Source organism: Anabrus simplex, chromosome 1, assembly GCF_040414725.1.
Source record: "Anabrus simplex isolate iqAnaSimp1 chromosome 1, ASM4041472v1, whole genome shotgun sequence".
In the NCBI taxonomy this organism is placed as follows: domain Eukaryota; kingdom Metazoa; phylum Arthropoda; class Insecta; order Orthoptera; family Tettigoniidae; genus Anabrus; species Anabrus simplex.
Window position 1 is genome coordinate 1285047904 of NC_090265.1, and position 121896 is coordinate 1285169799.

At 39.5% G+C, this 121896-nt stretch overlaps 1 protein-coding gene across 4 annotated transcripts; it reads left to right on the plus strand.

The window, feature by feature from the left end:
* Positions 1 to 17037: 17037 nt before the first annotated feature.
* LOC136878294 (uncharacterized) lies at positions 17038 to 103027 on the plus strand. 4 transcript variants are annotated; one of them, XM_067152073.1, is made up of 5 exons: positions 17038 to 17181; positions 17311 to 17465; positions 31498 to 31669; positions 58194 to 58322; positions 102653 to 103027. In XM_067152073.1, the coding sequence occupies exons 2-5, from the start codon at positions 17344 to 17346 to the stop codon at positions 102890 to 102892; spliced, it is 663 nt and encodes a 220-aa protein (XP_067008174.1). In that variant the 5' UTR covers positions 17038 to 17181; positions 17311 to 17343; the 3' UTR covers positions 102893 to 103027. The 4 variants fall into 4 exon arrangements, with proteins under 4 accessions (XP_067008174.1, XP_068081570.1, XP_067008176.1 ...); XM_068225469.1 differs by having other exon boundaries at positions 17074 to 17199; XM_067152075.1 differs by having other exon boundaries at positions 17086 to 17168.
* The last annotated feature ends 18869 nt before the right edge of the window (positions 103028 to 121896 follow it).

Here is a 121896-nt window from a genome sequence, read left to right on the forward strand (position 1 = left end):
GTATTAAGCATTAGAAATCATCCTAGGTAGGGCCCTCATTTTCACAGACATGCAGGTCGCCTAACAGGCCGTCTATGAGAAAAAGACCCGCACCAGGCCTCTTCGGAGGCCATATGCCATTATTATTCATTATTTTGTTTGTTTACAATAAGCTTTACGTCGCACCGACATAGATAGGTCTTATGGCGACGATGGGATATGAAAGGGCTAGGAGTGGGAAAGAAGCGACCGCGGCATTAATTACGGTACAGTACATTAAGGTACATTTGCCTGGTGTGAAAGTGGGAAACCATTTTCAGGGCTGCCGACAGTGGGGTTCGCGCCCACTATCTTCCGAATGCAAGCTGTCAGCTACGTGAATAAACCACGTAGCCACTTGCTCTGTCTCTATTATTATTATTGTACCGGGCGGTACACCTCCACGCCGCTAATTCAAACTTTCCGCCAGTTGAAACTCCCCTACTGGAGAAAGTCTGAACTTTATCTAATGTTTTAATTTTCAAGTTTCTCAGAAGATGTCACTACTTGGAAATTTTGAAGTTCTGAACTGGGTCGTTTTCGATGTATTTTTGTTTTACCTGTAGTAAGAAGTGTGAACTTTCTCTTCTAGAGGACACTACTGAAGAACTACAATGGTGCACCCTAGTGCAAAGTGAAAGAACTGTTTTTTGGAGAAATTTTTATTTCAAAAGTTTGTTCCTTGTTAAATTTCTTTCTGTTATTGTTTAAGTTGGCTGTATAACCCTTTCTTTCCCCTTGTTTTGAATTTAGCCAATCCCGAATTTCTTTAATTTATAACCAATCAGGTGTATCTTCTCCAACTTGAATGTCTTGCTTAACCCTAGCCAATAAAGTTTTTGTGCGCGGGTGTTCTCATTCCTGAAACGCCTCGAACTTTCCGCGAGAGTATATAAACTGCTGATTTTCGGGTCTCTGCGCCACTTCAGTACCAACTTTCAAAGTGTAAAGTACGTAGCAGGGGGCGGGAAGCGCAGCAGTTCAACAACAAGGTAATGGCCGTTTAATAACTTCTTTTCTTGCTAGCTCAGCAGTTTAACTCTCGGGGCGGGTCCGAAGTTTTTCCACCATGTAACTTTTCCCTAAAATGTAAAGACTCTTTGTATCTATTCTCTTTTAAGCTACATACTGGGATAGAGAGTGCTTAACCCTCTCGAGCTCCCACTCATATTGTTTTGAGGTGAACTTATTTTCACAACCAATTCTTCCTTAACGTAATGTAAATCGTTTCTTTCTAAAGTCACCTCTTTAGTATGGGATTAGCCCTTGCATTAGCGGCCTAGAGCCAGATTAGGTTTTAAACAAATGTATTAGGAGTGCAGATCGCCTCCTCTCAAATTGGTATTTTAGAGGCCATGTAATTAACCTTTTCTCACTTAATAGGCCTCAGTAGGTAGGGTATTTTACCCCTGTGTTTATGTCCATAGAGGACAACTTGAAGGTGGAGTTTGGTGTGGCCTTTGATAGGCTTAAAGTTTGAGAGCGAGTGGCTCTTTCTTGAAAATTGAGTGTTGTATGCCTCGAGGAGGCCTTTCTGTGTAATTTGGAGCAAGTGCTCCTGGGCATGAATGGGGTTTTCTGCCCCTCTGTTAAAACTTATTTTGGAGTAAAGTTGGGCTAATTGCCCAAGAATTGTGAGTTCGGGGCTCGAAGCCCAAATCCTGTTAATACTGTAATTGTTCTTTGTTGCTTTGCTACTCTGTACCTGCCATGCTTGTTATTTCTTGATTTTGAAAAGAAAATATAACCTTGTTACATTTTAAATTAACCTTAATTTCGTAGCCTGAGACCTGTTCACCCCCGCACCTTCTTTCACCTCTGCTGTTCCACAGATACCTCGGAACAATTATTATTATTATTATTATTATTATTATTATTATTATTATTATTATTATTATTATTAGGTGGCTTTTCCAACGCGTTTCTTCAAATTAGAAACCGCTTCCCTTTAACTGAGTTTGTGTCCAAGTAAATCGTACCGGGAAAATTTATTTACATAGTTTGTGACAGTGAAAAAGATAATAGAGGGCTCGTTTTTCTGTCTTTTTTGTCCACAACAGAGTGAAATACAGAATGTAAAGTGGAAAGGCTACACGGAACTGCTTCGAGAAGCTATGCTACTGTATATAATACCACCAGTAACGCACTTCAAACAGCCAAAGAATATCTGTAACCAGCCAACAAGTAACAAATTTGGAATGTCAGTCCTACCTCTAAGCTGTTACAAAATTGGCACTCGCGCCTAAGGAGTGCGCGCTCAAACGAGCTGCTGTGCTTCCTTAAAACTGATTATAATGATGCTTGTTGTTTAAAGAGGCCTAACATCTAAGGTCATCGGTCCCTTTCCTTAAAACTAAAACTTTCTTCAGCCTTTTCCGGCAATGACTGGGGTCGCTAAAGACATCCAGGCTCATTTTTGTTTTGGCCAAGATTTTAGGATCGGATACCCTTCCTGACGCCATGTGATTCATGAGATGAAGATCTCAACCCAGAATCGACTGGGATTCGAACTTCAGCCTTCCGGGTGGGAAGCCAACAGCGAAACCACAGAGCTAACCAAGCCCTCTAGCCGATGTTCTTCATTATGGATCCTAATACCCGTTAGCCAATTAAACTCCCCTGGTGGTGGTGGTGGTGTTAGTGGTGATTACTGTTGTAAGAAGAAATACAACATACTACCCCCTCCCTTGGTTTCGCTGAGACAATTAATTTTGTATAAGGGTCTCCAGTGGAGCATAATGCTTTTGGAACACTTACGATATTTAACTCCCACCTCTAATTAGAAAGATGTCTCCCGGGGTTGACTAATATTTTGTCCGGTGAGCGTATGTTAGAGCGCACTGATAACCATCCCCTTGAAGCAATAATCATCAACACTGTTTTTGCAAGTTATAACTGAACAAACATTTTCCTTCATAAATGAATGTGACATACGAAGAACAATTCAGTCGGCTGGATCCAGATACAAATTTCGACTAAATTCAGGCAGAGGCAAGAAATGAACAGTCAGATTCGATAATAGTTTCACCCATCTAATATCGTATTTCATAAAGTGAATCTATTCACACTTATTTAGTTTATTTAATAATTGTAGAGTAGAAAAAAATAAAGGATTTAACTGCCGAAGTTCAACAAAAACTGTTTAAATTTTAACACAGTTTTTGTTATTTCAAAACATTAATCCATGAAGTTTGATTGGCTTTACATAAACCTCCTAAGGTATTATATCTCAATACGTTTGAGGATCGAGTAACCACACATTTTGAAATGCGGAAAAGATATATACTCCCTCTGGTTTAATAAAGTGAGCTAACTCCACTTACTTGGGTCAGCTTGAAATCTACCCAAGCAATAATTCTGCAGTGAAAGTCTATATTTTCATCATCAACAATATCAAACATAGACCAGAGGCCCTTTCTCTAAACCTCTAAAAGAGGAACAATACTTGGCAAGGCTTCTAATTCTGCTGACATAACAAAATGACACCAAACAAGAGTTTATGGCAAATTCAAGCGAGGTGCACATAGCGAGCTGACAGGAAGGACCGGCTGTATTACCGACTCAAGGGACGAGCAAGAAGCTGCTTGAAGAGAACACAACAACTTTTTTGTTCCATCCTCTGTCCTGCAAGATTCGGTCACTAGCAAAGGTCTGTACTCATGCTAGTGAGGCACGTGATTACTCGACAAACTCAACAGTAACAAGCACGCATCAAGGTTAAGTACACCATTGAGAAACGAGTTTTCGTTGTTGCAACATATTATTTTAAAAAGGAAATCGTGTGGTTGATGTATGCGGAAGTATTGCAAAGGATTTCCGGGAAGTTCTATACCATCAAATTCATATGTGCATGCTTTGTTTGAAAGGTTGCGCGTAACTGACGAAAACCTTTACTATATGCGAGCCAGCTTTCAAGTTAACCCTCGTAAACCGCTTTGCCGTTTAACACAGGAGTGCGGTATCTCCCCACCCTCAGTCCTAGGCTTTTTACCCTGTAAGGTTTCCGCAATACACAAGCTAAATGTTGCAGATCCTGTCACTCGTGTTAACTTCTGCCGGTGGGTGCTACAATCCGTGCATTACGGAGATTTAGATCCTTCGCTTTTGATCATGTCGGACGAAGCTTGGCTCACCTCAGTGGGTATATTAATTCTTAGCTGACTCTCTCGTGCTGAAAGAGCAACCACCTGTCATTTTAAAATCTGATGTTTCATAATAATATCTACACAGTAATAAGCATCCAATCCACAAACTACTAATGACAACTAATCAAAAGACGTCGAACAACGGTAAACAGAATCGAACGATAGGATTATTACCGCCAGTGATATATTACCGAACGGAGTAACAGGTGTACCTATCATATGTGCATTAGTAGTTGGAGCCAGCTGCTAACAGGATATCTGACCAGACGTTCGTAGTTAGTTATGAGCGGGTAGGGTATTGCGGCATTATAGCAATTATGAAATCAACAGGAACATTCAGAAAAAATATTGTTCGTAGGCCTACTATAACAACGTCTGTACGTTTGCCAACAATAAACAATTTCAAAATATTTTCATCATCAAAACAAATTTACTGTTGTCGACTTGAATATGAACAACATTGGAAAACAATGTCGTCCGTAACAGAAAAAAATACGATAATTTTTAAGGCAGAAGAGAGATGAACAAGGATCTCGGCTTTCTCCGATGATTAGCTTCCAGTCTTCAATAATCCTACATTCCTCGGTATTACCACCCAGTCACAGGTTCTCGTGCCGCAAAATCATACGAAGTCTTAAAACTCGCAAAACTCAGCAAAGCAGCCTATTTCGGTCACATCTCCCGAAATGACTAATACAGCCTGACACAACTGAGGTACGTTGGTGGAGTACATTATCGTGGGAGCAGAACCTCCGACTGTGGTTCAGCATCTATGATGCAACAGCACTGATAAGAGAAATGTAAAATACGAGTAACATATTATTCCCCGACGGTCGCCAGCTATCCGTGACGAGACGGCACCAGAAGTAGAAAATGGTTTCTCAAGTCAAATACGGTGAGTAAAATACCGTAGTTCTTGAACGTAATTTTACATAAAATGAATTGTATGGTCGACGTTTATTAATACTGTAACTTACAGCAAATTAGATAACAGGAAGTTGATATACTCGCTCAGTCTGCATTAAGAAATTCTAGAGCAATATTGTTACAGTACCGGTAGTAACAATGCTAGTAGATATGGTTTTAATGGGCAAAACAATGTGATTATCAACCCTCCCCCCCCCCCCCTGGTTTTGACTAGAAAGATAAGGTACCGAAATGATGATCTGACAGTATCGAAACCTGAGGGGAAAAAAGAAGTCACTGCAAATAAATTATATATCTCTACGATCTAATAATACATAATAATTAAATTAGTAATAATCATAGGTCCGATAGAGGACAACAAAAATGCAGATGATACAATCCTGCGAAATAATTCATTATTCCCCGACCATACACAAGGCAATACGACCTCGAGATAGTATTGCATCGCTTTAATGCGATTGTTAAAAAAAAAAAAGAATCTCTAGTTTCGACTGAAAATGTAAAAGGAGGACGAGTATTTGTTTCATACGTCCACAATGGCCATGTTTCATTACGTTCACGGTCAATTCTTCTTGGCTCTTCTCCCAATTTCTTTGGATTAATACTTCGTGTGGTTTTAGTCCAGTTTTATGGCCAAATTTACTTCTTGGTGTCTCTTTAACGAGTAAAGTATTCATTATTACGTGTTTCTGTGGTGTGTTGTGTGTAGATGAAGAGATGTGTATTAAGACAAACACGAACACCCAATCACCGAGCAAACATACGATCGTGCTGAAGCTTCCATGGTAGCAACATATCCAGCCTATTATCTTTGCTGAGTAAACATTCCTCCAAATGGGTACGAGCTCTATTCCTAACCATGAACTACAAAAGGACAAGTGTCTGTCCTATGATTTTTTTTTATTATTTCTTTCGTCGTCCTCCCACCAGTTGCCTTCTATCCCAATCATTTGTGTTACCAATAGTTTCCTATTTATTGCGCATATTCACTTACTCTTCATGTTCCTGTTGCTTGTGACGAAAATGATGATCTTCATTAAAAGCCATCGTGTGACGAAGCGGTAATAAACCAAGAGCAAATGTCATACTCAAATTTGAGGCTAGCGACATTATGAATGGAAGCGTTGACATTTTTAGTACAACTGTTTCAGTAACTGTGTCCACATTTTAAAAGTTTAGCAACATTCATACGGTTAGAAAATGGACTGATACGGACTGTACTAACCCATACACTCCACGCATCATAGACTGCAGCTATGTGTGTCGAACAATACGAACAGTTTCGCGTCACCATCAAACGACCCGAGCGGAGAAACGCAGATACTGCGAGTTATAGGAAGTAGATACAGTATCAATTACCATAAAATATTACCTCATAAGCAGGACTGTACCAGAGGAGTGCGACAGGCTTCGGCAGTCGGCACAATTTCTATCCTCGCTGCTAGATAGGGGCTTCATTCATTTCATCCCTGACCCGACCGAACGACTGGAAAAAGGCTGTGGATTTTCATTTTCAAGCAGGGCTGTAGTCGGGGGAACACGCTGGTATACACTGCATGCCCTCTGCTTAACTCCACTCATTAGAGTATGCCTTTTGATTTGGTTTCTTTCCTCTTTAATTTCGCCATTCTGTTGAGAGTGTTTTAACTCTCCAGCTACGCTCGTAATCGTGAACATCGAAAGTTCAGCATGACGGATAACAATCAGACATCACTTATTTAAGGTTATCACTGTTCGTTGCTTACGTCTACAGCCTTGTGTTCATACATTCAAATGTCTCATCAGTTAGCCGATTTAAGCCTGAAAAATATATGAAGACGTGGCTACAAAATCACCGTATTGCAACATACACCAATTCAAGAGTTTGTTCCAGTGAAAAGTGTGATCGCAAATCAAAAGAGGCACCTTGGATTGCGTTTTAATAAATAGCTGGAAGAAGTTCCAGTAGAAAACTACTCTGTAAGCACATTATTTTCAAACTAGTGCATTAAAATATGGATTTCTCCTTTGTCAACATAAAAAATCTGTTCCGCCCCTAGCAAGGCAGGCAACCCCTAGTAGCGACAAAAGCCAAGGCCACTCGAGTGTACCAGCTGCTTCTGTGCCCGTGCAGGAAAACACTACACCAGATGACGTAGCAAGTGAACAAGTTCTTACCTCATCAGGAACGAATTTCCCCACAACTAGAAACACAGACACGAGGCAAATTGCTAACCGTAAGAAACCGAAACTCTCTGAAAAAGACATTCAAGAAATGATGATCAGTCCCTCAGCTGAGACTCTAATACGTCATCAGCTCCGGAAACACCTCAAGAAACGCACTAAAACACGTAAAACGCCACAAACTACAAACAGTACCAAGGACTCTAGATCGTAAACCCAAAAGACTGCGACCTGTAATCAGGCCCAACTACAGGATGCCAACGGTGAAGAAGTGCGTAGAATAATGAACGATCTCTGCCACATGAACACAGCGCCCAACCAAGGTCCGATTTTCTCTGTTCTGAAGGCGTGCCACTGAACAGAACTGCATGAGTACATCCCAGAATTTCTGAATATCATGCGTGCCAAGTACATCACATATTCACCAGACTCCCTACAAATGTTCGAAACACAGTTAATATCTGTACTGAAGGAACGTAACTACAATTTATGAAAACCGCTCACAGGAATTTATAGATGCTTCAGTAGGGACACCTTACCCCAATGCTATACCCCAATCATGATAGTCTGGAATCATCGTCCCTTGCTACAGTGGGGAGTATATCTACTACTCTACATACTTATGCCTTTGCGCACTATTACCACAGCTAATATACAGTAAATGGAATAACCAGTCCATGCAAGTTGACCCTCCTTAAGAAATTTATAACCCAGAATGACATAGCCATACTTTTCTTACAAGAGGTTTGTTTAACAAATTCGGATATCTTCTATCCATATGAGTATTTTGTCAACGTAAGGCATGTCCCAAGGGGACCGGCAATAGTTTATCGACCAGGATTAACAATGATGGAGTTCGTAGCGAACCCCAGTGGTCGGGTTATTTCAGCCTTATGCGATAATACAGTATACATCAATGTCTATAGTCCTTCAGGCTCACAAAATCGAACGGAGATATATATATATATTTATGGAGGAACTAAATATCGATTTTACTCGTGGAGCCGATGTAGTATTAGGTGGTGATTTCAATTGTGCGCTACACCTGAAAGATCAACGAGGACAAACAACCCAACTTGTTTCGAGCATTATCCGAAATAGTCTAACGCTTGCATGTGGTAGACGCATGGGAATACAAACACAAAGCCTACATCGAATTAACATCAATTAATCAATCAATCACTACTGATCTGCATTTAGGGCAGTCGCCCAAGTGGCAGATTCCCTACCTGCTGTTTTCCTACCCTTTTCTTAAATGATTGCAAAGAAATTGGAAATGTATTGAACATCTCCCCTAGTAAGTTATTCCAATCCCTAACTCCCCTTCCTATAAATGAATATTTGCCCCAATTTGTCCTCTTGAATTCCAACTTTATCTTCATATTGTGATCTTTCCTACTTTTAAAGACGCCAATCAAACTTATTCGGCTACTAATGAAATTCCACGCCATCTCTCCGCTGACAGCTCGGAACATACCACTTTGTCGAACAGGTCGTCTTCTTTCTCCCAATTCTTTCCAGCCCAAACTTTGCAATATTTTTATAACGCTACTCTTTTGTCGGAAATCACCCAGAACAAATCGAGCTGCTTTTCATTGGATTTTTTCCAGTTCTTGAATGAGGTAATCCTGGTGAGGGTCCCATACACTGGAACCATACTGTAGGTTGGGGACTTACCAGAGACTTATATGCCCTCTCCTTTACATCCTTACTACAACCCCTAAACACCCTCATACATTCCATAGACCCACATCTGCATCCAGACTGGATAAGAAATACCTTTCCAAAACTTTATACTCCAGTACTCATAATATCAGTGTTCTTCCCGTTCCTTTTAATGACAATCACAACGTCCTCCTCACACTAAAATTTGCACCTCTGTCCCATTAATAGGAAGAGGTTACTGGAAACTGAATAATATATTTCTTAACTTACTGGAAGCAATGGAAGAATTTCCCCCAAAATGGGCCTAAATAACCAGGCAGAAAACCTACTATCCAACACTCCTGCAGTGGTGGACCTAAGCAGCAAAACCCGGTATACATCAGTTTTTCCGCAACTTATCATACACCAAGTCCGAAGAATAACGATACACATCGCAGTTCTACCAAGAAGCCTTACACATTCTTAATTACAGTCGACTACAACAACAAGGCCAAGTTGTCCATCACGGACTAACAGAAATCTTTTTTTTTTTTTTTTTTTTGCTACTTGCTTTACGTCTCACCGACACAGAGGTCTTATGGCGACGATGGGATAGGAAAGGCCTAGGTGTTGGAAAGAAGCGGCCGTCGCCTTAATTGAGGTACAGTCCAAGCATTTGCCTGGTGTGAAAATGGGAAACCACGGAAAACTATCTTCAGGGCTGCCGACAGTGGGATTCGAACCCACTATCTCCCAGATGCAAGCTCACGGCCGCGCGCTCCTAACCGCACGGCCAATTCGCCCGGTCTAACAGAAATCAAACATATCATCTGCACAAAACAGCAACAGATACTAGACGGCATGAAAATCCGAACACATCACCCTTCGACCACCGAGGAAGAACGCACATCTCTCTACCATATCGCCAAAGACGAAAGCCGTTATAAAAAGGAATTAATTGTTCAGTTACAAACAGGAAGTGGGATTTTCGGTGCAGCAACACAAACTCTTCGAGAAGTCACTATCCAGTAGAAAACTGTCTTTGCCCTGAACAACGAGTCGCCAACAGCCGACCCTGCACCTCTCCTCAACGCTATCCACCTCAGCCTCCAAGACACCGAGCGTTTAGATGCTGATATCACAGAAGAAGAACGTAGTATTCGCAGCCAGTAGAAATAAATCCCCTGGTCCAGATGGGGTATCATTTAAATTTTATAAACAGTATTATGATCTACCGAAATCTGATTTGATATCACTTTCAGGAACTGATTAAAAGAGATATTCAGTGTTTAGAATTAGCACAGGCAATTGTCGTCATGGCACTAAAAATAAATACCTTAAATCCCTATCCGACTCAGAAAACTCACCCTGATTAATACAGACTATATGCTTCTTACAAAAATATTAGGCCTAGCCATGCGCATCAAAGCAGTACTGCCGAACATTTTGGGTCCTGAACAACAATGCGTCATCATGGAGAAGTCTAACATTGTCACTGGGCTTAACAATCTACGGAATTTCATCTTACACATGAGTATAGAACCTACAACACAAGCCGCATTTCTCAATTTAGACTTCGCCCAGGCATTTGATAGAGTTTCATATAAATACTTGTGGTCAATACTCCATAAATTCACCTTTCCCCGCAGACTAACAGCAACACTGCAAAGTCTGTATCAAGGAGCTACTTCTAGAATACATGTTAATGGTTACCTAACCAAACCGATACAAATTAAGAAGTCCATACGACAAGGATGTCCGCTGTCAACCATTTTATTTGACCTAAGCATCGAACCCTTTATAAGACAACTTGTGGATTAACTTCCAGGAATACAGCTAGGATAGTCAAAGATGAGTACACAAGTGTATGCAGATGACGTCTCCGTCATACTAAATAACACATCTCAGATCGACATACTAAAAAACATCATCCATACTTATGAACTACGCTCTAGTGCCCAATTAAATGTACGAAAATCGGCTCTGCTGCCATTTGCCGCCTGGCCACGAGTAATAACATGGATACCCACTGCCGAAAGGATCAAAATACTAGGTATTACATTTTCCAACAACTTCCAAGTCATGATCACGGAGAATTGGAGCAGACAGCTACACATAGTGCAGACAACAATCAATGCATACCATCTCCGAAATCTAAATGTAATACAAAATGTATGGTTTATTAACATTTTCATGAGTATAGAAAATTGTGGTACCTCACTCAAATTCTTCCAACACCCACAGTTATTTTTAAGAAAATGATGTTGAGCATGGGGTACTATTTGTGGAAAAGACAACCCTACAACAGAATAGCAAGAACGCAACTATACCGAGAAACCTTGCAAGGCGGACTAGGTCTTTTTTTTTTTGCTAGGGGCTTTACGTCGCGCCGACACAGATAGGTCTTATAGCGACGATGGGATAGGAAAGGCCTAGGAGTTGGAAGGAAGCGGCCGTGGCCTTAATTAAGGTACAGCCCCAGCATTTGCCTGGTGTGAAAATGGGAAACCACGGAAAACCATTTTCAGGGCTGCCGACAGTGGGATTCGAACCTACTATCTCCCGGATATAAGCTCACAGCCGCGCGCCTCTACGCGCACGGCCAACTCGCCCGGTCGGACTAGGTCTTGTCTGCATCGAATCCAAATACACTGCCTTATTAGCACGCAACTTAATTCTATGCAAGACATCACCCAACAATAACTAGGCAAAATTAGTTTTGAATTCGATCCTGAGTGATGACAGTTTACCACATGCCGGTCAAACAACGACACCTCTCAGGCGAATTATCGCCTTCATAGAAGGACTCCCTAAATACATCCACCAGGCTCGCAAGGCAGAAACATCAACGAGAGAATTGTACGCCTACATAATGACCCAACACAAGTCACCTGCTATACAGGTTAAGTACCCCTTACGGCGATGGAATATGGTATGGCGTAACGTGAATAACAAGTGGCTACCCTTGCAATGGAAGGAGACTATATTTCTTCGTTAATGAAATACACCCTACTCGAGACAAACTATATCGACACGGGCGAGCCGACACCGTCTGCGAATACTGCCTACAAACGGATACCTTCCATCACCGCATCACATCCTGCACAAGAGCCACAGGTGTATGGAGATAAACTTTTTCAAGGATATGTCGTCAGTTACAAATTACACCGCAACCAAACTTACAAGAACGGATCTTGATGATGGGATTTTCCTTTACCCCCAGCACCATAAACAACACCATAGTGTGGATAACAGCAGCGAGTGTGTATTACATCTTTCATCAGAGGAACCAGCCCAATCAGACAACAGTCACTGGATTCTCTTACATCAGACGGGAACGCTGGTCCTTGATACAATGTAAACGTTTAATCCCGGCTTTCGATAGGTGTGTAAATCAGTTCTGAAAATAAGCTCCAGGTGTTCAGTGAAAGTGCATTAGTGTTACTAAGGATATCCCATACAGTGAGTGTGTGCGAGTGACACTGAAGGTTGTTGGGAACATGAAACTATACTGACCAACTTACAACACAGATAGTTACCTCAACTTAAGTTCTATACACTTGCAATATTTCGCGATTTCTTGAACTGAATTACATTTTGTAAAAGAAAAAAATCCGAGTTTGTAAACACATTGTGTCAGTATTTCATTTCATTTGCTGAATTTGTAAATAAAAGTAAAATTTAAAAACAATCGTATAAATAATACTACAGTACCAAGTCCTTCAAGAGAAACAAATTAGGTCAAATTGCTAACTTCATTTTAAGCTGCACGAACCTTTGGTAGAGAGTATGCTTAAACTTCGACAGATAGGGGAGGCTGTATAACAATAAGGAAAGGGGCACAATCAACAATCTTCGGATAGTTTACTCGTTCTTATGAATGTGTTTGAACGTTGTTTTTATCGTCACCAAAGTGTACTGTTTTACGATTTAAACTATCAATAATAATAATAATAATAATAATAATAATAATAATAATAATAATACCATGTGTTTTTGTTTAATGTTCCTTCAACTGGTGTCAATTTTACGAGTGAGAAAATAGTTTTCTGAAAAGGACATCGAACAGAGATAGTATGGCTACTCGCGTGGAAGTCACTCTTGAGAGCTCGGTAAATAAAATAAATAAACCAGTCTCATTACAGCACGGTCCACCTGTGTAGCGTAACGGTACTCGGTACTGCCAGAAATATAAGCTTAGCAGGAGGGTTGGTATGTGGTTAAAAAGGTACATGCAGCTAACCTCCATTAGGGACATGACTGAAAAAAAAAAAAAAAAAAAAAAACAACTGCACCATCTCGGGACATGAATTTACTACAGCACTGACAGAGACTGCAAATACGTAAACCTACCCCGCACGGGATGAAAATGAGTGGCGGCTATGATACCTCAGATTTCACGTAGTGCAACCACCCTCATTCATTCTTCAGGGGTCCTATAAAAACTATGGAAAACCTGTAACAGTGACAATACTCAGTAATTTGTGATGTATTTTTATTTTATTTTGTCTACTATTCATGCCCAAAAAGACGACAGACCTTCAAGCAACTCAACGATAAAAATCAATTCGGATTGGAACCGATTTCAATCTCTATGAGATCCATCGACATTGCAGCAATAAATAAACTAATAGACATAGATCGAAAGGCTACGTATCACTGAGTGTTCATGAATTATTGGTTTTGAAGGTATCCAGGCATCGAGTACATAATACCGAATGCAACGCTCACTTAAAACCGTTCTTCCGGTTGACAAGAAAATAGTTTATTTATCAAAGAATAAGTACATCGCCCCTACAATAGATCATCACCCATTAATACTGCATATTCATTCGAAAAGAAAACTAACGAGTAAATAAACTAGCATCCTAGTGGCCGCGCGGTTTGGGTCACGTAGCAACCAGCTTGCATTCGGGAGTAGTGGGTTCGAACCCCACTGCCGGCAGCCCTGAAGTAGGTTTCCCATTTTCACCCACAGGGGACCGATGACCTAGCCCTTTCTTATCCCATCGTCGCCATAAGACCTATCTGTGTCAGTGCGACGTAAAAAGAATCCTAAAATAAAACTAAACAATACATTGCGGACGAGTTAATTTTCATTCCCGATTACCTTTCCACACAAATCATAAATATAAGCCCATAATACTACCGTATAGCCTCCGTGGCTCAGGCGGCAGCGCGCCGGTCTCTCACCGCTGGGTTCTGTGGTTCAAATATCGGTCATGACACGTGAGATTTGTGCTGGACAAAGCGGAGGCGGGGCAGGTTTTTCTCCGGGTACTCCCTGTCATATTTCATTCCAGAAACACTCTCCAATATCATTTCATTTAATCTGTCATTCATTAATCATTGCTCCAGAGGAGTGCGACAGGTTTCGGCAGCCGGCACAATTTCTATCCTTGCCGCTAGATGGGGTCTTAATTTATTCCATTCCTGACGCGGTCGAATGGCTGGAGACAGGCTAAGGATTTTCAATACTATCGTATGTAATCACACGAAGAACGCGAGACCTATTGTCACACTGCCCTAGCATGTAAAACTTTTGCATAAAAACGTGTCACTGTGATTCAATACTTCCTGCATTCACTTCCCGGCAAAGGTGTGCTTGACGCTGTGTTCTAAGGGATGACAAAACTACATTACACTTTTTTTTAAAAGACGAAATTAATGCAATCCAATCGTTTACAACTTCTGCCACTTACTGGCCACTGAACTGCTTAGAATTTTCATTTCAAGATACGGAACTCTAACCTAGTAAGTCAAATGAAAATTAGAACGTTCAAAACAAACAGAGGCCGATTCACATACCTTCAATAACCTCGTACGACATGTCTGTGTTATCCAAAACATTGAAATTTAGACATCCTGAGTATTAATCCTCTAAACCTTTAAAACTATAGAAAACAAGAGGTTACAATGACACAGCTAACGCCATTAGAAAATTAGTAAAGAGGCGGAGTTGTGGATAATGAATTCGAATATGCGAGGTTCCTCGTAACCTGTCAATCCAAAGGAATTGGAGGATACAGAATTTGCAGCGTAAAGTCAAAATGAAGGGCAGCTCTAAAATACCTATCCCTCAGTCTAACACATGCAAATAATATTTTTTAAAGTCCTTTAGCTGCATGGACAAGCATTAAGCATTAGGAAACTAAGGAAATATTGTTCCCTTATTAAGAAGTTCGGTAAGGTACATTACAAGGCTACTGCACTACTCATTATCTGAAGTAGGCCTACCATCCGAGAGATAATAATAATAATAATAATAATAATAATAATAATAATAATAATAATAATAATAATAATGTTATTGGCTTTACGTCCCACTAACTACATTTTTCAGGTTTTCGGAGACGCCGAGGTGCCGGAATTCTGTCACGCAGGAGGTCTTTTACGTTACATGTAATAAATATCATTTTTGGTCCGTATTGATGATGTAGATTGAAATAATAACATTAAGTTATTTATTAGACCACCTAATCAATACAAAATCGTCTTGGATGATTTACATAAATTTGTTAGCTAATAGGTGGTCTAATAAATAACTTAATGTTATTATTTCGGTCTTTTACGTGCCAGTAAATCTACCGACACGAGGCTGACGTATTTGAGCACCTTCAAATACCACCGGACTGAGCCAGGATCGAACCTGCTAAGTTGGGGTCAGAAGGCCAGCGCCTCAACCGTCTGAGCCACTCAGCCCGGCCGGTCCGATAGAAATACAGGCTAAGGAAAAATAACATATCCCCATGAACAACAGTAAATCCCTATGATTAACGCACATACCCCAAGCCATGCATTATTAAAGACCAATAAATAATAAAAATTAATCAAGTAACAAATACAAGTAGAAAGGTCACCGAATAATTAGGGAAGAATATTAAGAAATCCTAAAACGAATGGAAAATATTACGTCAGAGCTACGTGGAGGTTAAAACGCAGTGTCAATACACTATATGATATATATTAGGCCTAAGCAATATTTGTGAAGTAAAACACCCGTAAGTTTCGGAAAAGTCCCACGAGAAGCGTAGATCCAACCAAGATACAGTATTTTAACAACAGCTCACAGGTTCCATAAAAAAATGAAATAAATAATGCGTATATTTCCTGAACAACAAGTGATGCGTTGTGCATGGATTTCAATGTGTGGGTCCTGGATATACTTGTCAACATCCTATTAAAAATCCATTGAATAATATCGATTTCAGAATTATTCCATTTCACGAAACGGGTAGAATACCACCGAGTAACGCCCACTGCCTCATGTGAAATAATGCAACCGAGATAAAATCTTTGTTTAACCTTGACGAGCAATTAAAATAGATGATAAAAACTCTGAGCAACATGTATTTTACATTTTCCCATAATTACTACGGTTAGTATTCAAAAACTTTACTCAAACTTTGTATTTCAGACAGCAGCTGACGTCAATGCCAAATACATGAATGAGAATGCATTCTGCTAACCCACATAAAATGCATCTTAAGCAGGCATTCATTCGCTAGGCATGGGGAAACCTATCACAAACCGACGTAAACAATCAAAAGCTGTCATTTAAATGACAGTTCCTACAGCAGGACATTTAAACGATATGAGCCCCTCCCTGCCATTCCTTCAACAACACATGAATTAAACTACGAAGTACAATGACCAACCAACATCTAGCACTAAATAATTTGATCTTACCACCTTGTTTACGAACGGGCATTCTTGATCAAGTCGGAGACGTCTTCTAATGTTAAAGATCCTGTCTGGGGTCGTCCGTAATAGTCAGATTGTAGTACTAGCTTTGAAGAGGAGGAATTACGAGCACACAGACTCCCAAACTTGTTGATTTCTCAAATAATAAGTAGTAGTAAAACACTTTTCACTTTCAAAGCTGTACGCACGACTTAAACCCGTAAAATAATACTATAACCGCAACACTTCGAACATAAACATCCACAACCCACACAATATGGCGTCCCACAACTTTTGCAGCCGGGATACCTACTGGCAACTGATGTGATTGGTCGATGGCATGTGTGTACGTCACGAGAGGTCTGATTTCACAAAGAGAAAGAAATTACGCAGCGGCATGATTGCATTAAAGACAGATGCTTGTTGCATGACCTATAGAAGTTCTATAATACATGGAATTGTACACTCCAAAAATGTGATATCTATATTGTTTTCATAAGTCTGTGTAGTTGCCAAGTTTGAGGTTAGGTGTAGCTGGGAAATTTATTCACATTCATTGTAAAATGTGCAATAATTCTTCAGCTTAATGTTTGTAACCAATGCAAGTATTTTCTAACACGTAATTGTATTTTATAAGTGCCTCATTTTGAGGACGATGTTGTTTATTAGATTTTGCATTATGACCGAACATTAACCTAATCGATCTGTAATACACAGAATTCTATTACAGGTGTTGTCATCTAATTTTCATGCTTAATTAGCTATGGCGGTTTACCGAAAATCAGGGCCAGGAGAACTCCCAGAAGGGGCGGTATTGATTGCTGAGAAGGAAGCTGTAACATATCAGTGGAAGCTTATAAATGACTGGACACCTGTCAAGGATGTGTAAGACTATTATCATTCTCTCCTTTGCACTGACTTTTTGCATCTTGTGGGAAAAATTTAGTATAGAAATGTCTGATAAATGTTTATTATAATGTGCTGTTCTTATAGTTTTTAATTTTGTTCCTTGTTCCCTTGTAGTAGCCTTGTCATCTAGGTTTATGCAGACAATAGTAATAAAGTGTACTAACCAATAGCTGAATTGAGTAATGTTGAAGATATGTAGGAACTTAAAAAGAAAGATTTAGGTCTATGTATGGACCTCCCTGAATCTTTTGTCTTCTCCCAGTTTAGTTTCTAGCGGGTGTCTCCACATTTAATTAAATAACTGTATTCTTTTCTGCACAACTCTGTTCCATTAAGCTGTTGCTTCTGCACAACTCTGTTCCATTAAACCATTGAATTCTCTCACCAGATAATGTAACTTGGCATTAATTTCTATCCTAGTGACTTTATACCTTTGAGATGGCACATAGAGTGTACTAGAATCTTCAGGGGAAATGTGAGGTTTAAATTATCACTACGACCATTCTCTTTTCTTTATGGTGTCCTTTCATTCTTGGTAAATGTGACACCCTGTTACTTCCTTTAGCCTACATCCATCATCTTTTTACATGGTCTAGGTACCTTTCTCCTTTTTCCTCTCTAACCCAGAAATTTCTCATTAAACATATACATTTTTTTTTTTTTTTCCTCTGGTATTAGCCATGAGATGGTTCATGGTGTGGGTTACTGTAGTCACCTCCTAGTTCGTAAACCATCAGCAACAGCTGAGTGGCCTAGTAAATGGTCCTGAGAGTCGGGATACCAGTTGCTATGGAATGGCAGTGGGCATCTCAGACATATTCTGATTCATGGCCCTCCTTGTGCTCAGGCGTCTAGGACTATACAATCCACCGGTGATCCATAACCCGTTAGAGGAGAGATCCTCACTTGGACTATGTGTAAGTAGGGTAGCATCCTGCTTCATGAATTTACCAAGGTCAGAACATTTTAAGCAAGCCTGGGACCTATGGGAGTAACAGAGTCCCACTCCCATTTGACAAGCGAGGGACTACTTGGAAACAACTTGGCGAACAGAATGGAATTCGATAGGGAGCTATCAATATTAATTGGGCTTATGGAAGAAAGAAAGTAGAACTAGCTGAGTCAGCAAAGAGGATGCATCTGGATGTGCTAGGAGTAAGTGATATTTGGGTAAGGGGAGATAACGAGAAAGAGACAGGAGAGTATAAAGTGTACTTGACGGGTGTTAGAAAGGGAAGGGCAGAGTATGCAGTTATTATTATTAAGCATATGGAATTTACATAATGGACAAGTATTATACAAAAGAAAAACCTACAAAGAATACATGGTACTAAGTAGGGAACAATTACACTTGGATATCTAAATTATTTATCCACTCCACTAGGGATACTGAGACATCAGCAAAGTTTTTCCGGTCACCACCATAAACACGCATTCGTCCATTATATGATGCATGGTCTAGACCAATGCACCACAGTCATACGCTGGAGAGTCCCTGAAGCCCCACTGGTGAAGGGAGAATGCAGATCTTCCACAATTAGTGCGAAACCTGTTTAGTGATGACCACGTTCTTCTTGGCAAACTGAAACCAGCTGGGGCGTGGTTTGGATTAAAGAGGCTTGGCCACTCTGTAGCTGTATGAAACCATTGCTCTTTCCATTCCTCTTTTAAATTGAAACCAGCATCCATTAGATTCTTAGCTGTTTTCATTGGTGGCTTACGGGATTTCAACCTTTGTCTCCAGAGATCTGGAACATCCCTGTGGATGGGTAGAGTTGGATTGGACATGATCTTATATTCTTGAACAAGGGCTCTTGAACGTCGCAGGCTTGGTGGAGCAATGTGGGACAGGACTGGCAGCCAGTGCATTGCAGTAGGCTTCAGAGTACCAGAGATGATACGCATGGTGGCGTTAAGTTGTACATTGACTTTCTTCACGTGGCAACTGTTAAGCCATACTGAAGAGCAGTATTCAGCTGCAGAATACACAAGGCCAAGCGCAGTATGTCGTAATGTGTCCGCTAAAGCACCCCATGAAGTTCCACACAATTTAAATAGAATATTATAACGTGATCTCAACTTAGATCCGAGGTTTTCAAGGTGCTTTCTATAAGATAGGGTTCGGTCAAGCGTTACCCCGAGGTACTTTGGATTAGGATTGTGCTTTAGCACTGAGCCATTGAAGCATACTTGGAGTTTTGTATTAGCCAACTTGTTGTGGAGATGAAAGCAAGCAGATTCTATCTTATTCATGCTGGGTTGTAGTCTCCAGTTTCGGAAGTAAGAGCTAAGTGTATTCAGGTCAGACGTCAGGATGGCCTCGGCATGGCTGAAATCTGGATGTTGAATGGCAATGGCTAGGTCATCTGCATAAGATAATTTTACTGTTGTCTCAGGAATATCTGATATGTAGAGATTGAATAGAAGAGGTGCCAATACTGATCCCTGGGGAAGGCCATTTTTTAGTTTCCTAAGACGACTAATGTCACCATACATGACGACACGGAAGAACCTTTCAATTAGCATATTGTTGATCAGTGTGGTTACACATTTGCAAGGGATAACTCGCTGCAGCTTCACCATCAATCCTTGCCTCCACACAGTATGATATGCAGCCTTTAGATCTACAAAGACTGCAGATGTTTTAGTACCCCTTTGAAAACCAGCCTCATTGTGAGTTGTTAGTGCTAGCACCTGGTCAACACAGCTTCGGTTCTGCCTGAAGCCAGCTTGCTCTACTGGGATCACCTCATTAATGGCCGAACTAATCCTATTGTACACTAGTCTCTTGAGGAGTTTACAGCAAACACTCAGCAATGCTATTGGTCGGTAGCTATCGACTTGGTCTTCCAGTTTACCGGGTTTCAGAATTGCAATGATCTTGCTTACCCAGAATTCATGTGGCAGATGTCCAGACGATAAGATATTAGAGTAGAATTTAGCCAACCAGAGCCTTGTGTTTGGACCACTATGTATCAGAAACTCAGGAAATATCCCATCAAAGCCAGCAGCTTTACCAGGTTTGAGGCTTTTAATAACAGTATCTACTTCCAGATGTGAAAATGGTTCCGAGTATATAGAGTTCTCCTGCAAGTTACTTTTCTGTTGTTTGAGCAACTTCTTTACTTGGATGGTGTGTTTCTTATCAGAGGGCGCTCGTGACATATTAACAATATGTTCAGCTACTAGGTTGGGAGTGATGCAACCATTTCTTTTGTGGGAGGTTCTGTGTCCGGTAAGTTTCCTGAGAAAACTCCAGGCTTTTCTGCTGGACTGTTTGAAGTCCATAGTCTTAATCGTATTGTTCCACTTCTGCTGGCGAGATTCGTCTAAACTCTGTAACAGAGCACTTGCTATTTCAGGATCTCCACCCTGTAAATACTCCTCATAGAGTGTCTCACAGGTTTCATTCCATCCAGGAATATACTCTTTCTGCAGCCCTCTTGGAATATATTTCTTGGCAATTGAGATAATAAGTCCAGCAAAACGTTCGTAGTTAGACTGAATAGGCGGTATGAATCGGACAAATTTGTCAAAATCTTATGAAAAGCAATCCCACTTGGCTTTATTGAAATTCCAGCGTGGTTGAGGTATGCTTTTAACCAAAGGTATTTGTATTCCTTTAGTTATCATGACAGGTCTGTGTTGACTGTGGGGAAAGTTTTCCGTTACTTTCCTTGTAGTAGGCAGGACAATACCATTTACATCTTCAGTGACAAAGCAAAGATCAGGATTATATTCTCTCTTCCAATGGGCTGACTTAAAGGTTCCTCTATTTTTCACATCAAAAACCAAGTGTAGATTATTAGCTTCAGCCCAGGTGACTAGTTGAGAGCCACATTCATCTGTATCATTATATTTCCAATTCGGATGATGACTATTGAAATCCCCGACGTATATTGCTGGATGATTCTGAGTGAGAAGCACTTCATTTGGCCAAGCCACAGGTGGTGGTTTATACACATTTACCACTTTGGTGCCCGTTATGTCGACAGTTACCACGTGAACATCGTCAGTCACCATTACGGAAATGAGCCGAACATCTCATAGATTCGAACGAGCATAGGTTGCTGCCCCATGCGTCTGGTGGTAGATTGCCCCAATAGCAATATAACCACAGATCTTTCCTTTCGATCTTAGCTGTTCCTCAGTCGCAGAATGAGTTTCTTGAATGGTCACTAAATCGATGTTGTTTTCAAGAAGGATTCTAGAAGGATGTTCACACTTCGATCTGGATATGCCTTCGATGTTTATTTGGCATATTCGTAAAGAAGGTCTTAGTATCTTTGCAGGTTGGTTCTGAGAAGGACCATTTGCAGAAGTTCTCTCTGAGTCCATTTGGCCAGGAGATTAACGACTGTTGATAGTTTGGCCACCGATGTGTTGTTGCTAGCTTAGCACCACCCGGGGAACACGTGCAGGGCAATATGAAGGTAAATCCTGCGGACGTGAGCAACGTTCATTCCCCAGAGTATGCGGTAGGGCTGTTTATCAGGAATACCATTGCACGCAACATAGTTTCTGTTCGGCACGTGAATGAGCGAATTATGTGGGTAGATTTGGCAATTGGAGGAATTAGGACGAGAACTGTCTCGTTGTATTCACCATGTGAGGGTGCAGATGAGGATGAAGTTGACAAGTTTTATGAAGCATTGAGTGACATCGTGGTCAGGGTCAACAGCAAGAATAGAAGAGTGCTAATGGGCGATTTCAATGCGAGAGTTGAAAATAGAACTGAAGGATACGAAAGGGTGATTGGTAAATGTGGGGAAGATATGGAAGCTAATGTGAATGGGAAGCATTTGCTGGACTTCTGTGCTAGTATGGGTTTAGCAATTATGAATACAATCTTCAAGCATAAGGCTATTCACCGCTACACATGGGAGGCTAGGGGTACCAGATCCATAATAGACTGTATCTTAACCGACTTCGAATTCAGGAAATCTGTTAGGAATGTACGTGTTTTCTGGGGATTTTTCGATGATACAGACCACTATCTGATCTGTAGTGAACTAAGTATCTCTAGGCCTAGGGTTTGTTGTTGTTTGAGTCATCAGTCCATAGACTGGTTTGATGCAGCTCTCCATGCCACCCTATCCTGTGGTAACCTTTTCATTTCTACGTAACTACTGCATCCTACATCTGCTCTAATCTGCTTGTCATATTCATATCTTGGTCTACCCCTACCGTTCTTACCCCCTACACTTCCTTCAAAAACCAACTGAACAAGTCCTGGGTGTCTTAAGATGTGTCCTATCATTCTATCTCTTCTTCTTGTCAAATTTAGCCAAATCGATCTCCTCTCACCAATTCGATTCAGTATCTCTTCATTCGTGATTCGATCTATTCATCTCACCTTCAGCATTCTTCTGTAACACCACATTTCAAAAGCTTCTATTCTCTTTCTTTCTGAGCTAGTTATCGTCCATGTTTCACTTCCATACAATGCCACGCTCCACACGAAAGTCTTCAAAAACATCTTTCTAATTCCGATATCAATGTTTGAAGTGAGCAAATTTCTTTTCTTAAGAAAGCTCTTCCTTGCTTGTGCTAGTCTGCATTTTATGTCCTCCTTACTTCTGCCATCGTTAGTTATTTTACTACCCAAGTAACAATATTCATCTACTTCCTTTAAGACTTCATTTCCTAACCTAATATTTCCTGCATCACCTGCCTTCGTTCGACTGCACTCCATTACTTTTGTTTTGGACTTATTTATTTTCATCTTGTACTCCTTACCCAAGACTTCATCCATACCATTCAGCAACTTCTCGAGATCTTCTGCAGTCTCAGATAAAATAACAATATCATCGGCAAATCTCAAGGTTTTGATTTCCTCTCCTTGGACTGTGATTCCCTTTCCAAATTTCTCTTTGATTTCCTTTACTGCCTGTTCCATGTAAACATTGAAAAGGAGAGGGGACAAACTGCAGCCTTGCCTCACTCCTTTCTGGATTGCTGCTTCTTTTTCAAAGCCCTCGATTCTTATCACTGCAGACTGATTTTTATACAGATTGTAGATAATTCTTCGTTCTCGGTATCTGATCCCTATCATCTTCAGAATCATAAATAGCTTGGTCCAATCAACATTATCGAATGCCTTTTCTAGATCTACGAATGCCATGTACGTGGGCTTGTCCTTCTTGATTCGATCCTCTAAGATCAGACGTAAAGTCAGGATAGCTTCACGTGTTCCTACATTTCTTCTGAAGCCAAATTGATCTTCTCCCAACTCAGCTTCAACTTGTTTTTCCATTCTTCTGTAAATAATACGTGTTAAAATTTTGCAGGCATGAGATACTAAACTAATGGTGCGGTAGTTTTCACACCTGTCAGCACCGGCTTTCTTGGGAATAGGTATAACAACATTCTGCTGAATATCGGATGGGACTTCTCCTGTCTCATACATCTTGCACACTAAATGAAATAACCTTGCCATGCTGGTTTCTCCTAAGCCAGTCAGTAATTCAGAGGGAATGTCATCAATTCCAGGTGCCTTGTTCCTATTGAGGTCACTCACAGCTCTGTCAAACTCTGACCTCAAAACTGGGTCTCCCTTTTCATCAGCATCAACAGACTCTTCATGTTCCAGAACCAAATTATCTACATCTTTACCTTGATACAACTGTTGGATATGCTCCTGCCATCTTTCTGCTTTGTCTTCTTTCCCTAGAAGTGGTTTTCCATCTGAGCTCTTAATATTCATACACCTATATTTCCTTTCTCCAAAGGTTTCCTTGATTTTCCTGTATGCAGCATCTACCTTTCCCAGGACCATACAGCCTTCGACATCCTTGCATTTCTCCTTCAGCCATTCTTCCTTAGCTGCCTTGCACTTTCTATCCACTTCATTCTTTAATCGCCTGTATTCTTTTCTGCCCTCTTCATTTCTAGCATTCTTGTATTTTCGTCGTTCATCAATCAGGTCTAGTATCTCCTGAGTTATCCACTGATTCTTAGTTGATCTTTTCTTCCTTCCTAACATTTCTTCAGCAGCCCTACTGACTTCATTTTTCATGACTCTCCACTCTTCCTCTATGGTGTTTCCTTCAGCCTTTTCATTTAGTCCTTGTGCAACATGTTCCTTGAAACAATCCCTCACATTCTTTTCTTTCAACTTGTCTAGATCCCATCTTTTTGCATTCTTTCCTCTCTTCAATTTCTTCAACTTCAGATGGCATTTCATGACCAACAAGTTGTGGTCAGAGTCCACGTCTGCTCCTGGGAAAGTTTTGCAATCCAACACCTGGTTTCTGAATCTCTGCCTAATCATAATGAAGTCTATTTGATACCTTCCAGTGTCTCCAGGTCTCGTCCACGTATACAGCAGTCGTTTGTGGTGTTTGAACCAAGTATTGGCAAGGACTAAATTATGGTCAGTGCAGAATTCAACCAGACGACTTCCTCTTTCGTTCCTTCGTCCCAATCCAAATTCTCCTACTGTACTACCTTCTCTTCCTTGGCCTACCACTGCATTCCAGTCTCCCATCACAATTAGATTCTCGTCACCTTTTACATATTGTATTAAATCTTCTATCTCCTCATATATTCTTTCAATTTCTTCATCATCTGCTGAACTAGTAGGCATATAGACCTGCACTATTGTGGTGGGCATTGGTTTGGTGTCTATCTTGACGACAATAATTCTTTCACTATGCTGGTCGTAGTAGCTTACCCGCTGCCCTATTTTCTTATCCATTATTAAACCAACTCCTGCATTTCCTCTGTTTGATTTTGTGTTGATAATTCGGTAGTCGCCTGACCAAAAATCTTGTTCTTCCTGCCAACGTACTTCACTTATGCCAACTACATCTAACTTTAGCCTATCCATCTCCCTTTTCAGATTCTCTAACCTACCACAACGATTCAAACTTCTAACATTCCACGCTCCGACTCGCAGAATGTCAGTATCCATCTTCCTGATGATCGCCCTCTCTCGTGTAGTCCCCACCCGGAGATCCGAATGGGGGACTAGTTTACCTCCGGAATATTTTACCCGGGAGGAAGCCATCATCAGTACATCATTCATACAGAGAGAGCTGCATGTCCTCGGGAGTTAGTTACGGCTGTAGTTTCCCGTTGCTTTCAGCCGTGTAGCAGTATCAACACAGCTAAGCCATGTTGAGTATTATTACAAGGCCGTATCAGTCAATCATCCAGACTGCCGCCCTTGCAACTACCGAAAGGCTGCTACCGCCCTTTCGATGAACCATTCGTTAGTCTGGTCTCTCAACAGATACCCATCCGATATGGTTGCACCTGCGGCTCGGCTATCTGCATCATTGGGACACACAAGCCTCCCCACTGCGGCAAGGTCACATGGTTCACAGAGGAGGAGGCCTAGGGTAGAGAAAGCGAAATCTGTCTGCAAACGAATAAGGGTAAAAAATCTCCAAGACGAGGAAATTAGTTAGAAATGCATGGATATGATTAGTGAGAAGTTTCGAACAGTAGACAGTAAGCAAGTTCAGGAAATAGTTCAGAAACACCGTCAACGTCTGGCCTGATATTGAATGTGTCGCGCTGATCACCGGGAGCTGGCAAGTTGCTTCAATGAATCTGCTCGTCTTCAACTCCTACACGAATATGGACCTTCGTATGTGTTCGATTGTGATGTGACTTTATGCCTGACAGTGTTTAAATAACTGGCTTTGAACAGTTCTCCGTTATTCGTAATCATTGTGGGACTTTGCCTAGCGCTGCATGTGCCTTGCTGCTGCTAAGAGAATTGCGCACTGTTTTTCTTTTGAATGACTTGTATTTTACTTCTAAGTTTTACAGTGTCTACCCCCATTTATTTCCTTTTCATATTGCCTCTTCTACTGATCCTATGCATTGTTTTCCATTTCTTAATCGGCTGATGATGACCTGGACTAGGGTCGAAACCGGTACCATTTCTAATTATTATTAAATGAGAATGTAATTCACTACATTTCTTATTCTTTGGTATTGAATAGGTGGAATATCCTTATCAATTATTTCAATTTTAATCACTCAATAGATAAAAAATATTAATATTCACAGAAACTTAACACCAAAGGTCCATGTTTTAGCACCATAGGAAAAACCAGAGTTTGAACTTGTCTCACCTTTAGTTTGACTGAAATGGAGCAATCCTTCCAAATATGAGATAGTGAAATCTTAAGTCATGTGGCATGAGTCACTATTGCCATACCCAAGAAATATGTTGAAATACTGTACTGCACAAATATTTTCAGACTGAATGTGAATTTCATAGTTATAATATTATATTGTTATGTTTTGTATTGTATTTACACGGCTGTGATATTAACAACTCACTGGAAATAGTTCCTCTTGGATATAGCAACTCGTTTTTCACAGAAAATGTTCACGAATTGTCTGTTGTGTGAATAATCCTTCTAATGCAAATCAGTATAAGAAGAGTATATTGGCTGTTGTCAAAATGTGTATAGTGGTGTGCTGCTGTTGCTGACATGTCCTGGATCCTCTACTTTTCCACATGGTTTCTGTTGTTAAACATTTTTCTGTCTGTGATATGTTTCTGCAGACTCTGGTCATAATAATCTGCTGCTTACAGCAGAAGCCATTCCTGAACTGTCATTTTAACTTTGTTGTTGGTGTGAAAATGCTTGCTGACATGGAACATTTTCAGATGCTGGAAGATGTGGAACATGTGGTATTCGTTAGGCTCAAGGTCAGGGTTGTGAGTGGGGGATGATCAAATTGCTGCCAGTCAATAGATTCAATGAGGAATTGTGTTTGTGCAGCAGAGTTGGTTCGTACATTGTTGTAGGGTGATGATTTCCAGAGACAGCAGGCCACAGATTTTATTCCAGATTGGGTACAGGTTTGATAACACGCAGTTTTGTATATTGTTGTTCCTTGCAGCATGATGTCCAACAGCAGGACTAAGTTGTCACAATCCTCTAAGATAAGATTACCTGTCTGAATTTAATTTTGTCAGTGATGATAGGTGTTGTCACTCTAATGATTGCTGCATGGATTCAGGAATCACATGGGACACCCATATCACATCCTCCATGATGATATGGTCCACCTTCCTCATAGTGTTAGGTCAAAAATGTCAGAAGTCTTCATTTTGTGCTTCAAAGACAGCCTCTTTGGAACCCATTAGGAGCATAACTTCATAAAGTCCAAATTTTGTGTCAGCTTTGTAGAGAACTGACCTTGGAATTGTAAAAAATTGTATGCAAGTATGGAAATTGTGAACCAGCTGTTTTTCACAAGTTTTGGTATTGCTGGCACACACAACATAATTGGTGATTAATGGCAGCCAAACCAAGCATGCAATATCATAAATGTTCCCCTGACCTTTCTTGATAATTTCACCTACTTACAAAATTTGTTATTGTTTAATGGATATGGCAGTGAATACTGTATGAATCTTTCAGTCAAGAACAGGTACCGGTAACTGACCATAAATCACACACAGCTGGCCGCTTGATTGTCTTAAACATTTTACTCACATAGTACAAAGCATAGTTTCTGCCAGCACGACTACAAATGATGTCTGTGTGCCACAGATGCTGGGAGTTAGTGCACATGTCCAAAATTACAAACGCACAGACTTTCAAAAGATATTGGCAACCATTCCTTATTTGTAAAATATCTTCATATGTATAGCTCCAGTAATAATTTGGTACTTACATATTTTCATAACCAGTGATTAGACTTAGATCTTGTGCTACCAGGCTACATAGTATCACAATCGTTCTTAGAAAGGCTAGGTAATCAACCAGCAGTGCAAAGAACTCTCTATAAAATCATGTTTATGAAAATTGCAACAACCATGAAGGAGTCATAAGAACAGGATTAAATTATTATGCATATTACTGATACTGTACACGAACTGAATTGAATCAAAGAAGTCTTGGATGTCTTCCTGGGGAATTGCTTGCTAGGTTGCTTGTATATGAGTCCACAGTTTTTTGATGTGGCTGCTGAAGAACTTTGATGGGATAGTTGTTGACTGAACATATCCCATAGGTAACATGTCTGGCAAACAGGCAGGTTACAGAAGCAGCCTTATCTGCAGAGTTTCAAAGAAAGCTTGAACATTCCTGGTAACGTGTCCTCAGCTATTTTCTTGTTGGAATACATTGTCAGGAGAGTGCTGAAGGAAGAGTATGACTTCTTTCTCTAAAACTTTGTAGATGAGATTATCTTCAGCACATTGCAGCTGAGATTGTAAACAATATTCAGTGGCATCCCTCACCTCATTCTGGCATTCAGCCAGTGGACGTTTGACAATGCATGCTGAATAATATTGCTTATCATCTAATGCATACACAGCCATCATTGTACTTCGAGTTAAAGTGGTACTCATTGGTAAATGTGAATCTACGAACCACCATATTAATTCACAAGCCCATTGTAGCCAGAGATATCGATAATCCAGGGTCAAGAGAATCCACCACTACAGAGTGTATGCAACCATCCTTCTCCAAAGCAGATGTTGTTCAACAGTGAAAGGTGTCTGTGCCACATCTGTTACAGTCCTCCATCATTGTGCTAACACTTATAATGAAGCTGTACAATCTGTCACTGCCATGCAGTTGAGATGTCTGTCATCCCATCGTGTTTATAATTTTAGCCGTTTGAGTTTTGATTTGTAAACATACAGCCACAACATGTAATAGAAAGCTCAACCAAAACCCGGATCAAAAGTTGTTAACCATTTTGGGAGGTATTTCAACAGATAAGGGGTAGAGATGGAGCTGTAATATAAATTTTAAGTTTTTGATGCACACATGGTTTCTTAGACACATTATATAGAGTATTCAGAATACTTTAAGAAGAAGTGTTTCTTATTGTAATTTTGTTTTCTATTTGCTTTACATCGCACCGACATAGATATGTCTTATGGCGACGATGGGATAGGAAAGGCCTAGGAATGGGAAGGAAGAGGCCATGGCCATAATTAAGGTACAGCCCCAGCATTTGCCTGGTGTGAAAATGAGAAACCACGGAAAACCATCTTCAGGGCTGCCGACAGTGGGGTTCAAACCCACTATCTATCGATTACTGCATACTGGCCGCACTTAAGTGACTGCAGCTATCGAGCTCAGTTACTGTAATTTTAAAAGATTTTATTTAAGATTGACAATTCTTGTATTTTTATTTATAACTTATTTGATAATACAATCATCACTCTTTATACATGTTCTTACTTTACACGTTTTCGCTATAATGCAATTTAAAAATTATACATATATAAAATATTAAAAAATATACGTTAGTTTGCGGATTCACAATCACCCTGTGGACGATTTCATGACAGAGTGTGCGGCGCCGCAAGGCGGCGTGTAGTCAGTCTCAAAGACAGCGCTGAGTAGTGTGTTGCATTTTCTTAGTGTCGGCTGGTGGCATGTGATCAGCACTGAGTTAGCAAGCTGTGTTTTATTGTTTCTAAAAATGTGAAAAGGTGATGAAAATGCTTCCAAAAGCAAAAGGCAAAGGAAACCAATAACACTTGAAGAAGAGCTGGAAGTTATAAAGCGAAATTAATGCAATGAGTGCATGTAGACATTGTCAGAGCTACAGGAATCTCAGAATCAACCCTGAGAATCATAAAAATTTAAGCAGAAAAAAATAAAAAACTTCAAAAGTGCAACCAGAATGATGTCATCCAAGATAACACAAATAAAAAAGCCAATTTTCGAGAAAATGACGATTCTCAAAGTTATGTATGTACATAGAGTTTCACACTGTACTAATGGCATGAATAAAAAACTTGCACTTGCTTAAAACACATATGTTTTTTATTTTTTCCTTGAAATAGTCCCTTTCTCCTAACTAATCCATATATTAATACTGTACATTCACTTTACTCATTTTCATATCATGTAATGATCACTTGGAACAAAATAATCATGCAAAGTGAGGAGGTGGTTGTGGTGGTGATTATTGTTTTAAGAGGAAGTACAACTTGACAACCATCATCTATATAACACTAATCAGAGGGAAAAATGGAAGGGATCTGACACTTCAAAAAATTAAGATATCGGCCAAAGGAAGACAAGGACCACGACGGGCATGAAAATGAAAGACTCCCTAGCCCTCACAAACCTAATAGCATCGGGGTCGGAAAAGAACAAGAGTTGACCAGGAGAGGTCGGATAGGAGAGATGAAAGTGAGAAGCCTGGCACAAGTAAGTGGAAGCAATGCCAGGACTTGGCTAAGGGCCCCGTGGTCGCCCGCCCACGCTCCAAAGTTCAGAGCCCCTGGGGCCACTTTTAGTCGCCTCTTACGACAGGATACCGTGTGTGTTATTCTACCGCCCCCACCCACAGGGGGTGCAAAGCGAGGGATGCCTGTATGTTGTTAATATGTAATTGAATCAAGTCTGCAGATTATTTGGCAAACTTTTGGTGGCTGATGAAGAGAACGAATGTGGTTCTCGAAATCTGTATGACAGATTAATTAATATGGATTAAATAGTTTTTTTATTAGTACCTACAAGGCAGACACATAATATCACCAGTGATTTTTCAGTGTTGTGATTATATCCCATGGTGTTGTTACAGTTTATGATCCACTGCCAGATTTTGTATGTGTTTGGTTCTTGGTCCAAAACTTTCACATTTGCATCATTGGCATTATAAAAGCAGCAAAATTTCATTACGAATCATTTTCAAGCAAGCTGGGTATTCATCCCTGTTCAGAATCTGTTGTTTATATTACATTCTTTTAAACACGACAAGGCATAGTGACTCTTGGAGAAAAGTTTACAGCCTTTTTAACTCTGGTTCCAAGACAGCCTTCCATAACAGTCCAGAGGGCATTGATGGACCCAGGAATGTAAAATCACTCTGCTACTCATATCATTTGCTTTTCGTACCTTGCTTTGCACTTACTGTAAGTTTCATATGTATGTCAACCATTGTTCAGAGTCTTGCAATTTTCATAAACAAGAATGTATTCATAAATATGAATGTCTGTATAAAAATGGTTGTAATATAGCAGATTTTTCTGCACTCTTTTTCTAATCTTTATATGTTGTAGGTGGCCATTTAAATTTGGTGTGGGTATTTTAGGAGGAAGCAGTGTTCTCTCAGCTGTATATATAAACAACCATTATCGCAAAAAGTTAAAACTTCACAACTTTGGTAAATTCTCATCTTTTATACCATCAGTTGTCCTACCGGTTGTTATGTCATCAATATTTCATACTCAGGTAATTAGTTTGTAGTTTTGAATTTAATTGTAGAATGAATGTAAAATTTTACTTAATTGCTACATGATGATGATGATAATATTGTAGTTTTGAATTTAAATGTAAAATTAATATACAATTTTACTTTATTGCCACATAATGATGATAATTTTGTGTGGCTATTACAGCCGGATGACCCTCCAATGAGGATGGTTGATGTCTGCTCTGTATGGGAAACTGCATGTTATTATAGTGGAGGATAGGGCTTTGTGTGATGTGAGAGTTGCATGAATGTTGGAGACAGTACAAACACTTGTTCCCTGAGCTAAACAAATTAACTGTTCACAATTAAAATTCCATTATCCAGTTGGGAATCGAACCTGAGACTCAAAGGCCAAGACACTGACCATTCAGTCATGAAACCAGACAACCATGGGATAGTATGTTTTACTGTCAACTAAATTTATTAAGCGGTTATATACAGTTGTTTACAAGTGCACTTAAATTTGAGTTTTCCACTTCATGCAGTTTGTACTCACTAACTTGACCAAACTCACAGTACGTCAAACCCCTCCTTTTCCAGCACAGCCTCGTACAGTACAGAGTTGTCCTCAGAAATGTTCGCTCCAGAACTTGACCCGCATGCTTCACTTTGCGTAGTCAAGTCCGCCTCGGTCCTCACTGACGTGCTCCCAAGTGACACATTACTGGCTTAGTCACTCTAGACTGTCTTATGACACACTCATGACTGTCTCCTACTCCACAGCTTCACTCTTTTTGTAGTCTCCACTTCCAGATCATTCTAGCTGCCTCTCCATTGTTAGATGTTTCAGGCATCTTTGAAGGAGCTCAACCAACTTCCTTATCACATGCCTGAACAATTTGCCAGGCCTATTGTTTTGCTAGCTGTTGGCCTTGTCCACATTGTCACTGCTCCACTAGCATTGTCACCTCCTGTGCCCTCATCGTCATAATATTAACGATCATGATATTATTATGTACATTTCTGCCATAAAAAGTTATTGTATGAGACTTTCTAATCTCAGATGTATTTGTACACTATTTGAAGTAATGGTGCTTTATACTGTAGCTCTATTTTCCAACATTCATACAATTTAGTTTGGTTCTGAGATTGTTCTTAGTTATGAAGTGGTAACTACCCTACACCCAGCAAAGTTCAAGTAGCACTTTTATCATTTTTAATTTATACTTTTGTGTAGAAATTTGACTGTCAGTGGACTCCATTGTATCCAAACTTATGATGGAATACAAATAGCATCAGAGGTTTCGTATAGAAATTGATAGTACAGGACGATCCATACAGGGTGTCTCAAACCTTTTGGGTCAAATTGAAACAGGAGATAGTGGGTACACAACCGATTATATTGATATAGTGAACCAACAGTCGGAAATGCATATTTATTGTGTTATAGATATACACAGTGTACACAGCATAACAACAACGTAGCTCATAGAAATTGTTCAAAGTGACGACTGCCAGTCTCAGTGTATGCATGGCAATAGGGCTGAAGTTCTGCCGCACTCTCTCAAAGATCCCTGTTGTCTGTTGACCCTAGCAAGTACGTCTTCATCATTTTCTACGGGGGTTTCATACACCAGTGACTTGACACAACCCCAGAGGAAAACGTCCAAGAGGTTTGAGATCCAGCGATTGTGCTGGCCATGGGACAGGACTTCCCCTTCCAATCCAACGATGAGGGGTACATGTTGTTCAGGTGCTCGCGGACATTAACATTGAAGTGGGCTGGTGCACCATCCTGTTGAAACCACATCCTTTCGTGAACAACAAAGGGGTACAGTCTCCAGGAACTGTAGCAGCATATCTCGCAGGAACATCAGATAACGTGTATCAGTCAAACAGGGAGGCAGTAAGTAAGGTCCTAAGGCTCCTATTACACTAGGCCGCCAGGCGGCTCCACCGGCTGCGCCACTGGTGACTCAGTTGGCGACACGTGCAGGGCAACCGGTGGCGCCGCCAATAACTCGTTGTTCGGTCCTACGATAGTTCGGTACTTCTCGCAGGCAGAGAAATCTGGTCTTTGTTTTTCTCGCACTGTCCTCTGCGCATTGTTTTATTTACGCAAGTAGTGAACTGCAGATTGTCACAGTGGAAATGAGAGTGAGAGTGTAGACAAGACAAAGGGGAAAAGCAAGAAGCAGGAAGAAGAAGAAGCCCTGAAAGAGTGCCAGAAGTTATTGGACAACAAAGTGAATACAGAAGATTTCATTTGTGCTGTTGAACAACAACCCGCCATTTGGGACGCCAGTTCTGAAGCTTATAGTAATAAGCAAGTAAAACTGAATGCTTGGAATGAAATCATTCGTACATTCCCACCTGATTTCGAGCAGCAGTCCTTGGCTTAAGTAATGTCGCTAAACAGAAAGTTTCTTTATACATCAAGCTCTAACTGAAACTGTGTCATTCTTGTGAAGGCTTTTCTCCATCTGTCTCAACTACAGAAATAAAATTTGTTATGTATGATTCTGTCAAACCGAGTGGTGGCGCGGCTGGCTGCACCACCTGGCTGTCCAGTGTAATAAGCTCGGTATGACACAATGCCCCGCCACGACTCACCGCCACCCGTGGCTGCCAACGCGGTCGCGGGACACGGCAACCAGACAGCAGCCAGTTTGTGGCGACGCCACCAGCTGCCCTAATCTATAGTCCTCTCCGTGTAAGGACGTACACTAAGGGTGCAACCTTACCCTTTCTCCCCTGTAATATTAAGGTATTGGTTTATAGTGACTTTTCTTGATGTTGGGTCTTTTTCAGTGTCGGTAACCATACAGTTTAGGGACCCTACTTGCCGATACGACGTCTTACTGTTACCGTTAATCTGGCACGTTGGCAACGTTCAGTCACTGTTCTAGCGTGAATTGTGTGTTGCCACCGCATTGCCTCTAAAGTCACTAGCGATACATTTGCGAGAATATTTAAAGCATATTTTCTTTTTCTGTGGGATTGTAAATCTATTTGGCTAATACCAGGTAAGTAGAATTGTGGCATGTTCGGATAATGCATTTAATAACATAGTTTGTGTGAAATGATGAGCACATCATTTTATTAATTACGTTCCTATTTCGTCCCATACTTATACGAACAGAATTCGATTGGGATGTCTAAGAAGGAAGAAAAATCTGCAAAAACTCCTCCGAAAAGGAAACCAAGGTTACGTCCTTTACAAGCTTCAGGTCAAGAAATGCTTGTACATTGCTACGAGCAATTGAAACAGGAAGACGACGAAGAAGGTATCAGTCGTAGTGATACGAAGCTAATGGCAAGAGTTTCATTATTAACTGGGGTAAGTGTTCGTTTTTATCTTGTTTCTATGATAAGTTTCTGGCATAATGACAATCAGTTGAAAAGGAGCAGTATTTCATTCTGAACCTAACCTAACCTAACCTGATCATGTAGGCCTAGGCCTATACCGGTACCATGTCTTGTGTCGACTTCGATACGGTTCGTAGACTTAACCTTTGTGTATTCATGTTGACTTATGGTATATGTGTATGTAATATATTTCTGTGTGTGTATTCTTACAGTGTAGTTTCGGTTTAGTCCGAAAAGTAATAGGAAATTTCAAGAAGGGAGTTGAATTTTCTACACCAGGTAAACGCCGAAAGCGTGAACATCCAGTGACCGGCATAGACAGTTTTTCTAAGGAAGCGATAGCAAGGTTTATTTATGATAAATTACATAAAGGTAAGGTGACTTCATAAGGAATCTATTGCAACATTATTTATAGAAATTGGGCCGATGACCTTCGATGTTAGGCCCCTTAAAACAACAAGCATCATCGAGCATCATTTATAGAAATTGGCACGCAGGTGAGATAAGCTCCCAGAAATGTTTTGTGCATGTATTGTCATACAGCTCTTTTGAGTCCCTTGTAACTCTCTTTTTTCTTCCCACAGGAGAAGTCGTAACTGTAAGAAAGGTTTTCGACCACATGAAAGCAAATTATGACACTTATTTGTACAAGGGCTCCGAAACATCATTAAGAAGAATTTTGAAGGCCATGGGGTTTGTGTGGAGTAAAGGTGATCCCTATGCGTATGTTAGAGAAAATGAAGACATTTGTTTTAAGAGATCCTGTTTTCTGAGGGAATACATGCGTAATAAGGACAGTGAGAAACCAAAACCTGTTGTTTTCTTGGATGAGACTTGGATTTTTATGAATGGTGAATATATATGTTATATATTATATTTTATATTTAAAAAATCTTGGAATAATTTATCTTCATCAGGTGTCTTTGGTTTCAATTGTGCATTTGTCTTTCAGGGTCACCCACATACTCCTGGAATAAACCACACAAATCTGGACATGATGTTCAAGGAGTAATTCGTCGACCTGTGTCTGAGGGAGGAAGACTGGTTATTGTTCATGCTGGAACGAAGGATGGCTTTGTACCTGGTATGTTCTTAATTTATTTTACTTCATTTTATTGTAGTGAGGTGATCTCTCTTTACATAGTTATGAGGGTATTTAGGGTTTGTAGTACGGATGCAGGGGGGGGCACATAAGTCTCTGATAAGACCCCAACTTAAGTACAGTTCCTGTGTATGAGACCCTCACTGGGATTACTTGGTTTGAGAATTGGAAAAGTTCAAAAGACAGAAGCACGATTTGTTGTGGGTGATTTCTGACAAAAGAGTAGCGTTACAAAAATTTTGTCGGGTTTGGGCTGGGAAGACTTGGGTGAAAGGAGACAAGTTGCTGGACTAAGTGGTATATTCCGAGCTGTCGGTGGATAGGTGGTGTGGAATGACATTGGTAGACGAATACGTTTCAGTGGTATTTTAAAAGTAGGTAAGATCACAGTACAGTGCTAAAGTTGATGAAAAGTGGGGCAAATATTTGTTTTTTTTTAAGAAGGGAGTTAGGGATTGGAATAATTTACCAAGGGAGATGTTCAATAAATTTCCAAATTCTTTGCAATTATTGAAGAAAATACTAGGCCTATCCCTGAAACTACATCTTCTGTCCTAAGTGCAGATCAGTGGTGACTGATTGATTGAAATTGACTGGCACTAGGTCGGAAGTGGCATTATAACTTACCGCTCATTGAGCTCTGTACGTGGTTTTTGATTTTGACTTCTCCACTGTTATTAAAAAGACTTGCAGGTATTCACTTTAGGCCAATGATTAACCTTAGAGAGGTATTTCAATCAAAACTTAGTGTATTTTCATATAATATTACTGGATATTTGTATCAGTAAATTACTTGTATTGTAGGCCTATTTATTATGTTTATTCTGCATTCGACAATCTCCACCTGAATCAGTGCTTGATACCTGACTGTTGAACACCTTCCAAGCTTCTTATTTCTTACTGCCTGATATAGGTTCAGTGTTCGCAGCAATTACATTTGTTCTAAGGTATTGAAATGGGTGTTTATACTTATATCTTTTATGCAAGTGATCGTGGACTTCTAATCCAGATATAGGCCTACTAATGGAGATACATTCATGAGAGATGTTACGATAAAGTAGTGTAAGTAGTAATTAATTGACTTCATCATCAGGTGACTTTGCTACACAGTAGTTGGTTTTACTTAAAATCAGACAGCTTTTTGTATCATTCAACAGAAATCACATTTTTTATTAATAGGCCTATACTTTTTTTAGAACAAATAACTTCATACTAAAACTTAAAATTCTTACAGGTGCTGATTTGATATTTGCTACAAACTTGAAGAGAAATCAGGATTACCATGGTGCTATGAACAGCGAGAAATTTCAGATGTGGGTGAAGACGCAATTAATCGTAGGATTAAGAAATATAGGACCCTGTGTTATTGTAATGGATAATGCACCATATCACTGTAAGCTTGTTGAGCATCAACCAACAACGAAATGGAGGAAGGATCAATTAGTGGTAATTATACTTAATTGAATATTTCCTTCTACTGAATGATGTTTAATTATGTTACAGAAATTAATTTTTATTTTTCCTTTAATTTACAGTCATGGTTAAGGCAGAATGGAGTTTCTCCACCAGAAAATGCCACAAAAGATGAGCTGCAAAGGTTGTGTAATATGAATCGAAGTCACTTAAAGAGGTACAGAAGCACGTAAACATAAGTTTAGATAATGTTGTTTACACTCGTGTATTTGACTTTCATGTATGCATAACAATATTTCTCTGTTTCTTTAAAACCAGGTACATTGTTGACGAGATGCTGCACAGTGAAGGCCATACTGTCTTACGACTTCCTCCATACCACTCATTTTTCAATGCCATCGAATTTGTATGGTCTGTGGCAAAACAGTATTATAACAAAACAGTGGCTTCAAGACCTGGTCACGGATTGGACAGAGCTACAGCTGTGTGGAAAGAATCTCTTGATCAGGTAGGCCAAGTGGAAATGTTATTTATTGGATATATGCAAGTGGAGTTTATAATATACTTGTCAGGTTGTGATACTTCAATATATCCTATAGGCGACAGCAGAGATGTGGAGAAATGAAGTAAAACACACTGAGAAGAAGATTGTCGAGTTCTACAATAATGAGGTGAGAGGTCTTCCTGAAGTGGAGGAACTAGTCATTCATCATGGAAGCAGTGAATCGGAGGAAGAAGAAGAAGAAGAAAGAAGAGAAGCCGAGGAGTTAGCTGTACCATTGTAAGAGCCATTCCATGAGATTAAGAATGTTATAACTTTGCTGGGAAATAATACATTTCTGATTGCCCCGTCCTTTCTGATATAACGAAGTTACATTTCAAAATTGTGGGAATTGTGTATCTACAAGTTACAGGGCGGTATAGATGTGCAGGTGGGGATCAGTGTCCAATCGGAGTGGAATTATCTAGAACTGCTGTGGCGCAATGTGATGAGGAGCGGGCAAGGGGGGGAGAGAGAGAGGGAGACAGCACTCTGTCACCAATACACGATGTAAACATTGTACGCCTGTTAAAATACTGACATAACTTAAATTTTATACACTATCTAATGGTTTTCCACAGTTCTCTGAAAGTCACAACTCACGTATACTGTATATATATAGAGAGAATTACATATAAAAATACCTGTGTACACAATAAGTAGCCCACATATTAAATATAAATCAATTTGCTTTATGTCGCACCAACACAGATAGGTCTTATGGCGACAAAGAGGATAGAAGAGATAGGAAAGGGCTAGAAGTGGGAAGGAAGCGGCCGTGGTCTTAATTAAGGTACAGCACAAGCATGTGTCTGGTGTGAAAATGGGAAACCACCGAAAACCATTTTAACGGCTGCCGACGGTAGGATTTGAACCCACCATTCCCCGAATGCAAGCTCATAGCTACGCGACCCTAAACGCACGGCCAGCTAACTCGGTCATCTTTGAAAATGTCTTTTTCTATCAGCAGAGGCTTTTTTAAAATCGTCATATTTTGTATAGGCTACAGGAGATGTACAGTAGCCCACTGGTTTTCTGATTAAACATCATTTATTTAATCTATTGCATCAGTCTACTTACATACTCACTGTCCACGTACATCGGTAACCTCGTGATTCGATTATTGAAGTATTGTGCAATGATGCGACATACAAACTAAGAGAATACCGAGTGGTTCTTCCAAATATAAAACAGACAATTTCGAGTGGTCATGAGCATGACTCATAGTCATAGGGTAGGCTAAATAATAATGTTATTGGCTTTATGTCCCACTATCAACTTTTAGGTTTTTTTTGAGACGTCGAGGTGCTGGAATTTAGTCCTGCAGGAGCTCTTTTATGTGTCAGTAAATCTACTGACATGAGGCTGAGCACCTTCAAATACCACCGCACTGAGCTCGGCCCTGCCAAGTTGGGTTCAGAAGGCCAGCGCCTCGACCGTTTGAGCCACTCAGCCAGGTGTGGAGGCTAGAGAGCTGAGTTTAAGTAATTGTCGAACGTCAACTACTTATAAAGATACTGATTGATTAAACTAATACAGTAATTAGAATAACCTAATTGACTACCTACTTACAACCTAGGTACTTTGGAATTGTGTTCTATCTTTTTAACACTGCAAATAAATCCATGTATTGTTTAAAACTCCCTGTAAGAAGAGGACAGTGGATGCGAATAGGTATTATTTTCAAATGAGCTGAGCTCGAGAGTCCATTATAGCATACGATTTTTTCAGTGTACCATGACTCTGTATGTATTGCTTCAGAGGAAGTTCGGCTCCCCGCCAATGTCCAGTGTACCGATAATGAACCATGTGTGTGTTGTGTCTCACTGATCCATGACTGCGTACGATTCTTTCAGTGTGCCATGATTCACTGTGGCTCACTGCAGCGAAAGCTCGACTCCCCGCCAGTGTCCAGTGTGCCTATAAGGAGCCGTGTGTGTCGTGTGGCTCACTGAGCCGTGATTGTGCATGATTTGTGTGCCATGAGCTTGCCGTTCCTGTGAATCGATTCACTCGGACACTGAATGAATCGATACACTGCTTCGAATCAAGCACTCAGTAGCCTACACTAGTAGAGGTACATAGTACATTACCATTAAGATAGATAGCATTGCAAAGTAATTTGTCTTTACCATAATAACAATAATAATAATAATAATAATAATAATCGTATGGCCTCAGCTACCATGTGCAGACATTTCAAGTTGACGCCATCTGGCTGTCTGCTCGTCAATTTTGACGTTCCGTTATACTCTAGGCCCACTAGATGGCAGACCGAGTAAACCGAAACTCTCTTGGGCGTCTGTGGCTGAGATTTAATGAGTTTTGTCGGGTAAACACCAAATGCGTCACCAGAGATCTTTTACATGCCGACATCGTACGACATGAAGTGTCGAATGGACTTTTTTCTGCCCTTCAAAAATCCGACTACCTCTGCCGGGTTTGAACCCGCTATATTGGGATTCGGAGGCCGTCACTCTACCACTGATCCACAGAGGCAGCTGTCTTTACCATGAAATACATCGTCGTCGTACATGACTGAATTACTATCAATATATCTTAGAGAAACTGTAATGTACATGAAACCGAAATTGAGTTAATTTCCACGATACATTCTTCCTATATAAAGGAGACCATGTAGCTTATCCACCTTCATTTCAGCCACATAAATATTCAGCAAAAATTGCAAAATCACATTAAAGGACAAATACAATTTTTTAAGTAGAAATAGTCTGGAACATAGATTAGTGAGGTTGGACATCCTGCGCGTCATCATTCAGGAGTCGCTGTTGAACATACTGTACTTGTCAAAACTAGTAAGTTTCTATTTTACACAATAATAGTGAAATGTTGATGAAGACGACATACACCCAGCCCCCGTGCCAGAGAAATTAACCAACGGTGGTTCAAATTCCCCACCCTGTCGAGAATCAAACCCACACCCTGTGACGAAAGGCCAGCACGCTAACCATTTAGCCATGGGGCCAGACAATAATAGTGAAAAAGCATGTTCACTGCAGCTATTGTTGACAGGATATTTCTTCTCTTTAAAGAACAATGAGTACCACGAATTAATATCCTGTTTTGTTGATTCCTGTAAACTTTGTATGTACGGTTTTGGTTCGCCAGTTCCTAGTGTATCTACTGAATGAAAACTTTGTAGACCAATGGATTCAGTTTTATGTTTATTGCCTTCAGTCGTCACGACAGTTTTTTCAATGACAACAGTCGCTCAATTACAAATCCTGTCAAACCTAACCTAACCCTGCGACAATCAGTGGTTTTCGATGGATCACTACCTAACCGGTCATTATAATTTGTTTTCGGTGGATCACAACCAAACCTGTCCCTATCAGTGGTTTTCGGAAGAATACAGTGGTTTTGTCACAAGTCAATACAGACTCTTGAATCAATGTGTGAAAATGGGAAAGTGTAGAAAACCCTCTTCAGGAATGCCAATCTCTAAGTCCATAGTCTTTTCAGCGTTGTCACACAGCTGAAATTCACTTTAGAAGTAATTGTAAAAAGTCGTATATAGGCTCTACAGATACATAGTACATTACCAATTCCATCTCGATTGCTATGATACGCACACTGCATAGCGGTTTTGCTCTATAGATAAATCATATTATAGTGAAAAAAAATTTGTTTAAAAAAAAAAAATCTGTCTGGCATGAAGGTCCAGAAGGAAAATACTTTCATTGAATTCTTATTTATGTGCTCACCACCCTAGTAGGTTTAAATAAACCTTATAAATACGTTGTAAGACCCATTCTCGAATATGGATCTGCATGTTGGTTTAATAAATTCCCTAGAGAAAGTTCAAAGAAGAGCGATGCGTTTCGTAACTGGGAATAGAAGGAATACCATTAATTGGGAAAGTCTTGAATCTAGAAGAACTAGAGCTCGCCTGTGTGGTCTTTATAAGAGCTATACGGGAAGGGCTGCTTGGAGTTGTATTAGGAATAGGTTATAACCTCCCTCATTGTATCACTATTTGCAGCGATAGCCAGGAAGCGTTAAAAGCACTATGTGCAGTTAAAACAACATCAAAAATGGTATGGGAATGCCAAAGGATGTTAGATCAGCTGTGTGAATTTAGCTCAGTTACCCTATTACGGGTCCCTGGGCACACAGGTATCAGTGGAAATGAAGAAGCTGACAAACTAGCGAAACAAGGCTCAAAAGGTCCTTTTATAGGACCAGAGCCCTTCCTGGGAGTGTCACTCCGAAGCGTGAAACTGGTAATATCCCAGTGGACAAACCAGTCTCACTTAAGACATTTGGAAGAGGTTAACTATAGCAAGGCAGGCACGTGAACTTATCAAAGGGCCTAGCCAAAGTTATAAAAAGGTCCTGATAAATTTGAATAGGACCAGAATGCGAATGGTAGTTGGACTGTTGACAGGCCACAATACCTTACAGAGACACCTACACATCATGAAAATCAGTCAGGATCCGATGTGTAGAAGATGCGGTAGGGAGGAGGAGACCTCCGCGCATGTGTTATGTCAGTGTGAGGCTCTTGCAAGCACTAGACATCGATACCTTGGCTCACATTTCGTGAGCCTGGAAGACATCAGGAATGCCAACATCCGGGCACTGGTATCCTTTATAGGAGCACTAGGTCTGGACTAGGCAAACCCGTTTAAGGGACACAAAGGGTCTTCACAGACCTACGTGTGGAGCCCTGCGAAGGCAGGGTTCACCCATTCTTTATCTATCTATCTATCTAACCTCCCTCATACTTATCGAGAAATTATCATAAGCATAAAATTAGGGCCAGAAACCAGCATACGGATGTATTGGAAATAATTAAATTGTGTATGAAACTGTACATGATGCTGGATTTAGAATGACTAGTAGTATTTCTTGTAATATTTTTTTCCATGGAATTCCTTTTTGTACTTGAGTTGTTGTAGTTGTTGGGTAGTATGATTTAACTTTATTATCACTTGTAGTGTTAAGCTAGTAGTAAGTTCAATCTATAGTATTGTAATTTGTAGTGTTAAGTACTGGAAATACTTAAGTTGTGTGTGAATATGTATATAATGACACTGGATTTAGAAAGTTTAATTAGTAGTATTTCTTGCTTGTTGTAATGTTGTTGTTGTTGTTGTTGTAGGGTAATTACGGTTTAACTTCACTTTATTATCACTTATAATGTTAAGCTAGTAGTAAGGTCAACCTATAATATTGTAAGCCAAATTGTTAAGCACTGTAAATACTTAAGTTGTGTGTGAATTTGTATATGATGTTGCTCGATTTAGAATATTAAACTAGCAGTAATTCTTGTTATATTTTCCTTCCATATATCTGCTTCTTGTACTCTTGTTGTTTGTTTGTTTGTTTGTTTCTTTGTTGTAGTTGGGTAATTATGTTAACTTTATTATCACATTACTGTAAGTGACCGTTGCCACCGGGGTATTTCCCATTTGCAATTTATTAATAATAATAATAATGAGTGACAGAGGTTTAACGTAATTTGGAAGGAATGTTTTGCGTATGATAAATGAGTACCAGTTAACTATTGGGGGCAAAGGCGGTCATGCGTTGAGCTAACCACTCCACCCCACCCCACCAAGTGCCAACGTCATGGATAGTGGAAGCCTTCACCTTCCCCCTTTCCAATGGCTTTCATGGTTTGTACGGAGATGACTTTGCTTTTTGCTTTTTAAATATTAGTATTCATGTTTATTATGTTTGTTTATTCATACCCCTGCTTTGTAATTCAGTGACCATGGAATGGCTCTAAATGTTGTAAATTATATTTATATTTACTTGTATTTATTTCCTTTTTCCTTATTGCACACGTTTGTTGTTGTTATTGTTATTACTACTACATATCGCTTAACATGTAAATAAACTAATATTTAATGCAGTAAATAATGCTTATCTCTTCGGATTCATTTCTTCGTTGCGTATTCGTTTTGCTATGACAACATGACTTCTTTATGATATAAATAAATATAAAATAAAAGTATTTCTTCCCAAACATATTTGTTATACGTGCACCAATCAGAGAACCAACTAGGGAAGTACCTCTTACTAAGGTGCATAATGTTTTTGCATACATGTATAATTGAAGAATTGAAGATCCATATACAGGTAAGTGGGTCGCCCATGTGGTAGGCCTATTACGCGTCATAAGAAACTGAGTGAACTGGCTGTGCAGTTTGATCACATTGCTGTTAGCTTGGTTTCAGGAGATGGTGATGTATTCGAACCCCACAGTTGGCAGGTCTGAAGTTTTTTTTTGCCCGTCATTTTCATTTCAGGCTAGTGCTGTGTCTGTACGCTTATTTACATCTTAAATCCTAGCCCTCTTTCCTATCCAATTCTTGCATCACAACCTGTCTTCATGTGATTTAAGCCAATATATATGTAAAAATCTGGTAATGTTGTAAGCTTGAGATACACCAACTTGTAAGCTGAAAATATGTTTAAAATGCCAAATGCCGAAAACCGTAAAAGTTCTTAGTGGGATGTAAAGCTGTTAGCATTATTATTAAAAGGAAGGACATATGTCTTATGTGGTAAGTCCTTGAACTTGCAGAAACCGCAATGAATTATTCAATCTATATTCCCTCCCCCCTTTCTTTAAGAATGCAGTTATAGTAATGCATACATCAGAATCAGAATAAAGGCAGGAAATGTTTAACATTATTTTAAGCGAGTGAAGGAGAGAATGTATGACTAGCTCATGTTGGCGGATTCGAGTTCGGCGGTATTTGAAAGTGCTCAAATACTCCAGCCTCATGTCTAGATCTACTGGTACATAAAGAACTCTTGCGGGACGAAATACTGGCACCTCGGTGTATGTGAAAACGATAGAAGTAGATAGTAGAACTAATATTCAATTGTGCAGTGAGCTTGAAGCTGACCTAATTTCCGTTCACGTAGCTTGGCACATTAGTATTCCTATATGTTTCCTGATAACCGTGAAGATATAACCAGCCTGCAGGCTGAAAATATGCCTAATCTCTCTCCTTAGGCTACGGGTTACCGGTATTGAAGAGAGAAGGAAATGTTCGCGCAAAAGAAAGGGAAGTCATTGGACTTTCGAAAATCACACTGCAAAGACTTATTAAACAAATTGCATCGTTTAACACGCCCCTATTTTCAAGAATATGGTTATAGTACGCCTACTGCATATCAAAATAAAGACAGATATATGTAACATTAATTTGAGTGAGAAAGGGTGTTTATTTCCTAAATTTCTCATTGAGCGTGGAAACCGACTTAATTATGAATATCTTGATTTATTTCATCTTAACTTTTATCATTTACTAGGGTAGGGAAACATTTATTATCGGTGTTTACATTGAGGTTGGTTTGTTTGGTTATGTCTGGTGATTTTAATATGTAACCAGGCAGGTTGGCAGCAGTGATCAGCCATTACAAAATAGAGAAAAGAAGAGCATCGGGCGGCGATATTTACTTTCTGGGGTATTTCGTTACGTGGCTATTACTAATAAGCTCCATAACAATCAATGCCCAATGACGAGCAGCGCCACCGGTGGCGCGACTGGCTGCGCCACCTGGCGGCCTAGTGTAATAGGAGCCTAATAGGTGATCTTGGACAATATCCACCCATATGTTGACAGGGAGCCGTTGTTGGTTGTCCTCACTCCAGACACGGCTGTTGCGGCTGTTGGAAACACCATCACGGGTGAATGAGGCCTCATCAGTGAACAATACAAACTGTACAAAGTTCAGCACTACAGCACTGCGGTGGATAATCCATTGACAGAAGTGAACATGGGGCTAAAAATCCGTTGGTCCCAGTGCTTGCACACGTTCTTTATGATAGGAGGCCAGGCTGAGTGGCTCAGATGGTTGAGGCGCTAGCCTTCTGACCCCAATTTGGCAGGTTCAATCCTGGCTCAGTCCGGTGGCGTTTGAAGGTGCTCAAAATATGACAGCCTCGTGTTGGTAGATTTACTTGCACGTAAAAGAACTCCTGCGGGACTTAATTCTGGCACTTCAACGTCTCCGAAAACCGTAAAAGTAGTTAGTGGGACATAAAGCCAGTAATATTATTATAATAATAGGGGTGTAATACCTGTTCTGCCAGTACTCTCCACACTGTATCCTTCGAAGTGTGCATTTCAGGGGCAAGTTGACGGGTGCTTATTGCTGGGTGGTTGGCCACACAATCCAACACCATCTCCTTAAAGTCTGGTATTCGGACATGTCTTTGGAGGGAACCTTGGCTGGCTCTCTGTGGTGTGAACGACTCTGTCTGCCGTAAGTTACTATCCACAGAGGTAAATTTCTTCCTGTTAGGATGATGCCTGTTGGGAAAGCATTCTCTGTACATTCGTGCTACCTTACGGGCACTACATCTTGCCGCACCATACATTAAATGCATGTCTGCAAACTCTCCTGACGAGTAACGTTCCATCTTTCACTACATGTCATGGCACTGTACACAGTAACACACCTCACCATGGTCACATCACAAGCTGTCTGATGCAATGGACAACTGACACTGGGGATAGTGGTGTGCATGCGGCTCAGGATAATGCCCTGTGCGATGCATGCGGTCATCACATGACACATGTACTACGAGCTAAATTGTGTACAGTATGTCTGTTTGGTGGTTGCCGGGCTGAGTCGTTCAGACGGTTGAGGCGCTGGCCTTCTGACTCCAACTTGGCAGGTTCGATCCTGGCTCAGTCCGGTGGTATTTGAAGGTGCTCAAATATGTCAGCCTCATGTCAGTAGATTTACTGGCACGTGAAAGAACTCCTGCGGGACTAAATTCTGGCACCTCAGCGTCTCCAAAAACTGTAAAAGTAGTTGGTGGAACATAAAGCCAATAACTTTTTTTTTTTTTTTTATGGTGGTCAGTGGTGTACGCTGTTTATCACCCGCTGCCTGTTCCAGTGTACAACAGACACCCAGGATCTTTGCAAGAGTGCGGCACAACTGCTTGCGCTTTTGCAATACATGCATTCAGACTGGCGGTCATGACCTTGAACAATTACTATGAGCTACGTTGTTGTTATGCGGTGTATGCTGTGTTTGTCCATAACACATAAATGTGCGTTTCCGACCATTGGTCCCTATCTCAGTATAATTGGTTGTGGACCCAGTATCACCTGTTTCAGTTTGACTCAAAAGGTATAAACCTTTATAATTATAGCTAATGTGTGCAATCTCTTCTGAAGTACAGAGTAACTGTGGGAAATTCTTCAGGGTAAATGTTGAAAAATATCTTCCACCTGCATCTACACATCACCATGTTTCATGACATTCTCCAAAGTGTATCTTTGTCATTGTAACTAATTTCATTTCTAATGGCCTTGTGAAGTTCAGCAAGTGACTGCAGTCTGTTCTTGTATACATTGTCCCTTAAAGTAACCCCATAAGGAGAAGTTTGGAGAGGTTAGGTCAGGTGATCTTGGAGGGGTGTACAGATTTAATAAAAAAAAAAAAAAAATAGATCAGGCGATTATCAGAGAAGCTGGTTACAAGTTTTATGGAGTTGTTAGACGTATGATATATTGCACCATCTTGCTGAAAATAGCCTTCAGTCAATTCATTGTTGTCCAGTTATTCACAAATTCATTGAAGATGTGTCCATAAAGATCAGTGCTTACCCTATTGCCATAGAAAATAGGGCCAACATTTCTGGTAGCTGAAACCATGCATCACATTTTCAGAATACAGTGGTATTTTGGGGATGATATTCAGATTTTCAGTAGCCCATTATCTGATGTTTTGCATGTTGATGTACCCTGATAGTGGAATCATGCCTCACCTTAAACCAAAGTTGGAGAGAATGTGTGGGCTTGCATTAAGAAGAGCCTGAAACTATTGACAATAATGTATTTCTTTTTTATGTCTGTTTTTTTTAATTCCTTCACGCACTCTACATGCTTGTAAGCCCAGTTTCTTTGCAGCTCTCCTACATGTACCATATGAGTAGCCTGTCTCCTGGCTCATTTGGTGCAGTGATTTCTTTGGTGAGTTCAGTAAGTATCCTGAAACATCATCAGCACAATCTTAACTCATTCCAAGTCTATATTTTCCACCCTCGCAGAGGTGCGAATCAGTTTTCTCCAACTTTCTTCTTGATAAAATTGTTGGCTTGGTTGGAACATTGCACAGACCAAGATCTCTTTGAAATGCCCTTTCCATTTCAATCGAGGAATTCGTCTTCCACTATAGTTTCACAGTTAAAACACACTGCCGAAGAGAGTACTTCATGTTTGTGTTTTGATTGCAAAAACATAGCCAACAGTAGTCATAATAGTGTCTGCTTCCATAGTGTAACAGAGCTATTAGCTGCTGTTTTTCGAGGCCCTAGTTTGATTCCCAGTACAGCCAGAGATTTAAGAATGATAAGAGAGCTTGTATGTCGTAAAATGGTATGTGCAGCTACCTCCATTGGGGCTGTACCGGAAAAGAGCTGCACCACCTCGGGACGAGTACATGAGTTTGCAATGGATGGTATGTATGTTGTGTATTGAGTTTTCTTCCTGAAAGCTGGTTTGATCCTCAACAGCTCCACCATCAGCTCTCATAGATGATCTAAGTGTCACCGAAGAGGCATACTAGGGAAATTAGGAGTGAGGTAGCTTCCTGTTGCTTTCCTGACTGAGCCAGAAGTTGCTAATGCTTGTGTTGGAGAAACCTAGTGTTTTCAGTGCACTATGTCTTCTGGTGTGAGCTGGAATAAATTATCTTCTCAGTCTGGTGATACGAATATGAGCAATGCTAGTAATGCCATTCCTTATAGCAGTCAGTCCCTGTTATGAATAGTGTGAAAATGTAACTCATAAGGCCAGTTGGTGCATGAATTTCAGTGGGCTTGGCAGACTGATATATAATAGCAATGTATGGTAGGGGTACCAATAAAGATTCTCCTACAGTGACTACATTGATACAGTGTGGCCAAGTCGGTTTGATTTCTGATTAGCTGCGCCTCGAGTTGTGCTTGATCTGCCACATTCCTCCCTAGGACTGTATTATAAACATGTTGTTTTAATGGTCGTAGTTTTCAGAGTAGGTGAAAATGGTGGGTTGTCATGCATTTCGTTGTACCAACAGGCTGGACTAAAGATTCATTAATTCATTCATTATTTATTTACCATAACCTTTACAGTATCTATGGAAGGCCAGGGAAAAAAGACAAGCCCCCTACACATAGTGCCCCTGACCTTTGAAATAATTACCTAAATTCTAAATTAAAACAGTCGTATACACTATTTGCAGGTAAAGTAACAAAGTATAGCCTAATGTATATATATTTTTAATTTACACAACCTTTCACTCGCTGGTTCATTCTTCCACATATTCACGTGCATTTTCTCACCGCATGTGCTTCCTAACATAACATTTTAACTATATTTACATTTCTACATTTAATATTGCCGGGTATATCGTTCCAAAGCCATGCTGAACGAGCAAAGAAACATAGTTTGTAGGACTCAGTTCGCGCAAAGGGGGTATAAGACACACCCTTGCCTCTGCCTTTGCTGTAGGATAAGAAGAGTTGACAGAATGGTGAAAGGTGAATGGCCCCTCTGAGGGACTTGTGTAAGATTGTGACATCGCTCTGTTTACACAAGGAGGCAATTAACGGGAGGGAAGGCAGGCAGCTGTTCTTGTTAATTAGTCATTCAGCGCGAGGTGGATTCCTTCTAGTTTATGCAGGTTAGCTGCTATGGTAGGGTGCCAGGCAGGTAGAATATACGTTAGTATAGGTCTCACTAGTGTCAAGTAAGCCGTCCGTATAGCATTTGACTTGCACCCACGGAGCCTCTGTGCATAAAACCGAGTACCCTGGCAGCTTTGCATCTTACTTCTTCTGTTTGTGTGTTCCATTTTAGTTGGTCAGAAATAGTTATTCCTAACAAATGCATGCTTTTACCTCACTTAATATGTTATGTATACATTCTAATGGGTGTTGAGACCTACTTAACCTAATGTATTTACATTTGCCAGCATTAATGTTGAGACCGTTAACGTAGCACCACACCGCTATAGTGTCCAAGTCCGACTGTAACTTCAGACAATCATCTGCACATTGTATATCCCTACACATTACAGTGTCATCAGCGTACTGGGCTATGGTTGAGGTCACACATTTAGGTAAATTAGAGACAAATGCATTAAATAATAAAGGTCCCAAGACGGTGCCTTGACATACTCCTGAGGTTACTTTAACGGTCGAAGATCAAACTCAATCAAACACAACACATTCCATTCAGTTCAGTTCGACCCTCGAGAAATGACCACAACCATGCCAGTACACTTCTCCTAACATTCATCTGTCTTAATTTTAACAAAAGTCGTTCATGCGGGATTTGATCAAAAGCTTTAGTCCAGTCCAACGCCACACAGTCTATCTGAGCAATTTTAGATGTCTCCAGGGAGAACTGCCACTCATCAATAACCTTTTCTTACCGGGCGAGTTGGCCATGCAGTCAGGGGCGCACGACTGTGAGCTTGCATCCGGGAGATAGTGGGTTCGAATCCCACTGTCAGCAGCCCTGAAGATGGTTTTCCGTGGTTTCCCATTTTCACACCAGGCAAATGCTGGGGCTGTACCTTAATTAAGGCCACGGCTGCTTCCTTCCAACTCCTAGGATTTTCCTATCCTATCATCGCCATAAGACCTATCTGTGTCGGTGCGACATAAAGCCACTAGCAAAAGATTCTGATAACTTTCTTCTAACTCCTCTTTTGATCCACCAACAGAATTGTGATATGCTTCACATACTGTACATTTCTCTTTCTTAGGTGTGAAAAATGCCAGGTTTAACTCATTGTTAAACGCATGTGAGTATGTATGTTACTTCGAAAGAGGCTTATTTTCTTCTTTGTATTTTTCTTTGTACAGCCTGTACATTTCAGATATTGAAAGGCTACCCTCTAAATATAGCCTACGTGTTTGGGCACTTCGTCGGAAAGGACTGTATGTGACTGCAAATATCTTCCACGATCTCTCTACTTGTTTTCTTGTTATTGTTGTGCTTACCACGATTGCCTGGACCTACCAAACCTAGATCATCCCTTTTTTTTCCATGCAGTACAAACTTTGTTTGTTTGTTTGTTTGTTTGTTTGTTTGTTTGTTTGTTTGTTTGTTTGTTTATTTTATTATTTATTTTATTATTTATTTTATTATTTATTTATTTATTTTTTATTTATTTATTTATTTATTTATTTATTTATTTATTTATTTATTTATTTATTTATTTATTTATTTATTTATTTATTTATTTATTTATTTATTTATTTATTTATTTATTTATTTATTTATTTAAAGATACAGCTGCACTGAGCAAATAACAAAATATAACAAGTTCAGGTACACATCCTACTAATAACTGTCCAAATCGAAAACCATAAGAATGTCCATGTTCATAGCCGAGTCGTCGTGGGTCAAGATGGCGGTATAATCCCTTCACATCAACTTATTTTTAAGATACTATTTACACACCTCTCGAATACACTTTTATTTGATACTATATCAAGCTCTTGTCTCCTATTAATATTGTTAAAGAGTGTTGGGAGGCGGATTGGGAAAGATCGTTGAAGTATTGAGCGCTGAGTGTGGGGAATGTGAAGAAGGTCTTTGGTTCTGGTGGAGCGGGAAGGAACGCGGAGAGAGAAGAGAGAAACAAGATGTTCCGAGCGGTAATGTCCATTTAAGATCTCGTGGAGGAAACTCAGGGCAGCTACCTGTTGCCTGATGTGCAGCGGTGACACATTAATTTAGTATTAAAAACTTCATTTTTTGTCCGTATTGACTCAAGATTTTACAATGCTTAGTAAAGCTAAAGGTTCCACCTATTCAATACGTTATCGTAATGGTCTATTTAGAACATCACATATTTATTTAACTTATTATAAAATACATCTTTGGGACCGGTTTCGGCAATCCACTATGCCATCATCAGCCATTGAGTTTTTTATAGCAAGGAACATTCAAAAATTCCCTAAGGGAATCAATCAACATCTACATCATTTGATGGCCAGGCAGGCATCTATTTTTGGAAATGAGACATAGCTCTCATAGTGCATTGGCACTGCTGGTGGCTTCAAATAGCCTATGCAGTGGCCTCCACGGTATGCACTAGCCTTGCGTCTTGGGTGGTGTGCTAAGTCCCAACTGACGAGCCTAACTTAGCACACGAGGGTGAAACGCAGGCAACCAAGAATGAGTTAGCTGGAAAATTTATAATGTCCAATAACGGACCATTATATTGGTATTATCATATTACCTACTCGACAAGCCCATCACCGTGGTTACGCAACAGCGTGACCTAGGTGTAATATTCGATACAAAATTACAATTTAAGACCTGTATAGAAACATATACAACCAAGGCTATAAAATTACTAGGCATTCTCTATCGCTTCACAGAAATTTCTGACCCCATTGCTCTTCGTCACTTCTTCCTCACGATTGTTCAACCTCTCTTAAACTACTGCTCTCCGATTTGGACAACAGCCGCCCCTTCCAATACTAAGCAGTTAGACAGAGCAGTGTCCTTCTTTGCTGCAATTGTAAGGAACAGAAACCCCAAGCTCAGAAATCTGTCTACACAGCAGGTATTAATGGCAATTAATGTGTCTTTTTTTAATATTTTACAATGCTTAGTAAAGCTAAAGGTTCCACCTATCCAATACGTTATCGTAATGGTCTATTTAGAACATCACATATTTATTTAACTTATTGTAAAATACATCTTTGGGACCGGTTTCGGCAATCCACTATGCCATCATCAGCCATTGAGTTTTTTATAGCAAGGAACATTCAAAAATTTAAAAATATGCAATAGCAAGTCCTCATTTTCCAGCTAACTTAGCACACGAGGGTGAAACGCAGGCAACCGAGAATGAGTTAGCTGGAAAATTTATAATGTCCAATAACGGACCATTATATTGGTATTATAAATTTACTCATTCAGGACAAATATTTTAGGTTCCCTATGGGAATCAACATCTACATCATTTGATGGCCAGGCAGGCATCTATAGTCCTCTCCGTGTAAGGACGTACCCTAAGGGTGCAACCTTACCCTTTCTCCCCTGTAATATTAAGATATTGATTTATGGTTACTTTTCTTGCTGTTGGGTCTTTTTCAGTGTCGGTAACCATACAGTTTAGGGACCCTACTTGCCGATACGACGTCTTACATTTACCGTTAATCTGGCACGTTGGCAACGTTCAATCACTGCTCTAGCGTGAAGTGCGTGTTGCCACCGCATCGCCGTTAAAGTCACTAGTGATACATTTGCGAGAATATTTAAAGCATATTTTCTTTTTCTGTGGGATTGTAAATCTATTTGGCTAATACCAGTTAAGTAGGATTGTGGCATGTTCGGATAATGCATTTAATAACATAGTTTGTGTGAAATGATGAAAGTGCTCAAATACGTCAGTCTCATGTCTAGATCTACCGGTACATGAAATAACTCTTGCGGGACGAAATTTTGGCAGTAGAACTTATAACATTATTATTTTCAAATCCGCAGTGAACTTGAAAGCTGACCTAAATTCTGTTCACGGAGCTTGGCACATTAGTATTCCTATATGTTTCCTGATAAGCTTGAAGATATAACCAGCCTGCAGGCTGAAAATATGCCCAATAATCTCTCTCCTTACTGGTTACCGGTATTGAAGAGAGAAGGAAATATTCGCGCAAAAGAAAGGGAAGTCATTGGATGTCTGGAACTTTCGAAAATCACACTGCAAAGACTTATTAAATAAATTGCATCGTTTAACACGCCCCTCTTTTCAAGAATATGGTTATAGTACGCCTACTGTATATCAAAATAAAGACAGATAATTTAAGTGAGAAAGTGTGTTTATTTCCTTAATTCCTCATTGAGGAGATATTCATAATTATCTTGATTTATTTCATCTTATCTTTTATCATTTACTAGGGTAGGGAAACATTCATTATGAGAGCTACAAGGAAAGATTTTCTGCTGGATGAAGAAAAGAAGCTAATAGAAGAAGCCAAGGCACATCCATATAAAGCCCTGAATGCAAAACAACCTCAATTCCCCAGGGATATACCCATGGAGATCTGGGAAGCGCATTTCAAAGATGTGCTACAGAAGGAAGAAACACGACCGGCACCAGTTGAAGATCACAAGATCAACGTAAACGTAGAACTGTTTACTGCAAAGGAAGTCGAAACAGCATTAAAAAAGCTGAAGAAGAAAAAAGCATGCGGCCCTGACCAGATTTTCAACGAACACATAACAGAGAGCACAAATGTACTGACAGAAGACTGGACACACTTGCTTAATAACTGCCTACTAGAGTGCAACGTGCCAGACAAGTGGAGAAGCTCATTACTAAAGGTGTTATACAAGGGAAAAGGAGACATAGGTGACCCTAACTCATATAGGGGCATCGCTTTAGAATGTGCAGGCTTTAAAATACTGACAAGATTATTGACGGAAAGACTATCAGACTTAGTGGACAAAAGATTACCTGAGGAACAACTGGGTTTCCGGAAGGGTCGTTCAACAATCGATGGCATAAAATGCCTACAAAATGATATCGAGAGATCATTGAGACTGAAAGGTGGCAAATTACATGCCGTATTTATTGACTATTGCAAGGCCTTCGACCTGGTGAGCAGAAAGCTTATAATAGAGAAGCTAGAATCCCTAATTGGACCTCAAAACTACATATCAATGCTTATAAGGAGTATTCTTGCGAACAACGTGGTCCAGATCGACGACAACAGATCCGTATCCAGCGTGTTAGAACAAACGAACGGTATATTGCAGGGCGACCCACTAAGCCCCCTACTGTTCAACATAGCTGTCTTGGATGTAGTACAAGTAGTTAGCATGAACAACGTCGCGATCTATATGTATGCGGACGACATGGTTCTAACTTCGGAATCGATTGAGCAGTTACAAGTAGCCTTCGACAAATTACTGAAATGGTCTAAAGAGAATGGGCTAAGGATGAATAAAGTGAAAACGATCATGATGACCTTCAGAAAGGGAGGAAGACTAGCTGCAAACCAAGTTATTACATTAGAAGGGTCAAACCTGCAAATAGTGAACAATTTCAAGTATCTGGGTCTGACATTCCAAACCCATGGCGATGTCTTCTCCATACATATAAAGGAGAAGGTAGCGTCTGCAGTGGCTGCAATGAGCGAAGTGAAGAATATCAGTAAACTTTCGCTCAAAACGGCTATGGACCTATTTAAGCTGAAAGTGACACCCGTCTTGACGTATGCTCTGGAATGTATATGGGACCACCTGAAGAAGAAAGACCTGAAACTATTAGAAAGTGTCAAAGCAAGGTATCTGAAAAAGGCTATGAATCTTTCAAAATTCACCCCTTCCCGCCTGGTGTATGTTCTGGCTCGGCAGGAATACTACATGGAAGAACTTCGCATGCAGTTGCATCTGCCATCTACTGAGGCCTATCAACAATTATTACACGAGCTGCAAGAGAAACGGAAGGAAATATGGGGCGATTTCTATGCGACCGAAGCAATGATGTCAACTGACTGGATGGACTCGAACTACGAGCTTCGACATATAGTTACCCGTCTTGCAGTACATGGGTTTCACCATAGAGTGTGCAGCATGAAGAAGTTCCACGTCCCGGATATACAGTGTCTGTGTGAACTATGCGGTCGGCCATGTGACAGATATCACATACTGTGGTGTAATCGACGCGGCTTCTCTCTAAGAAAGTTCTGTGAAAATTAACTACTCCATCCACATTGTGCGAAATTCTATACTAATAATTTTAATATGTAACCAGGCAGGTTGGCAGCAGTGATCAGCCATTACAAAAAAGAGAAAAGAAGAGCATCGGGCGGCGATATTTACTTTCTGGGGTATTTCCTTACGTGGCAATTACTATATTTTTGGAAATGAGACATAGCTCTCATAGTGCATTGGCACTGCTGGTGGCTTCAAATAGCCTATGCAGTGGCCTTGCGTCTTGGGTGGTGTGCTAAGTCCCAACTGACGAGCCTAACTTAGCACACGAGGGTGAAACGCAGGCAACCAAGAATGAGTTAGCTGGAAAATTTATAATGTCCAATAACGGACCATTATATTGGTATTATAAATTTACTCATTCAGGACAAATATTTTAGGTTCCCTATGGGAATCAACATCTACATCATAGGTAATATGATGTCGGTAGAGGAGATTTACGCAGTGTTATGGCCATGTGGCTGCATTTTTGTGGATTGGGGATAAGTTTCCAAGTACGGCACCAGTTCGAGAGGGCATTAAGTGAGGACTGTAGCAGAGCTGCATCTGCTGGATTCCTGATCTCCCTAAATATCTTGCAGTCGTCAGCAAAGAGTAGGGTATTCGCTGTTTCGTTGAGTTCGGACGGCAGATCGTCCATAAACAAAGAAAACTGTATGATATGTGGTCAACAACTGACTTTAACTGATTGCAGATATTTACATTTTGGAGGAAAGTTTCCCATGATGCTTGAATAACTACTAAGCTGCAAACCTTCCTGGTGCTGTAAAGCATGAAATTAAGACTATCGCTGAATCAGTTATGTCTTTCACAGCACTCTTAATTAATTTGTCAATATCATACAAGAAGCCTTGCTGAAGTTTTGATAAAGGGGCACGTTGCAATGGATAAATCAAACTGGGCCAATTTATTTATTGTATTTTTATGGGAATTTATTTAGTTTATTTTCTGATCAGATTTAAGAAACTCTGAGTTCACAAGTTTTGTTATGCTCCTGTTTAACTAATTTAGAGTATCTTTACCATCAAGGATGATTTCATGATTCCACCTATGGTTCTGATAATAACAGGTTTCAGCTTCTCATTTTCAATCACTGTAGAATCACTATAGATATAACAGCATTTAATAAAAGACCCATTTGATTTGAATAATGGTTGCCCGTATCAATCGTAAAAGATGCTGAGTCTTTATTTCTTTTTTTAAACAATGTCATCCGCAAAACCTAATGCTGCTAGGCTACTTTGACTTTCTACAAATTGATAACCTAATTCAGAGTCATATTTTCTCTCATGTAATTCCTTCAGCATGAAGATGATTGCCAAGTTAAAAAGAAGAGGTGTAAGTAGTGAAGTGGTGTACCTCAAGGTACACCCTTAGGACAGGTATCTCCTTGGTGTGAATGGTCACATCTGTTTCTTCTGTGAAATCACAGACCAGCATTTCTTAGTTTCTGCAACAATTCTCATATACAGAATGCATAAATATAACATTTGGAATGCAGTACAACCACACTATATCATGAGCATGAGAGCAAAATATTATTTTCAGCCATGACAGAACCTGCTCATATGGAAGCAAGTGAAAGTCAAAATGCAAAACAAACTTCTCCTACTGCTTTCATGGGTATTATATGCTGGGAAGTTGAATCTTTTCTGGAACCTATTTTTCTATTGTTAAACCTCGCAGTCTACTAAATCTCTTATCATGATCTATCAGCAGATCATGATCGATGTGTTGCCAACCCCTGTTAGAGGATAATGATGCAATATTTTTGTTGTAAATGTTGGAGTGCTGTCAACACTTTGCCTATAAAAGGTGTCTTCTCTGCTTTTAAAATAAGTCGAATCGATAACATTCATCACAAATTATCCTAAGTGCGGTTTGTCACTTTCTTAATATAATAGTACTGTGCAAGTTTATTGGTAAAGTGTGTATTGGACAAATGTATATTAAGGAGTATGACAAGAAATATTTTATTACAAAAATACTATAGCACGGGACTGATTCTTCTGTACAAGAGTCTGCCCATATTTTATGTTGGGGAGTGAACTCAGTAAGATCAGAAAACCTACATTTGTAAGCAACAGTGATATTTAATCTTAATTTAAACTATCCGTTGTTTCTGGTCAGTTTTGTTGAACTTGGCCTTTGAATTCTTCAGATATTATTTTCTTTCTATATCATCTTCTTTCTTAATCTTATTTAATTTACTTCACAACAGATACTCGATGTTTAATACTTTGGTTTACATTCTGTAAGTAAACTGTCTATTTATTTGTTGTACTCAACTTCTTTCTCAATGTTATTTAATTTACTTCATAACAGATACTCATTCTGTCAGTAAAGCATCTATTTATTTGTTGTACTTTGAATTAATAATAATTTTATGATGATTTTTTCTTTTACAGTTTATTACAAATGACATAATAATTGGGAAAACTTTATGCCCTGTATGTGTGGAGTTAAGAGCAGCTGGAATACAGAGTTTATTTTCAACTGTTTATCCTTGCATCATGGCACCTTTTGCTGCTGCTTCAGTAAGTATATTTTAAAGGTCTTACTAAATAAGGAAACAAATGATATGAATAAATATAGACATGACTTTTTTTTGCTTTACGTCGCGCTGACACAGATATGTCCTACGGCGACAATGGGATAGGAAAGGCCTAGGAATCGGAAGGAAGCGGCCGTGGCCTTAATTAAGGTATAGCCCCGGCATTTGGCTGGTGTGAAAATGGGAAACCACGGAAAACCATTTTCAGGGCTGCCTACAGTGGGGCTCAAACCCACTATCTCCCGATTACTGGATACTGGCCACACTTAAGCAACTGCAGCTATCGAGCTCGGTAGACATGACTTAACACAGATAAGGACTATGTCTTCTCATTCATCACTCTTCTTTCCTTTCAGAGATGGTGGGTTTGAATTCCACAATAGGCAGCCCTGAAGGTGGTTTTCTGTGGTTTCTCATTTTCACACCAGGCAAATGCTGGGGCTGTACCTTAATTAAAGCCATGGTTGCTACCTCCCCAATCCTTACATTATCAAAAACCTTATGTGTATTGGTGCATTGCTAAACCACCAGCAATAAAAAGAAAACTCCTTTCTTTCTTTTCCTTCTCTTTGTATGTTTTTGTCATAGGCTGCAAACATCTCCAAATTAATCAATTACAAGTGAGTTCTCGGATAAATTATCTCTACATTGTTCTATTTTCAGACCGACATTGCTATACCAGTGTGAAAACTTGGTGTACTCAGGATATCTCGTTTATAAGTTGGAAGTAACAGATATGAAAGGAACAGGAATGGTTGCTGGTACAAACAGTTGGAAATGGTGGCAGGAGGATACTTGAAAGTTAGCTGGGTTGAGTAACTCAGACAGTAGAGTACTAGCCTTCTGAGCCCAACTTGGCAGGTTTGATCCTGGCTCAGTTGGGTGGTATTTGAAGGTGCTCAAATACTTCAGCCTCATGTCTGCAGATTTACTGGCATGTAAAAGAACTCCTGTGGGTCAAAATTCTGGCACCTTGGTATCTTCGAAAAACAAAAATTTACTTAGTGGGACATAAAACAAATAACATTATTATTAAGGCTAAGTTAAGAATGACTGCGCTCGATAGTTGCAGTCACTTAAGTGAGGCCAGTATCCAGTATTTAGGAGATAGTGGGTTCGAACCTCACTGTCGGCAGCTCTGAAGATGGTTTTCTGTGGTTTCCCATTTTCACACCAGGCAAATGCTGGAGCTGTACCTTAATGAAGGCCATGGCCGCTTCCTTCCCCCTCCTAGCCCTTTCCGATCCATCGTCGCCATAAAACCCATCTGTATTGGTGCAACATGAAGTAGCTTGTAAAAAAAAGAGTTAAGAATGGGCTTCATGATAAAGCTGCGCATATAAACTAGCCTGTGAGGTGAAGGAGGAGGATAGGTTAATAATGTTATTGATTTTACGTCCCACTAACTACTTCTATGATTTTCGAAGACACCAAGGTGCCAAAATTTTGTCCCATAGTAATTCTTTAACATGCCAGTAAATCTACCGACACGAGGCTGATGTATTTGAGCACCTTCGAATACCACCAGACTGAGTCTGGATTGAACCTGCCAAGTTGGGATCAGAAGACCAGTGTTCTACTGTCCAAGCTACTCAGCCCGGCAGAGGGAGGATAGGTTACCTATGGGAATAATGGATCCTGACCATGGAGGATAGGAGAAGCAGAAGGCGGCCAAAACATCGATGGTCAGGCTCGGTTTTTTTCCTTTTTCTATTTGTTTTCTGTCTCGCTGACAAGGAAGAGGGAAGGAAGTGGGCGTGGCCTTACGTCGTACATAGCTCTTATGGTGATGATGAGATAGGGAACTGTTAGGTCTGGAATGGCCTTAACCCTGCTGTTTTGTTCACTTTTACTTGCCGAATATACTGTTCGGGTCTATATGACCCGACGTATCAAAGTGGTGTAGAAATCTTGTACATACATACATACATTTTTGTACAGTTGTTAGCTATCAACATGGTTGTTCTATACCTTGCTGGTAATAATAATAGTAATAATAATAATAATCATCATACACAAAATGTTATTAAGGAACATTTCATATTTAAATGTTCACATAAATTAGAAATAACACGCAGTTTTTAATACAATCATCGTAGAAAACACTACAGTTCTTCTCTTACTTTTCTTCCTACTGATTGTAGTTTGGACACAAGTAGGTGACATGTGTTTTGCAAATATGTTTACTGCATTTTCCACACAATGAGTTTATTTTGTTGTCATTGCTTGACAGGCAGAATTTATAGCATGCACATTTCATAGATTTTGTTGTTGTTAATGATTCTAATACACCAGCCACATCTTTAGGGTTTTAGATACTTCTGACCATTCTCTAAGAATCGTCTGTTCTTGGAAAGTGCATTCTTGATGCAGTGTTCTCTTATCAGCAGCTTTTCAAGTTCCTCCAAGAATATTCTTGTGGGGAACATTACACTCACTGACTTGCCAGCTACAGTAAACACAACATTTGAATTGAACTGCCTATTTATTCTGTACAGAACTTTACATTGTCCTTTCCTACAATGCCGTCCATAGATGACAAGACAATATGTAGAAAGGCACTCAATGTATTTGTTTACTATATCTTGTTTCAATAATGCTGCCATGGAAATCATAAAGAAGACGAGCAGTCTACACGATTTCACCGCCGTTGCCTAGTGTGACGAGGTCCAGCTGCTGCCCTCTAGATTCCTGTGGCGGAGGGATGACGTAGTTTCGCTACACCAGCCCCCCACAGAGTCGAGGTAGTCACGGCTGAAAGTAGTCCGGGAATCTAACTCTTCGGCCGGAGCAAGTTCGAGGTGCCAAGTCGCGGGATAGTGGAGCACTTTTAGGTAAATTAATGTATTATTTGGGTCCACCTTTTCAATACAAAATGTAAAGAGTTTAAATTACATAAATGATTAGGGACTAGTTTTGACCTAGTACTAGGTCATCGTCAGCCTAAAGCAAAATTAAAACACATGTACCAAAGAAATTAAACAATGTAAAGACATGTAAGGTCTCGTAAAAGTACATACCATGTGAGATATTGTGCAACACTATGTAAAAAATAACTCTCTGAAAGAGATTCATAATAAGTCCAGTGCACATTAAAAAGATGTTATAGATAGGAATCCTTGAGTTGCTGGATAAGGAGATTACAATATGCTGGCTCCTTTAAGATGCAGGTATCCAATTGAAGAACCACTGAGCCGAAGTTACGTCGTTTATTTATGAATAAAGTTCAGTGCGCCGTATAGCATTAAAAAGTCCAGTGCGCACTAAAAAGATGTTATAGAAAAGAATTCTTGAGTTGCTGGATAAGGAGATTAGAATATGCTAGCTCCTTTAAGATACTGGTATCCAATTGAAGAACCACTGAGCCGAAGTCACGTCGTTTATTTACGATTAAAGACCAGTGCGCCGTATAGCATTAAAAAGTTTATAGGGATGGAAATTTTTCAGTTGTGGGTCAAGGAATTCAACATACGCTGGCTTCTTAAATTTGCTGCTGTATATTCGAAGAACAACTGAGATGAAGTTACATTGTTTTTTAAGATATTCATAGTTGTAAAAACACATGGATGCTGGAAAGGCTCTTCAGTTTTTTGGAACTTGAAGGAAGGTAATTGTTGTTCTTCGAATATACAGCAGCAAATTTAAGAACAACTGAGATGAAGTTACATTGTTTTTTAAGATATTCATAGACGTAAAAACACATGTATGCTGGAAAGGCTCTTCAGTTTTTTGGAACTTGAAGGTAATTGTTGTTCTTCGAATATACAGCAGCAAATTTAAGAAGCCAGTGTATGTTGAATTCCTTGACCCACAACTGAAAAATTTCCATCCCTATAAACTTTTTAATGCTATACGGCGCACTGGTCTTTAATCGTAAATAAACGACATGACTTCGGCTCAGTGGTTCTTCAATTGGATACCAGTATCTTAAAGGAGCCAGCATATTCTAATCTCCTTATCCAGCAACTCAAGAATTCTTTTCTATAACATCTTTTTAGTGCGCACTGGACTTTTTAATGCTATACGGCACACTGAACTTTATTCATAAATAAACGACGTAACTTCGGCTCAGTGGTTCTGCAATTGGATACCTGCATCTTAAAGGAGCCAGCATATTGTAATCTCCTTATCCAGCAACTCAAGGATTCCTATCTTATAACATCTTTTTAATGTGCACTGGACTTATTATGAATCTCTTTCAGAGAGTTATTTTTTAACATAGTGCGGCACAATATCTCACATGGTATGTACTTTTACGAGACCTTACATGTCTTTACATAGTTTGATTTCTTTGGTATTTGTGTTTTAATTTTGCTTTAGGCTGACGATGACCTAGTACTAGGTCGAAACTAGTCCCTAATCATTTATGTAATTTAAACTCTTTAAACTTTGTATTGAAAAGGTGGACCCAAATAATGCATTAATTTACTCTATTGTAATCACAGTTCAATACGGATCTATCATTATGAAACTTATTTCATTTAAGCACTTCTAGGTGCCGGTGATGCTGCGGCTGTGTCATTGTGGAGAGTGTTCTCAGGGCTGATGCAATGATCCTGAGTGGTATTTTGTCCAGGTAATGGTGTTTTATCAGCCAGGAGGAAAGCAGGTTTTATGCGATCAATGCTGACGCAGACAGGCTTGCCTCTTATCTGCACAGTCAGTGTCTTATCACTTCGATCTAACACTCGATGTGGGCCAGTGTATGGCAGCTGTAGTGCGCTGCGGACCGTGTCATCACATAGGTAGACATGAATACAAGTGTTCAAGTCCCTGAAGATGAAGGTGGAATGTTGATCATGCCATGATGCTGGCAAAGGACGTAGTCGACTCATTTGTTGGCGGAGTCTGACTACGAAGCTTGAAGTGTCCTCAAAGTGGTTGTCTGTCGTGGTACAAAGCATTTCTCCTGGAAGTCGAATTGGTTCTCCGTAGACTAGCTCTGCCGAGGAAGCACCAAGATCTTCTTTATGCACACTTCGGATACCAAGTAACACAATTGGTAAGGCTTACAGCCAAGACATATCAGGATGGCACATGATGGCTGCTTTGAGTTGACCTTGGAAACATTCAACCATTCCATTGGCACAAGGATGCCAGCTGGTTGTTCGGGAGCGTGAGGTTCCGGTGAGAATCCCCAGGTTTCAGAACAACTGCAATTCGAACTGTCTGCCTTGGTCGGTTGTGATACGTTGTGGTGATCCAAAGCGAGAGATCCAGCATGCTACAAAAGCTTCAGTGACGTCTTTGGCTGTGATGCGTTCCAGTTGCCAGACTTCTGGCCAGCGGGTGAATCAGTCTACTGCTTTCAGACAGTATCGGTAATTTGCAGCAGGAGAGAGTGGGCTGATGATAGCCAGATGGATGTGCTGGAACCGAGCAGACGCTGGGGTAAAGTTGCCAATTGGAGCGTTATGGCGCGTGACCTTCGAACGTTGACATGTCGGGCAGGCTTGTGCCCATGTACAGCAGTCTTTTTGCATGTGGGGTCATACGAAGCGTTCTGATGCTAAATGGGCGGTCACTCTGGCACCAGGATGACTTAGACCGTGAAGAGAGCCAAAAGCTTGTCTGCGAAAAGGTGCAGTGGTAAATGGTCTGGGTCGACACATTGAAGTGTCACAGAACAAAGTGGTGTTGATTCCTGGTATCCGGACTTGCTCCAACCGAAGTGCTGATTCGCGGTTCAACAGATCAAGGAGTTCTGCATCCCCTTCCTGTGATCGTGCCAAAGTGCTGAAGTTCAAGGTCCTACTGGCAATTCCATTGATGCGAGATAGTGCATCTGCGACTACGTTGAAGGAGCCTTCAATGTGCTGAATGTCCGTTGTGAACTGAGCGATGAACGATAACTGGTTCAGCTGCACGGGTGGAAGTTTGTCGCAACGTTGCTGGAAGGCGCAAGTCAGGGGCTTGTGGTCTGTATAGATTGTGAACTACTGGGCTTCCAAAATGTATCTGAAGTGCTGCACTGCTTCATAAACTGCAAGCAACTCTCGGTAGTAGGCTACCCATTCGGTTTGCTTCGTAGACAGTTTCCTAGAGAAGAAGGCTAGACGCTGCCAGGCATCGTCCACGTTTTGCTGGAGGCTAGCTCTAATAGCGCTGTTGGATGCATCTGTGAACAATCCCAATGGTGCTTGCGGATCGGGATGCGCTAGGAGGGTAGCTTGAGCGAGGCTATCCTTACAGGCAGCAAAGATGTGTTCCATTTCTGGTGTCCAGGGTACATGTTGAGAGCCGCGTAAATTGGATACAGCTGCGTGGAGTGGAGCGTGGTACTGGGATGCTGAGGGAAGGAATCGGCGATAGAAATTGATCATTCCCAGGAAACGTCTAAGATCACGTGCAGTTTTCGGGAGAGGAAAATTCTGCAGAGCTCTGATGCGTTACGGCGATGGTTGTATCCCTGCGGCGGAGATTTCGTATTTGAGAAAGGTGACTCCAGATGCTAAGACACTCTTGGTAGCATTGATGAGGATGCCATACTCAGAGAGGCGGTGGAAGAGAGCTCGCAGGTGGCCCCTTTGTTCTTCAGGACTCTTAGAGAAGACCAAGATGTCATCGACATACCCAAACGTGAAATCCAGACCTGATAGTACTTCGTCTATGAATCTTTGAAAGGTTTGACCAGCATTGCGTAGTCCGAAGGTCATGAAAGGAAACTCAAACAGTCCGAAGGGCGTTATGATTGCGGTCTTTGGAATGTCACTTGGGTTCACGGGAATTTGGGTGTAGGCCTTCACTAGGTCGATAATGAAGAAAATAGTGCATCTGCGAAGCTTATGGCTGAAATCATGGAGATGCTGAGGTGGATATTTGTCAGGAATGGTTCGTGAGTTTAAGGCACGATAATCTCCGCAAGGCCGCCAGCCTTCATCCTTCTTCGGTACCAAATGGAGCGGTGACGACCAACTACTCTCAGAGCGTCGTGCTGTACCTTCCGGAGGCATGGCATCAAACTCCTCCTTAACGATCTGGAGACGATCCTGGGCGAGACGACAAGCTCGGCAAGAGACAGGTGGTCCTGGTGTAGTGCGGATGAAATGTACCGTAGAATGGCGTACTTCTCGCGGGGCTCCAGATGGACGAGTGAGGTCAGGAAATTCCTTTAAAATTTCATGAAACGTAGTCGGTACATTGAGAGCCTTCACACTGGGTTGTAGAGAGTTAGCAGTTTGGACGTTCACTGATAAGCCTGTGGTGCCGTCGACCAAGTGTTTGTTATGACAGTCTGGCAGAAGATGGTAATAGGCGAGAAAGTCTGATCCTATGATGGGAAGTGCGACGTCAGCAACAACAAATTTCTGTGAAAGTTCTCGTCGGAGTCCGAGGTTCAGTTTCATGTCCATAGTCCCGTAAGTGTGGATTGTGGAATTATTGGCAGCTGTGAGTTCATAACTGGTCTGATGGCGACGCCTCTTCAGGAATTTATGCGGGAAGCAACACAGATCTGACCCAGTATTGATCAGAAATTGTTTACTGCTCTTGTCCGTAATAAAGAGGTGGTTTCCATCTGATGGGCAACCACTTACCGCCGTCACTGGTTGCCGTTGGAGTTTGACAGGAAGCTACAAGGTAATTAGCACTTCTGTGCCTTTTCACAGAAGCGGCGATGGTACCAGCAGATACTTTGTGCACCGGCTGTCGGAGAACACGTGTGGCTGTCGTTAGGACGGCTTGGCCTATCCCGGGAACGAGAGCGTGCGTAGAAGGAAGTTTGCAGTGCTGCCATCTCATGTTAAAGGTCATGTATCCTCTTCGCGAGCTGGCTCATCTCACTAACTGGTGGTGTACTCACGGCGTGAACAGTGGCGGGAAGTGACATGGGTGAAACCTCAAGAATTTTGTCGGCCAAGACAGCAACCCTATCTAGCGGCATCTCACTCTGTGTTTGTAAAATGGCCTGTACTTGTGACGGCAGCCACTGTATCCATAACTGTCTTAAGAGGTTATCTTGTACTTGTGTGCTGCCCGCGAGAGACCTAAGGTGTCGTAAGAACTGGGATGGCTTTCGGTCACCGAGCTCCTCTTCCATGAGCAGTTGAAGAACGTGTTGCTCTTCCGATAGAGAAAGACGCCGAATGAGTTTGGTACGCAGATACGCGTATGCATTTTGTGCCGGAGGGTTGGTAGTAATAACTTCAACGTCTGCGGCATAGCGACTGTCCAGCTGAGAAACAATGTACGCGTATTTTGTTGCGTCTTGCGTGATACCGGATACATTGAACTGTGCTTCTGCCTGAGCGAACCATAGAGCCGTCTTGTCTGGCCAGAAAACAGGTAATTTAACTCCAACAAGATTCACTACAGTACTAACCTCTGAGGGTGGTAATGGCGGCGTTTGCTGTTGAAGTTGCTGTCGTAGGAGGCGATTTTGCTCTTGTAATTGCTGTAGCTGCTATTGTAATTGCTCCATAGCGACGGCGGTAACTAGCATGTGATTAGCACTGACTTTATGTAGAAAACTGTATCACACTATATTAATCACGTCGGGGTCACCAAATGTGGGGAACATTACACTCATGGACTTGCCAGCTACAGTAAACACAACATTTGAATTGAACTGCCTATTTATTCTGTACAGAACTTTACATTGTCGTTTCCTACAATGCCGTCCGTAGATGACAATATGTAGAAAGGCACTCGATGTATTTGTTTACTATATCTTGTTTCAATAATGCTGCCATGGAAATCATAAAGAAGACGGGCAGTCTACACCATTTCACCGGCGTTGCCTAGTGTGACAAGGTCCAGCTGCTCTAGGTTCCTGTGGCGGAGGGATGACGTAGTTTTGCCATATTCCCCTTCAAGTCAATTTGCTTGCACTCCAATTAGGGTCCACAAGATGTATGTATTATAAGCAACAACGTCAAAAAATTGTAGAAAACTATAATTGGCCACCTACTGGTTTTTTGTCTGCATGCATATGTACCTGATAGCTGATCAAGCATGTCCTCAGCCCCTTTAGCTGAAATAGCTCAAAATCCTTTTTAGCTTCTTATCAGCCCTGTCACTAATTTCCTCATCTGGTGTAGAGTGCTCATACGTACAACATTCTTATTTCTCTTAGGAATATAATTGACCACAGTAGTGTCATTTGTGAAATCAAATGAGGAACTATGTACCTTCTTGTTGGTCATTTTATGTGGAAGTTTTGGCTTATTTTTCCATATAGTTCCCAACATAGTCAATTTCCTTTGCAGAAGCTTCTGTTCCAAATTGTATGATGCAAACAAGTTGTCACACATGATATAGTGTCCACGTAACTCAGAAGTGAGATCAGATACTACCCTCATTCCCTGATTTCTTTCTGGTGCCACTCCGATTGCCTGTTAATTCCAGAGGTACTCTTCATGATTTTCAAAGCTGGTAGGTAGCCATGTTGTGCTGGTGGATGAAACTGTCATTTTATATTCCCATTTTTAGAAAGAAAAGTCACTATTTTGTACAGGCTGTGGACTACTGTAACTGTCATCAGAACACACTCTTTCAGAAGCATTACTGACATGATCTTCGAGCTCAGAAAGTGAGTGATAAATATAATTATGGTTCTGTATTGAAGATTACTATACTTGTAAGATGCTAATTAAACCACTTATTCAATACATTATAGTCTTATACAATTAGGATTTGATCCTTATTACCTTATGAAATGTGAGACATGTTTCGCCTTTCATTGAGGGCACCTTTAGTCATTGTATACCTCCTCAAGGTTAAATCAGGCACCTAATTTATAATTAAAATATTGCGAGGGTCGAGTCATAAATCATGGCAACTATTTTTGTTCTTGCGAACAGGAGACAACACGGAAAATCTAAGATATGCATTTGGAAATATAGGGCATGTACTTATGCATAGTGCCTGAAGACAAATTCTGACTTCAGGAGATTCTCGTAGGAAAGTGACAGAATACAGGCCATTGGTAAACGTTGTTTTATTATGGTATAGACAGCAAATACACAAGACTACGTACAAAGGATAGGTCTCCATTGGTTACAGACCTTCGAAATAATAACCCAAGGTTTCTACTCTGCGTTGCCAGCGGTGGAGCAGGCGCTGAATACCATTCGCTGCATGTTTATCGCTAACATGTGACACCTCTCTCCAAAATGCTGTTACGATGTCCTCTTTGTTAGCAAACCGCTGTCTACTTAATGGCCTCTTGACTTTGGGGATTAGATCATAGTCACATGGGCGCAGATCAGGCGAATAAGGCGGCTCCTGCTTGTTGATATCCATTTTGTGGCGCTCTCACTCACACACTGATCTTGGGGGCATGCTTAGACCCACACTGTTGTTTACATTCACCATCTAGTGGCATCATACGCAAGTACATACCATACGTTTCCAAATGCATATCTTAGATTTTCCATGTTGTCTCCTGTTCGCGAAAAAATAAACTTGCCATGACTTATGACTTGACCTACGTATTAAGATTTAATATTAACATACTTAAAATAGGAGCAGACTAAAGGAAAATTGAATAACAATTTTTGGTATTATTGTGAATAACAACAATATCAGCTGTTGGCTGTTGATTAATAGTTGTGACAAAGGTACATAGTACAGTGCTTAGTAGCAGTGGTCTGTTTTGAATTTTTAAATATTACAATTATTCGGAATGTTACGAAAAACATTCCAGCAATATGAGAATGTTAATTGAGACCTTATTCAGAAGTGAAGTCATAAAAATTGAAAAACTATCTGGTCTTAGGTTTGAGATTTTTGGCTTGCAATAAGTAATTGTTGATTTAAACTTGAGGAGGTACAGTGACTGAAGATGCCTTCAGTGAAAGGTGAAACATGTCTCACGTTTCATAAGGTAATAAGGATCAAATCCTAATTGTATAAGACTATAATGTATTGAATAGGTGGTTAAATAATAAATTAATTAGTATCCCCCAAAAAGTAATTCTTCATCTGCCTAGGGATATACTAATTCTTCCAATTCATCATCAGTCAAGGGTCTAATCGCCATGGTGTCACAATTCAATCTGAGCAGAAACAAAGGATTCAGATTGTTGAGTGCTGCTAATTATGATTTCCTACGAAAAGCAAGAAACAAGCCCATTGGTTTAAATGCATGGAGGCTTAGTTGATTGTTGAGAGTAAGTTGGAATGATAAAACTCATTATTCCCATAAAATATAACAAACATATAGTTAAAGATTACCATTTTTAAAAAAATAAATCTGAATTACAGCAATCATATTTGTGTCGGGTCATATTGACCCGAACATTACAAATGTAACCATTGCAGTTATGCCCAAACTACTTAACTATTTTTAAATATTTTTAAACACGTGCTACTTTTCGGTCTTCCTGTGACATCTCTTGACCATATCTTGAACTATTTCGGACATGCACATTGAGTAGAATAAATCGTAGATGTATATCTGCCACTTTTCTTTTATTCATGGCCTCTTTTATTCTTTGATTTAGTTTCGAAACGTCGACTAACTTTCTGCCGGTTCAGTCAATCTGTTTGTTATATTTTATGGGAATAATGAGTTTTATCATTCCAACTTACTCTCAACAATCAACTAAGCCTCCATGCATTTAAACCAATGGGCTTGTTTCTTGCTTTTCGTAGGAAATCATAATTAGTCAATGCGGAATACGGTGTTAGCTGACGACGATATTTTAGAAGAATTATATGCCGATGATCATTCAGATGGAAATAGTCTAATGCATTAGTGGAAACTAAATGTGAGAGTGATAGCGGAAGTGATATTCAAGCCTCTACAGGCCGTAATTTACCTAGTGTACTTATTTATTCAAGTGATTCTGACGACGACAACGATGTAAACATTAATGATGTTTTAGGAATTGACGCTGAATATCTGTAAAGGCAGATCCACTATTACTAGGGGCATTGGAGAGTACCCATACCAACTTTAAAGATAAAATATTGACTGGTTTAATATTTATTAACGTCTTTATAATCAAGTGCACCCTAGTATGGTTAGTAGAAAAATGTCCGGTCCACAGGGTATGTGACAATCTCAAGCATCCGGTCAGCAATGTGTTAAATCTCCAGTATTTTCATTAGTATATTGTGTCGGTCGAAAACAGATCACTGGGCAATTCCCCAAGAACTATTATTCACCTATGTTTTTTGCTGAATGGTGATAATACATGTATCAGGCGAGTTGGCCATGCGGTTAGGAGCGTGCAGCTGTGAGCTCGCATCTGGGAGATAGTGGATTCGAATCCCACTGTCGGCAGCCCTGAAGATGGTTTTCCATGGTTTCCCATTTTCACACCAGGCAAATGCTGGGGCTGTACCTTAATTAAGGCCATGGCCACTTCCTTCCCATTCCTAGGCCTTTTCTGTCCCATCGTCGCCACAAGACCTATCTGTATCGATGTGACGTAAAGCAAATAGCAAAAATAAAAATAATACACGTATAGGATTTGGTAAATGGTCTGCATTGCATAGCAGAGTAAAACGACAAATGCTAGCAGAAATTCTAGATGAACTTGAAGTAGCCGATCCTTCAGACATACCAGTCTCAATATTCAATATTTCTATAAGATTGGTAGAAGATGAAACCGATTCAAATTGCGATGATGAAGACTGTGCAAGATCCTGACAGGTGAAATCTTGCCTGCCTTCAAATTCGAGCAGAGTTAGTGATGTAGGAACTGTACAGCGATGGTTTTATCCTAGAAGATCCTTTCAAATTCAGTGACCACTGTTTCATTGTAAGAATGTGGACAAATTAACAGCAGTGACTTAGACCTAAATTGAGTAATGAAACAGCTAGACCATACTCGTTCTATTGGGAAATAGGTGATATGAAATGCCATGCTGCCTCTCCATTAATCTTTTGTGATGCTGATAAAAGTCATTTTACAGCTTATTTGCACCCTGTAGATTATTTGGATACTTTTCTAGATGCATATACTGGTTGTTCAATTTATTCTTGAATAATGGCTGGATTCTTAGCCGCAGATATGGAATTTCTCTAGTTGGCATTGTAACGGTTCAAATCCCGTTACAAATATTTCTCAGTAGTAGTAGTAGCAGCAGCAGCAGCAGCAGCAGCAGCAGCAGCAGCAGTAGTAGTAGTAGTGTTTAATTCAATTCTGTAATCTGATTTCGCTATGTATTAATTAATTATTGCTTGCCTGATTGTATTTAATTTATTGTGTATATGTCTATGTTTGCATCAAAATTATGTAGAGTGAGACTTACTGCCTAATATCAAATATGGATATATTATTTGTGGTACTACTTTTAAAACATTGCTACATATGGTGCAATACTGTTACAGTAACTGTCGAGCATCGCTCTGTCATTGTATACGTTTAGACTATGAGATAATTTAGGGAACTCCTGATTTGCCTGAGGCTATTTTATCACTATATGTAATACTTTGGAGCTGGGTGGGAGTTACGTCATATATTCTTTTAGAAATGACATGTGTGTGACAACTTATGTCTATATAAAGGGCTGTATCCTATAGCGGGTGTTCAGTTGGAGAGTTCAGTTGGTTGGAAGGAGTTAAATGGAGAGACTTGGCATGAAGTCAATTGGAGTCAATTAGAAAGAGAGAGACGGCGAACAGTGATATGGATACGTAATCATCAGTGACCCAAATGGATTATATGTTCGGAGTGTGTTTCATGTATCTGTTCAGTCGAGTTCTTGTGTCAGTTCCGTGACATGTGACTATTGAGTCGTCGTAATGTAATGCAGACTAACAGTTATCAGTGAATTACTTGTAAAGTTGATTGTGAAGTGAGAATATAATTTCAAGTCATGCTATATCTCGTTTGTGAAACTAAAGGATACATCACCAAATTAGGTTTGAGGTACCTACAGCTGATACCAACTCAAAGGAATATGTTGTAGTAACACTCAAAGTGTTGAAGGTACTGTTACGTGAACCAGTGAGGGATAAATTTCTTGTACAACTTTTAACCCTTAGCACTCACACGGCGAGCCATGCCCGACAACGAGAATATCCCGCATAGGTCCTATGTCGGGCAATGCCTGACATGATTTTCTTCCGTATATAACTCCTTTGTCGGGTTATGCGTGCATGAATTACAGGTACAGTAAGCTACTGCAATCCTTCGACCACAATTTGAAGCCATGTATTATAGCTATAATCTCTTTGAAATCAGGCCTTGTGCGTATTCTTTAAAGACCATGTGAGTTTCTAAACAAATGTTGCTTAGCAACATGGCGTCATTCGAGCAGTGTGAGAAACAAATAGCCAGACTTTTAGGTGAAAGTGACGTTGATTTCAGCGATAGTGAGAGTGATTTTCAATTAAGTGATGAGGAAGATATTGTGGAACGAGATTGTGTTGGTGAGTTGAGTGATGAAAATTTTGATAATGAGAAAATTATGCTAAATGGTAATGCTGGTGCCTCTTCTGATGGATGGAGGAAACACCGTGACACTGACTTGGACTTCAAAAGCCCATTCACAGGTACGTCAGGTTATAAACCACCGCAAGGTTGAATGAACTTGACTTTTTCCAGTTATTATTCTTGACTGATGAGTTATTGCCGGAAATTGTGCGCGAGACTAACCGGTATGCTAGTGTAAACATTCAAAAGGTTACGCCCCTCACACGTGAGTCTATTAGGAGGTCGTGGATATATGTTACTCTTCCCGAATTCAAAACATTTTTAGGAGTAATCCTAAATATGGCAAAAGACAGTAAGCCGAAATTATGACGCAAGACTGTTTTTTTCAGCAAAACTTGCAGAAAAAAGCCAGGATTACATCCTGGCGAGTATTTTGGGAAGTTGCACACAATGAACTATTGCAGACAAAAAGTGAGTGTCTGAGATAATTTCAGGTTTGAAATTGCTGAACATTGCACCTGAATACTGTATTGTACTTGTATTATATTTATTTTGATGGTTTTCCGTGGTTTCCCATTTTCACATCAGGCAAATGCTGGGGCTGTACCTTAATTAAGGCCACGGCCGCTTCCTTCCAACTCCTAGGCCTTTCCTGTCCCATCGTCGCCATAAGACCTATCTGTGTCGGTGCGACGTAAAGCCCCTAGCAAAAAAAAATTATTTATTTTGTGTTTGCTTTCGTTGATTTTTATAAATATGCTGTCAATATGTTTGTGCTGTCTGTTATCCCTCTGCAAACAGATTTTTAAATGGAGCTGGAGAGGCAGGAGTGTTAAGAAGAAAAGGAGGACTAAGGGTTAAATGTCCGGTCAAGAGGATTTCAAATTTAATGCCTAGAGTTTCTTTCAGTTGTAATTTTAGAATTTTATATCATATCTGTATTATCACAACAAGTCTTGCCATTTCAATTATCAATTTAAAGAATATATTTTGTTTGGTACCAAATACAATTTATGGTTTTATTTCAATGGTAGAATTAGATAACCTCAAATTTTAATGGGGAAACCATATTTCAATGTCCTTTTCCCAGAACCTATATGTTATGCTTTCAAAGTAAGCTTATTACCTCACACCCTAGAGATATTCAAGATTATCATTCCATATATAGTTTACATGTATTTGTTACCGTAAGTCACAGCGTATACTTCTACCAAGAAGCTACCAAGCAATTCAGAACAAATTTGGAATAGCTATGAAGGGATGGGGTCAACTTCCAGTATTTGAAGTTACAAATGAGTTCTGGAGGAGGAACACCATATCCTTTTGCTAATAGGTTGACACCGGATGAGTTGGCCATGTGGTTAGGGGCGCAGCTGTGAGCTTGCATCTGGGAGATAGTGGGTTTGAACCCCACTGTCAGTAGCCCATCAAGATGGTTTTTCGTGGTTTCCCATTTACACACCAGGAAAATGGTGGGGCTATTCCTTAATTAAGGCCACGGCCACTTCCTGCACACTCCTAGGCCTTCCCCATCCAATTGGCACCATAAGACATATATGTGTTGGTGTGACATGAAAAAAAAAAAAAAGTGAATAACCAAGTGCTGATGCAAAATTTGTGGTAATAAACAAGTATACCTTGAAAATGCAGTGAAAGTGAAGCATTCAGGCAGCTTCTGAGAAATATGCTGGCTGGACTGAGTGGCTCAGACTGTTGAAGTCGCTGACTTTGTGACCCCAACTAGGCAGGTTCAATCCTGGCTCAGTCCGGTGGTATTTGAAGGTGCTCAAATACGTCAGCCTCATGTCTGTAGATTTACTGGCACGTAAAAGAACTCCTGCGGTACTAAATTCCGGCACCTTGGTGTCTCTTAAAACTGTTAAAGTAGTTAATGGGATGTAAAGCCAATATCATTATCATTAGAAATATGCTGTGCCATACACAATGCTCAGTGACAACTTAAAGGGGCGATATAAATTCACCATCGAAAGTCAAGTGGTTTTAACATCGAAAGAAGGAGTGCAGCTTGTTGAGTGTCTGTTGAAATGTGTAAAAGGGGATCAAATTGTGAAAGCATAGAAAGGGAGGGACATTAGGCGTGGTAGATATATTTTCCTGGGTTTTAGTGTATTCCAAGCGGAGTAGGAGAAGAAAATATGCTGCTCAACTTGGGATTTTTTGTTGTTTTCAATTCTCAAATAGCCGTGAACATTTAAAATTAAGTATTTAGTTAGGTAATGTTAGTTTGTTAGTTGTAATTTTAGTTAGTTATGCCATTTCAGATGTCTAAAATCTTTATAACATTTATAAACAATGTCATGTTGAATGAAAGTGAAGAGAGAAAACATTTTTCTGTTAGAAAAGATGTATAAAAAAGAAAAGCTCCAAATTTTATTAAGGTTAACATAACTAACAATTATTTTTCAGCAATTAATTGTATAGTGTGAATGTTGATTTTATGACAAAGTGATTATCACTATTAAATTTAGGATTTGTTAATGATTATTCAACCAAGCAGTTCCCTCATGAGAAGCTATCTGATATAGAAGGATGAACCAAGTCAAGAAAGCCAAGCAGTATGGGTAAGGAGCCATCACACTGACCATGCAACATTCCAATGCGTGCAAACCATCTGGCACGCCAGCAGTCATCTTGGCAAGCTTATGAACTCTAACGGGCTGTAAATGCTACAGATTTGCTTTTGTAGTAATACACAATTATATACACCATTAAAAGAAGTTAAGCACCTAGGAGTGGTGGAAATAAATGAAACTGGTTATTTTGAAAGGTCATTTGATGGTTTTGAAGTGATTATAATATCAGATCATATGGATGACAGAGTCACTGATACTACGAAGGTGGATAAACAAGATTTTTTTCCTGAACATTAACAGTTGGTAGGACTGGCCCCGCGCTTCTGCTTTGCTTAGGCGGGACCGTTACAAGTGGGGAGAGCGTGCTGTTAGATATTTCCCGCTGTTTCGTCAGTAATGCTCACGATGTCAGAGCAACAGGTGCACCCCTCCACTGCGCAACGCATAATTATAAAATTTCTTGCTCTTGAAGGAGTTACAGCGGCAGAAATTTGCCAGAGTTTGACTGCACAGTTTGGTGGTCAAACATTGTCAAGGAAGTGTTGTAATGATGTTTTGATAATTATAAGTATGGATTATAATATATTGTGGGCACTTATGGGATAAAGAGTTCTCATAAAGGTGTATAAGAGGTAATATAGCTGGGCTAACTTTTGAAAAGGAGAAAACACCCCTACAAAACTTGTCAGGCTTTAACACATATGGTCGACATAGTTGTAATAGAACAAATATTATTTAGCCAAGTTGTTTAAAATGACACTCAAATTTTGAAACAGCAAAGCCTGAACTCAAGGTCCATGAGAAGGCGGAGAAAACCACCTGAAATTTGACCATGAAACATCAACTACAAACGTTGTATTTTCTTTGCAACGCGCAAGAGACTTTCAAGGACAATACCATCCTCGATTCATTATTACACACCAAGCATATGTTTGTGGGATCGGGATATAAGACCAAATATTCATTAGTCAGCAGAGTAATGCAAAAGCAGTACTGGTGACCCAGAGTAAACTGTGGTAGGTACAGGTTTGAGAAAAGAAGAAATATTGAAGGAAAATAAGAACAGACATACTCTTCTCAGCAACAAAACTAACAATATATTATATATTGAAAGACTTTCAGTAAAATGACCAAACATCGCCTATTTTTATCCTTTCATAATTTTCCACTATAGTGAACATCTTTTAAGCGAAAGCTTTAATCAAAAATAGCGGACAAATCTTAGTAATCGTTTTCATTTATTTAAACAGAAGTATAAAAAATTTCATAAATTTTAACACTTTCAGTATTTGCACTGGAGCAAACATCATTTAAGCAAAAAGGTTTTAGTTGAATAGGAGGACAAAAGTTGGTGATCGTTATTACCTATTTTAACAGCAGTATAAAAATTTTATAAAATAGAATAGATCGCTTCAGGATCATGACTAGAGTTATCACAAATGAGTATAACAACAGAGCGTTTATATCGCTATCAAAAGAAATGTGGCACTAAGCACAAAAATAATAAAAGCCATAGCAAAGATTGCTCTTCTAGCTTAGATACCTAACAGGCCACCTTGGTAAATATACAAAGGACACCAGGGTTACACATAGAGTTTTTCTACATGAAACATACCACGAAATATTACAATAAGAATATTAGTACTGAAGGAAAAAAAACAAGGATGTGGGGGAGGAAAAGGGGAAGGAGAGTATGGCTGCTTTTTTTCAATTATTTTTTAAAATTTTTATAAAGTATGTATAGTGCACCTAAGGTACACAGTGTTCCCTAAAGCACTGTCATTTGATTCTTCCAGTTTCTTAGTCCACATGTAACGAAATATATAGAACAAGATCGAGCACGGCTTCAGTCTATTATGCCAAGAAATCTTTCAGAAAATGGCATAGAATAATGCATTTTGGTGACGGCGTGAAGTTAGATTTGCCACAGTATAACCTTGAGAAATAGAACAAAATTTTGCTCACCCAGCAGGACGTCGACTAGCACAACCACATTGAAGTGAATTATGCTCCCTCCACACACAAGGTTCCTTGCTCGATGCCTGACTGGCGAGCTGGGCAATCACACTCACTTATATAGTGGAATAGCAAGTCAGCAGAGAAAGGTCGAAAAGGATCAGTGACGTGGCAAGATGACGTAGAACTAAGCAGGTAAGGGAGGGAGCAACGTACAGTACACAATCAACATGGCGAGGAGACAGAGTAGACAATAAAGACTGTGGTTAAAGTGGAAATAAACGGAGCAACAGCCAGCAGACGACGACAGCCGATGATGCCGGAGAGCAGGTAGACAGATATGCCATATTTTACGGTGAGAGTACGTTATAGTGTATGTTTGCCTGGCATGAAAAGTTCAAGGAAGGACGAGAACGTGTGGAAAATCAGCAACACGGTTGCCGTCCTCGTACCAGTGTTGTAGATGAAAACATTTGTGCGGTTAAAGACATTATTGATGACGATCGACGGGCGAGAGTATCAGAAATTGCAGAACAAGTCACAGTCAGTTATGGGAGCTGTCAAGCAATCATCACAAACGACCTCCACTTCCGTAAAGTGTGTTCCAGATGGGTCCCTCGCCTTTTGACCGAAAATCTGAAATGGAGACGTTTGGAGGTGTGTCAGAGGCTTACAGCAAGGTTTGTGGAAGAAGGTAATGCATTTTTTAGTCGGATTCATCACCTGCGATGTAACATGGGTCCACCAGTATACTCCCGAATCCAAACAAGGCATTAGGCAGTGGCGGAGGAAAGGGGAGGCAGTATCAGTGAAAGTCAAGACTCGACTGTCAGCTAGCAAGGTTTTTGTAACCATTTTTTTTTTTTTTTTTTCGATCGGCAAGGCATTTTGTTGATTGATTCTTTTACATGAGCGAAGCACAATCAATGCTGCTTACTACTGCGAACTGTTGAACAAGGCGAGGGTTGCATATCGCCGCAAAAGAAGAGATGAATTGATTCGACAGGTCTTCCTCCTCCACAACAATGCACCGCCCCATACTGCAGCTCTAACTGTCTCCAAGCTACAGGAAATGCACTGGATTACACTTGATCATCCTCCTTACAGCCCGGACTTATTGCCCTGCAATTTCTGTTTGTTCGGACCACTTAAAGAAGCTCTAGGAGGGCAACGATTTGAAGATGACAAGAGTGTGGAAGACTTCGTGCACAACTGGCTGGTGACACGACCCTGTTCTTTTTACGATGAGGGCATCAAAAAGCTGGCCATACGCTGGGACAAATGCATTTCCAAAGCAGGAAACTATGTGGAAAAATAAATTGTAATTGCATTGTGTTTTTCAATAAATGAATTTAAATAAAAAATAAAATCCTGTTTATATTTAATCCCCGCCTTTTAGTCCCATGTCTTTAGGATGTAGTGCCCCTTTAAGCTTGGATACATACACCAATTTGGAAGGGAGCTTTACAGCCATTGTACATTGCCCTAAGGCAAAAATCTTGACCATGTCAGGGATCACAACTAAATTCTATTCTTCTAGTATTCTGCTGCATATAATGCTTTGTCTTTGACTGAAAGAATGTCATCATGAGTGTGTACTTTCTTCAGAATTCCCACAGATTAGAAGATATTCTTCATCTTGAACTTGCCCACATTGACAGAGTGGGTCTTCTTTAAGGTAGTGCCAAGCAGTGGCAGCTCATGATCAATTCCGCCGATGGGGCCCGATATAAAGTTTTCGGTCATGAATATGGGATTGAGGCAGGCATTTCTGAAACATGGGATTCTATACTGTACTGTAATATACAATACTGTACCACAAAAACTACAAAAGACAGTACATATAGCAAAATATATCGGCCTAATATATACACTAAATTGTTAATAAGAAGTTAATAGAAGTGAACTCACAAAATGGCACATTACTTATACAGCAGTTGGACATGTCTATTCTTTGACTGGTAAACATTTCAATGACTCTGTTGTTGAAGTTGGGAATTTCACCAATTTTCTTCTTATGAATTGAACAAACAGCGAGTGAATTCAGTCTGTTTTGATCTGTACTATTTGAAAAGTAATTCTTGACTCTTTTTAATGTGCTGATACCAGGCCCCGATTTACAAATGGACGGACTGGGCATTTGCCCAGGGCACCAGGTTTTGAGGGGCGGTGGCCGGCGGATCGAGTAATTATCGCCTGCGTGAATTACGTGTTAAATTCATTACACTCAAATTACTTTTACCTTCCACAAATTATTCCAATTATTTTATTAGCCTATATAAAACACTTTAAAGTATTCTCTCTTTAAAACCTGAATTTAATCTATAGAGCCTATTTAAATCTTATGAAGAAAATTAAATAACTGACAACAATAAAAAAGGTATTTTTAACTCGTGTGGGTGCTGGGTGGGCAATTGTAGTTGGTGGTTTGGCAACCCTATTAGTCTAGACAGCCACTACCCTGTCTGTCATTGGCTCGTAACGGTTCGTGTGCATATTGTTGTTTACATCCGCTCACCATCAACCTGATAACCTCACCTAACCAACTCATTGTCTCATGTAATTCTTACATGTTTTTCAGTATTTAACCATGAGTAAAAAGTTAACTGGTGCTGAATACAAAAAACTCACTGCTAAAAAGCAGAGTGACGAACTTGAACTACTTAAGAAAGAACCTAAAATAGGAAGTTCTTTACTTTGACTCGTTCAACTCCAACCTCGGAATCGCAATACCAAGACGACTTAACAAAACCTTCGACTTCGTCATCGGTTCCATTTAACTTTACACAAGAAGACTTACAAGGCCTAGATATACAGACTGATCAGCCCTGTGTTAGTATTAAATTGAACGATGAGCCTGAAGTTGTCCAGCAGCCATTTGGAACTATTTCACAATCACAACCTGAGGTAACCTTACCTAATTCATTTTATATAGATGATCCTGCTACTTGGAAAGCCAATTTAAATTCAGTAGATGAGAATTTTTTTTAAACATTGTCCAAAACAAAACGTAATGGTGGATTTTTTGAAATCTCTACGAACTTACAATGATGGTACAAGAACATTGTCTCAAAACATGTTTAAGAGTACTCTTCCTAATGGAGACGTTGTTTTAAGAGATTGGTTATTGTATTCACAGACAACTGGGAAAGTATTCGTTATTCAATGCTGTTTTAATTCAACCAGACAATGCAAAAACACATTTTTTCTACCGGTTTTAATGACAAACTACTGAAACACCATGAATATTCTCATGACCACGGGTGTAATGTTCTTACGTACATCACCAGACAAAAGCAGTTAATGCAGGTTGATAAAATTTTGTTTACACAGTATGAAGAAGAGGTGAACTACTGGCAAAGTATAATCACAAGAATAGTTTCTGTTGTACGATTTTTGGCAGTTGGAGGTTTACATTCCCAAGGAGACAATGAGGATTTTGGATCAACTGCAAATGGTTTATATTGGATGCCTCGAGTTAATCAGTGAATATGACCCTTTCCTTGCCCAGCACATCGGGAAATATGGTAACAAAGGTCAAGGGCACACCTCATATCTCTCTTCTCAAATATGTAATGAATTAATTGAAGTTATGGGGAATTGTGTGCTTAAAACTGTAGTTGGTGAAGTAAAAGAAGCTAGATACTACTCTCTTATTGTAGATTTGACGCCTGATTGCCCTCGCACTATGATATGTACCTCAAACAGAGCCAAAGCCTGTAGAATGACTCATTAAGCTTCTGCCTGGAATATCACATACATCTGCTCGACTAGAAAAAGCTGTAGTTGACTGTCTTGAAAGTTTTGAAATCAAAATCAAGAATTGTAGGAGCCAAAGTTATGATAATGCTTCCAATGTGTCAGGAGTTTACTCAGGTCTTCAGGCCAGAATAAAGCAGCAAAGTTCCCTTGCTGAATACATACCGCGTGCAGCACACTCATAAAATATTCAATCTTGTTGATTCGGCTGCCGCAGAATGCTGCACTGCCACAGTAGTTTTCTTTGGCTTCGTCCAGGAGTTGTATAATTACTTTTCTGTGTCAACATACAGGTGGAATATTTTGAAGCAATTCTTGGCCCAAAAAAAAAAAAACCAGTACGGCAGTGTTAAAATCTTTATCAGAAACCAGATGGTCTGCAAGAGCAGACGCTGTCAGAGCTTTGGTAAAAGGTTATGAAGAAATACGACAATCGTTGAGGCAGCTATCTGAAGACTTGAGGGAGGAGTAAAGGAATTGTAAACCCTGGGAGGATTCATCAAAGCAAAAAGGGATGAGTTTGACATATATGAGCTATCTGCTTTGAAAATAGGTGGATGTGATGTTCCAAGCTACTCAGGAGAAAGAAAACGGAAAATATTTGCAGATAAAACTCGTGGGATTGAAGGAGACCTAGATGAAGAACAAATTTCAAAAATAATGTGTTCCTTAAAATAATGGACACACTTATAGGAAACTTAGCAAGAAGGAAAGAAGCATATGAAGTTGTAGCTTCCAGATTTCAAGTGTTACCTCTACTACTGACTTGCTCATCCGAATCATCAGAAGTGAAGAAAGCTGCTTTGAAACTTAGTTCGCTGTACCCTGAAGACATCAGTCAAGATTTTCTAAATGAGTGTGTACACTTTCAAATGTATGTTGAACTCGAGGGATTCCAAAACTTGCCTAAAGTGTATTCTTACATTAAGCAAAATGATTTGTCGAGTACTTTTCCCCACCTTGAAATTTCAATTAGGATGTTTTGACCTTACCAATAACTAACTGTACTGCAGAAAGGGATTTTTCAGTTTTAAGCAGAGTAAAATATGCTAAGAGGGTAACTCTTCTTAATGAGAAGTTAAGCTCATTAGTCCTTATGTGCACTGAAAAAGATTTAAGTTTGAAAACCAACTTTGTTGAAATTGTTAAAGAGATTGAGGAAAAAATATTTTATGTAAATTAGTATTATATACAATGGACAAAGCGGAAGCGGGACAGGTTTTTCTGCGGGTACTCCGGTTTTCCCTGTCATCTTTCATTCCAGCAACACTCTCCATTCTCATTTCATAGCATCTATCAGTCATTAATAAATCACTTTGGGAGTGGCGACCCCATCGTACTAACAGCCTATATCTGCTTCATTCATTACATCCCTGACCCGGTCACTGACTGGAAAACAGGTTGTAGGTTTTCATTTTTTCTCAGTATTATATACAAGTAGCCTATAAACAAAACTTGTATTTTTTAAATGTGATTGAAATAAATTACAATAAATTAATGATAATTTATATGTCCTATTTCCAAAATTATTTACCTACACACAAACTATCAAACTGAACCAACGGCTTTTTAAATAAAAATGAAAATAGCCTGATTCTTATTTGGCTTGATAAATTTAATTATGAGAATTAACTTTATTTGCATAATGTGCTGTTTTAAATCTCATAATCTTGAAAACTGTAATCTTTAATTTGTAAACAATTATTTTTTTAGAGGAACAGAAGAATGAGCGGGGGGTGGGGGCGGCAGCTAAATATTGTTTGCCCAGGGTGCTAACTACTTGAAATCGGGGCCTGGCTGATACTTCGCACAGCTTCCGCTGTTGAAACGCGAGTACTTAGTGCAATTTGTAGAGTATTGCGTACCTCAGAGAACAATTCTTCGAAGGAAAGCTTCATGAAGAACGTGAAAAAATCACAGACTATAGGAATATCTTTTTAAAGGTATCATTGCGATAAATCACTGAAAGTTCATTTCTCAATTTCTCTTGGTAAATAAATGGACTGTAACTCAATCAAAATGTATTGACTAAATTCATTGGGTAAATATCTCTAAACATAGCAAACATTTCGTGATCAATAATTTTGAAACTACAGTTCTAAATATACGAGACTGTTGGAATTGGTCTTTCATTTGGTAGATCACTATATCACACACTTCTTTGGCATCTACAGTCAGATTTACACCAGAGCTGTATTTAGATCTTTTTATTGTTGGAGTAGAACATTCATCTTTATCTATCTGATACCTTTGACTGTTCTCTCGTATTTCAGAAACAGCTGATTCAAAACGTTGTAATGCATTAGATATGGTAACTGCATTGGCACTCTGCATCTGAATGTGTTATACAAAATATCAACATGTTTCATCATCTTATAGAAGAATTTAAGAAAAAATAAGCATTTTTAATTGTTAAGTAACTTTTTAAACCAAAACACTCCCTTATTGTTACATCATCCCAAGCATCTTTGTTCTCAATCTTCTCAAAACATTCCAATAAATGTGATTTGGTTTCATAAACACTACTCACAACCTGAAACTGAAAGTTCCATCTAGTTGAAGAAACTGATCGCAATACATCACTTCTCTTAGGCGATGAAGAGAAAAAGTAATATGTGAAGAACAACCTAACAGATTTTATGTTCTTGTTACAAGCATTTCGTATTACCAAGTTTAGTTGATGAGCATAACAGTGAACGTACTTGGCATACAGAAAAGAATTCTGCATCAGAGCCTGAACACTTCCCTTACTCATGTGCATCACCGTGGCTCCATCAAAGGCTTGAGCTATGAGCTTTTCCTCAATATTGAAAGGTTAAAGCAGTATGTTCAGAACCTGACTGAGACCATAGGCTGTCCTATCAGTAACATTTTCCACGGAAAGGAATCTTTCAACAGGTTTATAGTCCTTAATGTGCCGCAATATGATAAATTGACTTTGGCAAGTAATGTCTGTTGCTTCATCTGCCTGCACAGAAACAGCGTTGATATCTTTGACCAAGTCTTCAATGTACATTTGATACATACAATCTAATAGTTTGTTTTGTATAATGTGTGATGTGTGTTTAGAAACTGATGTGCGAGTTCTGTTCAGATGGTCATCTACCACACTGTCGAGATTGAAAATGAAATGGCATATGGAGTGCCCAAGGATAAGTTTGGCTCACCAGCTGCAGGTTTCTTTATTTGTCGACCATAGGCGACCTGCGCGTCATGATGAGGATGAAATGATGATGAAGATGACACATATACCCAGCCCCCGTTCCAGCGGAATTAATCGATGATGGTTACAAATCCCGACCCTGCCGGGAATAGAAACCGGGACCACTGTGACCAAAGGCCAGCACGCTAACCATTTAGCCATGGAGCCGGACACTGTCGAGATTACCAAGACAAAGATATAACAAATCTAAGGAATTACCACAGTTTGCTGAGTCCTGTATTTTATTATGGCCCCTCAGTGCTAACTCGTGAGCTCCACAAAATTTTAGCACACTACTACTCTATTTAGTATGCATGTTTTTTTTTTTTTTTTTTTTTTTTTTTTGTGACTACTTCATTATGTTTCTGGATTGAGATTTTACAATTATGCAGAGTCGATTTGTGCACCAGTGTTAACAGTCCCAAATATTTTGTATTTACAGGCATTTTCTAAGTGTAGTGCGCCTTCCTCATGTGTTTTAATTCATTCACTTAAATGTTTTAGATCCTTACACCCGGTTGTTGACTGCAATACTTCACCATGAAATAACACACTGTAAAAACAACCAGACTTTGTTTCAGTTCACTCACTGTTAATCATGAGTTTTTACTGAACCATATATTACAGAAAGTTCTCTTTTTCTTGCCATTAAGTTGAGATAACATGAAATCGTTTGGTTGGTGAGCACCTAAATGTTTAATTTGAAACTTTTCTTCTAGACTTAATGAATTGAAGGGAGTTTTTAATAAACAATCTGCTCAATTCATCATAAAGACACTCGCTTATCCACCAAACAATTGAGAATTGTCATACCGCAATAATCACACTTCTGTGCAGCGTGCCGCCTTTTCTCCCCCCTCCCCACCTCCCCAAAGAAACTTCCTCTTAGATATTAAGTCCCCTTAAAACACGGAGTTTGGTAGTCTTTGGAAGCTATTAAAGGCGTTAAATCTGGAGAAAGTGGTAGATGGTTTTATATTAAGAAATGAGATTAGAAAGCGGGCATTCCTTCAGAGAACTACATTTCCCAATGGAGACTGTTCAGGTGGTACATCTGGTGGTAGAGCTCTTCACATTTTGTATCATGAAATGCATAATATACAGTGCGGCAATAGGATATTTATTAAGAAAATGTATTTATGAAGCAAATTCTAATTCTTTTACTTGTGATTATTTTTTATAGCTTCATACATAAAACATTCCTTCAAAATATTTATATATGAATCAAATTCTATTTTTCTGTTTGCTTGTGAATATTATTAAAAACTCCATACATAAGACTCATTCAAATATGTATTTGAGAAATACGCTGTATTATTGTTTTGTTTTTTTCTGTTAGTTGTGAATATTGTTGTTATATAGGAATGTTTGCATTAATCATTTTTCCTTATTTCACATGCCTGTGTTCATGTTAATCATACCCCCCTCCCCCCCATAATTACCCGAAGTAGGCGCTCCTGTTTCCGCGCACAGCCAAATGAAGTGTGAATCAAAAATCAAGAATCTTTATTTGCCATTGACCATATACAATGAAATAGGCTTCGTCAACTGATAATAATTTAGTACTTAATATTACTAAGGCTAAATGAACATTCACCTTTTATTAAAACTTAATACCAACATTATGCATTTATAAGAATTCAGAGGTACTATAAAATGGATTTTCTATTAACCAATCATAGATTTTTCTTTTAAAGTTACTCAAAGGAGTGGACCATGCAGAATGTGGTAATTTATTAAATAATCTTAAACAACTAATTTTATGTGAATGAGCAGTTTTAGAAAGGGAAAGGCAGAGTATGGGGTAGGGCTCTTTATCAGGAATACCATTGCACGCAACATAGTTTCTTTTAGGCACGTAAATGAGTGAATGATGTGCTTAGATTTGGCAGTTGGAGGAATTAGGACGAGAATTGTCTCCGTGTATTCACCATGTGAGGGTGCAGATGAGGATTTTGACAAGTTTTATGAAGCATTGAGTGACATCGTGGTCAAGGCCAACAGCAAGGATAGGATAGTTCTAATGGGCGATTTCAATGCAAGAGTTGGAAATAGAACTGAAGGATACGAAAGGGTGATTGGTAAATGTGAGGAAGATATGGAAGCAAATGGGAATGGGAAGCATTTGCTGAACTTCTGTGCTAGTATGGGTTAGCAGTTACAAATACATTCTTCAAGTATAAGGCTGTTCACCACTACACATGGGAAGCTAGGGGTACCAGATCCATAATAGACTATATCTTAACCGACTTCGAATTCAGGAAATCTGTTAGAAATGTAAGAGTTTTCCGGGGATTTTTCGATGATACAGACTATCTGATCTGTAGTGAACTAAGTATCTCTAGGCCTAGGATAGAGAAAGTGAAATCTGTCTGCAAACGAATAAGGGTAGAAAATCTCCAGGACAAGGAAATTAAACAAAAGTACATGGATATGATTACTGAGAAGTTTCGAACAGTAGACAGTAAGCAGGTTCAGGATATAGAACGTGAATGGGTGGCATACAGGGATGCTGTAGTAGAAACAGCAAGGGAATGCCTAGGAACAACTGTGTGTAAAGATGGGAAAAGGCGAACATCTTGGTGGAATGATGAAGTGAGAGCAGCTTGTAAACGTAAAAAGAAGGCTTATCAGAAATGGCTCCAAACAAGGACCAAGGCAGACAGGGAATTGTACGTAGATGAAAGAAACAGAGCGAAACAAATAGTTGTTGAATCCAAAAAGAAGTCGTGGGAAGATTTTGGTAATAACCTAGAAAGGCTAGGTCAAGCAGTAGGGAAACCTTTCAGGACAGTAATAAAGAATCTTAAGAAGGGAGGAAAAAAGGAAATGAACAGTGTTCTGAGTAATTCACGTGAAATAATAGATCCCAGGGAATCATTGGAGAGGTGGAGGGAATATTTTGAACATCTTCTCAACGTAAAAGGAAATCTTCCTGGTCGTGTTGCAAACAGCCAAGCTCATGAGGAGGAAAATGATGTTGGTGAAATTACACTTGAGGAAGTGGAACGATGGTAAATAAACTCCATTGTCATAAAGCAGCAGGAATAGATGAAATTAGACCTGAAATGGTGAAGTATAGTGGGAAGGCAGGGATGAAATGGGATCATAGAGAGTAAGATTAACATGGAGTGTTGGTAAAGTACCTTCAGATTGGACAAAAGCCGTAATTGCACCTACCTATAAGCAAGGGAACAAGAAGGATTGCAACAACTATCGAGGTATCTCATTGATTAGTATACCAGGCAAAGTATTCACTGGCATCTTGGAAGGGAGGGTGCGATCAGTAGTTGAGAGGAAGTTGGATGAAAACCAGTGTGGTTTCAGACCACAGGGGGGCTGTCAGGATCAGATTTTCAGTATGGGGCAGATAACTGAAAAATGCTATGAGAGGAATAGGCAGTTGTGTTTATGTTTTATAGATCTAGAGAAAGCATATGACAGGGTACCGAGGGAAAAGATGTTTACTATACTAGGGGACTATGGAATTAAAGGTAGATTATTAAAATCAATCAAAGGCATTTATGTTGACAAATGGGCTTCAGTGAGAATAGGTGGTAGAATGAGTTCTTGGTTCAAGGTACTTACAGGAGTTAGAAAAGGCTGCAATCTTTCACCTTTGCTGTTTGTAGTTTACATGGATCATCTGCTGAAAGGTATAAAATTGCAGGGAGGGATTCAGTTAGGTGGAAATGTAGTAAGCAGTCTGGCCTATGCTGACGACTTGGTTCTGGGTGATTTCCGACAAAAGAGTAGCGTTACAAAAATGTTGCAAAGTTTGGGTTGGGAAGAATTGAGAGAAAGAAGAGGAGCTGCTCGGCTCAGCTCGGCTAAGTGGTATGTTACATGTAATTAATCTCATAATAGAACCGTATTGAGGACAATATATTAAAATTATAAAATCCTTTTATTAACAACCACCTACTCAATACAATACATTACTCATTGAATTATAAAATAATCATGAGGTGTCTGAAATAATGGAACATGTTTCGTTCGACATAGCGAACATCATCAGCCGTTAATTTACAAAGATTAGGTCAGGGCCCTGAGCTGAAATGATAAAAAGTGTTAAGAGTGACAATGCCATAATAAAAAGTAAAATGATAACATTATACTTGAAATTGTAACAATATGTACATATGTACATGTATCTGTGTGGTATGTTCCGAGCTGTCAGCGGAGAGATGGCGTAGAATGACATTAGTAGATGAATAAGTTTGAGTGGCGTTTATAAAAGTAGGAAAGATCACAATATGAAGATAAAGTTGGAATTCAAGAGGACAAATTGGGGCAAATATTCATTTATAGGAAGGGGAATTAGGGATTGGAATAACTTACCAAGGGAGACGTTCAATAAATTTCCAATTTCTTTGAAATCATTTAGGAAAGCAACAGATAGGGAATCTGCCACCTGGGCGACTGCCCTAAATGCAGATCAGTATTGATTGATTGATTGATTGATTGATTGATTGATTAATGGCAGATTGTGCCGAAAGCCTGCAGTCTAATATCTTGGAACTTGAAAATAGGTGCAATGAGTATGGTATGAAAATTAGCCTTTCGAAGACCAAATTGATGTCAGTAGGTAAGAAATTCAACAGAATTGAATGTCAGATTGGTGATACAAAGCTAGAACAGGTAGATAATTTCAAGTATTTAGGTTGTGTGTTCTCCCAGGATGGTAACATAGTAAGTGAGATTGAATGAAGTTGTAGTAAAGCTAATGCAGTTAGCTCGCAGTTGCGATCAACAGTATTCTGTAAGAAGGAAGTCAGCTCCCTGACCAAACTGTCTTTACATCGGTCTGTTTTCAGACCAACTTTGCTTTACGGGAGCGAAAGCTGGGTGGACTCAGGATATCTTATTCATAATTTAGAAGTAACAGACATGAAAGTAGCGAGAATGATTGCTGGTATAAACAGGTGGGAACAATGGCAGGAGGGTACTTGGAATGAGGAAATAAGGCTAATTTAGGAATTAACTCGATGGATGAAGCTGTATGCATAAACCGGCTTCGGTGGTGGGGTAATGTGAGGCGAATGGAGGAGGATAGGTTACCTAGGAGAATAATGTACTCTGGTATGGAGGGTAAGAGAAGTAGAGGGAGACTGAGACGGCGATGGTTAGAATCAGTTTCTAATGATTTAAAGATAAGAGGTATAGAACTAAATGAGGCCACAGCACTAGTTGCAAATAGAGGATTGTGGCAACATTTAGTAAATTCACAGAGGCTTACAGACTAAATGCTGAAAGGCATAATAGTCTATAATGATTATGTATGTATGTATGTATGTATGTATGTATGTATGTATGTATGTATGTATGTATGTATGTATGCATGTATGTATGTATGCATGTATTGTACCAGTAAAAGAGCCCGACTCTCAGATTAAATTTTAAAGTAGCATGAATATAGTTCTCAGGGCAAAAAACTGGATTAATTGTAGCTAGGGCTCGGTACAGGAGGTAGGGTCCTATCTACAGAAAAACTTTGACTCTGATTGCACAAGATTTTATTCAAATAAGTCATGAATTTGCACATCACCTCTAAGTAGAAATGGATTGTCTTCCTCGTATTCCAATAGTATGGCTCGGGTTCTCCAGCTCACTAAGCCAAGCTGGTTGAAGCACGTTCCAGAAGACTCCAGGGATTCCAGGGACTCCAGATACTCCAGACAGAGGCAGCTGGACTGTCTGGATTGACGGCAAGTAGAGATGTCTCGAACTCTGAGGCCCGGGTTGAACCCCGGTGATCCAGGCGATGTTGTAGATAGTCATGTACAACCTCAGCCCAATGAGACTGAGAGGATTGATGTTCCCAAGGTCACTAGTAGCACTGAGTCCATGAAAACCTTGGATGATCAACTTATAAGCAGAGTTCTTGATAATTGTACATCAAGACTTCCAACACTCCTAAAACGATATGAGTGGTATTAATAATTTTAGAGTTCATCACTAGGAAAATCCTCGTCCCTGAATAACTTTTGGCAACGAAAAATACAAGTCCCTTCTTGTGAAATTATAGTTAAACTCAAAGTTCATTACTGGCGAAGGTGCAAGTCTTTGCCTAAACTCGAATGAAAAACACAAGTCCATTCACTTGGAAGTTTGAATATATTTTTTCTACAACACTCGTAGTCTTATGAGTCCACTTTATAGTACTTGGAAGAATCGTCTTCCCACACTTGTAGAATGACAGAGTTCCACGATGATAGTAGCAGTAAGAGTGTCCCCGCTGACTACTCAGCTGAGACTGTGTGATTAGGCTACAGTAGGTCCTCCTTTTATTCGATTCGGGACGTCTACGTCATAATACGGTTTGATTGAATATCTCCCGAATCCCTCGATGGATTTGCTTGAAACTCGAGCATTGGGACGTTTAGGCAATCCCAAACAAGATGACACATCGCTCGACTCGCTAGCATCATTATTATAGAAATTTCAAAATTTTCTCCATCGAACTCTCTAGAACAACTGACGTGGAATCCAGAAAATATCAGTCAAGGCTGGTAACACATGTTGAGACGAGCGGGCGGTCTAGCTAGCCCCTGTGGCTACGTCACAGCTCACAGTCGTCATACACTCGCTAGCTGGTCCTCGCTGCTGGTAAACAAACCAGGCGCTCTCGGAACATTACGCGTGGTAAATAAACGTAACTTATGCTCAAAAAATACTTATGTGCAGGTCGTAACCGGTACAGAGAGAGAGAGAGAGAGAGAGAGAGAGAGAGAGAGTGTGTGTGAATTGGGATGTCAATGTCTGCTTTACCCAGAGTATCATGAAGGTGAATGTTTTCCCTAGCACTGAATTAATTTATGTTGTTTTTAACATATGTCAAAGATATATATATAAAAATTTATAATTGTCAGTATTTTGAGCTTAATGAAGAGAGATTGACAATGGTCAGTTACACCAGCCCTACATATTGTTTGGACAACCTTTTTCTGTATTAGAAGAATATTATATATTTAAGGAGAATGCCCCCATAATAACAGTCCATAAGTAATGTGTGACTGGAAGAGACCAAAATAGTCACTGCTTACTAAATCCCTCAATTTCCACATCAAATAGGCCACTCGTGATATTTTTTTACTAATATGATCAGTGTCTGTTCCCCAGTTCAATTTGGTATCAATATAAAAACCCAAAAGTTTGACTGACTGACTTTCAATATCTTTGGATAATCCTAGTGTGAGAAATTGAGTTTTATCCTCATTGCACAACAGCCTATTGGATGAAAACAAATGCATTGCAGTTGCAAGAGCTTCCTGCGACATCTGATGCAAACCTGAGATGCACTGGTGTTTTGTAATTAACATTGTATCATCCGCATAGGATGTAAGAGCATGAGCTGTGACATTTTGCGGTAAATCATTGACTGCCAGAATGAATAAAAATGGACCGAGGACAGAGCCTTGTGGCACACCAGTTGTAACTTTCTTCAAAGTGGAATACCTATTTTTAATTGAGACAAACTGATATCTGTTATTTAAGTTGACTGGATAAATCTTTTCCTTTACCTTAATTTGGTTGGTTGCATCTGGGGATGGGGTAGGTCAGATATCTGTATCAGGCATTCGACTGTGGCTGCTACATGTCTTCTTATATCAAAGGATATATGTGGTATATGTAGTTGTTCAGTGTAGGTTAATTTTAGGCACCCTGTAATGATGCATATCACCTCAACAATAGTGACTTCTACTTGCTCTACATTAGCAGAATTCCTCTGTACAGGCAGTGTTTGGACGATAGCCACTGACTCTGAATTTGCCAACATTGCCCAGCATATACTGGATTCCAATTCTTGGAGATATGTGATAGCAATATTTAGGAAGATGTTAGATATCACTGAAATACTGCAGTGCATTTAAGGTCCACCAAATCACTACCGGAGATGACCTGAATCAGTCAGTCAGTCATCAATGATCTGCATTTAGGGCTGTCGCCTAGGTGGAAGATTCCCAATCACTTGTGTACCTAGGTTGTTTTTTAAAATGTTTTCAAGGAACTTGGAAACTTATTGAACATTTCCCGTGATAAATTATTCCAGTCCCTTACTCCTCGTCCTGTAAATGGATATTTGCCCCAATTTGTCCTCTTGAATTCCAACTTGATCTTCATATTATGAACTTTCCTACTTTTAATAGCTCCACTCAAGTTTTTCATCTACTAATGTCATTTCACGCTATTTTTCTGCTGACTGCTCGGAACGTATCATGTAATGGAGTATCTCGTCTCCTTACTCCCAGACCTTCCCAGCCCAAAGCTTGCAACATGTTTGTAAAACTACTCCTTTGATGGAAATCACCCGGAACAAATTGTGCTGCTTTCTTTTGGATCTTTCTCACTTTTCATATCAAATAGTCCTAATGTGAGTCCCTTACACCGGAACCATATTCTGAGTGGGGTCTTAACAGAGACTTACAGGCTCTCCACTTTACATTCTTACTACAACCTCTAAATACTCTCATAACCATGTGAAGAGATCTGTAACCTTTCTCTTTAACCTCATTAATGTGATTATCCCAGTGAACATCATTTCTTTATATTAATACCTAGGTACTTACAGTAATCCTTATCAACACAGTAATTAAAACTGAGAGGACTTTTCCTCTTGGTGAAACTTACAACCTGACTTTTCATCCCATTTACAATCATACCATTCTCCACTGTCCATCTCACAACATTGTCTAGGTATTTTTATAGTTGCTCACAATCCTGTAACTTACGGTATTTACTACTCTATAAACATTATCTGCAAATAGCCTTATCTGTGATTCCAGTTCTTTACTCGTATTGTTTATATATATAAGAAAACATGAAGGTCCTATAATACTGCCCTGTGGGAACCTCCTCTCCCTCGTTTTCATCAGTGATTTTCCATGATCTACCCTTTCAGTAGCCTTGGATAGGCCAGTAGCGATACAGTCCATTTGACCTGCTGAATCTAAAATATCTGCTATATCTTGCTGTAGTCATACTCTATTGCTTCCCGGACAATATTATCAGGAGTGCTGCCTGCGTATCTCTGCACAACACTGGCAGGATGTATCTTTTCCCTTCATTGTTGCCATACTCTCACACGATGGTAATTTATAGCTGTGCAGAAAAGAGATTCATCGCTTAACATGATGCAGTGCTACTCACAATTCATCTAAATCTCCCAGCATGGCACCACTCTAAATGCAGCCATCTCTGCTACAGGGTGCTTAGAAAGTCCACCAGCTATGTCTGAATGGCAGGCCCAGATGTCATTGAGCTGTGCAATATCTGACACGTGATACATGGATCCTTCCATGGTGTTATCTGTTTACATTGCTTGGCACCTTCACATCGTATACTGTATGGATGCCCCGATGTACCCATTGGGTTCAACATCAGGTCACTGTGACATCACTATTCTTGACTTGCCTGGCAACTGCACAGTACAACTAACTGCTCTATTTTGGACCCACAATGTGGCCCCTTCAAACACCAATTTCTGTACTGCAATTGAATGCATCTATGAGAGTTAATCTGTATTTGGTAACCTGTCCATCACTGTATTGAATGACTGTCTTATACTCTACACATGCGTGATAAGACTCACTACATTGATACATACACAGAATGATCGGAACATCAAAGGAAACACCTAACAGGAAAAGCAGAAGCACAATGACAGATCAGTATGTGAAGAGGGAGAAACAGAAAGAAAACTCACCAGAGGACATAGACAATCTCACATTCTCAACATCTTTATACACTGCCTTCTTCAAACAGATTGGAATTGAAGACAACAACAGTGGAACAGAGCTGCATAGTACATCATAAAAATGAAAATCTATTCCATGATATTACAGCACGTTGATATACCAGCAAAAGAATAGTATTTTAGGGGTTTACTTGTCCTAAAATAGTAAAAATTGTCCCTCAGTGAATGTTTCATGCCTGTACATACTCCTTATGAAGCTGGAAAGCAGAAACAAACGTGTCAAGGCTGGAAAGAAATGGAAGTAGCTGAACTGGAATTGATGAGAGGTTGTTCTTGTCTTTTTCTGTTTTCATACTTGCCCTTATCTCTCCTTTCTGTTCCTCTTTCTTCTCACATTATCCTGATGTGTTTGTATTCAAGTTTCTGCTTTACGATATACGGTACAACTTATTCATCATTTGTTTGTGACTTACATTACCAGCATTCAAGTATCAAATCAATTCATTAGGTATAGAGAGAGGAACAAGGAAAGGAACATATAATAGGACAAACACAGTGACAAGTCAGTGTGGGAAGAGGGTGCACAGAAAGAGGAGACAAGGACAAATATAAAAACAAAAGGACAAGGGCAGTCTTCACATACTGCCATCTTCAAATAGATAGGCTCTCTCCTCATATATCCCAGTTCTTCTACACCCATCTCTTGTTTGTTTATTTCTTTCCAATATGAGCATCCAAGTATGTTTCCCAGAACTGTACAATATTCCTTTCTCAAGCTCTCATTAATTACTCACTTATTCATAGTACTGTTTTTGGAATTCTTCTATGTATAAAACCCTTATGGCCATCTGTCTTTCACAGCGATATTGAGAAAATTAGAATGTTTCAACAGCTGAAATTGACATGAGATAAAATTTGTTAGAAAATCACCAGTTCCAAGGAAAAATTACTATGAACCTCTCACTTCCATGTTTTCTGTACCTTTTTAAAGAAAAATATGTTACTTTCAGCTAAATTATTGTGCTGTATTCACCGTGTTGACACACACAGCTTCTAATAATCACAATAATGTTTTTCCACCTAATCGATACTTTTTATTCTTTGCCTTTGCTAAATCTATAAGAAAATTAACAAATACAGTACATGGTTCAATTGCTTGGCAGTCATCATCAGCTGTACGAACAAAAACTTAGGTGATAATACATTAAAAGTAAGCACATGTGTGTTGTTTAGTCAATCTTAAAAAGTATCCCATGGGAAACTAAAAACTTGTAGACTAATTGAGGAAGGAAGGAAGGAAGGAAGGAAGGAATGTAATGTGTGTGTGGATTGTGCAGAGGTGAAGGTGGTTGCTTAACGATACTTACAAGGGAACATCGGCAATGGTTAAGTCGCCAATCGTGATGAAACTTGGAAAACGCATTGAGGTACGCGTAAAAACAATGTCGGCATCAATTTTGGGTGCCAACATTCATTAGGGCATTAACTACGGGGCCTAAAAGTTGCAACATTTCAAATTCCACGCAATCAGCGATGAATACCTGCTGGCCAATGCTAAGCCGGCACACTGCAGTGCCTGGAGACACGCCTCTGCACCTCCTCCCCTCCCCACTCCAACTGGTTCGCCATCGCACGTTTCCCTTCTACCTGCACTTGCCGGCTGCTTAGGTGTTGAACGGGACCGGCTCTATACTTTATTTCTTTTTGTACTATAATTATAGAAATCCTTTAAATAACGTTCCGTTTCACACATAATGGTAATAAATAACCTAAACTAATATACCCATATTTTATTCAAATGTTATATTTTCATTCCTGCTAATTCCAGTGAGTTGTCACATTCGTGGGTACAACTCCGAGTTAAGTACCACCGTGTATAGACAAGAAATGTGTTTTTCCACCAATCAATACACAATTTGTTGTAAATAGATTACACTAGTATCGGTTTCGGCGCTTAACGGCCATCATCAGCTAGTACATGATTAGTTTCCAGCCATTAGACAAAATCACAAGTTGCTATTATGTTAGACATCTGGATGTCTAATGGGGGTTGGAAATGCAATACAGTAGCATGAAGTTAAAATATCTGTGGTCAAAGGTAAAAAGTTGCAATAAGTTAGAACATAAGTATACAGAACACATTAAAACATATGGGCCACAATATAGAACACTTAAAAAGTTTTAACACATTAAAATTTGGTATGTATAGGTTAGACACTTATTAAAATTTAAGTTCATGTTGCTTAGATTCCATTCTTCTATCTTCTGTGTGGTTCCTTTGCTTCTATGTCATGTTGGTTTAGCTGTGTGAGGTAATCTTCGAGAATGTTCTGAGGCTGATATGTGTCATATTGGTATGGACTGTTGTCATGAAAAAATTTTTGTGTTATCATCCAACTGTGATGTACTCCAGTAAATTTTAATATAATAAACTGCAGTCTTGAGTTTGAATTTAGAAGCTGTTGGTGGCAACACCTCTCTCTTCTATGTTCGTTTGTGGTTGTTAGTTAAATATCTTTTTATGTAAAGAAATTACGCGCCCGGGTGGAGGACCTCAATAAATGTAATAAGATTCGGTACCTCGGGATATCAAAACCTGGTTATAGATCCAGATCTTCTTTTTATGTCCCCTTCCCCTCACCCATTTTGTGTACGCTATCAGTTGTGTCATAACAAAACGACATCGCGGACGACAACAACAACAAACTCCGAGTTTGAAACTACTGGCATTTTCCGTATTGCGTACTCTGGTGTAAGGAATAGGCCTATAGGTAGAATGTTTTTGTTTGTGCTTGTACTGAACGATTTATTTATGTTTGGCAGTGACAGGCACAACACATTTCAATTGCAGCAATGGTTGTCGAATATAAATAAATTTAATGCATAGGCAACTTTGATATGAGTATGACATGGAATGTAGTAAAGTTTGACGTAATAAGAAACGCCTTGAAAAATAAAAAAGATATGCATTTATATATACAGTAGATATACAGTAATCACAGGCAGACCTGTAGTCTTACTGTACCGGTACTTTTGGGTTATAGCTGACAAAGGTCTATGTATTCAACAAGTACCAATATTAAAGTATCACGCTACAGTCTTCTGGGTATAATGGCAGTTACACAAAAAGTTAAATGGCTATTGTACAAACTGGTACAACAACAAACAATTACAAGGCAACACAATAAATGATTCCGTATACATTACATCGGGCAAACTCCCCGTCAATAACTGATAGTAAACAAAAACAATCCTTGGTATATTCGTAACATTAAAAAATAGTGAAAAGAAAATCGAAACAAAACACAATTAACAACAGGCTAATTGCTTTACGTCGCACCGACACACATAGGGCTTATGGCGATGATGGGATAGGAAAGGCCTAAGAGTTGGAAGGAAGCGGCCGTGGCCTTAAATAAGGTACAACCCCAGCATTTGCCAGGTGTGAAAATGGGAAACCACGGAAAACCATCTTCAGGGCTGCCGACAGTGGGATTCGAACTCACTATCTGCCAGATGCAAGCTCACAGCCGCATGCCTCTAACCGCATGGCCAACTTGCCCGGTGCAAATGCTTTCATAAACTTTTCAGAAAACGTAAACTAATACAATGTGGAAATTACAAAGGAGAGACATGAGGAAGGCTGATAGAGTACGCAAAGTGTAGCACCGGTTCCCTTCGAGAGCTAAGATGACAGCTGGCGCGGGGAGAAAGGAAACGTGCGGTGGTGAACCAGAAGGAGGGGCGGAGGTGTGTAGGGGAGGAGGTGCAGAGGCGTGTCTCCAGGCACTGCAGTGTGCCGGCTTAGCATTGGCCAGCAGGTATTCATCGTTGATCACGTGGAATTTGAAATGTCACTAATTTTAGGCCCCCTAGTTAATGCCCTAATGAATGTTGGCACCCAAAATTGATACCGACATTGTTTTTACGTGTACCTCAATGTGTTTTCCAAGTTTCATCACGATCGGCAACTTAACCATTGCCTATGTTCCCTTGTTAGTATCTAACATATTAAAAGTACTTATTGAGAGTTAAAATGGTTTAAAATGTGTTATAGAGTATGTAAATATGCTTAAAAATATTGGCCCACTTTTCATTGAGTATAGTTGCAGTGTGTTGGACGTTGTTTTCCTTTGAGTGTGCAGCTTCTTATCACCAGGTATAAAACTTCTTTTGAAGTTCCTTTAGTACTTGTTCTAAAGGTTTGTAAACTAGGTTGTTTATCATGCCTTCGAAAGATACACTGTTGTGTTGGGAGTTTCATTGTGTTCAAATTCGTCTAAATGGGTAGCTTGCACACACTATGTAACTGGCAGAAAATACGCGAATGTCATTAAGTGTATTTTTGATTTGAATATTACATGTTGACTCATGTTAAGAAGTTGGGGAAGTTAGGAATATTCTTAACTTTCAGATCAAAAATTAGATGGATGGCTTTTCCGGCGTTTGCTCTATTAACCAGCGTTTCGTCTTAGGTCTGACACTAGACTCTTCAGAGTGGGATGTGTCAGACCCTACCCACTGACGCTGGGGTGTATGCAGGTGAACTTATCAGAAGCTTATTTATGAAGCACAGTCTGCTAACTGCATACGGGAGATAAAACTCCACAATGGAACCAATGCCCGCCTAGCTATTCCAAATGGAAATTCTAAGTTCCCATGGAGGGAATTAGATTATTTTCCACCAATAGAGCATATCAAAAATCAAATCAAAAATTAGATGGATGGCTTTTCCGGCGTTTGCTCTATTAACCAGCGTTTCGTCTTAGGTCTGACACTAGACTCTTCAGAGTGGGATGTGTCAGACCCTACCCACTGACGCTGGGGTGTATGCAGGTGAACTTATCAGAAGCTTATTTATGAAGCACAGTCTGATAACTGCATACGGGAGATAAAACTCCACAATGGAACCAATGCCCGCCTAGCTATTCCAAATGGAAATTCTAAGTTCCCATGGAGGGAATTAGATTATTTTCCACCAATAGAGCATATCAAAAATCAGATCAAAAATTAGATGGATGGCTTTTCCGGCGTTTTATCTCCCGTATGCAGTTATCAGACTGTGCTTCATAAATAAGCTTCTGATAAGTTCACCTGCATACACCCCAGCGTCAGTGGGTAGGGTCTGACACATCCCACTCTGAAGAGTCTAGTGTCAGACCTAAGACGAAACGCTGGTTAATAGAGCAAACGCCGGAAAAGCCATCCATCTAATTTTTGATCTGATTTTTGATATGCTCTATTGGTGGAAAATAATCTAATTCCCTCCATGGGAACTTAGAATTTCCATTTGGAATAGCTAGGCGGGCATTGGTTCCATTGTGGAGTTTTATCTCCCGTATGCAGTTAGCAGACTGTGCTTCATAAATAAGCTTCTGATAAGTTCACCTGCATACACCCCAGCATCAGTGGGTAGGGTCTGACACATCCCACTCTGAAGATTCTAGTGTCAGACCTAAGACGAAACGCTGGTTAATAGAGCAAACGCTGGAAAAGCCATCCATCTAATTTTTGATCTGATTTTTGATATGCTCTATTGGTGGAAAATAATCTAATTCCCTCCATGGGAACTTAGGATTTCCATTTGGAATAGCTAGGCGGGCATTGGTTCCATTGTGGAGTTTTATCTCGCGTATGCAGTTATCAGACTGTGCTTCATAAATAAGCTTCTGATAAGTTCACCTGCATACACCCCAGCGTCAGTGGGTAGGGTCTGACACATCCCACTCTGAAGAGTCTAGTGTCAGACCTAAGACGAAACGCTGGTTAATAGAGCAAACGCCGGAAAAGCCATCCATCTAATTTTTGATCTGATTTTTGATATGCTCTATTGGTGGAAAATAATCTAATTCCCTCCATGGGAACTTAGAATTTCCATTTGGAATAGCTAGGCGGGCATTGGTTCCATTGTGGAGTTTTATCTCCCATATGCAGTTATCAGACTGTGCTTCATAAATAAGCTTCTGATAAGTTCACCTGCATACACCCCAGCGTCAGTGGGTAGGGTCTGACACATCCCACTCTGAAGAGTCTAGTGTCAGACCTAAGACGAAACGCTGGTTAATAGAGCAAACGCCGGAAAAGCCATCCATCTAATTTTTGATATGCTCTATTGGTGGAAAATAATCTAATTCCCTCCATGGGAACTTAGAATTTCTATTCTTAACTTACCGATACTTGGTACTCTTGCTGTCCTGGCTGTTGGTCTGTCTACCGTCCTCGACCTGGTGAAGTAGCGGTGTGCCAATGCCTGCTTGCTAGCGTGTTCCGGTGGGGGAAGGGGAGGCAAGGGCGTGTCGTCATTAGCTGTTTCTCAGGGGGAGGGGGTTTTTAGTTGTGACATCATGATGTCATACTTGCTGGTTTTGTTTGCTGAATATGTTTGTTTTCTATTTAATAGTTCCTTGTATCTAACTTTGTGTTCGTAAAGGGGGTTTCCTTGTTCATTCATGTCGTTTAAATTCCGGTCCTTATTTTCTGATTTATCCAGAAGGATATGGTTATTTTCCTGATTGTTCATGAGTTTTCCTTTATTTACCCTTCTGATATTTTCAAGGTCTTGTTTAATGTCAGTGAATTTGTGTCCCGTTCTTTCATGTGAGCCCCCATTGCGGAGAATCTCCTGTGTTTTTCAGCATTAACCGAAACCGGCCCCTAAATGATAGATAATAAATATGTGATATTTTAATTATTTAATTATTTCACTATTTTATTGTATTGAACAGGTGGAAACTTTTATCCTTATCTGAAACAGCATTAACACGTTCATGATAATAATATATTTATTGCAGCCAAATAGCCATACAGAAAGAGAGAAAAATAATACATTTATATACACTGCACTCGCGCGCTTGCGTCTTGGATTGCATATTCTTTAATAGTTTTTGTTCTTTTGATGCAGAGTTCTACGTTGTAATGTTCACACATGTATCCACATAGTTTGCACTTACATGTCTCTGTCGGTTCATGGTATGAGGTGTTGGTACAAATTAGATGGTGGTAACCATGTACTGCCAGTCTTGTGAATATGTGCCTCATCTCGAAGTTGAATGTTGTCCATGTCCGGTCTATCATGGCCCCAGTTCCAGAGAATTCTGAAGGAATGTCTTCTCTTTTTTTGCTGAGTGTTCCTAGGAGATTTTCTGATGCTCTGGTCTTGTGTAGAGTCAGATGTGTTCTGAAGTCTTCAATGAGAAAGGATTCTCACGCTAGGAGGTAGACGAGTCTTGATCTTGTAGTCTTGGATACACCAATCGCTCTTTTTTTTATGTTCATGATATCTTATTAAAAAGTTCCTCCCTGACTGTTCCATGTACGAGCTCCTACATTGGTTGCATGTTAGCTAATATATACCTGACTCCTGATATTCTTTCTCTTTATGTTTGTTAACTGTGTTATAGTTGTAAAATCTATGTTTATTATTGTTGTTTGTTGAAAAAGCTATTTTGATATTATGTTTCTTGAATGGATTTGTGGGTGCGTAAATTTTTGGATTATTGTACGTGAACTTTACGTACTTCTTTGCTTTGTCCGACTGTTCTATCAGGTTTATTTGTTGTTTATATTTACGTTTAGTGATTATTTTATTGATGACTCTAAGGCTAAAGCCATTGAACAAGGCTTGTTTACGAATATAAGCAAGCTCTTTATTCCTCTCTTTTTCAGTCATTGGGATCCTGAACACTCTGGAACCAAATATAAAGTTCACGGTGGAAGAATAATAATAAGAAGAAGGTGTGCTTAACTTTTTGGACATTAAAACAACTTGGACAGCAAAGCATTTCAGTTTGGAATACACAGGAAACCTACATTTACGCCAACTACAATTAAAAATAGTTCTCTACATCCTGATTCGGACAAGAAATCCACATATCATAGGTTTGTCAATAGAGCCTTTGAAATCCCAATGACTGGAAAAGAGAGGAATAAAGAGCTTGCTTATATTCGTAAAGAAGCCTTGTTCAATGGCTTTAGCCTTAGAGTCATCAATAAAATAATCACTAAACGTAAATATAAACAACAAATAAACCTGATTAAAACAGTCGGAAAAAACAAAGAAGAAGAAGAATAGTTTACACCACCTTCCAATACTTATCTTTCCTTATATTTAGGATATAAACATTACAACAGGCGTTGTAAGATGGGACATGTTTAGCTGAACTGTCGTAAGCATCATCAGCCGAAATAAATCTTAGCCTAATGTTAGGTCAAGGCCCCGAACTTATTGTCCTTAAAATATGTGGTACCCTAAGAATCAACATTTACATTTAGAAAATCAAATAGGCCTAAAAATAGTCTGAAAAAAAAACATAGAATTTTCATCATGGCTAAGAGAAAAACACACAATCGTGTTGAACAGAGGTTAAAAACAAAAAGTACAATACAGAGTGTGTACGTGAGTCGGGCAAGAGAAATCACATATTGTAGCAGACATGTCTATACACTTCTAAGATAATTATTTCTTCATTCAAAAGAATATAATCATCATTGTTTGTAATGTACGAACATTCTTATTAATTGACTGGTAGCAATGAGTTTGTTTATTACACTGCCAGCTCTGTGTTGTACCTTATGTTTTTAACCTCTGGCAACATGATTGTGTTGTTTTTTTTTAACTTAGCCATGATGAACACTCTTCTATGTTTTCACACTTGTTTTATGTATGAACGTTCTGATTGACTGACTGGTAGCAATGATATCCTATATGATTTTAATTATTTCACTACCACGACCGTATACAAAGTCATTATGTTTTGGATTTCTTTTTCTTTTCAGTTTGCCACACGCTACTATACATATAAAGTTCCTTCTCTGCTCCACAACCCGAAGGCTGCTCTTCAGTTATGGATGAAATTTACTCGTCCAATTGGTAACACTCTGTTTGGAATGTGTGTGCTTCAAGCTATTGTAGCAATGACTGTCACGTATTATGAAGCCAAAGCTCACTTCAAGATACAGAATGAACTGATAAGACAGGAACACGAGTATGAACAGCAACATAGAGCACTGTATTAACAACAGTGTTTTAGAGACCTGTTACCAGCTTTTAGTAAACTGTTTATTTATTGAACAAAGAAGTTGATTTTGTAGTTGAACTATGTTATGACATTATTGAGTGTTTTATAAGTAAAAATGGAATTAGTTAATTTATTTGTATAAATCCTTTCCGTCATTACAGTTCACTCCAAAGGACATGGTAAAAGAACCATTAAAGTTCTTTTGAATGAAATTGGAAAGGTATATGTTGGGGATTATGGTATATTTAAAGGTACAGCATATAGCTTGTTGGATTATACCAGTGTTACTGAAGATTCAGAATGAAATCTTAATTTAAATTATCTCATCAGCATTTGCACCATCTCGTACTGAACTTACAGGGCAAGAAGATATATTATTTCCAATCACTGACCTCATTATCAATACTGGTACTCCAGCAACTATACTTCCAGTTTCTGTGAAATTTATCCAAAGGTTTGTCTTAAATAAAGACCTCCTCATCACCACTCTGACTGCCACATTAAAAGTGTCAGTAGTTACATTCAGGAACCACACCTATGGCCCTAAACTAACTGCCTACAAACATTCCCTATTTTTGTATTTTTTTAAAAATTTAGATCAAAGGGGACATAAGCCCTAGTCTTTACAAGTTGTGGTTCAGTGGTTTAGGGATATGAGGTATGATATATTTTGCATACTTTGTAGATTTTGTAAAAGCTTTGATAGAGTAAAACATAGAAAGCTCATGGAAATCTCTAATATTCTGTATTCAAATTATCTCCAGAATCGACCAGGATCAGGAGGCAACTGTGCAGATTGAAAACCTACTGTCAGAGGAGTTCAGTATTCAGGAAGGAGTACCGTACAGTAAAGATGTGTACTGTCTCCTTTGTTTATACTCTCAGCAGTCTTCAAAGAAGAATTTGATAGCTTAGAGGATGGCATCATAATCAATGGACATAATATTAACAACCTCAGATATGCAGATGATACTGTCAAGTTGGCTTATCAATTATTTCATTTCGGCAGCCCTGAAAATGGTTTTCCGTGGTTTCCCATTTTCACACCAGGCTGTACCTTAATTAAGGCCACGGCCGCTTCCTTCCAACTCCTAGGCCTTTCCTATCCCATCGTCGCCATAAGACCTATCTGTGTCGGTGCGACGTAAAGCCCCTAGCAGAAAAAAAAAAAATTTCATTCTTGGGATGCACACTCAATAATAATTGGGATCCAGCAAAATAAATATCCTCCTCCTCAGAACTAGAATTTTGAGATTTTATGTGTTTTCAGTCCTCTGTTACACAGTGGAAGCATAGGCGCTTACTGAAGAGACAAAGAGAAGAATAGATGTATATGTATATGAGGTATGGATTTACTGGATCATGGATACACTAGGTCTCAAATGAAACAACAAAGCTTCGCTTGAATAAAAAAAAGGAAGCTATGATTTTTAAATTTTTTTTTTTTTAAAGGAAAATAGCATATTTCATCCATATAACATGAAATGAGAAATAGCATCTCAAACTGATTATTGAAAGGCAAAAGAGGATCTGGAACTTCATGGCTGAAGAACATATGCCAATGGTCCGATCTGACATTGGCTGATCTAATTAGTATCTACCTACAAAGTGTTATGGGACAAGATGAGTGCCTACATCCATTGAAGACAAGGCATTTGAAGGAGAAAAAGGGATAGTGATAACGTAGTGAGTTAGCTCCTTTCCACCTAAATGGAAAAGGTTTGATTCCAGGTTGGAATTTTCACCTGAAAAATTGTGTGATGTCAGGAAGGGCATCTGACCATAAAACCCAGCCAAAACTAAAAAAAAGCCATGTGACTCCAGTAACCCTAGAAATATCTGGGATCATGGTAGGGCCTACTCTTTATCCTCTTGGCAGCCTACAATTGTTGTGAGAAGTGTAAACATATTTCCCACTGAAGAAGTAGTATCAAATACTGTAATGATGATTTCTCTACCCTCCCCCTGCCCCATAGTTTTAGTTCCATTTTAGAGCATATTTTTTTACCTGCATGAGTGCATGCGTTTCATTTCTAAGGAATTGATAACATGTTGATTTACTGTTTCTACTAGATGATTTTTTCTATTATTATCATTATTATTCTGGTCTAGGAGCATAGTAGATGTTCTAGTGCTGGAAGTGAAGTATTATTCCAACATGCCCCTGAAGTGTGTATAGAAAAGAAGTATTCAGAATATATTTAGTTAAAAACTATATTAGGCATTACAAATCTTTCAGTTGATATCATGATCTATTATTTTTCAGTTGATGATGTGCTACGAAACAAACAAACAAACAAATCTCTAAAAAGGCACAATCAGTTGTTGCAATAAGAAAAGAGATTTTTTGGAACTGTAATTATTGGTGAAAGCCAAAAAAAAAAAAAAAAAACCATGGCACTACAGCCCTTGAAGAGCCTTGGCCTACCAAGCGACCGCTGCTCAGCCCGAAGGCCTGCAGATTACGAGGTGCCGTGTGGTCAGCACGACGAATCCTCTCGGCCGTTATTCTTGGCTTTCTAGACCGGGACCGCTATCTCACCGTCAGATAGCTCCTCAATTCTAATCACGTAGGCTGAGTGGACCTCGAACCAGCCCGCAGGTGCAGGTAAAAATCCCTGACCTGGCCGGGAATCGAACCCGGGGCCTCCGGGTGAGAGGCAGGCACGCTACCCCTACACTACGGGGCCGGCATTGGTAAAGCCAGTTTAACAAAAAGGTAAACTCAAAAATTAATGTAGCGAGAATAAATTGACGAACAACAACTGGCATTACCAGTGATCACTGGATGAAAGACCGCATGGAGAAAATGTATTGAAAGTCGACTACAGTGGTTAGAACATATGCTGCAAGCAGAGGCAAACAGTTGCAAAGATGAGATAAATGATGAAAGTCATCAGAAAGGAACCCAAGGGGGATTAACAGAATGAAATGGAGAAAGCAGAGGGATATAGCAGACCCAGCTGCTAGGCTGGACAAACATTGATGAACATGATGATAGTGATGATGATGATGATGATGATGATGTTACATAAATTTTCCTCAAAATTTTATAAACAATTCAAAATTTACAAAGCCTGGACAGGGTAAAAGAAAAATTTGTCTATTTTTTGATATTGATGTTAGTGTAATAATCTATAAACTGAAATACTGGATGTTGTTGCCTACAAGTGGATGTTGTTGTTGTTGTTATTATTATTAATATCCAACAGTTGTATCAGCACAGAAGTATTCACTTCAAAACTCGTTTTTGAACACTAAAATCCATCATCATTGATTAAAGCTTACTTAAAACATACTAATCCACATAGATGTGTCGTCAAGATAAAATGGATCCCAGATGAAGTGAACAGTAGAAAGGCTGGTTGGATATGCTGTTAAAGTCGTTTGATTTCAATAATAATAATACAACCATCAGCACTCTTTTTAACATAATGTTTTTTTTTAACTTACAATTATTCTAATGCTACAATAGATGTTCAGTTATTCAGTGATAAGTTGGAATTGGATCAGTTGCTTAAAGTTATTTAGGAGTAACTGCCTCAGTGGATCAGTGGTAATGTGTCATACACATGATGCTAAGTTCGCAGGTTCTATCCCGGCTGTGGTAGTCAATTGTTAAAAGGCGGTCAAAAATCTTGGCACTCTATGTTGTTGTTGGAGTGTTAAACTTCTCTGGTGGTGCTCTCAAATTAAATTAACTCAGCTATAGTATCCATTCCAATAGAATTCTCCTTTCATTGCTAGATAGCAGCACAAGCGGAATGTTGACATTTGTAGGTGGCTGCCTAGCTGGCATCACTTCAGAAGGTCTGTACCAAAGCAGCTGAGGCCATATTATTATTGTTATTATTATTATTATTATTATTATTATTATTATTATTATTATTATTATTATTATTATTATTATTATTGGGGATTGTTGCGTGATGGAAAGATGGGTGAATATGTGTGTGTACTTCTTATGTTGAATTTGTAAGTAATTAATCATATGCGTCTCTAGAAGTTGAGCTAGAATATTCTTCTAGTACCTGTAGTATTGTTTTACAACTTCATCAAATTATTTCGTTGACTTGTAGACAAATTAATTGTAGATAAGTGTTTCATCATTCAGGATTTAGGTTATAAGTTGCTTTCAAGGAATATACAACATCAAAGAAAGGATTCTTTGCCGCCGCGGCTCAGTCACGGCCAGTTATATTCCTTTCTTGCATGATGATGGAGGCAGAAGTTCAGAGAGATTCGGTAGAGCTCTCTCTTTCGTGTCAGAATAGGAGTGCAAATGTACTTGAATGTGCCAGTATTGGGACACAGGATGTGACGCAAGTACCTAATGGGAGGAGTGAGGAAATAATAATGGAGGAACAGCGTAAAGAGGAGGAACATCTTGAGATCGCTAGGGCATTGGTGAAAAGCATTCTAGCTATTCCGCTTAAGAACCTTAAGTTGGAAATCCAGAATGGATTGCGAAAATTGGAGGAAGCTCTCGATACTGGGGCAGCATGCAGGACATCCTGGAAGAGAGCTAGGGAAAATCTAAAATGGGAACAAACAACCGTAGAGATAAATGAATTGCCTACGACACCGTTAGTGACGAACGGGGAGGAGAAAGATAAGGAGAAATGGGTCGAGATTTCCTATAAGAAAAAAAACAAGAAGAAGGAAATGAAGGAGGATAAAGATATCCAACCTTTAACAGATAAGGTAGATTCTGACAGAATGGAGGACATTTATAGTGGGAAAAAACAAGATAAACGGACCCATTTAAAATCAAGGGATCGTTCTGATGCTGTCCTTATCAAACCAACAAATGGCAAGACTATTTTAGATGTTTTGAAGAGTATTCGGAGTAACATAAAACCGAAGACAGCGGTGTGAGTATTCGATCTATTCGTAAAACTCAGACCGGGGCGATTCTTCTCGCTTTTAATAAAGACACACAAAACGAGAACAGGGACAATTTTAATAAATCTTTAAGGGATGTCCTTGGAACGGATGGCGATGTGAAGACTTTAACTCTCTGCACTACCTTGGAAATTCGGGACATGGACAGTATCACCACTGCTTTAGATGTAGAGGAAGCTGTAAGACAGGATCTTCAGAATTTCGAAGGAGAACTGAAAGTCTCAATTAATAATCCGAACAGCAGAGGGCAAAAACTTGCTATCATTGAGATAGAAGATAAGGAGGCCCAGAAACTTTTAGATATGGGTAAAATTAAAATAGGATGGTTGGATTGTAGAATCCGAAAAAGGATCGTGGTATCTCGCTGCTTTTGATGTCTTTCGTATGGACACCATGCACGAAACTGCAAAGGTGCAGATAGAAGTAAAATTTGTTTTAAGTGCGGAGAAGCCGGGCATAGGGCGGTAGGTTGCAAAGCAAATCTGAGATGCATAATTTGCACAGACATTAACGTTGACGAAGCTAATCGAAGTCATGTACTTGGCTCAAAAGCCTGCACAGCATTTCGTGAAGCTCTCGAAAAGGCTAAAACTAGCAGTAAATGATGAAGGTTATTCAGGCAAATATGCACAGGAGTAGAACTGCCAATGATCTTTTGACACAGATGACCTATGAGATAGGAGTAGACGTATTTCTTCTCAGTGAACCTTTACAAGACAGAGACCAGCCAGGATGGTTTGTGGATAATTGTGGGACAGCTGCAGTTTGGATACCAGATTTGGGTAGATGCCCAGTATCAAACCAAGGATGCAGAGACAGTTTTGTTTGGGTCTGCACTGGTAGATATACTTTAGTGAGCTGTTACTTTACGCCAAATGAGTCAGTATTTGAATTTCAGGCTAAGCTGGACGGCCTAGAGGACGTATTACAAGGTTTTATTATTTTATTGCTAGGGGCTTTACGTCGCACCGACACAGATAGGTCTTATGGCGACGATGGGATAGGAAAGGCCTAGGAGTTGGAAGGAAGCGGCCGTGGCCTTAATTAAGGTACAGCCCCAGCATTTGCCTGGTGTGAAAATGGGAAACCACGGAAAACCATTTTCAGGGCTGCCGATAGTGGGATTCGAACCTACTATCTCCCGGATGCAAGCTCACAGCCGCGCGCCTCTACGCGCACGGCCAACTCGCCCGGTTTACAAGGTTTTGACAACGGTTTAATCGTGGCTGGTGATTTCAGTGCCCAAGCACTAGAATGGGGTATGCCACAGTATGAGTCTAGAGGGCGCCGAACAGTTGCGTGCATTGTAGGTATGCAGACTAAGCCGGGCTTACCCGTTGGACCTGAGAAGCAAAGTAAACAGTAATGCAACTGTAAAGTGCAACAATTAGTTTTATCTTGTCAGTTGGGAATACTATTTTTTTAATGAAAGCAGTTGCTGTAGCAAGTGTATTCTGCAGTACGAATTTCTGCATTAGCGAGGGTACGCGACACACCTACCACTTGGCTCGCCCAGCGTTGAGCTCAAGGTGATGCATGCGTAGTAATCGTGCCAGTAAGTGAGCTTGGTAAGCTGACAACTCAACGCTGCATCTGGAAAACCTTCTCCAGATATGCCCAACCTTAAAGGGACGCATAGAAATAAAAGTCAAGAGTACGTTCGTCATTTCCAAACTTCACAGTACATTAAAACAGAATGGATTGCTGGAAGTTCCAAATTTAATAAACTGTTTTGCTGGCCATGCTTACTCTTTAGAAGAGACCGAACTGTTTGGTCTGACACTGGTTATGATAATCTGAGTAACTTGCACAATGCCATTCAAAAGCATGAGAAATCGCAGTCACACATTTCTGCACTATTACGGCTGAGAACGTTTGGAAAATCTAGAATTGATATTCAGTTTGATGTTCAGTTGCTTGCAAGCACTGTACAATATAATGAGACCGTTCGGAAAAACAGAGCGGTGATCAAGTGATTGATTGATGTTGTGTGTTTTTTTAGCTACTCACGAATTACCATTCCGAGGACATTCTGAGGGTGAAGGTTCTTTGAACAGGGGTGCTTACTTGGGTGCATTGAACTTACTCGCCACTTACGATGCGACGTTAAATACACATCTAGAAACATCGACCATGTTTCGCGGAACTTCAAACAGGATACAAAATGACTTAATAAGGGCAGTCAGTGATGTAGTTTTGGGAAAAGTGAAGTCAGAAATAAAACACGCTATTTTTGTTGCCCTTCTTCTTGACAAGACTTCAGACATTATGAATTTGTCTCAACTATCAACTACTCTGAGATACGTTGATTCTGAAGGTGGTAAAGTTCACGAAAGGTTCTTTTTTTTTTTTTTTTTTACTGATGTTAGCGCAGATCGAACAGCCAGTCGTTTGCTTGAACATGTGAAAAACATCGTTACTGAGTTTGACTTAAACTACAGGTTGGTTGCACAAACGTTCGACGGAGCAGCTGTGATGGCCGGCCACACAAGTGGACTAAGAACCAAAATACAAAAAAAGAACTCTTTCCGAAGGCCATATTTATCCATCCATTGTTTCAGTCACAAGCTTAATCTGATTTTGTCACAGTCAGTTTCCTGTATCAAGGAATGTAGAATATTTTTTCAAACCTTAACTGGATTAGGATAATTTTTTCACAAGTCCTCTAAACGATCTCATGGACTGAAAGAATTTACCGCAAAAAGGATGCCTAGAAATGCTCCAACACTGTGGAATTTTTCATCTCGTCTTGTTTACACAGTGAAAGAACATCGCACTTCATCCCTTGAATTCTTTCAGAATGTTTTAGATGAAAGCTCAAACTGGGACAGTAAAACAGTAGTAGTGGCACAAGGTTTCATGAAATTTCTAACCAGCACTGAAACTTCCTTTTTGGTACTGATTTTTAACAACATTTTTACCTTCACTAATTTCCTTTTCAATATCCTTCAATCCAAGCATTTAGACGTCCTATATTGCTCCCAGAAAGTTCAGGAAATCAAAAGAGAGATACAAAACCTCAGGAATAAGTGCGACGTAATTTGAGCCGAGACTCTGGTCTATTGTGGTGTCGAAGACTCTCTACCAACTAAACGACAATGTCGGGAAGAATATACAATAATATCAAGGAAATGCCTTTACCACTCTATTTTTGACAACATTATTGTACAATTAAACAAAAGATTTGGGTCATTAAACCAATTACAGTTTACTTCCTTGTTGGATCCTCTGAAGTATGACGCGTGCAAAGCTACTTTTCCTAATTCCACTTTTGAAAATCTTAAACTGTCCTATAAAGACTTGTTTGATTTTATCCGATTGAAGAATGAACTCGTGCTGTATTCGTTTGATGAATTTTATGGTCAACACCCTCATCAGTTAGTGTGTTCTCTGAAAAGCAAACCATTAGATACAGCCCTGCCTGAAGTGTATAAATTGGGTGTACTTATAGTAACTGTTCCAAGCACAACAGCGTCAGTTGAAAGATCATTTTCAGCTCTCAGGAGGATTAAGACTTATCAGAGGTCAACACAGAGTCAAGAGCGGCTTTCAGGCTTGGCAGTTCTGTCCATAGAAAAGGCAGTTCTGCACCAACTGAAAAGCACAGACACATTTTATGATAATGTCAACACAACATTCACAAAACAAGAGAGACGACTAGATTTCACCTTCAAGTAGACTAAAAGCAACCTAAAATGTTGTGGAGGAACTTAAGGCATAGTTTTGTTAGTAGTAGACCATACAGTGGACAATAGAAGAACTTCTCACAAGAACGTAGCAAATAAGTTACTATCATTTTTTGATAGGCCTATGTGTACAATGTAATATGCATGATACTGTTGCAATAGTGTCAGAGGTATTTCAAGTTGGCTTCTATGCTGAAGGTTGAAAGTGTAACAGGACAGAGAGTTTTCTGTTACATGCATAAGAGATCAAAGAGTTTTTAACTGAATAGTGATGGGGGATACATGAAATAGACGTGATTTCTACTAATCTATGCACTTTCATGTAGGAAACTTATTAAAATAACAATTTTTAGACAAAAACGCAATAATGACACATTTGTCTTCCTTTTTTACGGATTATGCACTGTCATTGGGAATAAATAAACTATTTCTATACATCTCAATAAGTTAATTGCAGCTTTAAAAAATATATTCGATTTTTTAAATCTGTAGATGTGATGTCACTAGTTATTTTGTGTTTCCTGAAAAGCCAAGGATTTGACATGATACAATACGCTCTGGTTAGAAGTCCTTAAATTTTCATGAGATTACACATATGTAAGTCTATATGGTTACAGCTTGGTTACATTCCTTTGTATAATGATGTACGTTAAATTGTACTTCCAACGTCCGGTAATTAGTACGTCCTACTTTGGACAGCATACCACGTTTCAAAACCACCGCACGCCACTGGCGCCGAACTATGGAGATGGCCGCTAGGCTGGGTTTGACGGTCACTAATATTGGAAATGTGCCAACTTTTTGACGACCGGGCTGTAGAGGAACCATACTGGACGTGACTTTTGTATCTGAGGACATTGTGTCGAATATCAATGACTGGTGGGTGATTGAAGAATACACGGGAAGTGATCACCAGTACATTACTTTTTGTATTCTTCCTGAAACTTCACAGATTAATATTACATCGTATGAACCAACGCAGTGGAATATAGAAAGTATGGACAAAGAAAAATTTCTTGCTTTCCTAAGAAATAAAATGGATAGTACAGAACAAATATGTTGTTATAAAAGGAAAGAAGCCGCTGAGAAATGTGTTGAGCTCACTATGGAGCTTATTCGGAGAGCATGTGATCTTTCCATGACTCGTAAAACATCACGAAACAAGAAGCATTCAGCGTACTGGTGGACCAAAGATATTGCTGATCAGAGAAGACGTTGTCTGCAACTTAGACGGAAGGCACAGAGAGCACGAGTCAGCCAAGAAGACACCTCACTCACAGCTGAGTATAAGTCGGCGAAGAAAGAATTGAGAAATGCTATCAAAAAGAGTAAAGTCGACAAATGGTGGAAAATGGCTAAAGAAGTGGATGACGATCCATGAGGTTTAGGATACAAGATCGTTATGAAGAAACTTGGAAGTTTCTCGAACCTGATCATGGACTCAAATGCAATGAAGGATATTGTGGATACATTATTCCCAGATCATCCTGAGAGGTCTGCTGATGATGATGATGACTTCATAGATGATGTGCCACTTTTTACACGAGAAGAATTGACGAGAGCAATTAGGTCCCGTAGAAATAAAAAGGCCCAGGACCAGATAGTATTCCAGCAGAGATATTAAAGCTGATAGCAGATTTCTGTCCACAACTACTGCTGAAAATGTACAATAGCTGCCTGCTATCAGGGGTGTTCAGTGTTCACTGGAAAACAGCTCGGCTAGTTTTAATAAGCAAAGGAAAATCTGGGGGCTATAGGCCTTTATGTATGCTGGATACTGCTGGTAAAGGATTAGAGAAACTTTTGCAGCCAAGAATACTTTCAGCAGTTTAACTAGCTGGGGACCTCTCTGATTGTCAACATGGTTTTCGAGGAGGGCATTCGACAATCGATGCAGTATGGGAAGTGTTGAATACAGCTAGAAGGGCACAAATGGGTAATCATCACTCTTGAAAAGTGACACTCCTTGTGACCCTTGATGTTAAGAATGCTTTCAACTCGATCAGTTGGAATGACATATTGGAAGCGCTTCAAAATACTTTCAAACTACTGGAGTATCTCATGCACATAATGAGAAATAATTTGAAAGATCGTACTCTTAGTATATCACACAGAAGATGGGCAGAGAGTGAAACGGCTCACTGCTGGTGCAGCACAGGGTCCATCCTTGGCCCAAATCTGTGGAACATAGTGTATGATGGATTGTTAAGGTTAGAGATGCCGGAAGACACAATGCTAGTGGACTATGCTGATGATATCGCTGTTTTGATAGTTGCTCGAAATTTGGAGTTGGCTCAGTTTAAGCTAAATCAAGTAATGCGACGGGTGAAAGATTGGATGGTGAATCACAGATTACAGCTTGGAGATCATAAAACAGAGATTGTTCTCTTGACAAGAAAAAGGATCACGACCATCATTCCAATGTATATTGGACAAACAGAAATCGAAACGTCTAGAAGTATAAAGTATCTCGGAGTGACACTTGATACCAAACTTTCTTTTTGGGATCATATCAAACGGGTGACAGATAAGGCGGTGAAAACAACGATTGCGCTGAGTAGATTAATGAGTAACGTTAAAGGTCCGAAGTCTAGCAAACGACGACTTCTGATGTCGATAGTTCATTCGACACTTGTATATGGTGCCGAAGTTGGGGCTGAATCTCTGAAGTTTGAAAAATAGCTGCGGTACAGCGGAGATCAGCTTTGCGTATTACAAGTGCATATCGCACAGTATCCGAACCTGCGGTCCTTACGATAGCAGCGGTAGCACCGGTTGATGTACTTGCCTTAGAGAGACAGGAAGTCTGGCGAACTGAAGGAGAGCTTGGAAGGAAGCGCGCTAAAGAGCTAGCTTATAGGCAACGAATGGAGCAGTGGCAGCAAAGATGGGAGGAAGATCCTCGAGGAAAATGGACTAAGCGGCTGATACCACGCCTAGCTGATTGGGTTGCCCGAGCTCATGGCGAGGTTAACTTTTACATTACGCAACTATTGACGTGTCACGGATACTTCCGGAAATTTCTACATAGGGTAGGTAGAGCGAGCGACTTGACGTGTATTTATTGCAATGATATAGACGATGTATTTCACACATTTTTTGTATGCTGTCATTGGTCAACTCAGAGAAGATGTTTATATACTGAGCAAGGAGAGTTGACGCCAGAAACTATTGTGCAGGCGATGCTACGAAACCAAGAATCTTGGGATCAGATAGCAGTATATGTAGAAGGCATCCTGCATCAGAAAAAGAGAGATATGAATGCTCATGAATGGCAGTAAGGAGAAATAAGGAAGAAGAAACCTGAGAAATTAGCACGAAACCGCCCTGAAGTAATCCGAGAGCGGTTCCGGGGCGAAGATATACGTCGTGGGAAAAGGGTGTGTGGGTTTTAGTGAGTAGGAATCTCACACGCTTGTGGAGTGTGGACCCTCACAAGTGTCTAATGAAAGATTTCCCACACTTCCCTCGTAAAAAAAAAAAAAAAAAAATTGTTATTATTATTATTATTATTATTATTATTATTATTATTATTATTATTATTATTATTATTATTATTAAGGGGTTCTCAACACATTTATAAAATTTAGATGCATGTATGTCTACCCCTTCATCCTGATTTCTGACACATTGTCGGGGTGAGGGGAGATGAAATTATATGGCATATGTTATGGCCAGATACCTTTCCTGATGCTAGCATTAGTTGACGAGCAAATGAAGGTGAAGTAAATGATGGCGAATGAAACTAGGGAAGGAGGTGAAGGAATCAGCTGTGTCCTATGAATAGAAACTGTCCCGGCATTTTCCTGGAAGTGAAAATTTTAAACCACAGAAAACCTTTCTTAGAACAGCCATGTGTCTCCTGGATGCAGACCTTGGCACCACAGCTATAGCTCATTAACACATGCAGCCACTCAATTTGGTATCAGGAAGTGATGGAACCAAATATCGGGAAAAATATTCTAGACATGGTGCTGACGAACCAGATGAGCTCTGTTGAGGAACTGAAGTGATAGATTATATTTGTGATCACAAAGCTGTCTTTATCATAGAAAAAAGAAATGTGATGGAAAGTAATGTTTTATAAGTAGGACTATTACTTACTTACTTACTTACTTACTTACTTACTTACTTACTTACTTACTTACTGGTCGGCACTACAGTCCATGTAGGTCCTTGGCCTCCTTAATCGCCTGCCTCCATTCGTTCCGATCCTCTGGCTTTCCTTCACCAGCATTTAACTCCCATATTTCTAAGGTTGTCCTCAACATCATCAGTCCATCTCTTCCTGGGCCTTCTTCTCCTCCTTCTTCCTTCCGGACTTCCTATAAAGTCTTTTTTGAGAGTACTTGTTTCTGTCATTTTCTAAACATGACCAGCCCACCTAATTCTTCCCTGCTTAATTTTAACAACATCTGGCTGACCAAACAATCCTCGCAGCTCTGCATTTGTCCTCATTCTCCATCCATCCTGATCTCTAACTGCTCCAAATATTTCTCAATATCTTCCTTTCCCGCCGTAACAGCCACTGTTCTTCTGTAGTAGTCAATCATCCAGCATTCAGAGCCATACATCACTATAGGTCTTAGTACTGTTGTGTATATTTTTATTTTCATATTCCTACTGACATTCCTGGATTTAAACATATTTTGCAAGGTGTAAAAGCATCAGTTCCCACTTATAATCCGTTCCTATATTTCCACACAGGTTTTATTGTCTGCAGTTATTATTGAGCCTAGATATTTGAAAGTTGTAACTCTTTGATATTCCTTCCCATGTATTCTCACTGTGGTCCGTTCTCTTGCTCCCTCTGTATCTCCCATCTTCATATACTTTGTTTTATTTATATTCACTTCTAGCACAAAGTCCCATGCTTTCTCTTCTAACAAAGCACAGCTCTCTTCAAGAGCTCTTTCATTTCATGCAATAATTGCCACATCATCAACATATGCTATCACTTGTAATAATCTGTTCAGGATGGTTCCCCCTGGGTTGATGGATAGTTGACGTTTTACTTTTTCCCAATGCTAAATTGAATAGGAGTGTGGAGAGAACATCCCCTGTCTCAGCCCTTTTTCAACTAAAAATGCCACTGACAGAATCCGTTCCACTCTCACCTTGCATACTGTTGTTTTCAAGGTCATATCCGTCAACCTAACCAATTTCCTCGGGATTCCAAACTCTCTCATAATTTTATAAATTTTGTCTCTATCTAGACTGTCATATGCCTAAAATCAACATACAGCTGGTGCAGCTGCTTGTCATACTCATAAAACTTCTCCAGTAATTGTCGCAATATAAAAATCTGATCCAGTGTAAAGCGATTTTTTTTCTAAAACCTGCTTGGTAACCCCGTAGTATCCTTTCTATCCATAGTTCCAGTCATGATGCTAATATCTTACTGAAAACCTTGTAAGTTCCATCCAGCAAAGTAATCCCTCAGTAATTTCCACATACTGCCATTATGCCCACTGTTCAATCCGTGGGCATTTCCTCCTTCATCCAAACCTCCTTTATCAACTCATGAACAGCCTTCTCTACTCCTCCTTCGCCATATCTCAAAAGTTCTGTCTCCATCCCATCTTCACCTGGGGTTTTGTTGTTTTTTAATGCTTCAATTGCAATCCTGACCTCTTCTAAATCTGGCTGCTGTATTAACTCTTATTCAATTCTCTTCCTTCCCCATCATCACTGATGTTTTCCTCTTCTCTATCATCCTCATTATTTCCATTGAATACCTTGTAAAAATACTCCTGCTGTCTTTCGAGCATTTTGCTTTTGTCACCAATAAGGTTTCCATCCTCATCCTTAAAGAAAACTGCTCTTGGTTGAAATCTTCTCTTAAGATCTTTTGTTCTCTCATAAAGTTTTCGTACCTCATTTCTATCCTTCATTTCATCCAGTTCTTTGATTCTCTCAAAAGCTCCTTTTTTGGATCTACATATTTTATCTTATCGGCTCTTCTCCGCTTCTCTCTGTACCCTTCCACTGTCTGCCTTGTCCTCCTTTGAAGCATTCTTTTCCTAGCTTCATTCCTCTCCTGAATTAGTGTTAAGCATTCTTCATCAAACCATTCTGCTCTCTTTACATGTTCCTTCTTTCCCGAAGTATCATCTGCAACTTCACTGATAGTTGTTCTCAGTATCTCCCACTTTCTTTCCACTTCTCCTTTCTCCCATAACTCCTTTCTTATTTCCAAAGATTCTGCTATTTTTTTGTATTTCTCTTACAATTCCTCATTTTTAAGACCCTTTACATTATGTTTTGTCTTTTTACTTACTTTTTCCGTCCTCACCAAGTCTGTCTTTTGTCTTTAATTTATTCTTACAAGATAATGGTCTGAATCAAAATCAGCACATCTACAACTTTCTAACATCCATGATGTCTGATGCATGCCACCTGTCTATGATAACACGGTCTATATAATTTCTTGTTACTCCATGACTCTTTCTTTATATTTTTCCATGAGTTCCAAGTACTTTTGATTATCATCTGCTTCCCACTCGCAAAGTCAATCAGTCTCAAACCATTTTCATTACTGACTTCGTGCAAGCTTTCTTTCCCTACTAACTTACGTGTTTATACACCTCTTCTCTTCCAACCTTTGCATTTAGATCTCTAAGGATCATTTTCACGTCGCGTCTTTGAATTTTGTTAATTTCTTCCTCCAATTTGGTGTAAAATGCATCTTTTTTCTTCCTCTTCTGCCTCCTGTATAGGGGCATATACACAAAACATTGTAACATTGAAGAACTTTGCCCAAAAATCTCAAAGAGCACATCTTATTTTTGATTGCAGTAAAGCTGATCGCACTTTGCTTTACAGACTTTTGTATGAGAAATCCTGTGTCATTATTGCCTTCCCCTCCACTGTACATCAGGATAAGTTGACAGCACATTATCATCACTTGCCCCCTTTATCATAGTTCCTGCAATGCTGCTATCTTCAAACTTATCCAGTTCATTCCTTAATTCCTTCAACTTGCCAGGTTTCTTTATAGTCCTTATACTCCATGTTGCTACTATATAACTTTTCCTTCTCTTAAGCCGTTTTTCTCGCTGGGTCATCACCAAGTTATCCACTTTTCCTGTAGTATGTCTTAAGGTATCCGTAACATTTGTCTTGTTATGAGGTAAGGGAGTTAACCCTAGGCCGAACCCCCAACCTCGAGGACCAGGGTATCACTCTTAGTCTGGATCATCACATTAGACCTGTCCGGCTTGGGTGGCCCTACCAGGAGCATGTGCTCCCGTCAGCATAGCTCTAAGGATCACTTGAACAAGCAAGCCTCCATACACCCGCAAAATGTATTTGTCAAGGTGGTGATACGTTCGGGAGGACTATTAGGCAATACCATATGGTTGATAAGAGATGCCTGGGAAAAAGAAAAAGGAATTATGACCAATGGAAAATGATAAATAAAAATGTAAACAGCCTATAGGATGGGTTTAAAGCAATTATTGAGGAGTATGAAAACAGGTATGTACCAATAACTTTAAAAGTGGTATGGGCCCATTATAACAGGGAAATAAAAGAGATTAACCCTTTATAGGGCCTGGTACAATAATGTACCACCATTTTATATTAACAATATCTTATATGTGTTGTGGTACAAGTGTGTACCAAATGCCTGGGATGATGTACCAGCACTTGTGGATTGTGCTACCAGCTAGTTTGAGGTCTGTTCTCTCTCCAGTGACATATTGTTGCAAAATGGTACACATTTGTACCACGCCCATTTGGAGGTCTACCTGTGAGCGTGCGCTTGTGTTAGTCTTCGTTTTACAACTGAATTTTGAAGAAGGTAAAGGATTTCTTGCGGTTCGAAGGTATGTATCTTTTTGATAAGGTAGATAACTATACACATGTATGTAAAATAGTATTATATTACTTACGAATACTTAAGTATTGCAATATAAATACGCAGAAGTACTTAACCCTAAATTTTAACTCCATGATATTACATATTCTCACAATAAAATTGGGAGAGATAGTAACATAATTTATAGTATAATAGTGAAATCAGACCTTTACTGATAGATCTACACATAATTATCCTTTGCAATTGATAGCCAAAAGATAATACAATGAATTCAGTCAAGTCATGTCATGGTATGTTTGCTTTGGTAGATCATGAAGGGTCTGTCTGAAGACGAAATAGAGATCTTTTAATATCGATCTCCGAAAACCAAGTCTTTGAGTCGGTTGATGGAGGAGATGATGATTCTGAAGATGGTATTCCAGTAACACCATCCCATTCACGATGTAAGATGCAGAGAAACAACGAGGTCATCGGTCTTAGTGTGGAAGGTAAACATTATTTTTTCTAAATAATTTGTACCACTGCCTTAGTCTGCCATTTTAGAATGTTATTACTTGGTTCATCGAGACCCTTGTGACCTGGGTGATTAGATGTTGGACTTCCACTGTCTTTCCTGGGTTCAAGTCTCGATTGGTGCATTTTCTGGAAATTGTTGTGGAAAAAGTGAAGGTCACGCTCTTTTTCTTCTCGGTCTCCAGTTTCAATTTCAATCCATTTCAGCCCCATAATCAGTTATTTCATTCATGCATTCATAAAGTCACTTACTTATCTTCAGTCATAAAAGAGCAGGTATATAACAGGCCTCTACAGTCAGCCCAGTTCAATAACTCGGAGCGACTTGTGGCACTGTTTCGTTCCTGGCCTTTTTTTTTTTTGACTGAAAACAGGCTTAGATTTAACTTATATTGTTAATTTATTGGACAGAATAAGTTAATATAATTCAAACGTTTAATTCTTGTCTGCAGTATTGGAGAATTCTAATGATTTCTTATCAGATGATTCTGCAGTGGATCCAAACTTTATGCAAACTGCTAGCCAGCAGGAATTACTGTACCATACCAGAGTCATCACCTGAATCTGAGGAAGATGATCATCATACCCCAGTAGATCAATATCATTGGACAAAATTGTGTAAAATGCCTGATTAATTTAAAAAATACCCAGTTTCAACAAGATAAGGGGCCAAAGGTGGATATAAATGTGAAAAGTCCTTTACAAATTTTTAATTAATTTCTTCTCTTGTATGGGAACATATGGTAGAACAAAGTAATATGTATGCATACGATATGGGGTAAATCTTGCCACCAGTGTTAAAGGATTGAAATCTTCCATAGGTCTTCTCATAATAATAGGTTTCCAAACCTTACCAAACATGAAACTGTACTGGTCGAGTGATCCAAATTTTTAGGTCAATGGGCTATACCTCACATGGGCACTCGTAGGAGGTGTGCTTATTGTAGCACAAAAGAAGTACAAAAAAGATGTACACTGTGTTGTAAAACCTGCATTGTAGCACTATGTCATGTTTTATTCTCTTCCGTAAGACAAAACAGTAAGTGTTCACAGTTTAATGCAATATGTTATGTAAAGTAAAACATCAATGCATAAAAGAAAATTCTGCTTGAAAGTTGGGTTTGGTATTTTTCAATAAAATGATATAATAATGAGTCATGATGTATTTCTTGAGTTCTTTTGTCACATATGTGACAAAGGACTCATTATCTACTGTAATATTTTCAGGACAATGAGGTGGTATATTATTGTAACATGCCCACTTTAGATTTTACAAGACCGTTATAGGGCATTGGTACAATAATGTACCACCCATATTGACTGATCAAATGGTCATTAATAATTGTAAAATCAAAGTCTACTAACAGCATGCATTGTATTAAGTCATGAAAACACAAAAAAATAATTATAAGTTTGCAGAGGATCTTATGCCCTATAAAGGGTTAACCCTCTTGAAGCCAGTAACCGATCTCGTCGGCCACTCACCATCAGCTGGAAGAGGCCAGAGCTCTGCTCCACTCTACTACTGTAAAGTGCCAGGCCGTTTTCAGTGGAAATAAATGTATTTTAAAATTCGCGTATATCTACCGGTGTATGGCAAATACCGTCATGAAATTTTCTACATATCAACTATATAGAATAAAGAGCTGATTTAGAGTGATATAAAGAATCAAAAACATTTTATTGTTGATTTATAGTTGTCAATAGTGTTTATTTTTAGGAAAAGAAAAGCATTTTCGCACTTTCTCTCTCAATATCTACTTGGAAAAAATCATTTATGATACATCAATATATACGTAATTATGTATAATGTATTTATAAATACAATTCTATAGAATAACTAATTTGAACGAGAAAAATTAAAACATAAAAATTCAAACATATGTCACTAGTAGCCTAAACACCAGACCCCAACTAGATAAAATTTGCGTATATGTATCGATGTATGGTAAATAATGACAAGAAATTTTCTACATGCGGACAACATAGTAAAAAAATAATTCTGAATTATTAAAAAAATTATAGTTGATATTATAGTTTTTGTTTTCAGCAAAAACATTTTCTCGTTTTTCGTTT

What these genes read in the sequence shown, in the direction of transcription:
- LOC136878294 (XM_067152073.1), top strand. Translation starts at nt 17,344, where the DNA reads ATGGCGGTTTACCGAAAATCAGGGCCAGGAGAACTCCCAGAAGGGGCG. An exon ending in CATCAATATTTCATACTCAG is followed by an intron (nt 31,670 to 58,193) that starts GTAATTAGTTTG and finishes TTTCTTTTACAG; the next exon opens with TTTATTACAAATGACATAAT. An exon ending in CACCTTTTGCTGCTGCTTCA is followed by an intron (nt 58,323 to 102,652) that starts GTAAGTATATTT and finishes TTTTCTTTTCAG; the next exon opens with TTTGCCACACGCTACTATAC.